Source organism: Ranitomeya imitator, chromosome 7 (genome assembly GCF_032444005.1).
Source record: "Ranitomeya imitator isolate aRanImi1 chromosome 7, aRanImi1.pri, whole genome shotgun sequence".
Lineage (NCBI taxonomy): Eukaryota > Metazoa > Chordata > Amphibia > Anura > Dendrobatidae > Ranitomeya > Ranitomeya imitator.
Genome location: NC_091288.1, coordinates 25,569,379 through 25,684,318, shown reverse-complemented (window position 1 = coordinate 25,684,318; position 114,940 = coordinate 25,569,379). Strand labels below are relative to the sequence as shown.

General features: G+C 45.2%; 2 protein-coding genes across 2 annotated transcripts; one reads left to right on the top strand and one right to left on the bottom strand.

Moving 5' to 3' along the window:
- Positions 1–31,820: 31,820 nt before the first annotated feature.
- MBD5 (methyl-CpG binding domain protein 5) lies at positions 31,821–79,828 on the bottom strand. The gene is made up of 12 exons (XM_069732891.1): positions 79,536–79,828; positions 69,339–69,414; positions 63,140–63,709; positions 60,633–60,735; positions 60,319–60,499; positions 56,729–58,795; positions 48,188–48,511; positions 47,291–47,475; positions 45,847–47,010; positions 39,583–39,656; positions 39,030–39,105; positions 31,821–37,349 (listed from the first exon to the last, which is right to left on the bottom strand). Exons 3-12 carry the CDS (start codon positions 63,250–63,252, stop codon positions 37,287–37,289), a joined length of 4,350 nt encoding a protein of 1,449 aa, XP_069588992.1. The 5' UTR covers positions 63,253–63,709; positions 69,339–69,414; positions 79,536–79,828; the 3' UTR covers positions 31,821–37,286.
- A 129-nt stretch (positions 79,829–79,957) lies between these two features.
- Positions 79,958–103,664, top strand: ORC4 (origin recognition complex subunit 4). Its single transcript, XM_069732890.1, has 13 exons — positions 79,958–80,153; positions 82,732–82,808; positions 84,695–84,785; positions 86,253–86,328; positions 86,456–86,541; positions 88,242–88,290; positions 89,221–89,372; positions 90,022–90,195; positions 100,656–100,742; positions 101,288–101,396; positions 101,538–101,633; positions 102,830–102,897; positions 103,438–103,664. The coding sequence occupies exons 1-13, from the start codon at positions 80,097–80,099 to the stop codon at positions 103,618–103,620; spliced, it is 1,305 nt and encodes a 434-aa protein (XP_069588991.1). The 5' UTR covers positions 79,958–80,096; the 3' UTR covers positions 103,621–103,664.
- The last annotated feature ends 11,276 nt before the right edge of the window (positions 103,665–114,940 follow it).

Here is a 114,940-nt window from a genome sequence, read left to right as displayed (position 1 = left end):
TGTACGGAAACACCGAGAACAGGACAGTGAGTGTACGGAAACACCGAGAACAGGACAGTGAGTGTACGGAAACACCGAGAACAGGACAGTGAGTGTACGGAAACACCGAGAACAGGACAGTGAGTGTACGGAAACACCGAGAACAGGACAGTGACTGTACGGAAACACCGAGAACAGGACAGTGAGTGTACGGAAACACCGAGAACAGGACAGTGAGTGTACGGAAACACCGAGAACAGGACAGTGAGTGTACGAAAACACCGAGAACAGGACAGTGAGTGTACAGAAACACCGAGAACAGGACAGTGAGTGTACGGAAACACCGAGAACAGGACAGAGAGTGTACGGAAACACCGAGAACAGGACAGTGAGTGTACGGAAACACCGAGAACAGGACAGTGAGTGTACGAAAACACCGAGAACAGGACAGTGAGTGTACGGAAACACCGAGAACAGGACAGTGAGTGTACGAAAACACCGAGAACAGGACAGTGAGTGTACGAAAACACCGAGAACACGGCAGAGTGTGTGTGTACGAAAACACCGAGAACAGGACAGTGAGTGTACGAAAACACCGAGAACAGGTCAGTGAGTGTACGGAAACACCGAGAACAGGACAGTGACTGTACGAAAACACCGAGAACAGGACAGTGAGTGTACGGAAACACCGAGAACAGTACAGTGACTGTACGGAAACACCGAGAACAGGACAGTGAGTGTACGGAAACACCGAGAACAGGACAGTGAGTGTACGGAAACACCGAGAACAGGACAGTGACTGTACGGAAACACCGAGAACAGGACAGTGGCTGTACGAAAACACCGAGAACAGGACAGTGAGTGTACGGAAACACCGAGAACAGGACAGTGATTGTACGGAAACACCGAGAACAGGACAGTGATTGTACGACAACACCGAGAACAGGACAGTGATTGTACGGAAACACCGAGAACAGGACAGTGAGTGTACGAAAACACCGAGAACAGGACAGTGAGTGTACGAATACACCGAGAACATGGCAGAAAGTGTACGAAAACACCGAGAACAGGACAGTGACTGTACGAAAACACCGAGAACAGGACAGTGACTGTACGAAAACACCGAGAACAGGACAGTGACTGTACGAAAACACCGAGAACAGGACAGTGACTGTACGAAAACACCGAGAACAGGACAGTGACTGTACGAAAACACCGAGAACAGGACAGTGACTGTACGAAAACACCGAGAACAAGACAGTGACTGTACGAAAACACCGAGAACAGGACAGTGAGTGTACGAAAACGCCGAGAACAGGACAGTGAGTGTACGAAAACACCGAGAACAGGACAGTGACTGTACGAAAACACCGAGAACAGGACAGTGACTGTACGAAAACACCGAGAACAGGACAGTGAGTGTACGAAAACACCGAAAACAGGACAGTGAGTGTACGAATACACCGAGAACAGGACAGTGACTGTACGGAAACACCGAGAACAGGACAGTGGCTGTACGAAAACACCGAGAACAGGACGGTGACTGTACGAAAACACCGAGAACACGGCAGAGTGTGTGTGAACGAAAACACCGAGAACAGGACAGTGAGTGTACGAAAACACCGAGAACACGGCAGAGTGTGTGTGAACGAAAACACCGAGAACAGGACAGTGACTGTACGGAAACACCGAGAACAGGACAGTGGCTGTACGGAAACACCGAGAACAGGACAGTGGCTGTACGAAAACACAGAGAACAGGACGGTGACTGTACGAAAACACCGAGAACAGGACAGTGAGTGTACAAAAACACAGCACAGAGTGTGTGTGTACGGAAACACCGAGAACATGGCAGAGTGTGTGTGTACGAAAACACCGAGAACAGGACAGTGAGTGTACGAAAACACCGTGAACAGGACGGTGACTGTGCGAAAACACCGAGAACAGGACAGTGAGTGTACGAAAACACAGCACAGAGTGTGTGTGTACGGAAACACCGAGAACAGGACAGTGACTGTACGAAAACACCGAGAACAGGACAGTGACTGTACGAAAACACCGAGAACACGGCAGAGTGTGTGTACGAAAACACCAAGAACACGGCAGAGTGTGTGTGTACGAAAACACCGAGAACACTGCAGAGTGTGTGTACGAAAACACTGAGAACACGGCAAAGTGTGTGTGTACGAAAACACCGAGAACACGACAGAGTGTGTGTGTGTACGAAAACACCGAGAACACGGCAGAGTGTGTGTGTACGAAAACACAGAGAACACGGCAGAGTGTGTGTACGAAAACACCGAGAACACGGCAGAGTGTGTGTACGAAAACACCGAGAACACGGCAGAGTGTGTGTGTACGAAAACACCGAGAACACGGCAGAGTGTGTGTGTACGAAAACACCGAGAACTCAGCAGAGTGTGTGTGTACGAAAACACCGAGAACACGGCAGAGTGTGTGTGTACGAAAACACGGCAGAGTGTGTACAAAACCACCAAGAACACGACAGAGTGTGTGTGTACGAAAACACCGAGAACACGGCAGAGTGTGTACGAAAACACCGAGAACATGGCAGAGTGTACAAAAACACAGAGAGCACGACAGAGTGTGTACAAAAACACGAGAATACGGCAGAGTGTGTACAAAGACACCAAGAACACGACAGTGTACAAAAACACTGAGAACACGACAGAGTGTGTGCAAAAACACCAAGAACATGACAGAGTGTACAAAAACACCGAGAACACGACAGAGTGTGTACAAAAACACTGGAGAATATGGCAGAGTGTGTACAAAAACACCGATAACACGGCAGAGTGTGTACAAAAACACCAAGAACACGACAGAGTGTACAAAAATACTGAATACGGCAGAGTGTGTACAAAAACACTGAGAATACGGCAGAGTGTGTACAGTGTACAAAAACACAGAGAACACGACAGAGTGTGTACAAAAACACAGAGAACACGACAGAGTGTGTGTGCGAAAACAGAGAACACGGCAGAGTGTGTACAAAAACACCGAGAACACGATAGTGTGTACAAAAACGAGAACACGGCAGAGTGTGTACAAAAACACTGAGAACACGGCAGAGTGTGTACAAAAACACCGATAACACAGCAGAGTGTGTACAAAAACACCGAGAACACGGCAGAGTGTGTTGGGGCTAAAGTTAGGGTTAGGGTTGAGGCTAAAGTTAGGGCTGGGGCTAAAGTTAGGGTTGGGGCTAAAGTTAGGGTTAGGGTTAGGGTTTGCATTACATTTACGGTTGGGATTAGGGTTAGGGGTGTGTTGGAGTTAGGGGTGTGTTGGGGTTAGGGGTGTGGTTAGGGTTAGGGGTGTGTTTGGATTAGGGTTTCAGTTAGAATTGGGGGTTTCCACTGTTTAGGCACATCAGGGGCTCTCCAAACGCAACATGGCGTCCGATCTCAATTCCAGCCAATTCTGCATTGAAAAAGTAAAACAGTGCTCCTTCCCTTCCGAGCTCTCCCGTGCGCCCAAACAGGGGTTTATCCCAACATATGGGGTATCAGCGTACTCAGGACAAATTGGACAACAACTTCTGGGGTCCAATTTCTCTTGTTACCCTTGGGAAAATACAAAACCGGGGGCTAAAATAAAAAATGTTATTGTGGAAAAAAAAAAAAAGATTTTTTTATTTTCACGGCTCTGCGTTATAAACTGTAGTGAAACACTTGGGGGTTCAAAGTTCTCACAACACATCTAGATAAGTACCCTGGGGGGTCTAGTTTCCAATATGGGGTCAATTGTGGGGGGTTTCTACTGTTTAGGTACATTAGGGGCTCTGCAAATGCAACATGACGCCTGCAGATCAATCCATCTAAGTCTGCATTCCAAACGGCGCTCCTTCCCTTCCGAGCTCTGCCATGCGCCCAATCGGTGGTTCCTCCCACATATGGGGTATCAGTGTACTCAGGACAAATTGCACAACAACTTTTGGGGTCCAATTTCTTCTCTTACCCTTGGAAAAATAAAAAACTGGGGGCGAAAAGATCATTTTTGTGAAAAAATATGACTTTTTATTTTTTGCTTTACTTTATAAACTTCTGTGAAGCACTTGGTGGGTCAAAGTGCTCACCACACATCTAGATAAGTTCCTTAGGGGGTCTACGTTCCAAAATTATGTCACTTGTGGGAGGTTTCAATGTTTAGGCACATCAGGGGCTCTCCAAACGCAACATGGCGTCCCATCTCAATTCCAGTGAATTTTGCATTGAAAAGTCAAACAGTCCAATATGGGGTCAATTGTGGGGGGTTTCTACTGTTTAGGTACATTAGGGGCTCTGCAAATGCAACTTGACGCCTGCAGATCAATCCATGTAAGTGCATTCCAAACGGCGCTCCTTCCCTTCCGAGCTCTGCCATGCGCCCAAACAGTGATTTACCCCCACATATCAGCGTACTCAGAACAAATTGCACAAAAACTTTTGTGGTCTAATTTCTCCTGTTACCCTTGGTAAAATAAATCAAATTGGAGCTGAAGTAAATTTTTTTGTGAAAAAAAAGTTAAATGTTAATTTTTTTTAAACATTCCAAAATTTCCTGTAAAACACCTGAAGGGTTAATAAACTTCTTGAATGTGGTTTTGAGCACCTTGAGGGGTGCAGTTTTTAGAATGGTGTCACACTTGGTTATTTTCTATCATGTAGACCCCTAAAAGTGACTTCAAATGTGATGTCGTCCCTACAAAAAAAAATGGTATTGTAAAAATGAGAAATTGCTGGTCAACTTTTAACCCTTATAACTCCCTAACAAAAAAAAATGTTGGTTTCAAAATTGTGCTGATGTAAAGTAGACATGTGGTAAATGTTACTTTGTAAGTATTTTGTGTAACATATCTCTGTGATTTAAGGGCATAAAAATTCAAATTTGGAAAATTGCGAAATTTTTGCCAAATTTCCTTTTTTTCACAAATAAATGCAGGTAATATCAAAGAAATTTTACCACTATCATGAAGTACAATATGTCACGAGAAAAAAATGTCAGAATCATCAGGATCCATTGAAGCGTTCCAGAGGTATAACCTCATAAAGGGACAGTGGTCAGAATTGTAAAAATTGGCCCGGTCATTAACGTGCAAACCACCCTTGGGGGTTAAGGGGTTAATGGTTGGTAGGTGATCAAATATTTATTTCTCACTGCAAAATGCAAATAAATTTATATAATTTGTACAATGTGATTTTCTGGATTTTATTTTTGATATTCTATCTCTCAGTGTTAAAATTAACCTACCTTTGAGGGACTAGGGAGACTTCATTTTGGATTTATTAATTCAGGCCCCATAGATTATCCAGAGATCTTCCTCCACTCCTGAAGTGGCCCCACCCTTGGGAGAAATACACAAATCCCCAAAAGAACAGAATTTCGCCATTTGGCCAGAGAATTAGAGGGCACGTGTTAATGAAGGCAAGGAGGCGCAGAACTAGGACCCCTTGCTGTCTTTTGTGCAAGGCGGCCAACAACAAAGGAAGCTCTAGACCGAGCATCACCGACACTTAGAGATGAATTATGAGAGTACCGTGCATCTCAGGGTCATGATACCACCAGAACCTTGGAAGCCCTTTGCATGCACCCCTGCATCTCATATTTTTCTAGTTGTCCTGATTCTGAGCTATTGAGACTGGCTCTCCAGAACCTCTTAGCTGATCCAAGTTTGAACTCTCTGTATCGGTCTAGCCCCAATGAACCCGTTGAGACGTTAGTCGTCCCATTTGGACCTCCCACTAGGAAGTTATGACCCATCCTAGATACTGGGAACTATTTCAGCTAGGAGGAGAATTCAGCCCAACTCGGGAGCGGCGGTGGCAAATATGGGAGGGGGCGAGCTAGGGGTTAAAAGCTAGCTACACCCCTTTAACCTTTGTCATTGATCTGCCATGGAAGCCTTGTCACGTCGCATGTGGGGATCGACCAGAAACGGACCAGCTTCGCTTCATCCACATGTGATAAGAAAAGGTAATGTGACCCATACCACTTACTGCTATCCCCAACCTGTACCCTACTTTTATCTGTATTTCTGGCTGTAATATCTGTATATTACTCTGTGCGCCTTTTTGCAGTTAAAATACCAATTAATTTTGGGCTGCTCTTTTATCTCGAAACCCGATTTCCCACGTCCGTGAGTTCGGCTAGTACTTATACGCTACCTGGGGTTGGTTTCTGACCCGATATCAGCTTGTTAACGGAGCAGGCTTATATCTAACGAGGAACTGGTGGCAACATACCATTCTGTTGTTATTAAGGTATCCTGGCAGTGATGGATTGGAGGTTTTTATATATATATTCCCGACCTGGGACTGGTGATATACACTGCTCAAAAAAATAAAGGGAAAACTTAAACAACAGAATATAACTCCAAGTAAATCAAACTTCTGTGAAATCAATCTGTCCACTTAGGAAGCAACACTTTTTGACAATCAATTTCACATGCTGTTGTGCAAATAGAATAGACAACAGATGGAAATTATTGGCAATTATCAAGACACACTCAATAAAGCAGTGGTTCTGCAGGTGGGGACCACAGACATGTCAGTACCAATGCTTTCTGGCTGATGTTTTGGTCACTTTTGAATGTTGGTTGTGCTTTCACACTCGTGGTGAGGACTCTACAGCCCACACAAGTGGCTCAGGTAGTGCAGCTCATCCAAGATGGCACATCAATGCAAGCTGTAGCAAGAACTTTTGCTGTGTCTGTCTGCGTAGTGTCCAGAGGCTGGAGGCGCTACCAGGAGACAGGCCAGTACACCAGGAGATGTGGAGGGGGCCGTAGGAGGGCAACAACCCAGCAACAGGTCCGCTACCTCAGCCTTTGTGCAAGGAGGAGCACTGCCAGAGCCCTGCAAAATAACTTCCAGCAGGCCACAAATGTGCACGTGTCTGCACAAATGGTTAGAAACCGACTCCACGGGAATGGTCTGAGTGCCCGACGTCCACAGATTGGGGTTGTGCTCACAGCCCAACACCGTGCAGAATGCTTGGCATTTGCCACAGAACACAAGGATTGGCAAATTTGCCATTGGCGCCCTGTGCTCTTCACAGATGAAAGCAGGTTCACACTGAGGACTTGTGACAGACGTGACAGAGTCTGGAGATGCCGTGAGAGCAATCTGCTGCCTGCAACATCCTTCAGCATGACCGGTTTGGCAATGGGTCAGTAATGGTGTGGGGTGGCATTTCTTTGGAGGGCCGCACAGCCCTCCATGTGCTCGGCAGAGGTAGCCTGACTGCCATTAGGTACCGAGATGAGATCCTCAGACTCCTTGTGAGACCATATGCTGGTGCAGTTGGCCCTGGGTTCCTCCTAATGCAGGACAATGCCAAACCTCATGTGGCTGAAGTGTGTCAGCAGTTCCTGCAAGATGAAGGCATTGAAGCTATAGACTAGCCCGCCTGTTCCCCAGACCTGAATCCGATTGAGCACATCTTGGACATCATGTCTTGCACCATCCACCAACGTCACATTGCACCACAGACTGTTCAGGAGTTTGTGGATGCTTTAGTCCAGGTATGGGAGGAGATCCCCCAGGAGACCATCCGCCACCCCATCAGGACTATGCCCAGGCATTGTAGGGAGGTCATACAGGCACATGGAGGCCACACATTACTGAGCATCATTTCCTTGTCTTGAGGCATTTCCACTGAAGTTGGATCAGCCGGTAACTTCATTTTCCACTTTGATTTTGAGCATCATTCCAACTCCAGACCTCCATGGGATATTAGTTGTGATTTGCATTGATCATTTTTAGGTTTTATTGTTCTCAACACATTCTACTATGTAATGAATAAAGATTTACAACTGGAATATTTAATTCAGTGATATCTAGGATGTGGGATTTTAGTGTTCCCTTTATTTTTTGAGCAGTGTATATACCGCTCTTACTGCAGAGTGCCCTGATAACCAGTACGTGACAGGGCAGCCTCTCCGGTGACTACTTATCTTAGGTGCAGTTTGCTGAGTGAAATGAGGGTAAGGGGGATGCCAGAGAGCTACGACTATGTAGCTCCGTCACAGATTGGTGACGGTGGGGGGATATCCATATCTCCCAGCTCTCCTCTCGTGTGTGTGTTTCCTTACAAGCATTATGGACATGAAATTACTTGTATTAAAAGGTAACTTCGAATCTCAGTGAGACAGAAGGATATGGGAATATAAGCTGATGATGACCTTTGACACTCTCAGTGCAGGAATGAATGTGTCGCATGGATTTATGTGTTTTTACATCAACTAAGGAATTTGCTCCTCAGACATTGTGGGGTCACCATAACATAGAACCAGACCCCAATCAGAGGACAATAAAACATTCACACTCCTTATCTATGAACTGCTCAAATATTTATGGACATAACTGTTTATCACTCACATAATGGTAATTCTGCTTAAAGTCACCTGTCTTATCTATGGCATTTTTCTGTGCTGTGTTGTGCATCAATATGTGATTCTTCAGAATTTCTATTAGTCAATGCCTGATGAAGAGACCTGAGTAGTCTCGAAACTTGCAATTTGTTACCATCTTTTCAGTTAGCCATTAAAAGGTATCAACCACTGAGGACTCTCATTCTATCTGTATAAGTGTCTAAGGTCCACTTCCGTCTGTTTGTCTGTCTTTCTGTCTGTTTGTCTGTCACAGAAATCCCGCATCGATGATTGATCGTGGCCGGCAGGCCGTGACCAATCAGCGACGGGCACAGTCCGGCTGTGAATTGGCCCCTCCCTCCTCCCCTGCAGTCAGTGCCCCCTCCATACTCCCCCCAGTCAGCGTCCACATAGCGTTAAAAGGACTGCCTTACACCATGGCATAACGCGGTGTAAGGCAGTCCGTTAACGCTGCCATTAACCCTCTGTGTGACCAACTTTTTACTATTGATGCTGCCTATGCAGCATCAATAATAAAACAAATAATGTTAAAAATAATAAAAACAATAAAAAAATCATTATATACTCACCCTCCAACGGCCCCCGGATCCAGCCCAGGCCTTTCCTGCTCCTCATGCGCCGCTCCGGTCCCAAGCACCAATGACCAGAGATGACGTAGTGGTCTCACGAGACCGCTACATCATCACGTGTTATTGCCGCTTGGGACCGGAGCGGTGTGCGAGGAGCAGGAAAGGCCTGGGCTGGATCCAGGGGCCATCGGAAGGTGAGTATATAACTATTTTTTATTTTAATTCTTTTTTTTAACAGGGATAAGGTGCCCACATTGCTTTATACTGCGTGGGCTGTGTTATATACTGCGTGACTGATATATACTACGTGGGCAGTGTTATATACTACATCGGATGTGCAATATAATACGTGGCTGTGCTATATACTACGTGGGCTGTGTAATACACTACGTGGCTGTGTAATATACTACAAGGGCCATGCTATATACTGCATGGGCTGTGTTATATACTACATGATATCCTACGTGGGCAGTGTTATATACTACATCGGATGTGCAATATACTACGTGGCTGTGCAATATACTACGTGGCTGTGCTATATACTACTTGCCTGTGCTATATACTATGTGGGACTACGTGGGATGTGTTATATACTGCATGGGCTGTGTAATAATACTACGTGGCTGTGCTATATACTACGTAGGCTGTGCAATATACTACGTGGGCTGATGATTGCTGTAGTTAGAGATCTGGGAGTGTCAAGAGAAGCAATTTATCAACTGTTAATTAACAACTTATCAACAAATTATCAATTTAGTTGATAAATTGCTTCTCTTAACACTCCCAGATCTCTAGCCAAGTCAAGGCACGGGATTTCTCTTTAATTTTAAGCTTCTTTCGACCCATTGTGGGAGATAATAAAAAACTGAGGGAGATAATAAAAAACTGCCTAATAGCAAAACTGGCCGAGCTGCACATAACAACCAATCAGAGTGCAGCTTTCGCTTTACCAATGAAGTGAAAACTGAGCGTTGATTGGTTGATATTTACAACAAAGCCAGCTTTAACATTAGACAGTTTTTTATTATCTCCCCCATTGTGTACACTTTTAAAAAGTGAAATTATGATATGGATTTTATATGTAAAGTTTTTTTTTGCCGGCACTGTACATGAGCTGTGTTATATACTGCGTGGCTGTGTTATATGCTAGGTGGGCTGCTATATACTACGTGGCTGTGCTATATACTACGTGGCTGTGCTATACGCTACGTGGCCGGCCGCGAAGAATCAGCGACAGGCGCATTCCGGCCGCGAATTAGCGCGGGATTTGAACCACGCTTCGCTAATTGGTCGCTCCCGGCCAGCCGAATTCTGTGTATTCATTGTATTATTCTAAAATCTTCATAAATAAACTACATACAGTACATATTCTAGAATACCGGATGCGTTAGAATCGGGCCACCATCTAGTTCTAAATATTTTTCTATCCACTAGCTAACACGGTACTGAGATATATATCTTTCCCGCATCCTTACAATTGAAAATTATAGACTGTTCATGTCTTTGTCAGTGGGCAAACTTACAACATCAGCAAGGGATCAAATAATTATTTCCTTCATTGTATATGTTCCCTCATCCTGGTATATGCTCCTCTATCCTATTATATGCTCCCCATCCTACCTGTGCTGCTGTTGATCCATCCATGCATACATACATACAACAAAACACTCCTATTCACCTTTCTCCTGTTCCCCTGCAGCTCGTTGTCTGCACCATTTAAATAAAATGGTGTCGGAGTCGGCGCATGCACATACTGCACTATCCATTTTGTTGAAGACACTGTGTGCGCCTTGCCTCCATACTGAAGGACACTAACAAGGACACGGTGGGAGCCACATGCCAGCTGCAGCCTTCCCTATGAACAGTGAATAAGGCTCATTATGGTCCAACTACCTCTTACAATACCTTATGCGCATTCCATTACTTTTGAAACATACATCTGTATTCCTAGCAATTGATAACAAAGGATAGTCCACTATGGGTGTGAACAGTTTTTTAATTCCATTCTGCTGGCCAATCAAGACCACTTTTGACAGACTTCCATAGGGCAATCTGAGAGCCCAGGACCTACATACGATAAAACTACCATAAGACGGTCTTCCTGACGAAGGCTCCTGCCTGAGCCAAAACGTTGGAAACCATTCTCTTTTGCACAAGATATATTAAAAAAAAACTTTGAGAGCAACAGTTCTGTCTTCACTTTTTTGGAGTGTGTCGGGGTTAGATCTTTTGTATTGTCTTACCGTTTTTCCCCTGAGCACCTAACAGTGATTGAGCCTGATCCTATCCGCATTTAGTACTGTGTGCAATTTGTCTTTAACAAAACAGCGCCGGAGATTGCTCTATACACAGGCACTGACTCCATCCAGCGCTTACACATATTGCGATCTCCGGCGCCACACTCCTCTATCCTCCTCCTCATCACAGACTGGCCACACTGCGCAGGTGCAGTCTATGGAGGCATCGGATAGAAGGACACATTCAGTGTTATTTTATGGATATATGTGTATATATGAACATGCATATGTGTATATGAATATATATATTAAATTTGCAAAAATTTCTACGTTTGTGTTTTTTTCAGTCAAGATGGGGTGCAGAGTGTACATTAATGAGAAAAAAATGAACTTTTTTGAATTTACCAAATGGCTGCAATGAAACAAAAAGTGAAAAATTTAAAGGTGTCTGAATACTTTCCGTACCCACTATATATGCATACATTATAGAACGGGTGAAATAAGTATTGAACATGTCAACAGTGAATATATTTCTAAAAGTGCTATTAACAAAAAGTTCTCACCAGATGTCGATAACAAGTCATTCAATCGACACAGGTAAAAAAAAATCAAACCATAGATGTCCATAAGTTACGTTATGTGTAATAATGAGAAATTACACAGGGAAAAAGTATTGAACTCACTTGCTGAAATGCATTTAAAACTTTGTACTAAAACCTTTAGTTGTTGATCACGCTTCAAGACACCTCCTGTATGGAGAAACTAGTCGCAGGCATTGCTCAGGTGTGATTTTGGACCATTCTTCCACAAAAACACTCTTCACATCCTGAAGCTTCTGTTGCCTCCTTCTATAGACTCTAAGCTTTTAGTTCCTTCCATACATTTATCCTTCTGAGCCCATATCTACATGCACATCCCTTGACAAATGGTAAGGTTTTAATAATAGAGGATAGGACCTCTATTGGTGGTAAAAAAAATGTTTTAATCAAAATGATGTTAACTAAGCACCCTATATTATTTTCATGCACTGTTGCTGTTGATTAATTTACTGCTGGGTATTTGCCTATTGTGTTTTTTTCTTGGGTTTTATCTAAATGTTGTTGAGCAAACCTTAAATGCGCTTGCACATGCCTTTCATTTAGCAATGGAGTCTTATGTGCTAAGCGTGCATACAGGCCATGGTGGTTGAGTGCATTATTTGTAGTTTTCTTAGAAACAATTGTACCTGGTGATTTCAGGCATTCTGTAGCTCTCCACAGGTCGTACTTGGATCTTGGGCAACTCTTTTGATAATTAATTTCACTTCTGTCTGAAATCTTGCAAGAAACACCTGGTCGTAACTAGCTTATGGTAAAATTATGTTCTTTCCACTTCTGGATTATGGCCCCAACAGTGCTCACTGGAGCCTTCAGAAGTTTATAAATTAATCTGTAACCAATGCCATCAGTATGTTTTGCAACAATAAGGTTGTGAAGGTCTTGTGACAGCTCATTGGTTTTACCTATCGTTAGATGTTTCTTGTGTGGCACCTTGGTAATGAGACATCTTTTACAGGCCATTGGCTGAACCACCTGATATTATTTGTCAGTAAGTGATTTTAGCTGATGTAATGACTTTCCATGGATTTTTACACTTCACTTTTTCCATGTGTCATTTCTCATTATTACACATAACTTAATTTATGGACAGCGAAGGTTTGATTTCTTTGCCTGTCAATAGCCCCTTTAGAAATACAGTCATGGCCGAAAGTGTTGACACCCTTGAAATTGTTCCAGAAAAATAAAGTATTTCTCCCAGAAAATTATTGCAACTACACGTTTTGTTGTTTACATGCATATTTCCTTTATATGTATTGGAAGAACACAAAAACAAAACAGTAACCAAAGGAAAATTGGGCATAATTTCCCACAAAACCCCCAAAATGGGCAGTACTAAACTGTGGGCAGTTGGCACCCTCAACTTAATATTTGGTTGCACGCCCTTTTAAATAAATAGTTGCAATCATTTGCTTTCCCATCTGGAATTTTGGACCATTCTTCTTTTTGCAAACTGCTCCTGGTCTCTCATATTTGAAGGCGCCCTCTCCCAACAGCAATTATGGATCTCTCCACAGGTGTTCAATGTTACTTAGATCCGGACTCATTGCTGCCACTTCAGCATTCTTCAGCTCTTTGTTTCCATCCTTTTCTGGGTGCTTCGTGAAGTATGTTTGGGGGTCATTGTCCTGTTGGAAAACCCATAACCAGGTTTCTGACACTGGGCACTACATTGCGACTCTTAGTCCTGTGGTAATATTCAGATTTCATGATGCCTTGCACACAGTCAAAACGCCCAGTGCCAGAGGCAGCAAAACATCTTTTAACTGCCACCATATTTCACTGTAGGTACGTTGATCATTTCTTTGTAGGCCTTATTCCGTGTTTGGTAAACAGTAGAAGGATGTGCTGTACCAAAAGCTCTATCTTGGTCTCATTTGTCCACAAGACGTTTTATCCGAAGGATTTTGGCTTACTCACATACACTTTGTCAAACTGCAGTCTAGCTTTTTTTAGATCTCTATGTTAGCAGTGGGCTCCTCGGTCTCCTGCCATAGCATTTAATGGATTGTAAACTTCTTGATTATGTTGTGCACTGTGGACAAAGGAACATCAAGATCTCTGGAGATGGACTTATAACCTTGTTGATATTTTTCAACAATTTTAGTTCTCAAGTCCTCAGACAGTTCTTTTCTCCTTTGTCTGTTCTCCATGCTTAGTGTGGCACACACAGACACATGCAAAGACTGAATCAACTCTACGCATGATGGTTAAAATAAGTATACATCAAATGGTGAAGAAAATAGCCTCGTTTGGGGTGTTAAGGAAAAAAATTAAAAAAAAAGTTTATTATAAGATTAAATCGTATCTCGGTCAGAATCTTATTTCAGTAGGAGTACAGGAGTACGGTGACATTGTTACCCATTGTCACCAAGCGCCGACATCGCTGTTCTCAGCATTGTATCTTAATTGTTATTTAGAAAATATGAAAAATTTTAAGAAGTTGTTCAGGATTGAGATATTGATGACGTTCTTAGGATCGGTTGGTGTCTGACTCCCGATACCCTATTGAACAGCTGTCAGAAATAAACAGCGCACAGTCCTTGAGTCAACAGCTACATTGCCATTCACTTCAGCAGGAGCTTTGTACTTGATGGAGGGATCTGGCTTAGTTAATAAACTGAGTCTGACAGACCCCTTCTTGTTCTGACATGGAGAGGGGGAAGGCTCTCTGCTATGTTCTCCTCTTTGTGCCCCCACAGGACTGGATTCCCTCTATGCCACAATTTGTGTGTCAAAATACTGTGCACCTCTCAGGTGATGGGACATATTAGTAAGCAAGCAGTTTACTGGATCAGATCCGCTCTGAAAGGTAATGTTCCTGATACATTGTAGTTAGTACCTACCAAAAGGAAGGAGAACTGATGCAACCAAAGCTCACTGCTCCTTACTTCAATTATATAAAGTTTGCCAGTGCCGTATGCTGAAAAACAGGCCCACACAATAATGTTCCCACCGCCAAACCTCACTGTTGGTATGGTGTTTTTGTGGAGCGACTCTGAAAAGTGATGTTCCCGATACATTGTGGTTAGTACTTTCCAAAATAAGAACTGATGCACCCAAAGCTCACTGCTCCTTCTTTCAATTACATGAAGTTTTCCAGTGCCGTGTGCTGAAAAACAGGCCTAAACCATGATGTTTCTACCTACAAACCTCACTGTTGGTATGGTGTTTTTGGGGAGCGACTCTGAAAATTGATGTTACCAATACATTGTGATTAGTACTTACCAAAGGGAGGAACTGATACACCCAAAGCTCATTGCTCCGTCCTTCAATTATATGAAGTTTGCTAGTGCCGTATGCTGAAACACAGGCCCAGACCATGTTTCTACCTCCAAACCTCACTGTTGGCATGGTGTTTTGGGGGAGCACCAATCTGGGTCATCCTCGTTGAGATGCTGCAGCAGCTGGATTTTGTAAGGGTGCCATTTGTGAGTAGCTAATATCCGCTGAAGGGATGTTCGACTAATGCCAGATCGGCCCGCTGAATTTGCAGAATGGGCAAAGCAAAAATTGGAACAGGACCCTAAGTTTACACAGAACATTATGTTCAGTGATGAGGCAAACTTTTTTGGGTGGGCCATTTATATGGATACACCTAAATAACTTGGGAATGGTGACAGTTTTCTTGCGTAGGGTGTCTTGCATTGAAATCTGCTGCAGTGACCCGGGTACTGCGTTCACCAGACATCAACACAATTTCTATCCGCTCCTCACATGTTAACCTCTGCAACATTTTTATGGCTGTAAACAGAGAGAAACTTGTAAATAACTCATGAAAGAGTAAAGTTAAAACTAAGCAGGCCATTGTTTTTCCTGTGAAATTCTCAATATGTTTGATGTGTCACATGACCCTGTTCCCATTGGAAAAAATAAAGTTGGATCCAAAAAATGGCCGACTTCAAAATGGCCGCCATGGTCACCACCCATCTTGAAAAGTTTTTCCCCTCATATACTAATGTGCCACAAACAGGAAGTTGATATCACCAACCATTCCCATTTTATTTAGGATACATTGCCTACCCTGTATATTCATCAGCAGCGCATCCACGGACACTTCACCTGGATCCTGTGCAGCTCCATATTTCGCATAGGTGTGCCAGCTGTCCTTGCATTGCATGTATAATATCAAGCTGTCCTTGCATGGCATCCATTATTGCAAACCGCACTTGCATGATATGCATTATGGCAAGCTGCTCTTGCATGATATGCATTATGGCAAGCTGCTCTTGCATGATATGCATTATGGCAAACCGCACTTGCATGATATGCATTATGGCAAGCTGCTCTTGCACGATATGCATTATGGCAAGCTACTCTTGCATGGCATGCATTATGGCAAGCTGCTCTTGCATTGCATGCATTATGGCAAACCGCACTTGCATGATATGCATTATGGCAAGCTGCTCTTGCACGATATGCATTATGGCAAGCTACTCTTGCATGGCATGCATTATGGCAAGCTGCTCTTGCATTGCATGCATTATGGCAAACTCATGGCATGCATTATTGCAAGTGGCCCTTTCATTGCATGCAAACGGGCTAGCAAAGTGCATACTGTGATCTCTCCCCCACCCATGCTGAACGTTGGTCTGTGTTGAAGGTTGACTTTGTACATGAGTCTCTATGAATCAGTATGCGCTTTGTGTGTGGTCGGACACACATTGACCGGTTACAGGACTAATATCAGAATCCGAAATATATCAGGGGATTTCTGTTTCCGTAATTCCCTGGCTGGACGTTGGGTCGCCCCATGTCATATATGCACATTGATGGAAATCCTACTGCAGGCGTAACATTGCAGGCGCTTGCCACAAACAAAGCTCTACTTCTTCTTGTATTTATCTTTTTTTTACAAGTTCCCTGTAAACTTCAGGGGGTATGACAAGTGCCCCAGCATGCAGAGGAACGGGCTTCGGAAAACCTGCTGAGAAAGGCATGACGGTTACATACATCGAAAGGGAAAGCTGATGTGCAAGGGAATCACCAAATACATTACATTCCTGCCCAAAGGTCGTATCTCTGGAGGTCGTTCATCCCCCAGGACCAAAGGGAGAGGAAATTACCTTCTGATGGGACAGTAGACGACGGATACAAATTCAGAATGTTAATGGAAACCCCTTCAGGGCTGAAGTGTTAATACAGAAAAATGTCACAGGAAATTGATTCTCGTCATTAGCAAAAATTAATAGGATTGAGCACTGGGAATGGGAGGAAACGGGTCCGAAGCGGAAAGACAAAAATAGGGGGCTGTGGGGACGGCAAAAATGAATAGTTGGTTTTAACGCTGCCTTAAGGATGATGCAACATGGTCACGTTGATAGTGTGCAATCCAAATTATGTGGTGTAAATTGGGCGACTACCCCTTCCAAAGCATCTAAAGAGAATCTGTCAGCAGGTTTATTGTTATTTAATCTAAGAGCAGCATAATGTAGGGGCACAGAGCCTGATTTCAGCCATGTCTCACTTGTTCAGCAGTTTATTATGATTTCAATACAATCATTGTTTTATTAGCAGGAGATTATCACTGCAGGACAAGGTCTCATGTGCCAAGCAGTCCAGCTAATCTGTATAACCCCGCCCCACCACTGATTGGCAGATCGCTAACAGCGTACACAGGAAGCAGCCAATCAATGTGGACGGGGTTATACACAACTCGGCATTCTGTCACTGCTACATCTACAGGGATTGTGTCAAAACTGCACCCAGAAGCCCAGTAAGTAACACATCGCTGGAATCAGGGTATCTGCTCCTTCAAGCAAGATGCTCTCTGATTACATAGCAAAACCTGCTGACATATTTCCTTTAAATGAAAATGATTTGAAGTATCTAATCCAGCACAGCCACATGGCGGCTCAGAGTCTCTACTAGGGTTGAGCAACTTTTACTTTTTTAAGATCGAGTCGGGTTTCGCGAAACCCGACTTTCTCAAAAGTAGAGTTGAGTGAAATCATCCGATTATCGTGAAAAGTCGGGGTTCGACCGAAACACGAAACCCAATGCTTCCTGTCCTGGCCGCACTTTCTACTGTATGAGCGGTCACGTGGGGCCGCTCATTTACAGTGATGAATATGCGGCTCCACCCCTATGGGAGGTGGAGCCGCATATTCATGACTGTAATCGGCGGCCCCACTTGACCGCTCATACAGTAGAAGGTGCAGCCAGGACAGGAAGCAGCGCCAGCCAGCGAGGGAGCCGGGTGAGTATTTTAAGAACAGCGGGCGGGCGCACAGGGGGTGGGTACATGGACCTTTATTTTAAACACGAGAAACAAACAAAAAAAAGGATTTATCATATCTTCTTTACAGCCAACGCTGCTGCAGAGAAGATATGAATCGCGGCTTCAGCACCAGTGGGGGGGACAGCGCTTACTGTAGCGCTGTCTCCTGCAGGGTGCGTGTGGTACCCAGTGGGCACACGGGCGGCACACGTGTGCCGCACGTGTGCCACACTGATGTGCCACAGAAACGCACGGGTACACGGACACGGATAATTCCGGTACCGATTTTTCCGGTACCGGAATTATCTGGACGTGTGGGACTGCCCTTAAGTGAACAATCCCAGTAAGTACGTTGGTAAGGGGATGGATGATGTTCCTGGACACATGCTGATACAAGGCGGGGAGGGCATATCGGGTGAAGAAGTGGCGGCTAGGGACGGCTGCCACCATGAGTCGACGGAAATCCTCCGTGCAGTAGCGTAGCTGCCGGGGAGGCAGAGGGGGCGGTCGCCCAGGGCCCCGCGGTCTGAGGGGGCCCACCCGGAGCTACGCTACTGTAACTGCATCGGCGCAGTGCACGCCGATAGTTACATTCTGCGGCAGAGCAGGAAGAATTGATCTCCCTGCTCTGCCGCTGTGGGGCCCCTGAGCAGGCGGGGGGCCCCGGTGCCAGCAGTGGGCCCCCCCCACCCGTCATCGCATGTTGAGCTGTATCGGCATCTAGCCGATACAGCTCACCGCATTGATGAGGGAAGGAGCGCTGCACTGCACTCCTTCCCCCATCATCCCGTTAGTGTCTGATGTCGATGACGTCACCGCTCGGCGCCCGCTGTCAGGGCGGGAGCAGGGAGCACCGCTGGAACAAGGAGGAAGAAAGGTGAGTATATATTTATTGTGTTTTTTTTAATGTGGGCTGCCTTATACTACAGGATCTGTCTATGGGGGTGCTGCCTTATACTACAGGATCTGCCTATGGGGGGTGCTGCCTTATATACTACAGGATCTGCCTATGGGGGGAGCTGCCTTATACACTACAGGATCTGCCTATGGGGGGTGCTGCCTTATACTACAGGATCTGCCTATGGGGGGTGCTGCCTTATATACTACAGGATCTGCCTATGGGGGGTGCTGCCTTATACACTACAAGATCTGCCTATGGGGGGTGCTGCCTTATACACTACAGGATCTGCCTATGGGGGGGTGCTGCCTTATACTACAGGATCTGCCTATGGGGGGTGCTGCCTTATACTACAGGATCTGCCTATGGGGGGGTGCTGCCTTATACTACAGGATCTGCCTATGGGGGGTGCTGCCTTATACACTACAGGATCTGGCTATGGGGGGGTGCTGCCTTATACTACAGGATCTGCCTATGGGGGGTGCTGCCTTATACACTACAGGATCTGCCTATGGGGGGTGCTGCCTTATACACTACAGGATCTGCCTATGGGGGGTGATGCCTTATACTACAGGGTCTGCCTATAGGGGTACTGTCTTGCACTATATTGAGGACTATCTGGCACATTATACTATATGGAGGTTATCTATGGGGCCATCACACAGTGTGGGGATTACAGTGAAGGGGCCATCATACAGTGTTAGAGCCATCAAACAGTTTGGAATCTACTAAGGGGTCAGTATACTGTGTGGGTGGTACTATTGAGTGAGGGGCATCATACTGTGTATAAGGGAGCATCATGCTGTGTATAGGGGAGCTGTACAGGGGGAGACTCGGGACATTATTAAATGTAAAGTGGGCACTTATTGTTATAGGGGAACTCGGGTTACTGTGACTATCAAAGCGGCACACAGGGCAAGATTACTTTCTAGGTGGCAAAATATGGGCACTGTTTTCTAGGGCACGTGCACCCGGCATTACTATATTATAGAGGGGTGCTTTAGAATTTACACAGCAGGTGCAGTAATAGGGACACATACAGCAGCAGCGGCTCAGTATTGGGGTATCAGGTGCAGTAATAGGGACACATACGGCAGCAGCGGCTCAGTATTGGGGGATCAGGTGCAGTAATAGGGACACATACGGCAGCAGTGGCTCAGTATTGGGGTATCAGGTGCAGTAATAGGGACACATACGGCAGCAGTGGCTCAGTATTGGGGTATCAGGTGCAGTAATAGGGACACATATGGCAGCAGCGGCTCAGTATTGGGGTACCAGGGGCAGTAATAGGGACACATACGGCAGCAGCGGCTCAGTATTGGGATATCAGGTGGAGTAATAGGGACACATATGGCAGCAGCAGCTCAGCATTGGTATCAGGGGCAGTAATAGGGACACATACGGCAGCAGCGGCTCAGTATTGGGGTGTCAAGTGTAGTAATAGGGACACATACGGCAGCAGCAGAGGCTCAGTATTGGGGTATCAGGTGGAGTAATAGGGACACATATGGCAGCAGCGGCTCAGTATTGGTATCAGGGGCAGTAATAGGGACACATACGGCAGCAGCGGCTCAGTATTGGGGTGTCAAGTGTAGTAATAGGGACACATACGGCAGCAGCGGCTCAGTATTAGGGTATCGGGTGTAGTAATAGGGTCACATACGGCAGCAGCGGCTCAGTATTGGGATATCAGGGGCAGTAATAGGGACACATATGGCAGCAGCGGCTCAGTATTGGGATATCAGGGGCAGTAATAGGGACACATACGGCAGCAGCGGCTCAGCATTGGGGGATCAGGTGCAGTAATAGGGACACATACGGCAGCAGTGGCTCAGTATTGGGGTATCAGGTGCAGTAATAGGGACACATACGGCAGCAGCGGCTCAGTATTGGGGTATCAGGTGCAGTAATAGGGACACATACGGCAGCAGCGGCTCAGTATTGGGATATCAGGGGCAGTAATAGGGACACATACGGCAGCAGCGGCTCAGTATTGGGATATCAGGGGCAGTAATAGGGACACATACGGCAGCAGCGGCTCAGTATTGGGATATCAGGGGCAGTAATAGGGACACATACGGCAGCAGCGACTCAGTATTGCGGTATCAGGGGCAGTAATAGGGACACATACGGCAGCAGCGGCTCAGTATTGGGGTATCAGGTGCAGTAATAGGGACACATACGGCAGCAGCGGCTCAGTATTGGGGGATCAGGTGCAGTAATAGGGACACATACGGCAGCAGTGGCTCAGTATTGGGGTATCAGGTGCAGTAATAGGGACACATATGGCAGCAGTGGCTCAGTATTGGGGTATCAGGTGCAGTAATAGGGACACATATGGCAGTAGCGGCTCAGTATTGGGGTACCAGGGGCAGTAATAGGGACACATATGGCAGCAGTGGCTCAGTATTGGGGGATCAGGTGCAGTAATAGGGACACATACGGCAGCAGCGGCTCAGTATTGGGGTACCAGGGGCAGTAATAGGGACACATACGGCAGCAGTGGCTCAGTATTGGGGTATCAGGTGCAGTAATAGGGACACATATGGCAGCAGCGGCTCAGTATTGGGGTACCAGGGGCAGTAATAGGGACACATACGGCAGCAGCGGCTCAGTATTGGGATATCAGGGGCAGTAATAGGGTCACATATGGCAGCAGCGGCTCAGTATTGGGATATCAGGGGCAGTAAAAGGGACACAAACGGCAGCAGCGGCTCAGTATTGGTATCAGGGGCAGTAATAGGGACACATACGGCAGCAGCGGCTCAGTATTGGGGTATCAGGGGCAGTAAGAGGGACACATACGGCAGCAGTGGCTCAGTATTGCGGTATCAGGTGCAGTGATAGGGACACATATGGCAGCCACGGCTCAGTATTGGGATATCAGGGGCAGTAATAGGGACACATACGGCAGCAGCGGCTCAGTATTGGGATATCAGGGGCAGTAATAGGGACACATACGGCAGCAGAGGCTCAGTATTGGGGTATCAGGTGCAGTAATAGGGACACATACGGCAGCAGCGGCTCAGTATTGGGGTATCAGGTGCAGTAATAGGGACACATACGGCAGCAGCGGCTCAGTATTGGTATCAGGGGCAGTAATACGGACACATACGGCAGCAGCGGCTCAGTATTGGGGTATCAGGGGCAGTAATAGGGACACATACGGCAGCAGAGGCTCAGTATTGGGGTATCAGGTGCAGTAATAGGGACACATATGGCAGCCACGGCTCAGTATTGGGATATCAGGGGCAGTAATAGGGACACATACGGCAGCAGCGGCTCAGTATTGGGATATCAGGGGCAGTAATAGGGACACATATGGCAGCAGAGGCTCAGTATTGGGGTATCAGGTGCAGTAATAGGGACACATACGGCAGCAGTGGCTCAGTATTGGGGTATCAGGTGCCGTAATAGGGACACATATGGCAGCAGCGGCTCAGTATTGGGGTATCAGGTGCCGTAATAGGGACACATATGGCAGCAGCGGCTCAGTATTGGGGTATCTGGTGCAGTAATAGGGACACATACGGCAGCAGTGGCTCAGTATTGGGGTATTAGAAGGATGAGGAGTTTGAGCAAGTTGGGAATAGATGGTGATGGGGCTGGAATATGAGAAGTGAAATGTGTCTTTGTTGTATTCTCTGCAGCTGAGTTGTGGCTGGAAGAAGTTGTCATGTCGGTCTGGGCCAGATGGAAAAGACGGGAAAAGTGAATGATTCCATCAGAGAATGTCAGCGTTAAGTCACTATCTATAACTGTACTGTAATCACTTATATGTTCTGTAGGGCTGGTATCTACCACTGACCATATGGCGGTAATATCAATGTTGGTCTTTATATAGAGATTATCTTCAGCAATAGCACGGTCATCTGCGGAGGTTCTCCTCCACTATTAGGGTGTGTCACCGAATTGTAGTCAAGGTTACCTGGTTAGGGGCACACTCAGAGGCTTCGCCCCCCCCCCTGAACCAAAACCCTAGCTATGCCTCTGCCTCCATGTTTACAAGCTTAACCCCTTTCTGATCTTAGACGTACTATCCCGTCGAGGTGACCTGGGCCTATCTGACCCTCGATGGGATAGTACGTCATAGCGATCGGCCGTGCTCACGGGGGAAGCGTGGCCGGTCGCAGCCGGGTGTCAGCTGCCTATCGCAGCTGACATCCGGCATTATGTGCCAGGAGCAGTCACGGACCGCCCCCGGCACTCTGAGATCAAACATGATCGCGGTGTGCCGGCGGTATAGGGAAGCATCGCGCAGGGAGGGGGCTCCCTGCGTGCTTCCGAGACCCCCGCAGCAACGCGATGTGATCGCGTTGCTGTGAGGGTCTCTTACCTCTCCTCCCTGCAGCAGGCCCGGATCCAAAATGGCTGCGGCATCCGGGTCCTGCAGGGAGGGAGGTGGCTTCACAGAGCCTGCTCAGAGCAGGCGCTTGGTAAGCCTGCAGTGCTGTAAGTCAGATCGCTGATCTGACAGAGTGCTGTGCAAACTGTCAGATCAGCCATCTGTGATGTCCCCCCCCGGGACAAAGTAAAAAAGTTAAAAAAAAAATTCCACATGTGTAAAAAAAAAATAAAAAAAAAATTCCTAAATAAAGAAAAAAATATATATATTATTCCCATAAATACATTTATCCAAATAAAAAAAAAAAACAATAAAAGTACACATATTTAGCATTGCCGCGTCCGTAACGACCCAACCTATAAAACTGCCCCACTAGTTAACCCCTTCAGTAAACACCCTAAGAAAAAAAAAAGACAAAAAACGCTTTATTATCATACCGCCGAACAAAAAGTGGAATAACACGCGATCAAAAAGACAGATATAAATAACCATGGCACCGCTGAAAACGTCATCTTGTCCCGCAAAAAACGAGCCACCATACAGCATCATCAGCAAAAAAATAAAAAAGTTGTAGTCCTGAGAATAAAGCGATGCCAAAATAAAAACTTTTATAGAAAAAAATAATTATCGTATAAAAGCGCCAAAACATAAAAAAATGATATAAATGAGGTTTCGCTGTAATCGTACTGACCCGAAGAATAAAACTGATTTATCAATTTTACCAAATGCGGAACGGTATAAACGCCTCCCCCAAAAGAAATTCATGAATAGCTGGTTTTTGGTCATTCTGCCTCACAAAAATCGGAATAAAAAGCGATCAAAAAATGTCACATGCCCGAAAATAGTACCAATAAAAACATCAACGCGTCCCACAAAAAACAAGACCTCACATGACTCTGTAGACTCAAATATGGAAAAATTATAGCTCTCAAAATGTGGTAACGCAAAAAATATTTTTTGCAATAAAAAGCGTCTTTCAGTGTGTGACGGCTGCCAATCATAAAAATCCGCTAAATAACCCGCTATAAAAGTAAATCACCCCCTTAGTTAGGGACAAATTAAAAAAATGTATTTATTTCCATTTTCCCATTAGGGTTAGGGTTGGGGCTAGGATTAAGGCTACAGTTAGGGTTAGGGTTGGGGCTAAAGTTAGGGTTTGGATTACATTTACGGTTGGCAATAGGGTTGGGATTAGGGTTAGGGGTGTGTCTGGGTTAGAGGTGTGGTTAGGGTTACCGTTGTGATTAGGGTTAGGGGTGTGTTTGGATTAGGGTTTCAGTTATAATTGGGGGGTTTCCACTGTTTAGGCACATCAGGGGCTCTCCAAACGCGACATGGTGTCCGATCTCAATTCCAGCCAATTCTGCATTGAAAAAGTAAAACAGTGCTCCTTCCCTTCTGAGCTTTCCCGTGCGCCCAAACAGGGGTTTACCCCAACATATGGGGTATCAGCGTACTCAGGACAAATTGGACAACAACTTTTGGGGTCGAATTTCTCCTGTTACCCTTGGTAAAATACAAAACTGGGGGCTAAAAAATAATTTTTGTGGGAAAAAAGATTTTTTTATTTTCACGGCTCTGCGTTATAAACTGTAGTGAAATACTTGGGGGTTCAAAGCTCTCACAACACATCTAGATGAGTTCCTTAGGGGGTCTACTTTCCAAAATGGTGTCACTTGTGGGGGGTTTCTACTGTTTAGGTACATTAGGGGCTCTGCAAACGCAATGTGACGCCTGCAGACCATTCCATCTAAGTCTGCATTCCAAATGGTGCTCCTTCCCTTCCGAGCCCTCCCATGCGCCCAAACGGTGGTTCCCCCCCACATATGGGGTATCAGCATACTCAGGACAAATTGGACAACAACTTTTGAGGTCCAATTTCTCCTGTTACACTCAGGAATATACAAAACTGGGGGCTAAAAAATAATTTTTGTGGGAAAAAATTTGTTTGATTTTTACGGCTCTGCATTATAAACTTCTGTGAAGCCCTTGGTGGGTCAAAGTGCTCACCACACATCTAGATAAGTTCCTTAGGGGGTCTACTTTCCAAAATGGTGTCACTTGTGGGGGTTTCCATGTTTAGGCACATCAGTGGCTCTCCAAACGCAACATGGTGTCCCATCTCAATTCCTGTCAATTTTGCATTGAAAAGTCAAATGGCGCTCCTTCGCTTCCGAGCTCTGCCATGCGCCCAAACAGTGGTTTACCCCCACATATGGGTATCAGCGTACTCAGGACAAATTTTACAACAACTTTCGGGATCCATTTTCTCCTGTTACTCTTGGTAAAATAAAACAAATTGGAGCTGAAGTAAATTTTTTGTGAAAAAAAGTTAAATGTTAATTTTCATTTAAAAACATTCCAAAAATTCCTGTGAAACACCTGAAGGGTTAATAAACTTCTTGAATGTGGTTTTGAGCACCTTGAGGGGTGCAGTTTTTAGAATGGTGTCACACTTGGGTATTTTCTATCATATAGACCCCGCAAAATGTGGTCCCTAAAAAAATGGTGTTGTAAAAATGAGAAATTGCTGGTCAACTTTTAACCCTTATAACTCCTTAACAAAAAAAAATTTTGGTTCTAAAATTGTGCTGATGTAAAGTAGACATGTGGGAAATGTTACTTATTAAGTATTTTGTGTGATAGATCTCTGTGATTTAATTGCATAAAAATTCAAAGTTGGAAAATTGCGAAATTTTCAAAATTTTCACCAAATTTCCGTTTTTTTTCACAAATAAACGCAGATAATATCAAAGAAATGTTACCACTATCATGAAGTACAATATGTCACAAGAAAACAATGTCAGAATCACCATGATCCGTTGAAGCTTTCCAGAGTTATAACCTCATAAAGGGACAGTGGTCAGAATTGTAAAAATTGGCCCGGTCATTAACGTGCAAACCACCCTTGGGGGTAAAGGGGTTAAACGGCAACATTTCCAGAGCAAGCAGCCTGGAAATGGGACAGTCGGACGCTGTGCTAGGACAAGGATTTGGAAGTGCTTGATGATGGTGCCACAGAATGTGGAAGGACAGGTGCAGGGCAGGAGGCATCTGCACCAGTGTCATGACAGGGGATTGGCAAGCATCTAGTAAAGGGGAAGAGGTGGTGGTGCCACTCAGTGGCCCCAGGCATTTGGCCTACCGAGTCGGGTGCTTAGATGACACGTTCTGGATCATGCTGGTGGTGGTTAGGCTATTTGTGGTTAGGCCCCTGCTGATCTTAGCATGACACAGGGTGTAAATGACCATTTATTTTGTTTCAGAAGTCTCTTTAAAAAAGTCTCAGGCTGGCGAACACCTAACTCTTTGATGGAGAAATTCACGAGTGTCGGTGCTCTGCGGAACAGTATTATTATCCGCCTTCCCCTTCTGGTCACACCACTGCATCTTCCTGCCTGTTTCGGTGCTGCCAATCTCTCCCCTTCAGCACTGCTGGCATCGCTCTGCATGCCGGCCTCCCAGGTTGGGTCGGTGACTTCGTAATCCACCACCTCCACACACTGGTCCTCCTGACTTGGTGACTTAACCTGACTTATCAGCAATTGTGTCTCATCATCTTCCTCCTTACCGTCATCTTCTTGTGACTCTGGCTGCTCTACAATTTTGTGCATCACTGAACAGCATGTTCTCTTGTCCTTCTTGGAACATGCAGAGTGAAAGTTCACAATCAAGAAATGATAATGTAAAAAGCTCCTCGGAGTGTTCTAGTGTGGGAGATCACTGGTCGCCTGGGACTTGACATGCTGGGGGGAAGGAGGATCAGGGTTAGGATTAAGTGATCCAAACTGTTGACTGGTGAGACTGGACTGTGTGGAAGACTGGGTGGTGCTGGCAAGCATGCTTGAATCATCTATCCAACCAACCACCTATTCACACTAGTGTGGCTTCAGAATTGGTGTCTCGTGCCTCCCTGCAATGTGGGGCAGGAAACGATGTGTCGTTGATGGGCATTATTCTTGTACTTCAGCAACAAGCGTCGTCACACCTGCCCCATGTCCTCATCAGCACTTCCACTGCCCTGTCCCTTACACATTTTGTTATTGCTAGGCATCTGAAAACCAAGTTTCTTGATTAATAGATTTTTTTGTTTTAATAAAAAAAAAAAAACTGGCTCACCTGTAGGAAGCCAAGCGATTGAAAAAATTTCAAACCATTATAATTTGACACGAAGCAGGTTAAACTGTATGGCTATGTGCACATGATGCGGAAAACGCTGCAGATCCGCAGCAGTTTCACATGAGTTTACATTACAATGTAAACCTATGGGAAACAAAAAACGCTGTGCACATGCTGCGTAAAAAACCGCGCGGAAACACATTGGTTTACATTCCGCAGCATGTCACTTCTTTCTGCGGATTCCGCAGCGGTTCTAGGATATGTGCACACGCTGCGGATTTTGCTGCGGATCCGCAGCTGCAGATCCGCAGCGGTTTCCCTTGAGTTTACATTACCATGTTAACCTATGGGAAACAAAATCCGCAGTGCACATGCTGCGGGAAAAAAAACACGCGGAAACGCAGCGGTTTACATTCCGCAGCATGTCAATTCTTTGTGCGGATTCCGCTGCGGTTTTACACCTGCTCCAATAGAAAACTGCAGGTGTAAAACCGCAGCTGAATCCGCAGGAAAAACCGCAGCGGTTTTGCACCGCGGTTTTTCCAAATCTGCTGCGGAAAAATCCACAGTCCTCCAGAATACGTGTGCACATACCCTTACAGCTTCTCCTATAGAAAACCGCAGTTGTAAAACCGCAGAAAAAACGCGGTAAATCCGCGATAAATCTGCAGCGTTTTTGCCCTGCAGATTTATCAAATCCGCTGCGGAAAAATCCAAAGTAGACCATGATGCGTGTGCACATAGCCTATGAATGACAATAGTCACTTTTTGTAACAAAACGTTTGGTCGCCTGTAGCAGGCCAAGCGGTTTGTAAAAATTTTAAACTACCGTCATTTAACACAAAGCATGTTTAACAGTATGGATGACAGTACGGTCAATTTTTTAAAAAACATTTGCTGTGTAAAACCCTATAGCCTCATTAACAAGTCAGTTTTTTTTGCCTACAAGCACAAACATACCACTGTACTTCAGGGTGCTGGATCTGATTTGGTCTCAGTGTCCTTTTTTTTTTTTTTTTTTTTTATCACGAGTGTAATATTCATTTTTTCAAACAGCACATATGAATGGCATTTATTTGCGGTCTTTTTCTTTTTTTTTCACCTATCCATTGCCGTGTATTGCCAAGTTTCATCCATGACTCGGATCAAAAAACAGACTTTATGGCCGGCGTCACACATGCGAGTTTTACGGACGTAAGAGCGCAGAAACTACGTCCGTAAAACTCGCAAAAAATACGGCACAATTATTCTCTATGCCCCTGCTCCTATCTGCCGTATTTTACTGATCAGTATTATACGGCTTTCTACAGCCGTACAAAATCGCAGCATGCTGCGTTTGTCACCGTACTGCGCAAGAAATACGCCAATGAAAGTCTATGGAAGCGTGAAAAATACGGATTACACACGGACAAGCAGTGTGACTTGCGAGAAATACGCAGCGGTGTTAGAGAGAAAAGCCGGCAATTCAGTGCGGTGTACAGTAACATCACACTGACAGCTTACAGTAGAATAGGTAGAATAAATGTCTACACATAGAATAGGTATATATATATATATATATATATATATATATATGTCAGTGAGACACATATATGTATATATATTAATATTTATTCCAGCGCTATACAGCTTGAAAGCCGGTAATTCAATTACCGGCTTTTTCTTTCTCCTTCCTAAAACCCGACATGATTTGAGACATGGTTTACATACAGTAAACCATGTCTTCTCTCCATTTTTTTTGCAGATTCCACACTACTAATGTCAGTAGAGTTTTATCTGCAAAATTTGGCCGTTCTAGCTCTTAAAATAAAGGGTTAAATGGCGGAAAAAATTGGCGTGGGCTCCCGCGCAATTTTCTCCGCCAGAGTAGTAAAGCCAGTGACTGAGGGCAGATATTAATAGCCTGGAGAGGGTCCATGGTTATTGGCCCCCCCTGGCTAAAAACATCTGCCCCCAGCCACCCCAGAAAAGGCACATCTGGAAGATGCGCCTATTCTGGCACTTGGCCACTCTCTTCCCATTCCCGTGTAGCGGTGGGATATGGGGTAATGAAGGGTTAATGCCACCTTGCTTTTGTAAGGTGACATTAAGCCTAATTAATAATGGAGAGGCGTCAATTATGACACCTATCCATTATTAATCCAATTGAATGAAACGGTTAAATAAAACACAAACACATTATTTAAAATTATTTTAATGAAATAAAAACAATGGTTGTTGGAGTATTTTATTGTACGCCCAATCCAATCACTGAAGACCCTCGTTCTGTGAAAGAAAAAACATAATAAACCAACAATATACTTACCCTCCGCAGATCTGTAACGTCCAACGATGTAAATCCTTCTGAAGGGGTTAAAACATTTTGCAGCAAGGAGCTTTGCTAATGCAGGCTGCTCCTCGCTGCAAAACCCCGGGCAATGAGTCTAAATATAGATCAATGATCTATATTTAGCTTCATTTGCGGTGAGGCGCCCTCTGCTGGCTGTTTATAGATCGTGGGAACTTGCCTAGAAAGCCTGGGAGCTTTCTAGGAAATTTCCCACGATCTATGAACATCCAGCAGAGGGCGCCTCACCGCAAATGAAGCTAAATATAGCTCATTGATCTATATTTAGACTCATTGCCCGGGGTTTTGCAGCGAGGAGCAGCCTGCATTAGCAAAGCTCCTTGCTGCAAAATGTTTTAACCCCTTCAGAAGGATTTACATCGTTGGACGTTACAGATCTGCGGAGGGTAAGTATATTGTTGGTTTATTATGTTTTTTCTTTCACAGAACGAGGGTCTTCAGTGACTGGATTGGGCGTAGAATAAAATACTCCAACAACCATTGTTTTTATTTCATTAAAATAATTTTAAATAATGTGTTTGTGTTTTATTTAACCCTTTACTAGTATTGGATTAATAATGGATAGGTGTCATAATTGACGCCTCTCCATTATTAATTAGGCTTAATGTCACCTTACAATAGCAAGTTGGCATTAACCCTTCATTACCCCATATCCCACCGCTACACGGGAATGGGAAGAGAGTGGCCAAGTGCCAGAGTAGGCGCATCTTCCAGATGTGCCTTTTCTGGGGTGGCTGGGGGCAGATATTTTTAGCCAGGGGGGGGGGCAATAACCATGGACCCTCTCCAGGCTATTAATATCTGCCCTCAGTCACTGGCTTTACTACTCTGGCGGAGAAAATTGCGCGGGAGCCCACGCCAATTTTTTCCGCCATTTAACCCTTTATTTTAAGAGCTAGAACGGCCAAATTTTGCAGATACACACTACTGACATTAGTAGTGTGGAATCTGCAAAAAAAATGGAGAGAAGACATGGTTTACTGTATGTAAACCAGGTCTCAAATCATGTCGGGTTTTAGGAAGGAGAAAGAAAAAGCCGGTAATTGAATTACCGACTTTCAAGCTGTATAGCGCTGGAAAAAATATTAATATATATACATATATGTGTCTACTGACATTATATATATATATATATATATATATATATATATATATATATATATATATATATATATACAGTATATATATATATTTTTTTTCTTTTTGGGACACATGGATCATTTCTATAGCGGTATGTTGGTTTTGCAAGCCTGCGAGAAAACCACGCAGTACGGATGCCATACGGATTACATACGGAGGATGCCATGCGCAAAAAACGCTGACACACCCTGCCTACGGAGGAGCTACGGACCACTATTTTCGGGACTTTTCAGCGTATTACGGCCGTAATATACGGACCGTATTGTTTTACGCTGTGTGTGACGCCGGCCTATTTGCACGCGTGAAGAAAAACCTCCAAAAAACACATGTGAACAGCACCATAATCAGTACATGTTTTACTAGTGGATAAAACATGTATATGAAAAAGGCAAATGTGAATAAGGTTTATGGATAATTTTACAGAGACCTTGGTTCTAATAAACCAAACTTATGCAAATTTGGTTCAGAAAAAAAAAAAATCCCCCCAAAAAAACAAAACAGGTGGGTGTTGTGCCTGGAATACAGATGATAAAAATGGGAGCCAGACTACAAGTACGTGGGTTTCCCCTTAGTTGGGGGTTACAAGGCAGGAACCAATCTTACTGGGGTTCCTCAACTAAACCCAGGAGCAGGGGATGAAGCTTGGCAGGACTTGAAAGATTTTCTTAATTTGTAATTTATTTTATTTTTGTAATAAAAAAAAGGAAACTTGATGGTAGAAAAAGATGGCATTGTTTGTCTAGTTGTCTTCGCCCAACTTTTCTGGAGCAGTGATGTCCATGCCCGACCGCTGCGTCACACAAACTCCTTAAGTCCACCCCACTCTAGCATTAATCAAGGATCCCCAGCATTTGAGACCCTCACAAATATTTAACACAAAGAATGGATCCCTCATTATCTAGGCGTATGGCGTGAATGTGGTTTGCTTGTTCTCTGGAATTGCCGCTTGGACACAGAAATAAATGGCGCTCTGAATAGAGTTTCAAGTATGTGACCAGTTTTTTGTTTTAATCGTAAAGTTGGTGCAACATTTTTTTTCTTTTTTCTTTTTTAAATGTCACAACACTGCATGACCTGTAATGCTCACGATATTTACATTAACTGCATACAGAAAAAAAAAACAAAGAAAAACTCAGGAAAAAATAAAATAAAATACAACATTAGGGACTGAAATATCTACTCCTATCATACACTCAAAGCAGAAAAAAAAAATCAATGAAAAGGAAGATCGCATGCACTTTACATAGACGACCAATGTAAAGTACAGAGTGGCGGTGAGAAATACAGAACGGAGAGAAAAAAAAAAAAAAAAAAAAAAAAAAAAAAAATCGGGAACACTGAGGAAATGGCTTCATGATCCATACAAACGATACAATGAAACAGAAGAAATATCTGAAAATATTGTCCGAGAACAGTCACACAAACGGCACAAATAATGAGCAACAGGAACAATCGGAAAAAGGAACACTAAGCACGCACATCGCTTGACAATCTGTAGGTCAGGGCATTGGGTGGGGAAAGGGTCAAATAAGTGTACCCATCACCTGTACTCAGTGGTGGAGGCCATTTTTTTATTAACCAAATTAAAATCCAAAATGACTTCTTGTTTAAATATTTATTTTTTTGTACTCTGTAAATTTGTATTTATTTTTTTTTTAATATCACAATCTTTATTAAGAAGAAAAAAAAAACTAAATTAGTAATTATGCAATTTATCAACTGTCCACTAGGGCTTTTTTTTTTTTTTTTTTTTAAACAAAAACTTTCAAGAGAGTTTTCAGCAGTCTCCTTATCATCAGAGGAAGGATTAGCGACAGGCGACATCTCTATACACAGCTGATAACACAATAGGTGATGTGCCAGCTCCTCTGCTCCCGATTCCTTCACAATGACCTTCTCACACTCGGAGCACATAAGGGTTAATACATTGTGGCTAAGGTACATATGTCATTTCCTGAAAGGGCAGGAAGTTAGAGTAAAAAACAACCTAGTGGTCAGTGTGAGAATTGCAAGATTTATATTTTTTATATTTTTAATACAGATTGCGATATATATGTAGCAATGGAATCAGACACAGGCCAATCACATGACTTTAGATGCTCCCCTTGCATAATTTGGGTAGTGTAATTTTTTTTAATTTTAAAGGACTAGCAAATATTACGTTAGTTTGTGCAAATTTCACTTACTGATTGGATACAACAAAGTTGCATTTAATAGCAACTTTGTAAACTATAAAGAGGTCATGATCTAATTGCCCCAGATTATGTATCTCAACTTAGATGACACAATATGGCGCGCATCAATGTCAGAATACTTATCCCATTTTTATTTATTTTTTTAATTATTTTTACAAAAAATTCCAAGTCCCATAAAAATAAAAGCAGTAATATGCATGTCACTGATCCTTACTGCTCCTGTTCAGAGATGAGCGAACCCGAACTGTGAAGTTCAGGGTTTGTACCGGACACCTAGTATCTGACAACTCAGAACACAAACTTTTCCTGGAGGTCCATTTTACAGTTCGGGAGTGAGAGTGACAGATTTTCCAGCTCCAACGTTCAGGATCCTATTCATTTCAATGAGGTTCAGGTTAATGTTTGGGTACAGTTCTGGTAGCCGAACCAAACTTTGGACTAAAGTTCGGTCTCATACCAGAATCCGAACTGCCATGGGTCCAACTCATCCCAACCCTATCCCTACTCCTGTTCCATCGCACCCCTGATCCTCGCTGGTTTCTGCTTCTTGATCTTGCTAATCCCTCAACCATAGCGGTGATCCATCTCGGCCAATGAGAGGCATTCCTTGTGTATAGGGAGGGAGCAGAGATCATCGCGGATTAGGAAATATACAGGGATCGGATGAGGGCAGTATTGCCTCTTCTGGATTGTTCAACTTAAAGAAAATAAAAATACAAAAAAATCAGTTGGACAATCCATTTATGCAAAACAATTGTTCTAAACTTGACATTGCACAAGTAGGATTTCTGCAATTTTTTTGGGGGGGGCACTGACATGATCCTTACCATTTCTATAAGTAAGGCTATGTTGCCACAATGAGTTTTTTAGTGAGTTTTTTTATGTTGCAGATTTTCTGCACCCATTAAGTAAAAAGGTTACTTGCAAAAAATTTTTTAAACAGTAAAAAAAAAAAAAAAAAAAAATCATCAAAAACTTTTGGAAACGTAGCCTAAAGGGAAAGATGATTGTGCATATAAAATTGTGGCCAGCCTATACATGCACAAGCCATTTAACGGATGCCTTGCCTGTAGCAGATTGGTGGTCATTTAATGGCCATGGTCGGCATGTGTAAGCCTAGAATTTGGCGGTCTGAGGCCGGTCAAAGTGCATCTGACTGGGAAAAAAAAAATGGCTTCCCGTACAGAAGGGCAGATGATGGGTACATTCAAGTGTGGTGTTCACACCAGGGAGCTTTTTTTTTATTTAATTTTATTTTTTGCAATCGATCAGGTCCAGAAATAACAGATGTATATTCACACATGCGCTCACAGCCATGAATTGTGAATTATGAATATACATATGCACAAGTGAAAACGTTTTGTTACAATACAATATTGTCGGCTCATTTATACGTAGTGTTTTTTTTTTCCTTCTGTAGCTTCACATTTTCACTTTACGTAACATAAATAATTTGGTTAATAAAATAACTTGCATGTTTCAGCCACATTAATATATAATCTGTTAACAGTATAAATACTTTTTTTTTTTTTTTTTAAATAAAATAAATCTGTGATATGTTACATAATACTGATAGAAACAAAATAAAACAAAAAAGACAAAAGAAAAAAAAAAAAGAAAAAAAAGGAAGCTATGCTATCAGGTAAATCCACCCCGGCAGCTGCTTGTGACGAGTTAATACTGTGTAATGGAGATGCATGCTTCCAAGGCCAGGCTATGTAGATAGCACACAGTTTTGTAGTGTCAGATAATTAGCAATATAAATCCATGGCGCGATCTCATCGCTGTGGCTTAGAAACAAAGACAATCACTTAACAAATCATTGTATGTGGGGATTAGGAATTGCCTAGGCTGAAAAACAGTGCAATCGAAAAAAACAAAATTAAAAAAAAATTATGGTATGTGAGAAGTATGAAAAGAGTTGGATGGGGGGGGGGGGGGGGAAGGGGACTTAGAGAGGACGTACACCTGCCATGAGGACCATAAAAAGCACTCTAAGGGTACAGGCAGACAACTGTATAAATTGGATTGAAATGCAGGAATTGGCCGGTGGGTCTCCCGACCGGAGTGTGAAGTTTCATAGAAATATATGAAGCGGTCACGGTCAGGTCGGTAGACACATTGGTCAGTCCGTGCACTGCGTTCCTACTTATCACTGCACCCTAAGGAGCATTTAGAGGGATGCATCATGTATAGACTCTGGTTTCAGGGAGCTGGAACATTGCCCACTTTTCTCATTGCTGGTACACGAAAAGTTCTCCTCCTAAATATATTTATTATAATTTTTAAAGGGGTTGTCCACCTTTGGCGGGATTTTTTTCTCCACTTAAATGAACGTATTTGAGGCTAAAAATTATTTTTGCAATTGATTTTCTTTAATTAAAAATTTTGCACAGTTTGGATTTTAGGGTATGTGCACTCACTAAAGCGAACCAGTCATCTGGATTTTGCTAATTAAACTACAGACAGTGTCAGGTCGGCGCCGTTATACTGATTAAAATGATACCTGGTGATGAAATCTGTCTTCTTGTTTAAATCGGATGCTTCACTGACCCGCCTCCTATTTTACACAATGCGCTTGCGCAGTTCATATTGTGGTCTTTGGAATTTTTTTTTTAACTTTGGCTGCAGGAAAATCGTATTGGCGCATGCACAGTAGCATCTGTCACAGATGCCATTTTTCCATAATGTTTTTTTTTCCCAAAGACCACTATATGAACTGCGCAAGAGCAGTATTTAAGATAGGAGGCACGTCACTGGAGGATCAGTGACCTGTCACTTAAGCCCATAAGGATGAATATGAGATCAGAGTACTACAAAGCCCAGCCCACAGGACCACCCTCAGCCCCCTACCACAAGCATTTTATCATGTTTATTTTAGGTTAAACTTCAGTATGGATTTTAAAATTAAGCAAACATTTTTTTGCAGGACCCTGGTTCTCATGGTCATTGGACCAGAGCACTGCAAACCTCCTCCTACCCGCCAGCATCCCTGACTCCACCTTTTGATTAGTCGGTCCGGCGGGGCATGTCGGCAGGTAGGAGGCTTGCCAGGACCCTGCAAACCTGTTTGCTGAACTCTACTCTGGTTTTTATAATACGGAGCTTTGTAAACTCTGCCTTGATGCGATATTAGGAGAGGCGATGCCGGCTACCTCCTGTGCTGACCACCAGAGGGAGCTGAGGAGTGAACTGTATACAGATATTATAATATTGGTTATTAATTGTAGTCATTCCCTTACAATGGCAATCAATCAGAAACACAGTCTGATTGCCCATCCAAAATTACAGGGGGCATAAGGAGACTAATAATTTTGCACATTTTTCTGAATATAACACTTAGGTGGAGAACCCCTTTTTGTAAAACATGATGAAACTAAGAAACCTCTCTGATTTACATTTGTAGGAGCAGGTTGAATACTGACCTGGGTAGCAGACTAGGCAGTTGACCTCTTACGTTTAGGCTGCTGAAAAGCTTTATATTTATGTGAGCTGTCTGGTATGTGTCCACCATAGTGGAGGCATACTTGCAGGGTGACACAATAAGACAGCTGCCCAGGTCAGCCTACCTGTACACCATTGGCAATTGCAGCAACAAATAATAAAAAAACCAAAAAGGAATTATTGCAGATTTAAGTTAGCAGAGGACATGCAATCTTATAATTGTGTTGAGATCTCACTCTCCAACAGGTACCTGAAATGGGAGTAAGGAGCTTCCTGGAAGGTAATGATCAGGACTGATGCGTGCCCCCATTGCGGTCACCTCTGACATTATGATAAAAAAAGTTGTTTTTTTTTTCTCTTTTCATTTTTCTATCGCTTAAACATTAACTTGATAGAAACCAAATAATTTTTGTACACTATTATTGTACAGTAAAAGATAAAGTGTGCATTAAGTCGGCTTGTACATGACAATATTGTACATTATTTACATCTCAATCCTCATCATCAAACTCTAGGTCTTCTTATATACACACTGAAAATGTATCAGAAACATCTGACTAATATTCTTTATAATCACAACTGTAGCGTAATAGAAAAAACAAAAAACAAAACAGATCATTTCCGTTCAGTCACATGGGTTTTTGTCTTTTTTTTTTTAGGTTTCCAGCGCCCACCTGCCTAAAATGCAAAAATATTTACCACATATTCACTTTACACCAGGTGGTGATATCTAGAAATATTGATGTACATATATTATTATCAATGCCTATATACACATATATCATCTTAAGGACTGTCAATGTTATCTGGAGATCTTCCTCCTCTTGGGTTTTGGGGGCTTCAGCTGTCGTTCTCTCTGAGGCACCTGAAGGAAAAAACATTGTAAAGCAGGAATATTGGGGTTATACATTTATGGTTATATATTCAAGGACAATCTATTACCTAAAATGTAGAGAATTAACCATTGGGTGAGGGGAATTAAAAGCCATCACATAAATAAAAAATATTTCTACAGGTTTGTAATTCCCTTTAGAGCAAGAAAAAAATTGCACTAAATTTCTGTCTGCAATCTTCATTAATTTCCTGACCCTCTGATATGCAGCTTGATCCAAGTTTCATATTTTTGAGAGTGTCCCTCTCAGTAATAAAGGCTGGATTTAAGATCTCTTTGTATCCAGGGTGTATCTGTCTTTATAAGCACTTAGCACAGCGTCCAGCCTGCACTAGAAGAATGCAGTCCTCCTTTTCAATAGACCTCTCTGCCCTTCCTGAGGCATTACATACTTTCTCTCCACTTTTTAGGTCTCTGTACAACGCCCTCTCTGCTATCAGGGAAGAGCAGACAGACAGCAAGAGCTCTGATGGATTAATAACATTTTCGCTGAGCACTCTACTAGATTAACCTGTTCACGACAATGCTGATGCAATGCTATGTATAGGACAAGCGATAAGATGATCAGAGATACAAGTCCCCTTATGGGGACCATTAAAGGCTAAACAATGAAAAAAATGTTTAAAAATATGAAAAAAAAAAAAAAAAAAGTTTAAACCACCCATTGCCCCCATTAAAATAAATAAATAAATAAATAAATAAATAAAAAGAAAATGCACAAGTCCAAGCTCTCAAAATCCAATAAATGAACAGCGTAACGAGAAAAAAAGAAAGAAAAAAAAAAATCACCAGAATTACGCTTCTAGGCTGCTGCAACATTGCAATAAAACGCGATTAAAACATCTACTCCAGAATGGCATCAGTAAATATGGATCAGGGAACACAAAAAAAAAAGGCCAGCACATAGTCCCATATCCCAAAAATTGAAAGCGTTGCAGGTCTCAAAAAATGGTGACAATACCACCCCACCCCCTTTTTTTTTTTTTTTTCTCACACACACAAATCTCCCACTTTTTTTTTTAACCACTTTTTAAAAATTGTCTATTGGCATCCTGACTGCTCTCGGCTCCCCTCCTTCATTAGTATTAGCAGCACGGATGGGAGGGTGCTGTACAAAAATATTCACAGCCTGGAGAGGAAGAAAGCATGTAGAGTCTCAAGCAGCACAAACAAAACAGGCTACAGCGAAGGGGGAAAGCACATGAAGAGGAAATAAGTATTGGAGCTGTGCAGACACTTGAAAGCAAGTAAACACAGCAGCACCCTGCACACACACAGATCTCATATGCAGCCTGTATTACTGAGAGAGGCACTCCCACAGGAGAAAAATCTAAAACTTGAGATCAGGTACAAACTGCATATCAGGAGGAAGGAGGGGGCTGTTTATTGAAGATTACAGACTAAAACTTGCAATTTTATTAACCAACAGGCAAATCACTAAGATAGTGATGTGGTCATAACTCAGACAAAACAAGTTTTCTCAATTCTGCTTCTTCGTGCTCCATGAGATATAATCTCTTTTTTATAACTGAAATCCTCAGTTTTGAGGCCTTGATATTTGCTGGACAGGTCTCATTCTTCTTAGGCATAATTCTCTTGTAAATACAATTGCATTTTATTTCCCAGTATAGAGCAATTGGGGTTATAACTTACATTGCCAGAGATCTTGTCCAGCTCGTTCATTGCCTCGTGTATTGCAGCTTCTAAATGATTATTTAGTGTTCCGCTCCTAAAAAGAAAAAAAAAAAAAGTGTCTCTCTAGAGGACCTTGTCTGTCTGGTATTAAATAGATGTGCTATTGATAAGATGGACACCATTTAATGCTCAGTTTTGCCAGTGGTGGCGCTGTAGGGAAATGTAACACCTGGGGGCCCGACTGTGTCATGCACAATGCTTCTCAATGCAGGAGTATTCTCAAAAGTGAAGAATCCACTTTTAACCAAAACAAATTTTTATAATGGCCATATAAAAACTGTAATACCAAACATGGCCATGGACAAAAGTGGCGCTGTTTTTGGTAGTGATGGCGTTCTATGTGGGGGGGCTCAGAAGCTTGCAGGAATCCAGCTGTTGTGGAACTACATCTCCTAGCATACTCTAACAGTCTGTGGCTTTCAGGGCATGCTGGGAGTTTCAGTTCTTTAACTGCTGAGTGCCACAGGTTGCTGGCCCTGGTCTGACCAAGTAATGTATTCGCGATCCTTACTTCCGGTTGCGTTTCTGTGCTCGGTTGTAAGCCTCCAGTCCCTCCGTCAGAGTCTTCAACTTCTCGCTCTCCATCTAAAGGAAACCAAATCAGATTATCCGATCCCACAGCGGGCACCTATTTACAGCGAGTAAGCGAATGATGGGGACCCAAGGGGTAAGTAATGTTTCTCCTTGTGGAGAGTGACATGCCAAGCCTGGCATACCAATGTGAGGAGGCTTTAAAGCCTTGCAATGCTCCTCTAGGAAATTAAATATGCAAACTGCCTCTTCAGAGAGGAAGAGGACTAGAACTCTAGTGTCACACATTGGAAGTAGGAATTCTCGAGTTCTAGTCCTTTTCCTCTCTGAAGAAGCAATCTGCATATTCAAGAGAACGATCAAACAAAGCTAGGATGTAATGTTACTCTGGAAAAAGGGTGACGCAATTACTACTGAAATGGTCATTTTTCTGCCTACAAAATTCTAAACACACAAAGAAAACCCCCTTGAATTCTAAAATAAAAATTCACAATATACCACAATGTCCATATATTCCCTGGCACACTAACAATTACAACCATGGGATGGGCACCTTCATGTAATTTCTTTTTAATGAAAGTGTAAAGTTTTGTAAAAATTACGCCGGGTTCACACTGCGTTAGCAGCAGCCCGTTCAGCACATACGCGAATGGGTTGTTGTAACGCACATGTCGACGTTTACATCGCGCTAGCGCAGATGGAGCATCTGCTAGCTCTATCTGCGCTAGCAGTGACTGACCCGGAAACGCTGCAGCCCGCGTCTCAGGGTCCGTCACTCAATGACGGCACATCGCTAGCGAACGCCCATTGTGGGCGTGTGCTAGCGATGCGTCCGACATTGCTTTCAATGGCGGCGTTAACGGACTACGCTACACCACGTTATGCCGCGGTGTAACGTAGTCCGTTTAACGGAGGCGATGAACGAAATGTGAACCCAGCCTTAATAAAAAAATTAAAAAAAAAAGTAATGTTTTGTGGGTAGAAATCTGACCCAAACAGATCTAGAGATGCACAAAGCTGCCTAAAAATCAAAAGTCAGGGATGTGCGGAGCTCACACATGAATGGAACACAAAAATCACCGTAATCCTCCTGCTACTAATCATGTGAGTAACACTCAACTTTAGGAGCAGCTGATGTGCGAGTGTCCTTATAAGACCCCTCTAAATGACTGGTAAGAGGGATGATATCATGAAAAAAAAGCTCCTGGACCCCCAGCAGTCACTGGAAAATTACAGTAACCAGCTGTGACTGGTAAAGGGTCATATCAAGCAGTTAGTGCATCCCTAGGGGGTCAGAGGGAAACTACTTGAAAAGGAACCCTAATGTGTCTGATGGACGCAGGTCCCAGCTCACAAAGTCATAACTTGCAACTCTTAAGTTGTGGAGAAGTGGCCGCACAATCTACGCCGACTTCTACGGGATTTCCAAAAATACAAATCAATATATGATCCCCACCTGGTATGCTCATCCACTCAACTTTCCTGCTTTGTCTGTCTGTATGAAGTGCATATGATCCCCACCTGGCATGCTTTGCTTACCCATTATTTTCTATCCATATGTACTTCATTCCTCTTGCGTCTCCCTTGCATACCCGGGTGGTCAATCTACCCCACCCCCTCTTTATGACCTGGCTTAACTGTGAGCATGTGCTCTGGATACACATGCCCACATCCCCTCTCAGCTGGGAGCCCTTAGATGCACATAAATTCAAAGCCATGAGTCTGACCAGATGTGTCTGACCATCTTTCAAATTACAGATTTCTAATTACTCTGAATTACACTAGAATTGGACTAGAATTGACCGGAAGGTAAAGGAATAAAAAACTACTATAATGTTTTGGTTTCCTTGTACATTCACCCCCATACTACTTTATTTCTTCCTATCTCCTGCAATCCCTCCACCTAGTAAGGAACTAGTCATTTCCCCCTCCATCCTCCCCATCCACCTCACAGCTGTTCCTCCACATACAATCCTTTTTCTCCAGACACACACGGCCACATCATGTCCTATCCTGCTCCCACCTAACGCTCAGTCTGCTACTCCTCATTGCTTGCGACACATCCCCTAATCCTGGCCCTCCTCAACACATCCCCCACACTTATTTCTAACCCCCTGCCATGATCCTCTACACGTCTTCGCAACCATGATAACCTCATATCCATTCATCCATCACCCACTCCCCCTCACTATGGAACGCACACTTTGTCTGCAACAAACTGTCATTTATCCATGACCTCTTTATCACTAACTAACTCTCCTTCCTTGGCATCACTGAAACCTGCCTCACCCCCTCTGACTCCGCCTCTCCAGCTGCATTTTCCTTCTTGAGGTGCACTCCGTCCACATCTACTACCCCCAACCTCCAGCTGGCTGTCATCTACCGCTCCCCAGAACTAACCATCTCCACCTTTTTTGACCACTTCACCACCTGGTTACTTCATTTCCTTTCTGCTGACATCCCCACTATCATCATGGGTGACTTCAGTATCCCCATTGACATTTCCACCCCAGCTGCCTCTAAACTTTTAACGCTCACTGCCTCCTTTGGCCTCATTCATTGGTCCTCTGCAGCCACTCACAAAGATGGCCATACACTGGACCTCATCTTCACCCGCCTCTGTTCCCTTAGGCTACGTTCACATTTGCGTTGTGCGCCGCTGCGTCGGCGACGCAACGCAAATAAAAACGCACGCAAAAATGCGTTTTGCGACGCATGCGTCTTTTTTTGCCGAAATTTGGACACAAGAAAAATGCAACTTGTTGCGTTTTCTGCGCCCGACGCTTGCGGCAAAAAAAACGCATGCGTCGCACAACGCAGCACAACGCATGTCCATGCGTCCCCCATGTTAAATATAGGGGCGCATGGCGCATGCGTCGCCGCTGCGTCGCCCGACGCAAACACGCAAAACGCTAATGTGAACGTAGCCTTACTAATCTCACCCCTTCCTGACCACAACCTACTGACATTCTCTTCTCTCTCCTCTCTTAGTGCACAACCCCCACCCCACAAACTCACTCCCCCTCGCAGAAATCTCAAACACCTAAATTTACACTCACTCTCTTGAGTCCCTTCTCCCTCTTACAGACATAGCTTCCTTCCATGACACAGATGCTGCTGCCACTTTTTTAGAACACCACAATAACAGCTACACTTGATTCGTTCGCCCCCCTCACGCATAGCAAAACTCGTACAATCAACAGGCAGCCCTGGCTAACCAGCCTGGCCAAAGAACTGAGACGGGCTTCCAGAGTCGCTTAGCTAAGATGGAAGAGATCTCGTTCTGCTGAGCACTTTATCGCATACAAGCAGTCCCTCACCAGCTTCAAGTCCACGCTCACTGCCACAAAACAAACCTACTTCTTATCTCTAATATCCTCTCTGACTCACAACCCTAAACAGGTCTTCAACACTTTAAATTCTCTACTCCGACCCCCAGCATCTCCTCCCTCTTCTCGCATTTCTGCTGAAGACTTTGCCTCTTTCTTTAAGCAGAAGATCGATACAATCAGAGAAAGCTTTGGCCCACAGCCCCCAATGCCCGTCCTCTTGACTGCTCAGCCCGGTTCTTCCAAAGACAGCTTCTCCACCATGACAGACAATCAGCTCTCCACCCTTCTGTCAAGATCACATCTCAACACTTGAACGCTTGACCCACTCCCGTACCACCTCATCCCTAACCTTGCCAAAGTCTTCATCCCAGCCCTAACACAGCTCTTCAACATCTCACTTACAAACGGTGTCTTCCCTTCATCCTTCAAAACATTCATCAATCGCACCTATCCTCAAAAAACCCTCCCTCAACCCATCCTCTGTGTCCAGCTATCGCCCGATATCCCTTCTCCCTTATGCCTCAAAACTACTGGAACAGCATGTCCATCTTAAACTGTCCTCCCACCTCTCCTCCTGCTCCCTTTTTAACCGGTTACAATCTGGCGTCCGACCCCATCACTCAACTGAAACTGCCCTAACTAAAGTGACCAACAACCTACTAACCGCCAAGAGCAAGCGACACTACTCTGTCCTCCGTCTCCTGGACCTGTCTTCTGCCTTTGACACTGTGGACCATTCCCTCCTGTTAAAGAATCTCTCATCTCTTGGCATCACAGACTTAGCCCTATCCTGGATCTCATCATATCTAACAGAACGGACATTCAGTGTCTTTCTCCCACACCACCTCCTCATCTCGCCCACTGTCTATCGGTGTTCCCCAAGGCTCAGTTTTAGGACCCCTACTCTTCTCCATCTACACCTTTGGCTTGGGAGAGCTCATACAATCCCACGGTTTACAATATCTTCTCTACGCTGATGACACGCAGATCTACCTATCTGGACCGGACCTTACTTCCTTAGTGACCAAAGTCCCACAATGTCTGTCTGCTATTTCATCTTTCTTTTCTGCTTGCTTTCTAAAACTGAACATGGACAAAACAGAATTCATCATCTTTCCCCCATCTCACTCTACCCCTCCACCTGACCTATCCATCAATGTCAATGGCTGCTCACTTTCCCCAGTCCCGCATGCTCGGTGCCACGGGGTGATCCCTGACTCTGCCCTCTCTTTCAAGCCACATATCCAGGCCCTTGCCTCCTCCTGCTGATTCCAACTCAAAAACATTTCCCAGATCCGTATATTCCTTGACCACGAAACCACAAAAACACTAGTACATGCCCTTATCTCCCGCCTCGACTACTGCAACCTCCTACTCTCTGGCCTCCCCTCTAGCAATCTGGCACCACTCCAATCCATCCTAAACTCTGCTGTCCGACTAATCCACCTGTCTCCCAGTAATTCCCCAGCCTCTCCTCTCTGCCAGGCCCTTCATTGGCTTCCTATTGCCCGGAGGCTACAGTTCAAAACACTCCTCTCATCTCTTCCTCCAACAACTGCATACAAGACTTCTCCCGTGCTTCCCCCATACTCTGGAACTCTCTACCCCAACACATCAGGCTCTCTCCTACCATGGAAACATTCAAAAGGACAAGCCTACAACCTGCAGCGATCCTCTGTCTGCTGAACGGCCGCATGACCAACTCTACCCTCTCCTAGTGTATCCTCACCCATCCCCTGTAGATTGTGAGCCCTCGCGGGCAGGGTCCTCTTGTACTTGTGTGTGCCTTGTTTTACTCATGTTTTTTGTACTTGTCCATATTTGCCCCGTTGACATGTAAAGCGCCATGGAATAAATAGCGCTATAAAAAAGTATAATAATAATATATAAACCAAAAACGTCTGATGAGAAGAAGCCTTTAACGAGGCAAAGATCACAATTATCATTAGATGCCACTGTGCATTTAATCCTTTTAATCCTTTGCAAAAAGTTTACCCTTTAAATCCCCCACTGCTCCAGTTCAGATGGTCCTCATACAGCTCTAAGAAAGTGCTGTACATCCCCGGGACCACTGCAGTCAATCACGGTCTTCAATATTGGTTTCTAACATGTAAAAAAAAAGGCAACTTTTGAGGCTAGTAATTGGCTGCGGAAGTCAAGTGGATGTACTAGAAGTCATACAAACACCGGACTGGAGCGAGCAAAGTAGACTAACATTCACAGAAGTTTATGGTGCAAAACTATTGGATAATGCTTTGATCTGTGCAGGACTGACACTCAGACTGGAGACATCCAGCAAATCCACACGGGACTGAAACAGTCTAGTCCTCCACTATTAAAACGTTTTGCTACGACTTCCAAATTGACGGCCTGTCTTTAGTCTGCGTTCACACCCGCAGCAGTTTTGTGCTGATGTTGTTTCCCTGAACAATCATTATGTCTTGCAGGAATGCATCGGTTTCATCTACAATATCAAGCGGCTTATCAGGTTTTGCAGGTAAGACGAGTGGAAAAATTGCAGTGTGCAAGACTATCGTGATTTTCAGCCGCAGCCTTAAGATATATTACACGAGGGGGTGTTGCGCCTTTTTGTTGTTTTTGCAGCTCGGTCCTATTTAAATTGAATAGGACAAAATCAAACTGCAAAAATCAAACTGCAAAATCAGGAACAAAAATGCATCAACATGTGCCTGGTAAACAATGAAGAGATGTGGCATTCGCCAAGGTACTGTGGCTCCTTCAATCCGTTAGATCACTATTGATCCAATATGGCCCGATTGGCAATAAACCCTTGAAAATAGACATTTTTACCTTCAGCTGAAAGGGAATATTAGAAGACAACACTTTGTACTACACGCCAGTACCCAGCTCAAATAATTCATATATCCTAAAAATACAAAATGGACGTGTACCTTCCCCTCCTCAGAGTTCTGTTGATACGAGTTGTGGAGGTTGTCCCTCACTAGTTTTCCAGGCCACGCGGCCAGTCCTTTAAGCTGTCCCCAGACCAAGTCTCCCATATTAAACGTCCTTGGCCTATAAGGCATTAAGTCATTTGATGACGGGGAGTCGGGTATCCTCAGATCGTCCTCACTACTGATACTCTTGGTGTCCGAGGGACTTGGGGCGCAACCGTTCATGCCCTTGGCATGGAAGTCTCCATTGTAATGGATATAGTCTCTCGCTAAAGAACTCTCCAAACTGTTGGAAGAGCTGGGAGATTGTTCCTCCATGCTGATCTCTTGTTTGGGGATGCTTAGCAGATCTCCGTACCCTCTGTGCGGAGCGGTCCGGTTCCCGTTCATGTGAGCGCACCGTTCCACCGTGCTTTCCAACCTCTCTTTAAAACTCATCATAGTTCTTTTGTAATGGTTAAACCTGAAGTTATCCTCTAGCATTTTATCATTCGGACAATGTCTGGGGGGCAACAAAATCTGGCACTGCTCATCTTCGAAGGAGTGCAATATAGAGATGTTGCCAGATCTTGCTTGGTAAGGATTGCCATGGACCTGTGCGTTGTGGTCCAGAACCTCCTCACACTTCCACCTGTTCACATCTCCAGGACTCTGACCCCCGTTCCATTGTCTTTTAGGTGTATTGCATCCTGCTTTTAAATAATCAAACCCATCCCCTTCAGCCATATGTTTGCTGTGATCCAAGTTCTTCCTCATCCGGTTACCTCTAGAGTTCCTTGTCCTGACCTCATGATCAGAGTTTGCCATGTTTCTTCCATGGATGACGGCGCTCACCGCACTCGAGAGATTTAACGGGTCACCGATGGATGCGGTGAAGGCACTCATGGCACTTAGTGCTGGGATGGGGCTCATCTGCGTTGTGCTGGACACGGCCGTAGTGATCACCACCTGCATTCCTTTACTGGCCGCGTCTACGACAGCTTTATAGATGGCGTCCACCGAGCCGTCTCCCTCCCGTTTATCTTTTATGTAGGGCTCTGTCCTATGCGGCATGGTACAGGATTTCTCTGGAAATGGAGGAAGTGAAGAGTTTGGGTTTTCGTGGTGCACTGAAGACAATCCCATCTGGGCATTTACCTCTTTGTTTTCTTGCATTCTCACCTATTGGAAATAAAAAAAAAAAAACGAATGCAAGGGAGTAAAGTAATGATCGGAACAAATGTAATAATGGTCTAACACTTTGGGGATCAGAAAGGAGAACACATACAATAATAGGGTAGAGGGGTGATAAAGGAAAGATCCTGAAGCTTGCCCGGATATGTATCCTATTTCCTGATAGGAGTGATAACATGAAGAAAGGCTCCTGGAAGAAAATTGCTACAAACAGAAAAAACAAACGTTTAACATGAAAATTGTGTAATGCTTCACAACATATAATTACCTGGAAGTTTTGGAACAAACAGGCCATGGGGTTTATATTGTTCGGAGGCCCGGGAACATGTCCTTTCAAGGCGTGTAGATTGGAGAACCCTTGTAGGAGTTGCTGTTGCTGATTGTTGTTTAGTATGGACTGAAGATGAGACAGCTGATGGTTATTCAGGGTGTTGTTCACAGACGTCAGGTCTCCTGTAAGGTACACAACACATTTTAGGAGCATTAGACTTTTAGGGGTATGAGAGACTGGATGAAGTCTCCCCAGACTTCTTGATTCCAGCATTTGTTCCAGTCTTAGAACTACAACTCCCATGATATCCTGAGAGTCTCAGGCTGATAGTGGGGGAGTCCAGATGAGGAAGAAAGCAGCAACACTTCCTTTTTGTGACAAAAACACCTTAGTCCTTTATTTCCAATATATGTTCATGGACAAGGTAATGCGAGCAGGGACAGTGCAAGTAAAAGGATGACGGCCGTTTCGCGTTAAACAAGCTTCCACGGGTCCAGATCTTCCTCATCTGGACTTATGTACGTGTTTTTTTCTTGGCAAGCAACCTCCATCAAGTGACTTCACTCCCATAATGTGCCAATGATTCAGAGTGTACTCCTCCACACCAGTAAGTAACATCATTTCACAAATCTCAGTGCCATTCATTCTTTCTTTTATTTTGATATAGTGGGGGATCCACCTTCCTAGAGATTAGGTGCAGACCCACATTTGTCAAAGATCTAATTAGCCCATTTAAGGGGGAACGGTGATCAGGATTGCTGTAACCACATTCTGCATCACCCAATTAAGATCCTAATGATCCGTTCCCTACAGAAATGAAAATTTATACACCCCCACCCCCCCAAAAAAAATGACAAGAGTGAATGCCGAGATTGGCTAGAGGTAGGGTCTTACCGTCTCCCGTAGGAGGTTGCAGCATGTGCAGGATATTCTGATTCAGTAGATGCTGCTGATTCATGGGCAGTGCCATCGGCAGGGCATTTAGAAGATTGGGGTTGACAGGTCGCGGAAGGTTGTTGTTAGTGTTCTGTGCAAAGTGATTATTAGTGTGCTCTGGTCCTGGAAATGGAAAGCTGTTGCCCATGGGATGGTGGCTCTGCATTGGCGTTCCAGAGGCTGTAGTGACTATGACGCCATCTTGGAGGACAGATGTGGTCTTGGTGATGGCTGGTTGACCCGTGCCGGCTATGGCAACCGATGACAATGGTAAGGGACCTCCTAAGGAACCAAGAAAGGTAAATGTGTAAGTAACATGATGAACAAGGGAGTACGGTCTTAACCCTGTGTGAGCCACGGTCCTACTTCTACTGAAGACTGGCACGTCTCGCAATGCAGCTGGTGGCATTGTGTGCAAGTAACGCTACGTTCACATTTGCGTTGTTGGGCGCAGCGTCGTCGACGCAACCCACAAGCATATACACAACGCAGCGTTTTGTGACGCATGCGTTGTCATAATATAGTAAAGATCAGGAAATTCGGCGCAGGGAAAACGCTACAAGTAGCGTCGTCTGCGCCCTGTCTTGTGCGTCAAAATGACGCATGCGTCGTAAACCGCATTACAACGTATACCGGCGCATGTCCATGCGCCCCTCCATGTTAAAGATAGGGGCGTATGACGCATGCGTCGGGAACAGTCGACGACGCTGCGCCCAACAATGCAAATGTGAACGTAGCCTAACAGGTGTGCAGTGGGATTATGATGAACGGTGGAACAAAAACAGGATTTTTGGTTGCTTACCGTAAAATCTGTTTCTTGAAGCCTCCATTGGGGGACACAGGAACCATGGGTGTATGCTGCTGCCACTAGGAGGCTGACACTATGCAAATAAAAAAGTTAGCTCCTCCTCTGCAGTGTACACCCCACCGACTGGCATTATACTCTTCAGTTAGTGAGAAAGCAGTAGGAGATAATGAAAACAAGGTTGAAAAACCACAAACTTGAGAACTGTAACGTGAGAACAGTCATAGAACAGATAACAACAGAAAACATTGGGAGGGAGCTGTGTCCCCCAATGGAGGCTTCAAGAAACAGATTTTACGGTAAGCAACCAAAAATCCTGTTTTCTTTATCGCCTCTCATTGGGGGACACAGGAACCATGGGACGTCCCAAAGCAGTCCCAAGGGCGGGAAAACAGACTTCCATCAGGTCAGAGGACTCACCACTGCCGCCTGCAGGATCCTTCTGGCTAGGCTGGCGTCCGCCGATGCGTAGGTATGGACCTTGTAAAATTTGGCGAACGTGTGGATGGAAGACCAAGTTGCCGCTTTGCAAAGCTGTAGGGCGGAAGCCCTGTGGTGCACCGCCCAGGAGGCGCCGACTGCCCGGGTAGAGTGAGCCTTAATCCCAGGAGGGGGCACTCTGTTCTTGACCCGGTAAGCCTCCAAAATTGCCGTTCTGATCCAGCGAGCAATAGTCGCTTTAGAAGCCGGCTGGCCTCTGCGCGTGCCATCAGGAATGACGAAAAATGAATCCGTCTTCCGGAAAGAGGATGTTCTATCCAGATAAATCCTCACTGCCCTGACTAGGTCCAGCTTGTTCAACGATCGCTCCAGAGGATGAGTCGGAGCTGGACAAAAGGAAGGTAGAACGATGTCCTCGTTGAGGTGGAAGGTGGAAACCACCTTAGGAAGAAAAGAAGGTGGAGGTCGGAAGACCACCTTGTCCTGGTGAATGACCAAAAACGGAGGGCGGCAAGACAGTGCCGCCAGCTCGGAAACGCGGCGAATGGACGTGATGGCCACAAGAAAGGCCACCTTCCAAGATAAAACTGATAGAGGAATCTCCCTAAGAGGTTCAAAGGGAGAAACCTTCAAAACGTCCAGTACCAGGTTTAGGTCCCATGCCTCCACAGGGGCCCTGTACGGCGGGACGGCGTGGGCTACCCCCTGAAAGAAGGTCTTAATCTGTGGCCGAGAGGCCAAGGTCTTCTGAAAGAGGATGGAAAGCGCAGAGACCTGACCCTTCAGGGAACTAAGAGCCAGGCCCGAATCCAGTCCTGCCTGAAGGAAGGCCAAAAGAGAAGGCAGGGAAAAAACCATAGGCGGCACGCGGTTGGACTCGCACCAACGGAAGTAGGCCTTCCAGGTGCGGTAGTAGATCCTGGAAGACGAAGGCTTCCGAGCCTGAATCATGGTGTGAATCACCCGGTCCGAAAGGCCGGACGCTCTTAGAACCGCGGTCTCAACAGCCACGCCGTTAAACTGAGCGACCGAGAATTCGGGTGGCAGATCGGACCCTGGGACAGCAGATCGGGCCTGTCTGGAAGGCACCAGGGAGCGTCCGCGAGAAGGTTGACGAGCTCCGCGAACCAAGCTCTCCTGGGCCAATCCGGGGCGATCAGGATGACCGGCACCCCTTCCGCTTTGATCTTCTTCAACAGTTTGGGAAGTAATGGAAGGGGTGGGAACAGATAGGGCATCTCGAACTGTGACCAAGGAATGGCCAGAGCATCGACGCCCACTGCGAGAGGATCGCGTGACCTGGAGACGAATTGTGGAACCTTCCTGTTGATCCGAGACGCCGTGAGATCCACATCCGGAGTTCCCCATCGAAGACAAATCTGATGGAAGACCTCCGGATGCAGGGACCATTCCCCTGCCGCGAGACCCTCGCGGCTGAGGAAGTCGGCGGCCCAGTTTTCTACGCCGGGGATATGCACCGCGGATATCACCGGAACCGTTGCCTCTGCCCAAAGGAGGATCTTGGACACCTCGGCAAGGGCCAAGGAGCTCCGAGTCCCCCCCTGATGGTTGACATATGCCACAGCCGTGGCATTGTCCGTCTGGATCCGGACTGGAAGGCCCCTGAGAATCCTTTCCCAATGGCGGAGGGACAGAAAGATGGCCCGAATTTCGAGGACGTTGATCGGCAGCGCGGACTCCTGCAGCGACCAACGGCCCTGAACCGTCAGGTGGCGAAAAACCGCACCCCAGCCGATCAGGCTGGCATCCGTTGTCACCACCTGCCAGTGAACCGGAAGGAAGGACCTGCCCTGGGAGATGAGAGGAGACGTCAGCCACCAGTTGAGAGACCGCTTGACCCGAAAGGAGAGTCTGATCGGCCGATCCAGGGAGAAGACCGACCTGTCCCACTGAGACAGAATGGCTTGCTGAAGGGGTCGAGAATGGAATTGGGCGAAGGGAATCGCTTCCAAGGTAGCTACCATCCTCCCCAGAACCTTCATGGCCGATCGGAGGGAGGGAGGCCGAGGACCCTGGAGCAAGAGAATGTCCCGACAAAGGGTGGATCTCTTGTCCTTGGGAAGGAAGACTCTGGACTGACGAGTGTCGAAGAGCATGCCCAGAAAGATGATGCGCTGAGAAGGAATAAGGCAGGACTTCTTCCGGTTGACCAGCCATCCGAAACGGGATAAGGTGTCGAGAACAATGGACAAGCTTTCGTGGGCCTGAGCAAAGGACGGAGCCTTGATGAGGATGTCGTCGAGGTATGGAAACAGAACCAAGCCTCTGACTCTCAAAATGGCCATCAGCGCCGCCATGATTTTCGTGAACACCCTTGGCGCGGTTGCGAGACCGAACGGCAGGGCGACGAACTGAAAATGATCTTGTTGCACTGCGAAGCGCAGGAAACGGTGATGTCCGGGAAATATTGGAACATGTAGGTAGGCGTCCTGGATATCTATAGAGCATAGAAATTCCTGAGCCTCCATGGAAGCAATTACTGAACGAAGGGATTCCATCCTGAAGTGTCTCAGGCGAACCCTCCTGTTCAACAATTTGAGGTCCAGAATGGGACGAACCTTGCCGTCTTTTTTCGGTACCACAAAGAGGTTCGAGTAGAAACCCGTGTACCGTTCCTTTTCTGGGACGGGAACGATTACCCCGGATTTGAGCAGAGACGCGATGGCTGCGAAGAAGCCCGGAACCAAAGCGGGATCTTTTGGAGGACGAGATTGGAAGAAATGATCTCTGGGTCGGGAGGCGAACTCTATTTTGTATCCCGAAGACACAACTTCCCTGACCCATGCATCCTCTACTGCGGAAATCCAGACGTCCCTGAAACGGAGAAGACGGCCCCCCAACCTGGGAGTTGGGCTGGAGTCTTGCCGAGAGTCATGCGGAAGTGGATCTTCCAGTCCTGGGCCTGGACGATCTACCCTGGGAATAGCGAGGACGCCAGGACGGAGTGGGCCTGAAGGACACCGCCTTCTTCTCTTGACGTGCCTGTGGCCTCTGTTGCTGCTGGGAAAAGGAGTTTGACGCAGCGAAGTGACGAAAAGGCCGGAACGGGCGAAACTGCCGTCTAGGAGGAGGGCGACGAGGTTTAGCCTGGGGGAGAAGGGAACTTGTGCCCCCAGTGGCGTCCTTAATGATCTGGTCCAGCTGGGAACCAAAGAGACGAGAGCCCTGGAAGGGCAGACTAGTGAGGGACTTTTTGGAGGACAAGTCCGCCTGCCAGGCCTTGAGCCAAACGGTCCGGCGGATGGCAACGGCATTGCTGGAAGCCTGAGCCGCACAAGAGGCGACATCCAGGGAGGCGGAAACCAGGTATTCACCAGCGTGGGAAATCTGGTTGGCAAGTTCCGCTAATTGCGCTGGAGGAGCCCCGTCCAGGATACCTCGCCGCAGATCCTTGGCCCATTTTGAGATGGATTTTGAGGCCCAAGTGGAAGCAAAGGCCGGGCATAGCGCTGCTGAAGCCGCTTCGAAGGCAGATTTTGCGAAGGATTCTATAACTCTGTCGTTAGAATCCTTCAGAGACGCTCCGCCGGACAGTGGGAGCACCGTGTTGGTGGACAGCCTGGACACAGGTGGATCCACCGAGGGAGAGACCGTCCAATTGGCGGTAAGATCTGGTGATAAAGGATATAACACCCCCAGGCGTTTTCCCCTCTGAAAACGTCTGGTCGGATTCTCTCTCTCTCTGGCCAGGATTTCCTCGAATTCAGGATGAGGGGCAAAAAATCTTGAAGGTGGTTTGGCCCGTCTAAACGAAACCGCCTGATCTGCGGGTTCCGTAGAGGGATCCTTAATGCCACAGGTTTGGTTTATAGCCCGAATGAGGTTCTGAACCGACTCACTCATGGTGGCGATTTGGCTAGGATCCAACTCCGACATCTCCTCTGAGGGCGCATCAGATAAAGCCTCGCCTGACTCAGGGGAGGAGGAACGGTGCGACACCAACCGCGGGGGAGGGCCGTGCGGTGAGATGGAACGCGAAGAGGACTCAGACCGACGTTCCTGTCTGGACCTTTTGTGGCTAATCAAGGAGGGCTCGGGCGGCGGTTCCTGCGACCCGCTGGCCACTGCAGGGGTCTGCAGGGGTAACCGATCCAGCGCGGACACCAGGGTTTGAGACACCCGTGTTAAATCGGCCACCGATTGTGACAGAGAAGCGGCCCAGCCTGGGATGGGGGGATCACTCTCGGGCGGAACAGCCGGGGGATCCTGGGCGGTGGGAACAATCGGGTTGCTGCAGGACTGACACAGCGGGGAGGACTGACCTGAGGGAAGTTTGCTGTTACAGGACGAACATGCAAAGTACGTGACTAAGGTAGTAGATGAAGAAGAAGTAGGGGGGCGAGAGCGGCCCCCTTTAGAGGAAGACATTTTGAGGGACCCTGAAGATGCCAGTTGGTTAGGGGACAGAGGGCAGAGGGGGGTGTCAGACTGCAGTGCAGCTACTCACGGACCCGGTCCTGGAAGATGTCCCACTTGTCCTTGGTGGAGAAATCCCCTGGTGCTGAGCTCACAGAAGATGCGGGCGAAGGAGCGTGGCGCGCTGCGTGAGGCACTGCAAGGGCTGCTGCTGTGGTGTGAAGCGATGCTCACACCAGACGAGTGTCCCACAAGGAAGGGGCGGAGCTAGACGCAGAGGCGCCGGTGGGCAGGTCACAGTATGTCGGGCGGGAAAAAGCCCGCCCGCAGAGGCGGAAGTGACAGATCCGAAGACCGGAAGTAGGCCCCGGCCGAAGCCGGGGCCTAAATTAGGAACCGGCGGCCGGGAAACGAGCCGCGGCGCCGGTATAGAGCGCCGGAGCTATGCGCCGCGACGGGAGGCTGGCGGCACAGGCGCCGCAGCCTGCTAGGCTGCTCCGCTGAAGGGCGCCGCAGATCCACCTCCTGCGGCGCCGGAGCAGTGCGCCGCGACGGGAGGCTGGCGGCACAGGCGCCGCAGCCTGCTAGGCTGCGCCGCTGAAGGGCGCCGCAGATCCACCTCCTGCGGCGCCGGAGCAGTGCGCCGCGACGGGAGGCTGGCGGCACAGGCGCCGCAGCCTGCCAGGCTGCGCCGCTGAAGGGCGCCGCAGATCCACCTCCTGCGGCGCCGGAGCAATGCGCTGCAGCGATAAGTAGCGCGATAGACTGCGGGGCTGCTGCGCTGAGGACTGTGCCCAGAGAAAAACCGCCGCGCTGATAGTGCGCCGCGGAAAAGAGCGAATAGCAGCCAAAGCTGCCAAGAAAGAAGTGAGAGCGCTGCGGCCAGAAAAGGGCCCCGCGCTGGAGCAGAAGGCCCTTGCAGAATGGGGAAAATGCTGGAACTCCAGGAACCGATAAAATATCGACCGCGCCGCAAGGATACAGGCGATGACCGGGTAAGAGAGGGTCACCGTCTGGGAGCCCTTAACAAGAATCCCCCCCTAACAAGGATCTGGGATGGGATAGGGGAAATACTCACCTAAAAAACATCCCACGCCGTACTAACCTTAAAAGAGGGTGAGACATCCAGGGCTGATGGACGTCCTCGTCTCCTCCAACCGACAGGCTCTGGTGGGCGAGTGGGTGGGGGACGGAGCCAGGACCGGACTTCTGAGCACGCTGGTGTGCCAGGATCTTGGTCCTGGTGAGGGATCTATGAGGATACGGGGTGGCAGTACACACCGTACTCATAGTCCGCTTGTGGGAATACAGGTGTGACTGATCACCCTGTATCCCTCCGAGGAAAAACTGAAAGAAAACGACGCACATTGAGGTAGATAAGGGTCTAATGAAAGACCCGTGTCCACCTCCTACTGACACTAAGCTAAACTGAAGAGTATAATGCCAGTCGGTGGGGTGTACACTGCAGAGGAGGAGCTAACTTTTTTATTTGCATAGTGTCAGCCTCCTAGTGGCAGCAGCATACACCCATGGTTCCTGTGTCCCCCAATGAGAGGCGATAAAGAAAGTCTGTGCCTCCTCGACGCAGCGGCGTTCATTACCCGACGCCACGGCATTCATTCACGAGTCACAACGCAAGAGTAAGGATTCACGGCTTGTTTTGGTCATGATAAGTGAGGTCATCATGGAAATATCAAGCTTTTGATAGGTCATAGGGACACGGTGAAAGTCTGCAGCGGTGGAGGCGAGGGAAAATACTGAAACCTTAATAAGCGGTCCATAGTAACTAATTACTGGCATGTGTGATAATGTTATTAACCTGGCTTCTGGACTTAAGGTGGACCTGTCAGCAGATTCTGCAATACATACTGCATACATTAATTTAAAAAAACAGGGGAAATCTATTTTAGACCAGATGAGGCTGGTGTTTTTAATTTGAAAATCCATGACGGAATGGCTGTATAATACAGATACTAAGCATTTTATGAGTCCATCAAACAAGTGAGGGTTTATGAGGACAAGTGTATTTTAATCTCCACCCTACACAGCCTGACTGACCGCTGCAGCTTTTTCAGAGCAGCGTAAGATCTCAGCAGCAGAAGGGACACTGAGGAGCTGTGTAATTCAAGCTAAGTGGGCAGAGATTCAGCAGCAGGGAGGAGGGACACTGAGGTGGTCAGGCTAAGTGTGCAAAAATTCAGCAGCAGGAAGAAAGGACCCAAAGGAGCAGTCATTGAGGCTAGGTAGGCAGAGATTGAGGAGCCGTCAGTCAGGGGAGGTTGATGGAGATCCAGCAGCAGCAGGAAGGATGGACTCTGAGGAGCTGTCAATCAGGTCAGGTGAACAGAGATCAAGGTGAGCTTTCACAAAGTATTATAGAGACTTTCAGACTTGTATTTTTAAAGTAAATACACCAGCCTCATCACGAGTAAAATCTATTTAGTAATGAATGCAGTTTTTGTAATATTAATTTAATATTATGAATCCTGTTGATAGATCCTCTTTAAACATGTATGTACATAACTTCAATACAGCACGGGACAGGGAACCAAGGACAAGAGAACCTAGAACTGCAGAGAGAGTTAATAAAATACTATTTTTAATTTATAAAAGACATCCAGGGTTCTGTGATTTGACCTAGAACATAGAAAATTACTTTTGACAAAAAAAAAAAGAAGAGGTTGAGAAACCTGGAGGTGGCATCAAACAAAATCCCAAAATACGTCTGACATTTTTTCAATTTTATGTAACAAGTATAAAAATATGGAGAAAACAATAAAATAAAAGAAGGGTTTCATTGATAAAAAAAAAAAAAGTCGCTAAAAAAGTCTGTGATCCCCCCCCCCCTAAAATGAAATCCCAGGTGCAGAGCGTACCTGCATCCGAGCTGTTGGCGATCATTGGTATGGAGGACGACATCTGCATTCTCGGTTGGGATGGGTTGAGGTGTAAAGGGTTCCCCGGGTGGGGTAACATCCCGTAACCGCTTTGCATCTGGTTGACGAGTCCGGCGAGATGAGTGTTAGGAACTGGATTGTTGCCATGAACAAAATTAGTGTTCGGATTTTGGCAGGGGACGCCCTCCCCTCTAATTGGTATGTTCATGGCCAGCGAATTATGGAGATTAGCGGCGTTCAGGCCGTTGTCATTGTAACCCAGCTGGTTGGCAGGACACGGCAAGCTCATGTTCGGGTCAGGAATGGCGCTATTGCTGTTCACGTGGGAGTTCTGACAACTCATGGTTTGCAGCAGCTGAGACATTGAATTCAAGGGGAATGAGTTTTGCCCTCGCTTCCGCATCGCCTCGCCTCCTGCTTTTTGTAGGTTGGGATTATCCATAGGTGGAGGCTTCAGGAGATTGACGACCGTCGACGTGGGCTGCTTTCTCTTTCTTAAGTCCTTCTGCTGAGACATCAACTTATCTCTCAGGGCCGCCCGGCCGCTCTGCCCTTCGGCCGGTGGTGGTGGTAGTAGCACGTTGGAGGCCGGGGGGAACATTGTGGGTAAAGTGCTATTTCCTTCGTTGCTGCCACAGTTGGCAGCAGAACCAGAACTGCCATTATTACCAGCAAGTTTATTTTGATTTGCTAGCTGTGCTTTGGCTGCTGCTGAAAGTAAACTGCTCGCCGGGAAAGAGGCAGCATTATGCTGGTTCAAGATCTGATTTAAAGGCATCCCCAGCAATCCTGTCTGACCTTTAATAGGAGCGTTACCAGCTGGAGATGGGGAGAACACAGTATTGTTGGGAGGATTTAATACATTGCTCATTCCAGCTATCAATGGATTATGGATCTCTTTATACTGGTGATGTCCATCAGGCTTCGTCGACGGGCTTGATGGCATGGATGGTCTTGGAGAGCCCATGCTGGGTCTTGGAGAACGTGGCGGGAGTTTGAGGCCACCGCAGGTAGGTTGTGTACCGAGCGGCGGCATCATGAAATTTCCATGCTCTGACGAGGTGGAAGAAGAGCGTGATCTTTGGGGCGATGCCTCGATTCTTCCGATACAGGGCGGCATTGCGTGAACCGGGGAGGTGACCGGTGAAGGGGATAAGGAGGTCGACGCTGGATGTTGGACTCTCTGAATGTGATTGCCATGACTCATATGACCAGGTTTGACGGTTGGCAATGGAAGATTACTTGGCAAAGGTACGACGGCAGGTGGCATGTTTACATTCATCACGGGTACCTGAGTGTGAACATTTGGATGAAATGGGGTAGTGTTCATTACAGGGTTTTGGAGAACTGGTTTGCTGGGGATGGGGTCAAGAATACCAAGTGGATCTTTCTCAGACGATGTTAATGGCTTTTTCTGAAGAGCACAAAGCGGTGGAGGTGGCGGCGGAGGTGGTGGTGGTGGCAGAGGGGGTGGAGGACCCAGTGTTTGTTTATGATGAAACATTGTACGTGACATATCCATGTTGGGTGGATAATTGCACATGGTTTTCTTTAAGACTGGACTGGCAAACGTTGGAGACAAAGGTAGATTTGTCCTTCCGGCCATAGCACACGACTGCTGCACTGAGGACCCATGCAACATGATGGATTGCGGAGAGATGGGAGTCCTGTTCACGTGAATGGGACTGGAATTGGGGGGAGCATGATAGATGGGATTGTTCCTTGTAAATGCATCAGGGCTTCCCAATGGGTCGGTCCTTGGAGACGCAGATCCATCACAGTAAATCTGGGATCCAGACGAGGCTGGACTTGTCATGTTGCCATGGCCCCCACGATACGGAGATTTCTGTCCATGCTCATTAATGCCTAACCTTTGTGATGGATATGCAGGATGGAGGTCCAGCGGCTGAGAGCCCACATGGTCTTTAACCATCAACTTAAATGGATTTTTACATTCTGGCAGTACAGAATTCACAATGCCCTCCAGTGATTTATTTCTTATGGATCGTGGGGTGGCTGCGCGGGAGGACATGACAGGAGCAGAGTCTGGGAAGGAAGAAACAAAAAAGGTTGTAATGTGTATAATGCAAAGAAAGGTAATCCATGCAATACACACTCGTCGATATGCGCCAGTCCCCTAGACAATAAATGTACCGCCATCACTATTATAAGGTGGCATAGTCCAGCCTCCTACTGAAGGTACAGAAGACGACAGATTGCAGGTTGGGTCCTCTAAATCCAAGTTCGATCCTTTGAAGTCAAGTCATCTGATGGGTGAGTACAGACTGAGCTCTGCGCCTGCTACTGGCTCACTGACTGCCTCTCTGCCTTTGATTAATGGGGCCAGATTAGACAGGTGAAGTTAAATTGGCATGGATGCCACTGTTGGGACCCCAACAATGTGCCCTGCCGCTCCAATTTGAAGGGTTATTCCCATCTCCATAGATTAATATTGTCAGATGGCGTTTGCATAAACAAGAACTTTTGCAATTTATTATATATTAATATTTTCACCCATTCTTGTTTACAGCTCGTTGCCTAGGAGACCGACCTCCGCTGCTGTCTTGCTTGTAAACACTGCGGGAGTAGGAGGCAATAGTGCCCTCCAGTGATCCTGTCTGGCTCCAAAACAGTGCTTACAAGGTCAATTCAAAGGAGCTGGTAAGCACTGGGCGAGTTTTGCTGTCTAGTAGCGGTGGTCGGTCTCCAAGGCAATAAGCTGTAAATAGAAGAACGGCTGAGAATTTTAGTGAGCAGTAAATTGAAATATTTCTTGCATTTACAAGCACTATCTGACAGTAACGCTTCAGTCTATGATGCTGACGAGACAAAGATTGCAGAGTCAGAGACCAGTCGCTACATTCCTCCCCCCTCCACCATGGTCTTGCAGCCAGTGAAGAATAAGGACCACAAGCTCAATGGGGGTCCATACAGTTCGAACAATGGAAAAATAATTAGTGAAATCTAGTCTACACCTCCAAAACACAGATTTAGATATTGTAGAAAGTGCCTGCAAGATTTTTTGCTCATTAAGTTTTGTTTTATCTAATAGAAAACAAAAAAAAAAAAAAAAAAAACGGGAGAAAAGTCTCAGCAAGATTTTTATTCTGTAATCCCCTCCAATTATGTATGTAATAGTGTGTAAGTATTAAAATATTTACCGATTGTGGTTTTGCCCCGTTTCCAGCGCAGCTCCATTCCTCTTCTGGAACACGTGAGCGATCTTGCAGCTTTGCTGGGCTCCCAAGACGTATTTTATGTGGAGCAGTAGATGCTTTCCCAATGTAAGCCTAGGAGACACAGAACGAGTCTCAGTAGACTTACGTTGAGAAAGCGATTTCCAGTACAGTTCCTATATGAGCCAGCGAGTCTGCGGAAGTCACGTGATCCAGAAGAGGATCAGGAAGGCGCTGGAAACTGTGGAACACGGCGATCGGTAAGCTTTTTAATAAACGTACGCACCACAACATGCATGATTAGGAGGAATTGCATAGTGCAAAATTTTGCGGAGCGTTCTTCTGTGTTCCCATGAAATTGGTACAAATCTGCAGCACTAAGTTTACACATACTCGTTCCTCCCCCAGGACTTGTCAACACCAGCGAAGGGTGCGGGGCCTCCATGCTCCTGCGTAGTGTGGCCACGGCGATGATCTTGCGCTTGTGGATGCACAGCTTGGTCACGTCCTCGTCTGCTTTGACGTCCTCTGCGGTTCTTTGCTTTACAGCGGCTCCGGGGTCAAAGTTAAACACCTAAATCAGATAAATTGTACAATGCAAAAAAAAAACTAAAAATCAGCAAACACATGAAACACAAAGGTTCTTAGACTGAATAAATGCGAGTAATGCAAAGTGCGGCAAAGAGTAGACCAATGATTCACGGTACCTTGGGCAGGATAAGAGGACATTCCAGGCCGCACTTGCAAGTTCCATCAGTGAGAAGGTAAGACTTGACCTTGTCCAAACATGACAGATGGGATCCGCTGGGGCTAAAGACAAGAAGGAAGAGTAGATGAATAGCGATTCAAGTACCCCATCAGATCCAACACACCAGGGCTGGTCACGTGTGGGTGCCGCCTGCTCTAAACAAGCAGTTTTTGGTTGAAAATAAGCCAATGCCCCCTGAAAATAAGCCAAAGAGACCCAACCCGATTCAATCCAACCGTGCATCATCCCATCTCAGACTCCAAAGAAATGTTTTCTGAGCTTGGTGACCCATCTAAAGGGTCAATACGCATGGAAATAAAATGCAGAATAATAGTGTCAGAGTTTACAAATATCTACAAGTTATGCCTTTTTTCCCCCAGAAATAAATAGACCCATGGTGCAGATTTTACCATCTACTGCACATCAATGGTTTTCGGCGTTATTGATACCCCCCATTGACTTCAATGGGGAACTCATTGTCCATGTGTCACTGCAATTTGTTGCATTTCTACACCCCCAAAAAATAAATACCGTAAGTAAAATGGCATTTATGGATTTCTACAGGAAGGAAATGTGGAATTTTGTTGCAGATTTTCATGCAAATCATTGACCCCTAGAGAGGACAGGAATGACATGGGCTAATACAGTAAATTGTAATGAAAATTCAATCATCGTCCTGATCTATCCTCCGTGCAGTGTTTTCAGCTATATGTTACCCTTTAGATCACCCCGCACGGTCTTTCCGCACCCCTCACAGGGGGGTCTGGATCACTAATATCTGGACTTCTAATTTATGCATAAGAAGCTCAGTTATTATACATTATATTGTTAAAGGGGATGTGTAGTGTAAGGCAGATCCCTACAGTCATGCACAGGGAGAGACCTGTCAGTCAAAGTGTCACAATCCATGTTTGGATCTGTGGCAGATCTGGTTTCCCTCTGATTTAAACCTTATTTCCTTTCTGGTCATTGGGGGTTAATGCAGTTTTCTCCCCCTGGTGGCCGCTGGTGTTATTGCATTGCTGCTGGGTCAGCTGATGATTGTGACCACTTCCACCATCCTTTATAAGGCCACCTGGTGCATCAGCTGACTGTTGGTTATACAGTTCCTTTCAGGAGACCAACCTCGCAGTAGCAGCTCCCTGGTGTCAGCCAAGTCTGGTGTTTGGAGCTCAGTTGCTGAACTATCTGTGTTGTGGAGTCTGCAGCGGCGTGCACAAGCTAAGTTCTGAGTTTTGTTACTTTGTAGTTTGTGCATTCACCTTTTGGTATAGTGTTCCCTTCACTCTCATTGTTTATTCCTGTTTATTTGCTTTGTGGTGCGGTTTACACTTTTCACCTCCTGGGGTGGGGGTTGGAGGTTTAGTTCAGGGTTTAACAAGAGACAGGGACAGGTCGGTGACTTGGGCCTCCCTACCTTCAAGGGTACCCCCAAGTTAAGGAAAGACAGGGCTTCCCCTAGCCTGAGGGGCAGTTCAGGGGCCCAGATTCCTAATCTCCTGTCTTCCTATTTTTGTCTCCTGACACAAAGAGCAGGGTGGACACGTCGCCAAGGACCTGACTTGGACTATTCAGCCGAGACGCATGGTCTTCGGACAGCTTTTCAATGTATGTTTTCTATGAATCGTTGCACGGTTTTGTCCCCTGAATTTCTGCATACAGTAATAGAATCTAGTGGACCTGATGTGGCTGGTGTACTTAATTTGAAAACATGTCAGATTAGCAGCATAAGGCTGCCATCACACTAGCAGTATTTGGTCAGTATTTTACATCAGTATTTGTAAGCCAAAACCAGGAGTGGGTGATAAATACAGAAGTGGTGCATATGTTTCTATTATACTTTTCCTCTATTTGTTCCTCTCCTGGTTTTGGCTACAAATACTGATGTAAAATACTGACCAAATATTGAACGTGTGACGGCAGCCTAAACCTGTATCAAGCTTTTTCTGTGCTGTAGCTGGACTCCTAAATCCTCAGTTAGTATTACACAGACATATTGACACTGATTTTCACAGTAAGTTCACCAGCCTCATCAGTTTTTTTATTTTCTAATAACGTATGCAGACTGTTGTTGAAATCTAGTGAAAAATTCACTTTAAATATGCTAAAAAAAATAATAAATTATGTAATTCACGTCTGAAAGGTGCCCACAATCTTAACTTACGCAGATCCTGGGCCCCTGCAGGTCTTCTTACAACCTGCATCCGATACAAGGCAGTGCTTCCCGTATCAGCGTTTGACCAGTGTTGTGAATGAAGGACGCTTGCCTACCTTCTTACATTATATGAGTGGTCAGCCAGCCCCCTTCATGTGCCGACCAAAATAGGTAAAAAAAAAAAAAAAAATTGGGACCTGAAGCTTATAAATGAAGACGGCATAAATTTAGCCAACGTCATTTAAAGGGACACTCCAGCGGGATAGGAAATAACTGCTTGATCAGGGGTATCCAAATGCCAGGACCCTCACCTAATGTAGAGAACTCTGCTTTGGTCCACTCGTCGTTGCCAGCCCACAGGAACCTGCACTGACAGGGGGGCGCTGTCATGGTCTCCTCCATCACATACCTTTCCACCATTCATTTTCTTACAGTGATTCAGCAAAGGTATCAATAGAAAGAGGACTGCAGTACGCCGCGTGTACTCATGACTCCCGGAGGGCCGATCCTGCACAGATGTGTAAACTGCACAAAGTGCATTTGGTTCCGTAATGTTCAGGGCAAGTTAGAAGAATCGGGCGTTGCTCCCGTAAGCCATTTCCGTAAGATATCCCAGAAACCTCTGAGACGGCGACAGTCTCCCCGCGCTATGAAACGGTACAGTCCATCCATGCGCTGGAGCCGATACGGTAACAGATACTCAGCTGTAAGAAACATTTCATCCTGGTCCAGCCGAGCGCACCGGGATGGGAGACGTCTGCAAGATTCAGCCACTTATAGGTCGCATCTTCTCGGCTTTTTCTTTATTTTCCATCCCGTAGCCAAAATATTGCAATTCTTTCCAGGGGACTTCATGTCGTCACAAATTTAGTGCTTTAATCCTGCAAATGGAAAAGGAGAAAAACATTAGTACCGACAAAGTGAAAACTGCAGAAAGCTAGGCATCAACTCTGGATCCGGACATTCATTCTTATTAGATGTTCCAAAAAAAAAAAAAAGTCTCGAGATGCTCCTCCATCGGAGAAAAGAACTTTGCTGGAAGTGCAGGGATCGGACAGGGGTAAAGTTACCGCATTTGCTAAAAGTTCTAAAAACAAAACTTTATAAAAGCCAAAATAATTGTAGTCTCAAAACTAAAAAACAAAACAAAAACAAAGCCTCCTCAAAAAAAGAGACGCTTAGGGTATCACCGCATCCACAGCAAGCAATACAATAAAAATATCATTATTTATCCTGGCCAGTGAAAACTAGCAACACCCACACCCCCCCCCCAAAAAAAAACAATTGCCAATTTTGTTTATCTCGCCACACATAAAATGAAATCAAGACTTAACATGTATCCAAGAAAGGGAGCAATAAAAGATACAAGCCGTAACGGAGAAAAAAAAATAAAGCATAAAAAAAAGCTCTAGAAAGGTATGTACTAAGAAAAATGAAAAAACTAGCAAAAAAGCAGAAAAAAAAAATTGGATGTCATTGTCTCTATGTAAAGTCTTGTCTAAAGTCCACTTTAAGGGAGGATATTAGCGAAGGGAATGAGGATGTCGAGTCCATATGGGTTGAAATTCATGGAGGGAAAAATGGTAACAAAATTCTCATTGGGGTCTGTTACAAACCCCCAAATATAACAGAAAGCATGGAAAGTCTACTTCTAAAGCAGATAGATGAAGCTGCAACCCATAATGAGGTCCTGGTTATGGGGGACTTTAACTACCCGGATATTAACTGGGAAACAGAAACCTGTGAAACCCATAAAGGCAACAGGTTTCTGCTAATAACCAAGAAAAATTATCTTTCACAATTGGTGCAGAATCCAACCAGAGGAGCAGCACTTTTAGACCTAATACTATCTAATAGACCTGACAGAATAACAAATCTGCAGGTGGTTGGGCATTTAGGAAATAGCGACCACAATATTGTGCAGTTTCACCTGTCTTTCACTAGGGGGACTTGTCAGGGAGTCACAAAAACATTGAACTTTAGGAAGGCAAAGTTTGACCAGCTTAGAGATGCCCTTAATCTGGTAGACTGGGACAATATCCTCAGAAATAAGAATACAGATAATAAATGGGAAATGTTTAAGAACATCCTAAATAGGCAGTGTAAGCGGTTTATACCTTGTGGGAATAAAAGGACTAGAAATAGGAAAAACCCAATGTGGCTAAACAAAGAAGTAAGACAGGTAATTAACAGTAAAAAGAAAGCATTTGCACTACTAAAGCAGGATGGCACCATTGAAGCTCTAAAAAACTATAGGGAGAAAAATACTTTATCTAAAAAACTAATTAAAGCTGCCAAAAAGGATACAGAGAAGCACATTGCTAAGGAGAGTAAAACTAATCCCAAACTGTTCTTCAACTATATCAATAGTAAAAGAATAAAAACTGAAAATGTAGGCCCCTTAAAAAATAGTGAGGAAAGAATGGTTGTAGATGACGAGGAAAAAGCCAACATATTAAACACCTTCTTCTCCACGGTATTCACGGTGGAAAATGAAATGCTAGGTGAAATCCCAAGAAACAATGAAAACCCTATATTAAGGGTCACCAATCTTACCCAAGAAGAGGTGCGAAACCGGCTAAATAAGATTAAAATAGATAAATCTCCGGGTCCGGATGGCATACACCCACGAGTACTAAGAGAACTAAGTAATGTAATAGATAAACCATTATTTCTTATTTTTAGTGACTCTATAGCGACAGGGTCTGTTCCGCAGGACTGGCGCATAGCAAACGTGGTGCCAATATTCAAAAAGGGCTCTAAAAGTGAACCTGGAAATTATAGGCCAGTAAGTCTAACCTCTATTGTTGGTAAAATATTTGAAGGGTTTCTGAGGGATGTTATTCTGGATTATCTCAATGAGAATAACTGTTTAACTCCATATCAGCATGGGTTTATGAGAAATCGCTCCTGTCAAACCAATCTAATCAGTTTTTATGAAGAGGTAAGCTATAGACTGGACCACGGTGAGTCATTGGACGTGGTATATCTCGATTTTTCCAAAGCGTTTGATACCGTGCCGCACAAGAGGTTGGTACACAAAATGAGAATGCTTGGTCTGGGGGAACATGTGTGTAAATGGGTTAGTAACTGGCTTAGTGATAGAAAGCAGAGGGTGGTTATAAATGGTATAGTCTCTAACTGGGTCGCTGTGACCAGTGGGGTACCGCAGGGGTCGGTATTGGGACCTGTTCTCTTCAACATATTCATTAATGATCTGGTAGAAGGTTTACACAGTAAAATATCGATATTTACAGATGATACAAAACTATGTAAAGCAGTTAATACAAGAGAAGATAGTATTCTGCTACAGATGGATCTGGATAAGTTGGAAACTTGGGCTGAAAGGTGGCAGATGAGGTTTAACAATGATAAATGTAAGGTTATACACATGGGAAGAGGGAATCAATATCACCATTACACACTGAACGGGAAACCACTGGGTAAATCTGACAGGGAGAAGGACTTGGGGATCCTAGTTAATGATAAACTTACCTGGAGCAGCCAGTGCCAGGCAGCAGCTGCCAAGGCAAACAGGATCATGGGGTGCATTAAAAGAGGTCTGGATACACATGATGAGAGCATTATACTGCCTCTGTACAAATCCCTAGTTAGACCGCACATGGAGTACTGTGTCCAGTTTTGGGCACCGGTGCTCAGGAAGGATATAATGGAACTAGAGAGAGTACAAAGGAGGGCAACAAAATTAATAAAGGGGATGGGAGAACTACAATACCCAGATATATTAGCGAAATTAGGATTATTTAGTCTAGAAAAAAGACGATTGAGGGGTGATCTAATAACCATGTATAAGTATATAAGGGGACAATACAAATATCTCGCTGAGGATCTGTTTATACCAAGGAAGGTGACGGGCACAAGGGGGCATTCTTTGCGTCTGGAGGAGAGAAGGTTTTTCCACCAACATAGAAGAGGATTCTTTACTGTTAGGGCAGTGAGAATCTGGAATTGCTTGCCTGAGGAGGTGGTGATGGCGAACTCAGTCGAGGGGTTCAAGAGAGGCCTGGATGTCTTCCTGGAGCAGAACAATATTGTATCATACAATTATTAGGTTCTGTAGAAGGACGTAGATCTGGGTATTTATTATAATGGAATATAGGCTGAACTGGATGGACAAATGTCTTTTTTCGGCCTTACTAACTATGTTACTATGTTACTATGTAATAATATTGAGCAGTGGTGTTACTATCTATTATCTCGCAAAGAGAACACAAAGAAAATAAAAGAAAGGATGCAAACTTTTTTTTGCTCACCTATAAAAAAATAAATAAAAAAAAAAAAAAAGCATTCACCCCTGAAATGATCCAAGTAAAAACTACAGCTTGTCCTGCGAAAAAAGCCCTCACACAGATCTGGTGCAATCCATTAGTGTTTTTGCCAGAATTCTGGGGTAAAACACCTTAAAAAGGAGAATAATTTAACTTCGGAATGGGCTAACTGAGAATCCGTCAGCGAGCTCATGCTAACATCTGACTTTGAGCTTTTCTCAGCTGATTTATGATCAGAGACGGCATTAAAATTGAATTTGCAGGAAAACAAAGAACCTGTTGAAACCAAACGCTGCAAAGTTTTTAATGAAACCGAAAACACACAAATGATTTTAAAGCCTCAAAGAATGAAAAAATAAAGGTGGGCGACCTCTAATGTGTGTAGAAGGGAAAGGAACAAGCTGAAAATCTGCAATAATGTGACATCTCCCTGACAACAAGTTCACGCCAGCGTCATTTCATTGTGTAAAATTATACCGCGTGCGCAAAAGCGGGAAATGGTTAAAACCCCGTCCGTTTCATTCACAGCCGGCTATAAATATCCTGCTTATTGCTATAGAAATTATACTGGGGGAAAAATAGGTCACATAAATAAGATCTCGTGACGGTAGTAAAGACGGGAGGCGAGGAGCGGTCATTGTGTGATGTCTGCCGAGTCCATGTCTGCCATCACACTGTGCAAAAAAGAACAAAAAAAAACACAAAGAGGGACGATGGCGGCCGCTCCGGATACGACGGTGAAAGAAAGACATGTGCGGCCAATCACATGGGGGACGGCAAACGAGACCCCGAGAAAAGGAATAGTCCGGAGTTTCGGGATTACTGCTGAGGTGTAGAAATGTCAATCAAATAAGAGCGATATCACTGCAGGAAGGTCTCGTAATATTGCATTTTGTGTATACAGCTCCTCTGCAGTCCAATGTGTCTCCACGGAGATAGAATTCAAACAAACCCTGTGTAGTCCGATTCCAAAGCTATATTGCCACCTACCGGTCTCTTACTTCTTGCTAACTTACTAAACGTGAGAATTTTAATTAAGGGGCTGTCTGCTAACAACATGTTAAAAAAGTGGCTAATAGCGGTGCTAAAATTAAAAAAAAAAAAAAATACCGTAAGTACTTTATATAGCCCTGTCGGGCCAGTGCCTCTTCTTTATGTTGTCCGCTAATTTCTATGGCGATGGGCATCACACTGTGCTGCTGCCAGTGTTCCCTACCGGCCACCAATTACTGCTGCAGCCAATCAGCAGGCAGAAAAAGGGCATGTTCCGCCTAAAGGTACAGTCACATTAAGCAACGCTGCAGCGATATAGACAACGATGCCGATCGCTGCAGCGTCGCTGTTTCGTCGTTGCGTGGTCGCTGGAGAGCTGTCACACAGACAGCTCTTCAGCGACCAACGATGCCGAAGTCCCCTGGTAACCAGGGTAAACATCGGGTTACTAAGCGCAGGGCCGCGCTTAGTAACCCGATGTTTACCCTGGTTACCATTGTAAAAGTAAAACAAACAAAAAAAAACACTACATACTTACATTCTGGTATCTGTCGCATCCCTCGCCTTCAGCTTCCCTGCACTGTGTCAGCGCCGGCCGTAAAGCAGAGCGGTGACGTCACCGCTGTGCTCTGCTTTACGGCTGGCCGGCGCTGACACAGTGTAGGGAAGCTGAAGGCGAGGGATGCGACAGATACCAGAATGTAAGTATGTAGTGTTTGTTTGTTTTTTACTTTTACAATGGTAACCAGGGTAAACATCGGGTTACTAAGCGCGGCCCTGCGCTTAGTAACCCGATGTTTACCCTGGTTACAAGTGAAGACATCGCTGAATCGGCGTCACACACGCCGATTCAGCGATGTCAGCGGGTGATCCAGCGACCAAATAAAGTTCTGGCCTTCTAGCTCCGACCAACGATGTCACAGCAGGATCCTGATCGCTGCTGCGTGTCAAACACAACGAGATCGCTATCCAGGACGCTGCAACGTCACGGATCGCTATCGTTATCGTTCTAAAGTCACTCAGTGTGAAGGTACCTTTAAGCAGAAGATTTTCTTCCAGCTAATATGGAACATGACCACTGCAGTCAATCACCTGACCACGCCGCTGAAAGAGAGGGCACATGAGACCAGTGTAATTATGCAGCCACACAGGTGTGCACGGGAGCTGTATGGAATCCCAAAAACCCGTAGATAGAGAAGAATCCACAGCCAAAGATATCACAACCCACCTGTATTCTCCAAAACCGAAACCTTTAAACCTTCATTTGCTTCCAAGAAACCAAAGTCACACGTCTCCAAGAAATTCTGAAAGACAGAAGACCTCTATTAATGCATTATTGACCGCAGGACAACGAATTTAACCCCCAACGTTGCTGCCATATTCCCCAGATTTGGGGGCAGCACCAAGTATTATCCCGTCCAAGTATCACATTCACTGCAATTTGAAAATCAGAACGATCTCGATTCTTCCCCCATTGATTCTCTTGACCTCGAATTTTCGCTCTTTTCCTTCCCCTTCTACCAAGACTCAATCCCCCCCCCACCCCCGTTGACATAGCCGTCTGAGGGACGAGTTATAGCATTGACTGGCCGCATTCATTTTATCATATTAATATCATATTATGCATACCCCTCCTTAAATGTAAAGCTCCATGGAATAAATGGCTCTTTAGTAATAAATAAAAAAATAATCATACAATAATCAGAAAAAAGCATAAAACAAAATTCCAAGCTGAGTGAAATGGTGAAAAAACAGGAATTCCACCCCCTCCCCCCCCCACAAAACAAAAAACCCATCCCCGTTTTTTTGGGGTTTCATTTCTATGGTGATTATTGTAAGGTGAAAATATACATTAATTAAATCCAAATTCCAAAAGTAAATACTTTTAAACAATAGAGGAAACATAGTACACAGAATTAAAAAGAAAAACAAAACAAAACATGAAAAACACCAAATCATCAAAACTATTATGTGACACCATAGCACCAACCCTAGCACACTAAAAATCACCTGGCAATGTGACTCTCCAAGTCGGAACAATTAAGGCGATATGCCATTATGAGTTTTTTTTTGCTGTTTTTAACAATTTTTCTAAAATTTACAAACAATTTGGTTTGTGTTGTCATTTTCTCAGACACTTTTTTTTTTTTATTGGTACCATTCTCAGGTACTTATGACTTATCAAATGCGCTTCTATTCCACTTACGGTAATTTTAGACAAATGATAAATGAAAAACAGCAATTAGAGCAATTGCATTATTTTTCTTTCTCTTAACAGCATTTACAGTAAAAAAATAATTATATAATATAACTTTTGGTCTGTACTGTGTGTAAAAAAAAATATATATATATATATATATATATATATATATATATATATATATTACACACACACATACATACACACACTGCAATACAACAATATTGCTTTCAAATAAGTTCAAATAGCTGAGCAAAATAAAAAAATGAAGGAAATTAGTGGGAGTACAAAGATGGCGGTGGTGGGGGTCTTTACACAATAGCACGTATATAGGAGCGGTGTCAGTCTGGAAGGAGAGTGCACAGTTTGTTTTTTTGCCATTTTTGCTATGAAATCTGACAGCAGAAAGATGTAGGGACAGAGACCCCGATTCCAGTGATGTGTCACTTAGTTTACTGAGTGCAGCATTTGTGATTGTTTTCTCTGCTGCAGATCTAAGAATGCTGAGACCTGTACAACACCATCTACATCACCGATTAGCAGCTTTCTGTCGATATAAAGCTGCCAATAAGTGGTGGGGGGCATAGTTGGACCAGGAGGCACCAGACACCTAGTCCTGCAGAGATAATCTCCTGCTGGTAAAATGCTAATTGTATTGAAACAGCCTAGTAAGTTTACCCACACACTTAGCACCATGCATGAAACAAAACTGGAGGATTGAAGGAGTTTGGTCTTCTCTTTATGCTGAGCCGTGCTGACCAGGCACATATTATGCATCTATACACTACGGGGACGTGCACTGGGGGGAAACACGAGGCTTTCTAGCCGGAGATGGAAGGATCTGGGCCAGTCATATTCTGTGCATCAATAAACACTGCATTTTCCTCTACGCCTAATGTGCACCGCAATAGTAATAAGAAAGCCGTAATCTTACCATGGCAACCCCTGAACTACAATATCTGCTCTGCCACCTCCGACATACAGCCGACAACGTTCCTTCTGCTGCTCTGCTCAAATGCAGATTTCATTGTCTCCCGAGTGCACCGGGTTATAGATCTGCGCTTATTTCTGGAAACACCTTGTAAATTCAGGATTGCACACAGCTAGGGAAGTTACCTAGGAAGACCTTGCATAGAAAAAAAAAAGCGAGTCTCATGCATTGATAAAAAAACAAAAATGTATCAAAGGGGGTTATCAGCTCCTAAAGTAACAGTCGTCATCTCGGCAATCTCCTGCAGACCCAACATGTACGGTAGGTCCTACAGAACTCTGCGTACCCACGGCCGGCATACAGACCCAAGCACTGGGTGCTAGTAAAGTTTTGGGATGTGACTGCGGAGGCCACTGACTGGCAGCTCATGCTAGTCATGAATGGAGTGGTGGTTGGGCATTTTTAACAGGGATAAACGTGCCCCTTTCTGCTGATCAGTGGGGGTCCCAGCGATCAGACCCCCTCCGACCGATAAGTTATCATTTATCTTCTGTATAGGTGATATTTGTTTTTACCGGACAACCCCATTAAAATCGTGCCATACTCCCAACCTCCAGACAGCGCATGATAATGAGACTGCTGAAAAGTCCCCGGTAAAGACCAGGAAGCATGAGCTTAAAATAAACCCAGTGGCCATTGTGTAAACGGTAAGATTTCTAGTTAATATAAATATATATATATATTAGGAAAAAAGGAAACAAAATACCGTATAGAATATACATTTAAATGAAAACCTGGTTTCAACAATAGGTCATATTCTGATGATACTTTCCCTTTAAAGCAATTCTGTCACCCAGTTTTTGCAATTATGAGGAGCAGCATGATGTAGGGGCAGAGACCCCAATTTCGGCGATGTATCACTTACTGGGTTACTTGTTGCACTTTGGATAAAATTACAGCTTTATCTGCTGCGGATCTACTATTACAATGGTTTAGTTTTCACCCCAAATAAACAATGCGCACTGGAGGACCGACAAACATGTTGCCGACCGCCTAATGCTGCACAACGCACAATGTAAAAAGACCTTTAGACTCCTTTACTCTTTTCTATCTGCTAAATATTTTCCAAAATTTGTTTAACCCACGATGAATGGTGAAAAGTTAAACAAACCTTACTCGGTACAATAATGAGAGCTTATCAGAATGGGGTACAAATAAAGTAGGGAACCTCTAGCAAAACAGACCACCTGGATATTAGAGCGACCTGCGAGGCGCCCGTCATCCTCTACTCTTGATTGATGGCTATGATGATACTGAAGCCACAGGGTATTTTTTCCAGTAAGTTTAGTTATAAGGTGACGGCAGAACCAGCAGTCAAGGTAAAAAAAAACGAAAAGCAGAATCATGGAAAGCACAAATCAAAAATTAAAGCGTCCTAAGGCAAAATGCAGAAATATGCCATCTACGAGTCACATGTTTTCCTGGAAAGTAAGGTTCATGAAAAAGTCAAAAAAAGAAAGAAAAAACCCATATTCAATGTAAGTGATCGCTCTATAGAGGACCCATCATCTCTCCAGATACCTCAACTTGTTTCCGTAAGAATTCAGATTTAAAAAAAAAAAAAAAAAAAAAAAAAAAAAAAAAAGATTCTGGAACCCCCCCCCCCCCCCCAAAAAAAAAAAACACATTCATTTGTTATTCCTACTGGAAATGTAACAATAAATACATTTCTATTTATATAAATAAATAAAAAAAAGTTAAAATATTTACTTTAAACATTGAGTGACATGTAAATAAAGTCGAGCAGGACGATTTGCAGGGCACCTCGATACCGCTTCTGGCTAGTGGTCCCCGGTACCGCTTCTGGCTAGTGGTCCCGGTGTGACGTCATTAACACTGCAACAATCGAGCTGTGCAGGACTTACTGGTCAGAAAAGGCGCCAGGGATGTTGGCGGTTAGAAGTAAAGGCATATCTGACTGGTCCGGAAGACACAGACTACCAATGTTAGGTGTTTTGGATCCTTTATGAACACATTAAAAACTAAATTCTCGGCAGAACATTGTCCTATGTGAATGCAGACATGTGCTGCCGATGAAGGTGGTATAACGATCCCATTAACGATCGTTCTGAACGTACAAAATTCTGGTCTGCCGGTCTAAACAAATGATGACCCACCGGCCTATACACAGACAATTGGCGGTCTTTTAAAAGCTGCGATCAACCCGTCTTACTAAGCCGTCGGTGCAGAGTAGAATTATATATGGTTCTAGCTCTGATTCGCCGCAGGTGGTCTGGGCTTTGTGTCCGTAAAATTAACAATAATAAGCATCCTGTGTTACAGCTATGTCCGAAAGAGGCCTACAGACCCCGATCATGGGATTTATCCAGTGTAGTATTAAAAGGATTCTAAAGAAGTGGTCAAACATTGCAATCACTGTGCGATTTCTTTTAAAGTGATGGCCATAAACCTCCACCCCTCAAAAAAAACCTGCATCGTTTTCAAGGTCTTGTTTATGCATTTATAACTCCTTTAAAGGGTTATTCTGAGAGCTGAAAGTTATCCTCTATCCATAGGGCAGGGTATAAGATACCGATTATTTGGGGGTCTGACCACTGAGGCTTTCACATATTTGTAGGAAAAAAAAAAGCAGATCTATATGTACACTATGTTTTTAATCGTTTACAAGCATCTTTGGAAGTAATGATATATTACTAGGAAAATGGCAGCCTTATTTAATTCTGGACCACCCCCGCAGAGCGTCCACTTGTGGTTATAGCACCGAACTGCCGCACATTTTGCTATACACATTGAAATCCAAGTTCAAAATCTGCAGGAAGAACTGAAATGCTGCGGATTTAAAAATCAGCTCCCCATGTCAATTTCCGTGCAGATTTTTAGTTTTCCTCTGTTTTGCGGCGTGTCAATGAGATTTGTTAAAATTTTAGTTTGCCGCTACAGTAATGTGCTATGGATTTTGTGCCTGCACATGCAAACAGAAAATCTGGGGCATTTTCGCTGTAGCCAAATCTTTGGAAAAAAAATTACAAAACCTGCCAAATGTAACTACCCTTTAGGTGCATTTTCAGTGCAGATACTGCAATTTACATTTCAAGACCCGCATCTATGTGTTACAGAAAAATAAAAGGTTTTCTAACCCATAAAATGTCAAAGAATTTGCTCTTTGCATAGAGAAATCTGATCCAACATTTTTTGGTGCGCGAACAGTTACAATGTGCACCAAAACTGTCAAAAACTTATTGGACAGATTTTATCCTATGTCAAATAAGTTTTTGACACAGTTGTTGGTGCAGATTTTAACCTACGGTACGTCAGGCAAAAATGTGACATCTAACAGAATTTACTTGGTACGAATTAGAAAATCTGAATCTTGCCTCCGCACTCTTTTCTCCCTCCGTCTCATGTGGTTGGGGTTTTTACAACAATCTACAGTAAATTGCAGAACTAGCAAGGTGTGAATTCATCATAAGGATTCTAGCATGAAGTCAGAGTCTAGATCTACAGGTACAATTTCTGCAATCCATCATTTAGGTGACCCAACAGGAACTAAGTTAGGAGCAAGGGAACCACAGTGCAAAAAACAACAACTCCAGCATTCTCTAACATGAAAGGAAAAAAACGAAACATTACAGCCAAGACATCACTTCCCCACAATCCTTTCCAATGACCATACAGTTGCACACACGATCAAAAAAAGATATCATACATACAGTGGATATATGTACAGAAATATATGCATTGGTTACCTGGCTCATGGGATTTGTCTAAAATTTCCCAAAGCAACATAGTTGGAAGCCGGTATGTCTAGGAAGGTGTAAGCAAGGTCTGCACCATCAGCTGTTAGCTGGAGGTCCAGAACATTAGGACTATTTTTTTTGGCAGTGATGGGCGCACTACCTCACTAAGGCTATGTTCACATGTCCAGTAAACATCTCTAATAACGGATCCAGCAGCAATCCATTGGCAAAAAAAAAAAGTGTGCAGACATAATTTTTTTGTCCATCTTAAAAAAAACAAAAAACTGATTTCAGCTAAATCAGTTTTTTTTTTAAACATTGAAGTCTATAGAAAACTGATCAGTTCCAAACATCTTGGAGAACTGACCCCAGATTTTTTGTGCATGAGGCTCGTGCTGATCTTTCAGTCTCTTCATGTGATCCCAGACAGATAGGATTATTATCATCTATTTATATATTTATATATAGGATGATGAGAGATCAGGGCTCTGTGGGACGGATCATCCCCTCCGGACTCCTTCTACATACGCTGAGGCTATGTGCACACTTTGCGGTTTTTACTGCGGAACCGCGGCAATTTTGATGCTGCGGGTCCACAGCAGTTTCCATTGCGTTTACAGTAACATGTAAACCAATGGGAAACCGCAAACCGCTGTGCACATGCTGCGCGAAAAACCGCGCAGAAACGCAGCGGTTTATAACCCGCAGCATGTCACTTCTTTGTGCAGAATCGCAGCGATTCTGCACCCATAGAAATGCATTGATCCGCTTACTTCCCGCATGGGGCTGTGCCCACCATGCGGGAAGTAAGTGGATAATGTGCGGGTTATACCCGGGGTGGAGGAGAGGAGACTCTCCTCCAGGCCCCGGGAACCATATTTGTGGTTAAAAAAAGAATTAAAATAAAAAATAATGATATACTCACCTCTCAGCGCTGCACGCGGCCGTCCGGTCTGGGTTGCTGTGCGACCAGGACCTGCGGTGACGTCGCGGTCACATGACCGTGACGTCACGAAGGTCCTTCTCGCACAGCATCTTTGGAACCGGACCGCCGCCTGCAGCGCCGAGGAGATCGGGACGTCAGAGGGTGAGTATATCATTATTTTATTATTTTTAACATTACTATTGATGCTGCATATGCAACATCAATAGTAGGAAATCCCGCAGCGGAAACCGCAGGACAAAACGTGATAAATCTGCAGGGATAACCGCAGCGGTTTTGCCCTGCAGATTTATCAAATCCGCTGCGGGAAAACCCGTAGGGACCAGACGCAACGTGTGAACATGGCCTGAAGGGGTCGTTGTCCTGCTGCAGAATAAATTTGGAGCCAGACACCTCCTTGATGGTATAAGGCTATGTTCACACGCTGCGGATTTTGCTGCGGATCCGCAGCAGTTTCCCATGCGTTTACAGTACAAGGTAAACCTATGGTAAACGCAATCCACAGTGCACATGCTGCTGAAAAAAACATGCGGAAACGCAGCGGTTTACATTCCGCAGCATGTCAATTCTTTGTGCGGAATCCGCAGCGGTTTACACCTGCTCCACAATAGGAATCAGCAGGTGTAAAACCGCAGGGGAATCCGCACAAAATCTGCAGTAATTCCGCAGGAAATCCACAGGTAAAACACAGTGCCTTTTACCTGCGGTTTTCACAAATCCGCAGACCTCAAAAAGACGTGTGCACATACCCTTACATGGTGGATAAATATCTGCCTGTATTCCTCAGCATTGAGGACCATAGATACAGTGGTCGGCAGGGCTGTGGAGTCGGAGTCACGGAGTTGGTGTCCATTTTGGTGGAGTCGGTATAAAATGGACAGACTCAGACTCCTAAAATATACAATAAATTGGGTTCAGTTGTTCAGTGCAGGCTGTGCTGTAAATATTTTCATAATTTTGGAAAATTATAAAACGTTTGTTCTATTTCTGATCTCAGGATCTCGGCTTTTAGTCAAGATGAATCTGTGCTGGACTTTATGTAAGGTAGTGCTGTGGAGTTGGAGTCGTGGAGTCGTAAATCGAGGAAATTGAGGAGTTGGAGTCAGGTTTGGCTTACCGACTCCACAGCCCTGGAGGTTGACTGAGGAAAGTTAGTGCAGCAGATGAAAGACTTATGCTTACTGGCCATTGAAAACAGAAGATGTCCAGCAGTACCATCAACTCAGAACTAGTATCAACCAGTGGGACCCAGATACATCCATCTACTGTTCGGAAACGTCTGGCCAGAAATAGTCTTCATGGAAGATTTTCTGCATCAATAACCATACCAACATGGAAACAAGGCTAAGTGAACAACTAGGCACAAAAACATAGGAACTGGGTTGCCAAAAAGTCTTAGCCGTAGTGATGAGCGAATGTGCTCGGATAAGGTGTTATCGGAACATGCTCGGGTGATAACAGAGTGTTTTCATCGTGCTCAAAACATATGTTTAAGTCCCCGCAACTGCATTTCTCACAGCTGTCAGACAGCCGCAAAACACGCAGCCGCATGAACCCGAACATATTATTCGAGCATATTCACATAGCACCCGAGCATGCTCGCTTATCACTAGTAAGGAGCTAAGAACTTTCTTCAGTATAAAGAAGAACAACGACTCCTGAAGTGATGATCCAGCCGCGCCACAGAGCCCTGATCTCACATCATCCAGTCTGTCTGGGATCACAGGAAGAGACAGAAGGATCCGCACAAGTGACATCCACAGAAGATCAGGTGTAAATTCTCCAAGATGTTTGGAACAATCTCCTGCCGAGTTCCCTGAAATACTTTGTGCAAGTACAAGTGACCGAGAAGAACTGATGTTTTGAAGGCGATGATCATATGATTTAGATTCCTCTTTTGTTCATTCACTTTGCAGTTTGTCAACTAATTTTTTTAAAGCTTCTTACTGTGTCACATTTGTTCTGCACTTGTGCAAAACTTTTGTCATTACCTAAGTTAGTATTCACTGTTTTACAGTAGATACAGGGAGATGAATCCATCATACTGTACATCACTAACAATATCTGTGCATGGCTGCCGAGCAAACATCACTACCTGCAAAGGACCAAAGCAAATAGACACGTCACCCATGAGTGTACCCAAGAGACCCGAGCCAATAGTATCTGCCACACACCAGTATGCCCCCCTCTCCACACACGGCCCCGTCACCTGATGCCCCCTCTCCACACACGTCCCCGACTCCTGATGCCCCCCTCCACACACGGCCCCGTCACCTGATGCCCCCTCTCCACACTCGGCCCCGTCACCTGATGCCCCCCTCTCCACACACGTCCCCGACACCTGATGCCCCCCCCTCTCCACACACGTCCCCGTCACCTGATGCCCCCTCTCCACACACAGCCCGTCACCTGATGCGCCCTCTCCACACACGGCCCCGACACCTGATGCGCCCTCTCCACACACGTCCCCGACACCTGATGCCCCCCCTCTCCACACACGTCCCCATCACCTGATGCCCCCTCTCCACACACGGCCCCGTCACCTGATGCCCCTTCTCCACACACGGCCCCGACACCTGATGCCCCCTCTCCACACACGGCCCCGTCACCTGATGCCCCCCTCTCCACACACATCCCCATCACCTGATGCCCCCTCTCCACACACGGCCCCGTCACCTGATGCCCCCCTCTCCACACACGGCCCCGTCACCTGATGCCCCCTCTCCACACACGTCCCCATCACCTGATGCCCCCTCTCCACACACGGCCCCGTCACCTGATGCCCCTTCTCCACACACGGCCCTGACACCTGATGCCCCCTCTCCACACACGGCCCCGTCACCTGATGCCCCCCTCTCCACACACGTCCCCATCACCTGATGCCCCCTCTCCACACACGGCCCCGTCACCTGATGCCCCTTCTCCACACACGGCCCCGACACCTGATGCGCCCTCTCCACACACGGCCCCGACACCTGATGCCCCTTCTCCACACACGGCCCCGTCACCTGATGCCCCCTCTCCACACACGTCCCCGACACTTGATGCCCCCTCTCCACACACGGCCCTGACACCTGATGACCCCTCTCCACACACGGCCCGTCACCTGATGACCCTTCTCCACACTCTGCCTGACACCTGATGCCACCCTCTTCACACTTGGCCCCGACACCTGATGACCCCTCTCCACACTCGGCCCCATCACCTGATGCCCCCTCTCTTGGCCCGGTCACCTGATGCCCCCCTCTCCACACTCGGCCCCGACACCTGATGCCCCCTCTCCACACACAGCTCGTCACCTGATGCCCCCCTCTCTCGGCCCTGACACCTGATGCCCCCTCTCTCGGCCCTGTCACCTGATGCCCCCTCTCTCGGCCCTGTCACCTGATGCCCCCTCTCTCGGCCCTGTCACCCTCGGTCGGTGACACCTGCCCACCACCCTGTTGCCCACCTAGAGCCCTTCACGTCCTCCCCTGTGGGTGCAGCAGCCATCACTGCCCGCTCGCCAGGTGCCCTCAGCCTGACACCTGCTGGTCCTGCCCCCAGCCCCTCACCAGGGCAGCCCCTGCAGCAGAGTTGTGCCCCCCACTCACCAGCTCTGGCAGTGTGGTCTCCGGCCTCCTCAGCACACAGGCTGGTGGTGCGGCTCCTGAGGTGGGCTCCGGGGGGCTCCTGTCCCTCTCAGTGTGCGGCCCAGGCCCGGAGAGCGCTGCCCCCTCCCCCCCGGGTCAGCCCGACCCGCATCTAGCTGGGAGGCGGAGGGCAGCTGTCCCTCTCACACCCGCAGCCCCGGACGGAACGCGGCAGCCCTCGGCACCCCCACTCCGGCTCCCCGGGCAGCTCCTGCTTCCCTGGCTCCTTAGGAGAAAGATGGGAGTTTTCCAACTGCGCATGTCCGGGCCAAAGCGTAGGAGGCGGGGACCCACAGTGCACCGCGCCGAGGAGATCCCGGAAGTGACGATATTCCGGATGTCGACCTGACTCTGTCTCCAGGGTAACGGGTGTAGGGGGCGGAGTCGGAACAAGTTGTCATCACGTGGTTGATGCTGAGCAGCGGGAGCTCGGGAGATCCTGTCAGGAGGTGAGCGGTCGCTGCCCCGTGAGAACGAGGACTATTCTCTCCGTTGTGTTCATTCTCTCCGCTGCAGTGAAGCATGAGCAAAAGGAAGAGCAAGGAGAAGAGCCTCCCCATTGGAGAATGCATTTCACAGGTAAATGTGCGCTTAAAGGGGCATCGTGCAGAAAAGCATGGCTTCTTTCATACAAGGACAGCGCCACCCCTGCCCTCAGGCTGTGTGTGGTACTGCAGCTACATCAGTTGCGCTGACCTGCAGTTTCATGGACAGGGGAGGCGCTGTTTTTGAAGGGGAGCAGCCATGGTGGGCTTTTTCATCACATGCAGCCCCTTAATGGGGTTACTTCCATTTTAATGTGTCTTGTCGGAAAATGCTGCTAAATAGAAGCCATTCTGCAATGTACTGATGGTTAAAATTTACATCCGATCTTAATATATTGACCCTTTTCTTTTGTTTACATCTCGTTGCCTTGGCGACCGACCACCGCTTCTAGACAGCAGAACATGCACAGCTCTTACAAGCTCTTTTCTATTGAGCTTATAAACACTGCTTTGAATCCGTCCGGGGTCGCTGGAGCGGCGCTATTATCTCCTAACCCCAGTGCAGTGTTTACAAGAGAGACAGCAGCAGTGGTCGGTCTCTTAGGCAACGAGCTGTAAGCTAAAGAGAAGTGTTAATATCTTAAGAATGGTTGAAAATGTTAATAAGTGGTAAATTGTAAAAGGAATTGTTTTTACAAGGACTATCTGACGATATGCCCGCCTGTTTGCTGCCCGCTGGGGTATCCGGGAGCGCCCATCTGCCCTTCCTCCACACCTTGATGGGATGGTACCAATGGGTTACATGGGGCCCATTCCAGACAATTTAATGTTACCTTGTGCTATATTATTATTATCTGTTTCTACTATTTAGCGCAGTACTGTGGCATTGCAGGATACAGCAGTTGGCTTCTGTCCCCATATGGAGAAAAAAATAAAACAATATGTAAAGAAATAAATACACTTTTAATAATACAAATTGTTTTGCTTATTTTATCACCTAGTTCTTCTGCAGTTAAAAATAAATAAATGAATAAAAAGGCCATTTGCTATTGCTGCTCTAGCCATGAGCGTCTGCGCGATCCCATCCCCGAGCGTCTGCGCGGTCCCATCCCCGAGCGTCTGCGCCGTCCCATCCCCGAGCGTGTGCGCGGTCCCATCCCCGAGCGTGTGCGCGGTCCCATCCCTGAGCGTGTGCGCGGTCCCATCCCCGAGCGTGTGCGCCGTCCCAGCCGCGAGCGTCTGCACCGTCCCTATCAATTTTTTTTTTTTAGTTCTAGTATTTATATAAGTCCTAGTCTGCAAAATGAAATAAATTGAATATTCAAAAAGAAAGAAAAATGGCTCAACTTTCTAGTAATCTATACAATCTGGTGATGATTTGTGTTGTACAAGTTAGTTGTATAGTTTGTGTTTGTAATATTTGTCCATTACACACTTTAGGTACAAGCTCATCCCTGAGCGTGTGCGCCGTCCCAGCCGCGAGCGTCTGCGCGTTCCCATCCCCGAGCGTCTGCGCGTTCCCATCCCCGAGCGTCTGCGCGTTCCCATCCCCGAGCGTCTGCGCGTTCCCATCCCCGAGCGTCTGCGCGTTCCCATCCCCGAGCGTCTGCGCGTTCCCATCCCCGAGCGTCTGCGCGTTCCCATCCCCGAGCGTCTGCGCGTTCCCATCCCCGAGCGTCTGCGCGTTCCCATCCCCGAGCGTCTGCGCGTTCCCATCCCCGAGCGTCTGCGCGTTCCCATCCCCGAGCGTCTGCGCGTTCCCATCCCCGAGCGTCTGCGCGTTCCCATCCCCGAGCGTCTGCGCGTTCCCATCCCCGAGCGTCTGCGCGTTCCCATCCCCGAGCGTCTGCGCGTTCCCATCCCCGAGCGTCTGCGCGTTCCCATCCCCGAGCGTCTGCGCGTTCCCATCCTCGAGCGTCTGCGCGTTCCCATCCCCGAGCGTCTGCGCGTTCCCATCCCCGAGCGTCTGCGCGTTCCCATCCTCGAGCGTCTGCGCGTTCCCATCCTCGAGCGTCTGCGCGTTCCCATCCTCGAGCGTCTGCGCGTTCCCATCCTCGAGCGTCTGCGCGTTCCCATCCTCGAGCGTCTGCGCGTTCCCATCCTCGAGCGTCTGCGCGTTCCCATCCCCGAGCTTCTGCGCCGTCCCATCCCCGAGCTTCTGCGCCGTCCCATCCCCGAGCTTCTGCGCCGTCCCATCCCCGAGCGTGTGCGCCGTCCCATCCCCGAGCGTGTGCGCCGCCCCATCCCCGAGCGTGTGCGCCGTCCCATCCCCGAGCGTGTGCGCCGCCCCATCCCCGAGCGTGTGCGCCGTCCCATCCCCGAGCGTGTGCGCCGTCCCATCCCCGAGCGTGTGCGCCGTCCCATCCCCGAGCGTGTGCGCCGTCCCATCCCCGAGCATGTGCGCCGTCCCATCCCCGAGCTTCTGCGCCGTCCCATCCCCGAGCTTCTGCGCCGTCCCATCCCCGAGCTTCTGCACCGTCCCTATCAAATTTTTTTTTTTAGTTCTAGTATTTATATAAGTCTTAGTCTGCAAAATGAAATAAATTGAATATTCAAAAAGAAAGAAAAATGGCTGAAACTTTCTAGTAATCCATACAATCTGGTGATGATTTGTGTTGTACAAGTTAGTTGTATAGTTTATGTTTGTAATATTTGTCCATTACACACTTTAGGTACAAGCTCATCTACGGCAGAGACTTCTGCAGCAAGGCCGTCCTGGCAAGAGATGTGGGGTGGAGGCTCAGCACAAGTAAGTTGATCATTTTTATTATTATTTTTATAGCGCCATTTATTCCATGGTGCTTTACATGTGAGGAGAGGTATACATAATAAAAAAATAAGTACAATAATCTTAATCAATACAAGATACGACTGGTACAGGAGGAGTGAGGACCCTGCCCGCGAGGGCTCACAATCTACAAGGGATGGGTGAGGATACAGTAGGTGAGGGTAGAGCTGGTCATGCAGCGGTTTGGTCGATCCGTGGTTACTGCAGGTTGTAAGCTTGTCGGAAGAGGTGGGTCTTCAGGTTCTTTTTGAAGGTTTCGATGGTAGGTGAGAGTCTGATATGTTGGGGTAGAGGGTTCCAGAGTAGGGGTGATGCGCGAGAGAAATCTTGTATGGGATTGTGTGAAGAGGAGATAAGAGGGAAGTAGAGAAGGAGATCTTGTGAGGATCGGAGGTTGTGTGCCGGTAAGTACCGGGAGACGAGGTCACAGATGTATGGAGGGGACAGGTTGTGGATGGCTTTGTATGTCATGGTTAGGCTTTTGAACTGGAGTCTCTGGGCATCATAAAAATCAATGTGACTCCAGATCCGGTTGGCATTCTCAGACAACACACGGACTCATAGGGTTTCATTGATTCGTACATGTGTTTTAAAATGTGATCTCTTCGTGCGATTCGTGTTTTGTCCTGTTCTCGGTTTAAACGGTGCTTTGGTACAGGAACGGATTGGGGTAAAATGGTTTAACCTCCACCCTAACATTGAAAAGTCACTATATATGTCCTGTATAGAAACCCTGACTGGCGTCCTTCGTTTAACATCCCCCTCCACCATCCCACACTGCCTCTTCCACTGAGAACGGCGTTCCAGTCCTGCATCCAAGATGGCCGCAGCAGGGTAATTCTGAACCACGCCTCCACAGCGCAGGTATAGATAAGTATCATCACTGCACGCCCCGCTCCTCTGCGGCGGTCTTGTGTGTAGGAGGACCAGAACGTCAGTCTTAGCAGAGGAGACCACTGGAGGCACACAGAGGACACCAGGATAACTTCAGGCTAAAAGAGTACCAATCGCAGTGTTAAGGGGCGATGCATTACCCAAGGAGGCCCAAATATAGAAGCTGTGCACAAGGTTGATTTATAAAACCGTCTGCCCCACAAATGCACCTTCATTTTTGTACATTGCACCAGTGTTTTGGATGCATTTTCGACATTGACAGGTGTCAAATCACCTGCAGGGCTGCAGTGAGGCCGACAACGCTGCAGCCAATAACTGAGCGCAGCGGCTAGGGCTGTCAGCTCTGGCTGAACTCTGGTATTGACATGACATCAGCTAAAGACCATACGGATGCTAGAGCGGCGGCAAAGACCCAGCGCTGGTCCCGGGGAGGGTGATTAAACACATTTGTTTTATTTTTAACAAATTGTAGACAGGAAGGTTTCTGAAACTGGAAAACTTCTTTAAGTCTGCAGTCTGAAAGCCTTGAAAGTAAAGTATTTCAAATCCCCTGCTAACTTCAGGCTGTGAGTCGTCTGTGGTCGGCACTAGACTGCTGCAAGCGATTTTGGATAATTAAGTTTGTTTTGCAAAAAGTAAAGAGCAGAAAGATTTACTAATCATCCTGAGTGCAGTTTCACCTGTAATATTCTTTTTCTTGGGTCATCTCTCAACTATGTGAAGGGAAAAAAAAATCCTTCTCCTTGTGTGAAGGACGCATTCTCATGTTCCGCACAGGACTCTTCAACCTCATCGTGTCTTTATTGTGCGCTCCCACATGAGTCAAGCGGCGGCTCGGCTGTCAGAAGTCAGACAGAAGCCTCTTCTCTGATGACTGCCGCAGCTCGTCTTCTTCTCTTCACTCCCTGCTATTTCCAGACTGAGCCGCTCGTCCTTTGTTATTATAATTTCAGGCACTTGGTTGAGCTTCTGAAGAGAACAGTGATTCATGGGGAGAGTAACTCTGCGCTGATCATCGGTCCCAGGGGATCGGGGAAGAGTATGGTAAGATTACTTATCTTCTTCGCTGCGGGGCCGCTACTCGTGTGTCTGCATTCATATGTTATAATGTGTATGTATAATGCTTGTGGCTGCTGCATACACCCCAACCTAAGCCATGTTTTTTTTTTTTTCTCCTCTACGCTCTCATCTATATTATTAGATCAGGTGGGCACTCCCTACAAATACTGATACCCCAATCTGACCCAACATAACAAAGCTTGTCTACGTCCCATGAAAAACGGAAATAAAGATGTCAAACAGCTGCAGTCAAAATTATTCAAGTCCCATTGCCAATTAAGTTTTTTAACAAAACTTGCAAACTTTCTGCTGTTTGAATTAAAAACAAATTAAATGTCTCAAGACCACTAATATCACGAGAGTTTTTTCCAAATTCAGCACAAATTAGCACTTTTACAGACCTGCAGTCTCTGAATTATTTACACCTTCATGATGGGAGTCTTTAAGAGTTAGTAGAGCCCCTCTGGTTGTTACGACCTGCTGCGATCATTATTTATTGCCAGACACCAGCTTCTGGCAGCGTTCCTGAGGAATCTCAGCCTACTCCTCATGTCAAGAATCTTTCAGTAGTTGCTTCAAAAATCAAACCTTGGTGGACTTTGAGGTATGTTTGGAATCATTGTCCTGTTAAACATCCAATGGCACCTAGGCTTCAGCTTCCTCACAGTAGGCATGAGGTTCCTAGGGTTTCTTGATACATAATTCAATCCCGCTTGCACTCCACACTCTGCAGGTTTCCTATGCCAGAGAAATCAATGCCGCCTCAGAATATTGCCAAGCCACCACCATGCTTTGCTATAGGCATCACCAAGCCACCGCTGTGCTTGATTGTGGGCAGTACCAAGCTTCCACCATGCTTCACTGTAGGCATCACCAAGCCTCTGCCGTCTTTCTCAGTAGGCAGGGTGTTCATGCTTCCATCTCCAGACATGCCTCTGATCCACAGTCACAAAAAGTTATTGCTTTGTTTCATAGCTCCATAGAACAGAATCACAAAACATCTGTCTTATTTATATGGTTTGAACATATTGGATCTGACTTACCTTGTGATTTTGGGTCAGTAGAGGTGACGTCTTGGTGTTTGGGAATGGAGACTTTCTGCGTTTAGTATGTGCCTTACCCAATATCTAATAGGCCGTTATCCAGCGTGGTGCACTACACGTAATAGTGCACTATTAAAGAAGCCTTTTTTATGTGCGTTCGGAAAACTCAGATTCCATCTACCTCCGGGATGACAGGTCTGTGAACGGACGGTTCACATGTAGCCAAGAACATGGAGTTTGTATGTTCTCTCCACTTTCCTCCCACACCCCGAAGACATGCTGAAAATTTAGATTGAGCCCCATTGGGGACAGTAAGTGATGACATGTCTGTACAGCGCTGCGGAGCATGTTGGCGCTATATAAGCTACATGTATTTATAAATTAACATAACCTGTGTGATGCCTTTCAGCTCTTACACGACGCTCTAGAAGAAATATTTGCAGTTAAAGAAATAAAGGAAAATGCTCTGCAGGTCCAGTTGAATGGTAAGTGACTGGATCCACTCACCTCCATGCCGCTCTGCTCAGCCGTACTGGCCTTATACATGTGTCCTGTAGTAGTAATAATTAGTGGAGTTTATTCATTGCAACTTGTTTTCTTTTTTCTTTTAAGGGCTTTTACAGACTAACGACAAGATTGCTTTGAAGGAAATTACCAGACAGTTAAACCTGGAGAACGTAGTTGGAGACAGAGTATTTGTGAGTACTTTCTGTCTCCTGGCGGCTGCTCGCTTTGTCTCCTGACGCAGAAAGAGGCTTTTTTTTTTTTTTTTTTTTTGCAGACACACTCCTCAGTGTTTAAAGGCTTATAAACCATTTTATGGTTCATTATTGTATGGATCTGTAATGCAACACTTATGGAGATCTATGGGATCCATGCTGTACCTGTGTAGTCCTCAGATTTTAGACAAGGTTGGATGGCCGACAGCTATGTCTCATGACTCTCCCATATACAGGAGCGCTCTCCGCGGAGAGCTCCTGTGTTCTCTGAGAGAGAGCCGCTGGCAGACATCTCTTGTGGTTTCTTATGAATGGGATCGACAGTCCGAAATATGATTTTAACTCCCACTGACAAATATGCGGGCCACCATACACATTAGATTGTCGACCAAACCCATCAGTATTGGTGGGTCCTTCTGACGTTTGACTAATGTTAGTGGGGGGCTTAATCCACTGGAGAAACATTCATCTGACAGCGGATCTGCCTGGAGGAAAGGATTGGTTACTTTAGTTGTTATTGCCTGATGAGGGAGAGTCAGGAGGATCCCATACACATCGTGTGGTTGGGTGGTCCTGCCAAAAATTGGTAAGTTCATTGACTATAATCTAATGATTATGGGGGTTTAAAGGGATTGTCAAGTTACTAGGTATTAACGTTAGATCATCAATATCAGATCTTCGGGGGTCCGATACTTGACACAACGACCGATCAGCTGTTCTTAGTTTCAGCCTGAAGACAACACATGGAACAGAGTTGCACTGTGCAGCTGCTACATACTGCAGGACAGCTCCTATTCTCATCTCCTGACCAGACAACGCCTTACAGAAGGTTATGACATGATTTATTACAGATTATCAATGCTTGCAGGAAAGAATAAAGACAGGGCACTAGAGTGACTTAAACTGCAGCCATTATGGGCAATATTTAGCATTCAATATCTGACGGCAGCCTTAGACCTGCAGAGTGCAAGTACAATGGCGCAGGATTAAAGCCAACGACCAAGCAACACAGATGTTCGACATTTTGGCATCACTGTGTTATAGAGTGTCCAATATAGAAATAATATTTTTACATATTTTTTTTTTAGGATGTTTAGGATCCATTTCTCTTGACCATATCGCTTTCACAAAGAGCGTCACTGGTGGGGTTTATTAGGACTGGCTTACTTCACACTGATTTTCATAAAATGCATGCTGGTGTGAGATGTGCATTCTTCTTGCTGTATGTGCGTCAGCCTACAGTTAGTGTTTGTTTGCACATTAAGTTGCGCCACTTTTCCTGCATAAACTGTAGTAAACTTTGTTGGGCTGCATGTGGACCATCCCCTTTCTGCTAAGCTCCACTCACTTTTTAGAAAAGTTCTGTGAGTGGCAGTAAAAATACTCACATAATGGCCTTTTTTTTTTTTTTTTTATGTCCGTCCGACCTGTTCTGTCCTGCATTACACTGAAGACCTGTGATTGTACTGAGTAATTATAGCGCTATGCCCGGGCTATGTATTCGTTAATTACATGTTGTCACTATTCACACGCTCAGTTTTGTGTAGGTGACAAGTTATTCCCGGCAGGTCCGTGGTGCTTGGCGCTGCCGTGGGCTCACACTGGAGCTTGTTCTGTTTCTTCTCTGTAGATTATCGCTGTTGCATAACTCTTTTTTTTATGTGCTTTATTCCCGGCAGGGCAGCATTTCAGAAAATCTTTCTTTTTTACTTGAAGCACTAAAAACAGGTAAATGAGTGTTATATGTAACATCTGCTGAATACCTACAACAATTATATGCTGTTTTTCTTTCTTTTTTTTTAACCTATTTTCACCGTCAGGGCTGTGTCAATATAGTGTCTCAAAAAATGGATTTGCAAATATCTTCAAATAGGAAGAGACCTTGAACTAAACGTCTGTGGATTTCGGTCGGATTATAGACCAAGATGCGCGTCGTTGGCGGGCGTGACAGCCACATAGAAATATAGGAAGCTATCCTGCTCCGGTCAGGAGACCCGCGGCCAGTCCGTGATCATCCTGAGATCTATGAACGTTTGCTTGAGCCCTTAAAGTCAATATCGACCCTATGAGAAGCCTTATCACATGACTTGGGATAAAGGTACCTTCACACTCAGCAACTTTACAACGAGAACGACAACGATCCGTGACGTTGCAGCATCCTGGATAGCGATCTCGTTGTGTTTGACACGCAGCAGCGATCTGGATCCCGCTGTGCCATCGCTGGTCGGAGCTAGAAGTCCAGAACTTTTATTTGGTCGTCAGGTCGGTGTGTATCGTCGTGTTTGACATCAAAAGCAACGATGCCAGCAATGTTTTACATGGAGCTAACAACAAGCTACAACGATAAGTGAGTCGCCGTTACGTCACTGGATCGCTCCTGCATCATTCTGGAGCTGCTGTGTTTGACGTCTCTACAGCGACGCTGCAGCGATCGGCTCGTTGTCTATATCGCTGCAGCGTTGCCGAGTGTGACGGTACCTTTAGAAACCAAACCAGATTCTCTATTTGCAGACTCATGTCTCTGGGTGTTTGCTCCTCATCAGTGCAAAGCAGGAGGTCTGATTTGGCTGGGCGAGAGGCCTCTGACAGAGGTCTAAGGGGAAACAATTCTCCTTATGCTTTGTGGCTGTATTTGATCCTATCCTGTTATGTTTCCAGGTGACCGCACAAGCAGCTGCCCGTTGTTATTCATATTGGATGAGTTTGACCTGTTTGCCCATCATAAGAACCAGACGCTGCTGTATAACCTCTTTGACATAGCGCAATCAGCTCAGGCACCTCTGGCGGTCATTGGGCTCACGTGTCGATTGGTGAGTGTGCACATCATGCTTTCTGTTGGGATCTTACTGCATAACTACAAATTACCTGCCCGGCTATCTCCCAATAATAATTTTACTTCTATAGCACCAACATATTAGTTTACTAATCACATGATGATCAGACCTTACAGAGTAACACATACTTCAACAATTCACAAAAAGAGTGAGGCCCCTGCTCGCAAGAGCTTACAATTTATGAACAAATAGTGGGGGCACAAAGGGTAAAAAAAAAAAAAAAAAAAACGCTTGACGTGTACAGTCCAGCCATAAATAGCAGTAGTCCCAAAATGCAGCATGAATCGGTCACCAGCCCTTTAAGTGGAAGCCGCTCCCGAGAACCTCAGCAATAGGTGGATTTTGCCAAAAGAAGACATTCAGCGCCAACTGGTGGCTAGGAGAGTTGTCGATCAGACATGTCTGATTTCGGACTGCTGATCGCATGGTTCTCGCAGCGATAAGCCGCCAGATGACATCTCCATCGGCGGCTTGCTCATAGGGAACTACGGGAGCGCTCGGCTGAATGATCGCTCCTATGTATGACCGTGTTGGCTGAGATAGCGGTCAGCTGAATTATCCGCCGACAGCCATCTGATGTGTATGGCCCATGGCTGTAATAATGGACTGTGCTGATATCTTGCAGGATGTCCTGGAGCTTCTGGAGAAGAGGGTGAAATCTCGCTTCTCCCACAGACAGATTCATCTACTGAACTCCTTCAGTTTCTCAGACTACCAGGAAGTTTTTGAAGATCTTCTCTCTCTGGCTCCCGGATTTCCAGAAACGCAATTTGAAGAGCAATGGAATTCAAATCTTCAGGTAAGAAGACTAAGGCTGTGTTCACACTTTGTTTTTGCTGCTTTTTTTTTAATGCAAACTTTAAGCTGCACGTTGCAGTACTAGCAGAAGTTATGAGATTTCAGAAATTTAGAAGGATGTAAATAAGCTTGAACAATGGTTGAATAATAGAATGGTATCTAACAGGGAGAAATGCAGGATTCTACATCTGGGCAAGAAAATCGAAAATTACATCTACAGAATGGGAGGAATAGAACTAAGCAACAGTACTTGTGAAAAAGACTTAGGTATACTAATAGATCACAGACTGCACATGAGTCAACAGTGTGATGCAGCAGCAAAAAAGGCGAACACAGTTCTAGGATGTATTAAGAGAAGCATAGAGTCTAGATCACGTGAAGTCATTATCCTCCTCTACTCCTCCTTGGTCAGGCCTCATCTGGAATACCGTGTTCAGATCTGGGCACCACATTTTAAAAAAGACATTGAAAAACTGGAGCAAGTTCAGAGAAGAGCGACCAGGATGGTTGAGCGGACTGCAAACTATGTCCTGCAAAGAACGGTTAAAGGATCTGGGAATGTTTAGCTTGCAAAAAAGAAGGCCAAGAGGAGACTTAATAGCTGTCTACAAATATCTGAAGGGCTGTCACAGTGTAGAGGGATCATCATTATTCTCATTCGCACATGGAAACACGAGAAGCAATGGAATGAAACTGAAAGGGAGAAGATACAGATTAGATATTAGAAAAAACATTGACAGTGAGGGTGATCAATGAGTGGAACAGGCGGCCACGAAAGGTGGTGAGTTCTCCTTCAATGGAAGTCTTCAGAGGCTGGACAGACATCTGTCTGAGATGGTTTAGCGAATCCTGCATTGAGCAGGGGGTTGGACACGATGACCCCGGAGGACCCTTCCAACTCTAACATTCTAGGATTCATGCACACACATTGTTTTTTTTCCTGACTGAATTGGAAAACTGCTGCAGCATGTCACTTTTTTCACCATTTTTCACCCATAGGCTACGTTCATATATTGCTTTTTTTCGCAGGGCAGCTAAAACCTGCTCTCTTGGCAGTAAAGAAGGTGTTTACAAAAAGCAGGTTTTGCTGTGTCTTGTTATCTCTTGTGCATGCTGATGAAGTTTAGCGCCCCCCAAAATCAGGATGCAACTTCCTTAAGGTTTTTTGCATCAAAAAACGCAGCAAAAACCTGATACCGGTGTTTTTTTACTGCATTTTTGCACTTATCCATTACTTTCTATGGGTGAAAAAACGCTGAAAGAAGTGATATTCTGCAGTTTTCAAAAACGCAGCAGTTTTCCAAATCCGTTTGGGAAAAAAAAAACCAATATGTGTGCATGAGATTTCTGAAAACACATAGCTTTTGCTGATACTATAAAACGCAGCTTAAAGTTTGCATTGAAAAAATGCGGCAAAATCGCAACATGTAAACCTAGAAAGCAATGAGTAAGTGCAAAAATGCAGGTATCAGTTTTTGCTGTGTTTTTGTTGCAAAAACCTAAGGACGTTGCATCATGATTTTTTGGAGGGCACTAAACTTTAACAGCATGCACAAGAGACGGTAAAAACGCAGCAAAACCTGCTTTTTGTAAGCAGCTTCTTTACTGCCAAGAGAGCAGGTTTGAAAAAAATGCAGCAAAAGTGCAAGGTGTGAATATAGCCTTAGACTTGTCCACCCTTAACTTTTCTAGAAAGGTCGTAAAGTGAGATGATTTGGCATAATACCATCTCAATAATACAATCTCGTTAAAAAAAAACAAATATAGAAACATGAGAACTTGCTGCTGCCATCAGTCACCATCCATCCAGCCATCCAGTAAAAAAAAAAAGTGTACTTTTTTTTTTTTTTTAACATTGTCCGGGACTTTGATCTTGATCACCTGTCCTTAGGATAACTCATCAATATTACACCAGTTAGGGTCCGACAGCGTTTGAATAGCACGACTTTGTACATTGTGTGGCTGCCGTTTCCATTGAAGTGAGGGTGAGACGAGCACCAGTACCCGAGTACGTCCACTACACAATATATGGCACCTATGCTGTCTGGCTCCTGTGAACTGTATATAGCTGGTGACCACGAGACCTATCAGCAGATGATTTGTGGGGGTACAAAAGCTCCAACCCCACCCCCCTGACCTGACATGGATGACCAAAGTACTGGACAACTGCTTCAACGTGGCAACTTATTATGGGTCATAACGGCATCAATCTAGCCATTTATTAGACAAGCACGTTTTCTAAATCTGACCTATACAAAGTAAGGAAGGACCGATCTGTAATATGTGAATCTCGTGCTCTTGTATAGATCACATCAACCCGACAAAACCTTCCCCTGGGTCCTGTGTAATCTGTCGCAGGTCCTGTGTAATCTGTCGCAGGTCCTGTGTAATCTGTCGCAGGTCCTGTGTAATCTGTCGCAGGTCCTGTGTAATCTGTCGCAGGTCCTGTGTAATCTGTCGCAGGTCCTACATAATCTGTCGCAGGTCCTACATAATCTGTCGCAGGTCCTACATAATCTGTCGCAGGTCCTGTGTAATCTGTCGCAGGTCCTGCTGCAGTTACTTTGTCCATCGTCCACTTGATGTCTGTAGCCATTTTCTTGCCTCAAAGTTGATGTTTACATGCATGGCACAAGACCACGTGAATGACAGACGTTATGTGTGACGCCCCAATTAATACATTGGTAGTCAGACTGCCCAATTTCCAAGAAGCATGATGGAGGAAATACTGCAGAATTTTTATTTCATGGGTATTTACTAAAACTGACAGGAGAGCTGACAACTGACTCCGTAACTATTATTATCTAATGAAAAGTTCTGTATTTATTATGTGTTTTTAAATGTTTTGCTATTTCAACATCACTGCTTGCTGTACACATAAAATGTAAAAACCCGCATCTATCCCGATACCCGTGACAATTGCATCCAGTCTAGACAATAGTCCGTGAGCTAAATCATCAGCTGTACAAAAACTGACAGCTCCTGTGCCTGACTGTCTACACCGTTTACATTGTGATCACATACCGTGATCCTGTATCCATTGTCATTATCTCTGCTTGCTGTCGTTCAGTCCTGCTCATGTGATGGTCACATAGCTCTGATAACTGTACTGTTACGAGCCCTACACCTGCATCCTGTAATGAGACCCAACAATTGCTGTCTGTGGGGATAGATGATAAAAGTTACAGCAAGCAGAGATCATGAAAACAGCAATGAACTGAAACTACTGTAAGTATATAGGAACATTATGCAATTTTTCAGTAAACCAATGATAACGTGACGTCCCCTGTAAAACATTGTGACTTGTCTCTGCATGCTGCACAGAACCGGTGTGTGAGCCTGTCCTTGTATATGTGGTGAGTATGGGACGTTTCTTATTTTTTAATCACATCTCCTGTGACTTGGTAAATAGTTTATGTTTTTAGCTCAAACTAGTTATCCAACTTCCGAAAAAGTGAAAGAAAAAAAAGCTTGTGTTAACAAAATAAAAAAATTATATGTATATTTGTATACAGCCCTTGTGTTCCAGCTGCCATGCTGAGTGGTCACATTACTGATGTTACCGCACAGCGCTGCATCCGGATATTGCAGAGTCGGGCAGCGTCCTGGGATGGATTTACGGCAGCCCCATTTGGACTCGGCTATTGCAGAATATTCTGCTTCTTTGTTTTCGCAGGATGTTTTGGGTCATTGTCCATCTGTGCTGTGAAGCGTCGTCCAATCACCACTGTTTTCCAGGACGTCCCCCTGACAGCACATTGGAGGACGTCCTCCTCCTCCTTGCAGGGACAGGAAACACAACACGAGAGGTTAAAAGGTCCCACTCCACCCCCTTTTCCTCAGTGTTTTTCCTGTCCCTGCATGGAGGGACACACGAGAGGATACAGCGCTATACAAGCGGGAAGACTCACCAGTCCGGAGGGCTCGGGGGATTGTGCGGCTAACGCCAATATCCTTTCCCCGCATCATTAAGCCCCAGGCAGAAACTTCCCGGTGGGGAGTCCCTCTGCCAAAAGACCAGTCGAGCGGACGAGCTCCTGGGTCGAACCGCTTCCTCCCGGTGGGGGGCTCTCGGTTCGGGCGCCAGGAGAAGAGGCGCCGCAAGAGGTCCGGCGGCAGCAGCGTGCGTTCCACTGAGTGGAACGCGGAAGTAGGTTTGTTAGACCGAGTGCAGTACGTCCGGTGTCAGGCGCAGGTAAGGTGACGTCACATCCGGGGACGGGGCCATCTCGGCGTGCGTTCCACCTGGTGGAACGCGGAAGTAGGCAGCTTTAAGGGCGCAAGGCTCTGGGCACTCGCATATGGTTATCCAGCGCTTCCTCTGGTAGGAGAGCGCCGGAGTGTATCCCTGGAGAATATTTGCTGCAGGACAAACGTGCGAGCAGTCTGCTGCGGACATGCCGGAGACCAAGGGTGAGTGCAGCAGACGCTGCTATATCCCTTTGATACATATGGGAGCATATGAGATCATGTACTGATAGTAGTATTTCTCCACAGAGGATATGGAGAACAGGAATGAGGAGATAGGGGTAAGTGCGCAATGCGCAGAGTACTCAAATATACGCCTGCACACACTGAGCCGTTCTTGTCCTTATGCTTACATTTAGGATAAAGAGGCCAGTCAAGCTCCCCTCCCTCAGACTAAAAGGTCTGGCAAGTCATTGACTAAATCTAAGAGGTGCTCTCTATGTAACGCAAAACTTTCAGAAGCATACAAAAAGGATCTGTGCAGCTCTTGTATTAAGAAAATTGTCAGAGAAGAACAACCATCAATGTTGTCCGAAATGAGGAATATAATCCGGGAGGAGGTCCAGAATTCCTTAGCTTCAATGTCACAACGGGAAGTGTACAGTCCGGGCCCGGCTCGTAAAAGACCAAGGAAAGATCCAGAACAGGAGGTTCAGGATGGTTCATCGGAGGCGGAATCAGAATATAGAGGTTCTGATCAAGAAGAAGGAGAACTGCCAGTAGAAGAACAAGAAGGGAAGAGGTACTACTTTCCAGTTGAAGAAACAGAAGAACTGGTCCAGGCGGTCAGACGTACTATGCAGGTGAAAGAAGATCCACAGCCGAGATCTAGACAAGATCAGATGTTCGGAGGGCTCACATATCAGGAACGGACGGTGTTCCCGGTGAGTGAACACATACGTAAGATGATCTCGCAAGAATGGAAAGATGCGGAACGAAGATTGGTGATGTCCAGAGAGTTTAAAAATCGTCTTCCGTTTGATTCAGAAGAGATCAAGACATGGGAAGAGATTCCGAAGGTAGATGTCCCTTTAGCCAAGGTGGCAAAGAAAACATCAATACCTTTCGAAGATTCATCTAGTCTTAAGGATGCAATGGATCGCAAGGCGGATATCCTTTTACGTCGAGCCTGGGAGACTTCAGCAGCTTTAATAAAAACCAACATCGCAGCTACTTCTGTAGCGAGATCCATGTTCCTGTGGATGGAACAGCTGGAAGAACATTTAATTAATAAGACTTCACGGGCGGATATAATTGCTTCTCTGCCTATCATTAAGTCAGCCACGGCCTTTATGGCAGATACATCAGCTGAATCTGTGAGATTTGCGGCTAGAAATAGCTCCTTGTCCAATGCAACACGAAGGGCTATTTGGCTTAGATCTTGGTCGGGGGATAATGCATCCAAAAATAAATTATGCGCCATTCCATTTTCAGGTTCCAGAATATTTGGTCAGGCTTTAGATGACATCCTAGAGTCAGCAGCTGATAGTAAAAGAGGGTTTCCCGAGGATAAACCCAAGAAGTTTCAGCCCTTTCGGAGGAGGCCTCTCCCCCCTCCCCCTCCCCCCCCGCAGATTTCCAGAGTATAGAGAACAATGGAGATCAGGTAGAGGATCCTTTAGGAGTTCCTACGCTCAGAATAGAAGGGGTAGGAATTCCTTGTTCGGTTCTGGCTATAGACCAAGGAAACAATGACGCCATAGGAATAGGCGGGAGATTAAGTTTCTTCCTCAAACAATGGAGTCAGATCTCAGACAACGATTATGTCCTCAAGATAATCTCAGAAGGTTACAGAATAGAGTTAATATCCCGCGTACCTCAGAGGTGGATCTTACCAACAATGTTAGCCAAAGATTCCCCTATGTTTCTAGACCTACAAAAACTGTTCGACTCCGGGGTTATAGTTCGGGTTCCTACTCCAGAAATAGGTACAGGTCACTATTCCTCTCTTTTTTCTATTCCAAAACCGTCAGGGGAATCCCGTACAATAATAAATTTAAAACCTCTGAACGTTTTCGTCAAATACAAACGGTTCAGAATGGAGTCGATCAGGTCCATCATTCATCTTATAAACAAAGATTCGGTAATGTGCACTCTCGATCTGAAGAGTGCGTATTATCAGGTCCCGATACATCTCTCTTCTCAGGAGCTTCTGAGATTCTCGGTAAGTCTCTCGGACATGACCTGCCACTTCCAATTTCAATGCCTCCCTTTCGGTCTAGCATCCGCCCCAAGAATTTTCACCAAATTGGTAGCAGAGGTGGTGGCTTTCTTAAGAAATCAAGGAATAACAATAATTCCATACTTAGACGATTTTCTGGTTGTGGCACGTTCAAGGGCCATTCTGCTACAACACAGAGATCGGGTCATAGCAGTATTAGAGGAAATAGGATGGGTGGTCAACAGAAAAAAGTCACATTTAAAGCCAGAATCCCAGAAGATATTTCTAGGAGTACTCTTGGATTCTACAACCAGGCAGTCCTTCTTACCAAGGGACAAACGAACCTCATTAAAAAAGATGATCTTAGAATTCCAAAGAAGTCCAGTGACGATAAGAGCAGCTATGAAAGTCTTGGGGAAGATGACCGCATGCATTCCGTGTGTCAGATGGGCTCAGGCTCACTCAAGGCCTTTACAAGAACAGATACTCATGGTATGGGATCGACGTCGTTCCACATTAGACAAGAGGCTAGAGCTATCAATGAAGACAAGAAGATCACTACGATGGTGGATCCAGGACTACAATCTAAAAAAGGGCATCCCTTGGATATCAACCCCTTGTGTGATAATCACCACAGATGCAAGTCAGTGGGGATGGGGAGCGCACCTAGAAGGAAAATTCTTTCAGGACAAGTGGCCCGAGGAGATCAGTCAGATGTCGTCAAATTACAGAGAATTATACGCAGTCTGGGAAGCTCTCAGAAGAAACCGTTCATGCCTAAAGGACAAACATGTAAAAATCCTATCCGACAATGTAACAGCGGTATCCTTTTTGAGGCATCAAGGAGGTTCCAAACACAAAGCGCTTCAAAGTCTAGCGCAGAGAATATTTGCCTGGGCAGAAGACGTTGTCTTATCTATAACAGCAGTGCATCTAGAAGGGTCACAGAACATACTAGCCGACTATCTAAGCAGAAAGAAAGTTTCTCCAACCGAATGGGAACTAAGTCAAGAAATGTTCCAAATTCTTTGCCACCGTTGGGGAACGCCCAGGATAGATTTATTCGCCACAAGGAAAAATTCAAAGGTTCCCAGATTTTATTCCCTCAACCCTCTAGACATGCCGGAAGCAGTCGACGCCTTAAGTCAAGCATGGAGCGAACCTCTGTCTTACGCATTTCCACCAATAGCACTTATTCCAATAGTGCTCAGGAAGATTCAGGAAGACCAGGCAACAGTGCTGACAATTGTACCATTCTGGCCAAAGAGAAGTTGGTTCCCATTGTTGGGGGCCATGGCATCGGGAGACCCTATCATGCTCCCGTTATGGAAGGATATAATTCATCAAGGGCCTGTTTTACACCAAAACCCGGAGAGACTGCATCTATCAGCATGGATCCTGAGAGGGACATCTTGAAATCCAGAGGTCTTTCAGATGAAGTAATTACAACCATCCAGGCTAGTAGGAAGCCTGTCACCTCAGCCATCTACCACAAGATCTGGAAAAAATTTTGTATGGGAAGTGGCGGGTCAGCTGTGATTCCGGGGGTCTTGGATGTTCCTAGAGTCTTAAAATTCTTACAGGCAGGCTTTGACTTGGGGCTCAGGCCAGGTACAATAAAAGTCCAGATCTCGGCCCTTAGTACTTTTCTGGATTATCCATTAGCTTCCCATCCCTGGATAATCAGATTTGTGAGGGCTATCCAAAGATTACGGCCTACCTTGAGACAGGTAGCTCCCACTTGGGACTTAAATTTAGTCCTTAGGGCTCTATGTAAAGATCCCTATTCTCTAGAGGAGGACATGCCTATTTCAGTTCGTACCTGGAAGACGGCCTTCCTAGTAGCGATTACTACAGCTAAACGCGTAGGGGAAATTCAGGCTCTATCAATTAAGGATCCATATCTTCAAGTCAGAGAGGATCATATAATCCTAAAATTAGACCCAGCTTTTATCCCAAAAATAGCTTCAGCAAAAAATCGAGATCAGGAAATAATTTTACCTTCCTTTTGTGAGAACCCTTCTAATGAAAAAGAACAGGCTTTACACTCCCTGGATGTTAGGCAGGCAGTATTAAACTATCTAGAGGCCACTAGCTCCTGGAGGAAGGATTCTAATCTTTTTATCCTATTTGGAGGTAAGAATAAAGGTAAAAAAGCTTCCAAGGCGTCTATAGCTAGATGGATTACTACTATAATTTCAAAAGCCTACGCATCAGAAGGGATAGCGTGCCCAACAGGGATTAAAGCTCACTCTACTAGGGCTGTTTCAGCATCATGGGCTGAGCGAGCAGGAGCGTCACTAGATCAGATTTGCAAGGCAGCAACTTGGGCCAGAGTAAACACGTTCTGTAAGCACTATAAGCTAGACGTAGTAGCAGCTCAGCAGACTTCTTATGGGAGGAAAGTTCTCCAAGCAGTTGTCCCACCCTAAACGTAGTTTTCTTTGGTATTCTCCAATGTGCTGTCAGGGGGACGTCCTGGAAAATGGGTATTATTACCTACCGATAATTCGGTTTCCAGGAGTCCATCCTGACAGCACCGTTATTTCCCCCCCTATGTATGCCAGTTCATATGCTGTAATATGTTTGGTTAATAAAGTTTTCAAAAGTATATCTATCCATGGTGTGGTACTTGTCAAAACACTGAGGAAAAGGGGGTGGAGTGGGACCTTTTAACCTCTCGTGTTGTGTTTCCTGTCCCTGCAAGGAGGAGGAGGACGTCCTCCAATGTGCTGTCAGGATGGACTCCTGGAAACCGAATTATCGGTAGGTAATAATACCCATTTTCTTCCTTGGACATCCAAGCTTTTTTTTGAGTTTCCAAGCTCACCAGTGCTCTCATTTTTTAGATTGTACCTGGTAATTTGGCCACTCCTCACATTTCTGCTCTGATGGTCTGTTCCACTTCCATTGCGAGCTCCTTTGACTGCATGTTGTGGGTTCACAGCAACAGCTTCCAAATGTAAATTCCACACCTGGAATCGGATCCAGACCTTTTACCTGCTTAACTGATAATGGATTAATGAGAAAAATGCCCATTAAAGAGATTTCAAGATAACTGTCCAGTTACTTTTGGTCCCTTTTAAAAAGACGCAGCTAAAATACCAAAACGCACACATATATTGCCCAGCCACGTAGTATATTGCCCAGCCACGTAGTATATTGCCCAGCCACGTAGTATATTGCCCAGCCACGTAGTATATTGCCCAGCCACGTAGTATATTGCCCAGTCACGTAGTATATTGCCCAGTCACGTAGTATATTGCACAGCCACGTAGTATACAGCACAGAACCATGTAGTATACAGACTTAAAATAAAACATAAACATATACTCACCTTCCGAAGGCCCTTTGAAGTCCTGGCTCTGTGTGCGGTGCATGCGGCAACTTCCATTCCCAGGGTTGGTATGAGCGCAGGACCTGTGATGACGTCGCGGTCACATGACCGTGACGTCATGGCAGGTCCTTCTCCCTTACCACCGGAACCTGCCGCTTGCATGGAGCGGTCACCGGAGTGTCGCGAGGTGCTGGAAAGGCGGCGGTAGGTGAGTAATATGATGATTTTTTTATTTATTTTTTTTATTTTTAACATTAGATCTTTTTACTATTGACCCTGCATAGGCAGCATCAATGGTAAAAACTTGGTCACACAGGGTTAATAGCGGCGGTAATGGAGTGAGTTACCCGCGGCATAACGCGGTCTGTTACCGCTGGCATTAACCCTGTGTGAGCCGTGACTGCGGGGAGTATGGAGCGGGCGCCGGGCAGTGACTGCAGGGGAGTAGGGAGGGACTAATCAGACTGTGGCCGTCGTTGATTGGTCGCGGCAGCCATGACAGGCAGCTGGCGAGACCAATCAGCGGCTTGGATTCCATGACAGACAGAGGCCACGACCAATGAATATCTGTGACAGACAGAAAGACGGAAGTGACCCTTAGACAATCATATAGTGTAATATATATATATAGATAGATACAGATATAATGTGCATATATCTTTATAGCTTACAAAATGTTTTTTGTGATTTTCTGACCCTATCTGCTGTTCCTCAGACTCTTCTGGAAAACAAGACAGTGGAAGATGTTCTTCTGAAGCAGTTTAACGCGTCTAAGGATATCCGATCCCTGCAGATGCTACTGGTCAGTACCTTTTGATTTTGTCGTGGTATCCGAGCATGATCGGGTGCAACTTTGGCATGGTTGAAAAATATGTTTGAGTCCTCGCGCCTTCATGTCAACAAGCAGGCAATCCTTGCATATGTTTTGGCTGTCGAACAGCTGAGAGACATGCAGCCGTGGAGACTTGAACATATTTTTTGAGCACACTGAAGTCACTCAGTTAGCACCCGAGCATGCTCAGATAACACCTTATCCGAGTACGTTCGCTCATCAGATCAGCAAGGACCTTCTAATAAGTCAGTGGGGTCCACCTGGCTCTGTGCCAGAACAGTCCCCGGCCTTCAGCTCTTAATAGCGATGGCCTCCGTAAGCCAGAATTTACTCATCAGATTTTTTTTTCGACACGTTTCCAGACGTTCTGATGCAGAGAAATGGTGAAGACTAAAAATGTGACAAATCGATGAGTTTTGCCCAGCGGGTCGGCGTGCAGGTCTCTGCATTCAGGCAGCTGTTATAAGTGACTTGCGTCTTGTACGTACGCTCACCGTATGTGATCTGCCTTACAGCTATTGACCCTGTGTCGTGTTAATGTGTCTCATCCTCACCTGAACGCTGCCGACTTTGTGGAAGCTTATAGACTCCGCAGCATGGACTCCAAAGCCAACATCCTGCACGGTGAGTCCCATCAGGTCCGATAATCCCCAGTACTGAGAGAGGTCACGGACGCCCTCTGTTGGTGCGGCCAGGAACTGCAGGATTACTTCTATGTAGAAATGTATTCATTTTGGAAATGACACCGACGTCCTCTGTCCTCAGGCCTCTCTGTTCTGGAAATGTGTCTGGTGATCGCCATGAAACACCTGCAAGATATTTATAGTGGGGAGCCCTTCAATTTCCAGATGGTTCACAATGGTAAGATCTGTGATTACCTCCGGTCTTATGACAGTGCGTTTTACCAATTCACCAGATGTTTTTTGTTTTTGTCCGCTTTTTTTGCTTTTAGCCCCTTTTTACGTCTTTGTTTTGTTACATCACGTCTTTAGGTAACTGAGGCACCTTGATGTTCTGTTGCTTCCAAAGTGCCGATGTGCCATCACTATCACCCGCAGGCGGACCGCCATAATTCACAGCTTCACTTTAGGGGGCGCTGCTGGCAGGATCGTACTTTCCGTTCCTGGCAAATAATCTTTTCAGTGCCCATATCAAGGTCGAGTGCATCACTGTGCGATCATGCTCCTTTCACACACACCATTTTTTTTAATTTTTTTATTGAGCCACAACAAGTAGTCAATCCAACAAGAAGAAGAACTTTAAAATTCCTTCTCTGAATCCACTTTGGAGCATGGCACCCCCCACCCTTCCAAAAAAAAAAAAAACCTGCAGCATGTTTTGTTAAAAAAATGTGGGTGAACAACCCGCAGAGGTTAAAAAGAAATGTTAAAAAAAAAAATCTGGAACTAAAATTTGTTCAGTACACAACTTTTAACCCCTCGATGTGGACAATTTTATTTTTTTTTTCTCCACTTGTAAGAGCCATAGATTGTGATTCCGTGGAACATAGGATGTGTACGGGGCTTCCTTTTTTTTGTGGAACGAGTTGTAGTTTTCATTGATACCAATAATTTTGTCATATAATGTACTTAATTGGGGAAATAAATTCCACCCCATCTGTAATTTTTTTTAACAAAAATGTTTCATTTTTTTGCTATTTATGTTTTTCTTTAAATCAATTTCCTATTATTTTTTTTTTAAACTTTTTAGATTTTTCTACATGGAAAAGGAAACCCATCCTCTCTTCTAGTTTCCAACCTCTTAAATGCTGCTGTCGCGATGGACAATGACATCTAAGAGGTTGATTGCCGCAGTTACTCCGGAGCGCTCCCATAACGCAGGACGATCTCGTGACGTTGTTTGTAACCTAGTCTGCGGCCGTTGATTGGATTCAGCGCTCACACGATATAATGAAGGTCACAACACTGGGAGCGGAGAATCTTCTATGTTCTTCTGGGCACATTTGAGTCATTGAATAGGGGATTGTAAAGGTTAACCCGTGTAAGCACACTCCTATTCTTGTCAATACATCTTGTATTTGTTTTTTTTCCCCCCAGAATTTCAGAAGTTTGTTCAAAGAAAATCTCATTCTGTCTACAATTTTGAAACCCCCGTCGTCCTGAAGGTGAGAACTTCGTAATAACTTTTAGAAATTAATTTGATTTTCCCATTTCATTACTGGCAGATTTTAGTATCTGCTCGTACTGAACACACTGCCCTCTGCTGGACACAGTGCGAACTGTCTCACTTCTCTACAAAATAGTTATGTTACATTCTAGATCCGAGCCCCCCGCTCCGATCACTTTGTACCCCCGGCTGCAGTAACCTAGTGGTGCTAAGACGGCTCCTGAATTCTTACTATTTATGCGTTCTTGCTTATGATTATTGAAAGGGAATGGAGCATCAGGATGGCTCTGATCACATCAACTTGTAAAAACCTAACATTGACCTGAAATGTCCATAGGATGGTGCCCACCACACAATTACCTCTGAAGTTGTGCCAGCATCACCCACTGTACTGTCATTTACTTGTATTTAGCAGCCACCACATCTGAGGCCATTTATCCTCAGCGCTGGGTAGCAGCAATGTAGACCTATGAGCTCTGGTGTGGGGGCACACATCACGTACAGGACAGCGCCGCTTTATTAATCTCTATATTTTCAGGCTTTTGAGCATCTCCATCAGTTGGAGCTGATTAAACCAATGGAAGGTCTGTCCGTCCGCACGCAGAAGGAATACAGACTGATGAAGTTACTTCTAGATAACAGCCAAATATCAGAAGCCCTTCAGAAATACCCCAATTGCCCCACAGACGTAAGGCAGTGGGCAATGTCCTCTTTGAGTTAAATGTCTTAAGTTTTTTTATATGTATAAAATGGTATATGAAAGGCTGTGTGTCTGCGTCTTAGATTTTTTTTTTGTATAAAGTCTCTCCTTGTCTACTTTTTAGCGCTGTAGAAGACGAGGGTCAACCTTTCTTTACGTGTTCAGAATTCAGCGTCTATTTTACATATACACCAGAAAGAAATCCCAACAACGTCTGCGACCGATCTCCGTTCCATAATCCCCTACGCTGTTCCTTACCACATAAGAAGGTATCCTGTTGCAGGCCGTCCCTGGGTTCTGTATGCCTTTTCATAACTCTAATTTGTTCGTAACTTGGATCAAGCCTGGCAAAAATAAACCTGCTAATACTTCATCGGTGACCTCTCCCGCTGCCCGCAGCACGGTCCTCTTCTTAATGCCGTAGCGCACAGCAGCTCTGGCCTTTTCGTTATGGGCAAGGACCGTGTCCAGGTTACAGATGTGACAAGCAGAGGGAAAAAGAGTGTGTTCCAGCGCTGGTTAAAAAAAAAAAATCATTCATATAAAAAAAAATTTCTTTAAATGTCAGTATCATCTAGCGACAAGATCCATCGAAATGCGGGTCGTAAGACAGGAGAGAAGGTCCAACAAATGGAAGACATCAAGCACAATTTGGATGTTCTTTGACAAAGAACGCCCAAGTTGCGTTCGAAATTCGTTGCTTGATGTCTTCCATTTGATCATCCTTCTCTCCTGCATTTTGATGGATCTTGTTGCTAGATGATATTGACATTTAAAACATTTTTTTTTATGAATAAATTTATTTTTTTTAAACTGGACCTGGAATTCTCACTTTTTCCTCTCTTCTAGCCATAGGTCCGGTCAGAACGCAACGCATACCCGTGCTCCATGCTAAGAACCGCTGCAGGCGAGCTGACATACTTTTTTTTGTCGGATGTGACCGTGTTGTAAAGTCATGATCTTAAGACGTGCGCTGCAACCTGGCCTAGAGAGAAAGTGAAGAGGCCGGAGATGTGCACGATGGCGGAAAGAAGAGTACTGGAGGGCGAGTAGTGGGCCAGTCGGAGAGGTGAGTATTTGGTGTTTTTTTTTTTTTTTCTCCAACCAGTACTCACCTCTCCGGCCCCCTTGCTGTTCCACGTCTTTCTGCTGTCATTTCGCTTTTTTGGCCCCGATATTAAAAGTCAGAACATCTGCCCAGGTCCTGGAGGTCACTATTCGTCAGAAGTTTGCCACGGATGCCTTACAACATGCAGTGACCTCTGAGTCCTGGACATGGCCACAACTCCTGGCCTATAGTGAAGAGGATGGAGATGCAGCGTGTGACGGTGCGAAGAGGAGGATAGAGTAGTGTTGTGATGAGACATACAATCCCTAGTTATGAATAATGCAAGTTGGGGACTGCGTAATATACAAAACAGACAATGGGGAAGGGATACTCTTTCTGGCCTCCTTTGGGTGAATAAAGGCCCATGGATCTATTTGACGCATATGTCCAATATGGCTCCTGCCCCTTCGAAGGACTGGCGCTGGGTTGGTAGATAGGATGGGTTATCCTTTGTTGATGCCACATTAAAAGTACACACAAAAAGTTTTGTACTGAGGATACATCACTCTGAACGTCTATATATATACAGTGTGTTCAAAAACAGTTAATCACATAATCCTACTAGTTTTTATTTTTGGGAATATTGCACACGGTTTTCTAATTCAAAGCATGAAGAGAAATGTAGAGAATTAACTACTTTACAGACAAATAACAAAAATGAACATTGGGCAGTTCTAAAACCCAACAGTGTCTGCATTTGTCTTTACAAACTCACAATATGTACTATTTTTATGACGATTTTTCATTCCTGTGAATCACTAACCTAATATTTAGATGTTACCCTCAGTTTTTTAGAACGGCTTCACATCTATGCTGCATAGAGTCACCCAACTTCTGCCCGCTGTCACCTGTTACTCCAGCCCAGAAGGCTTGAACTACGTCCCAAAATTTCTTGGCTTTCCCTCATAATTGGCATTTTTTATGTCACCCCACAAGTGTTCTATCAGATTAAGGTCCGAGGATTGGGCCGGCCGCCCATTACCTCAATTTTGTTGGACTAGAACCAAGATTTGGTGTGTTAATGGTCGTTGTCTTGTTGAAACCCCCATTTCCAGGGCATATCCTCTTCAGCGTAAGGCAACATGACCTCTTCAAGTATTTTAATAGATGTAAACTGGTCCATGATCCCTTCTATAGGGAGCGTTGTGGCTGAAGAGCTTACAGGTCGTCTGACGAACTGTCTGCGGCCCTTGGACCCAAGAAGGACAATTTCTTTCATCAGTCCACAAAATGTTTCTCCATTTCTCTTTAGGCCAGTTGATGTGTTCTGTGGCACTTTGTATCCGCTTCAGTACGTCTTTTTTTCAATGGAGCTTTGCGGGGACTTCTTGCTAAGAGATTAGCGTCACACTGGCGTCTTCTGTCCCAGTCCTCACAGGTACCGAGAGACTGTGACCATCCCGGAGCCGATCATTGGCTATTATTCCATCCATTCGAATGGTCGTCTTCCATTGGAAATGATTTTAGTTGAACAGCTGATAATTGTCTGATCTTCTTTATGAGTTTTACCCTCTCCAATCAACTTTTTACTCAAAGTACGCTGTTCTTCTGAACAATGTCTCGATCAACCCATCTCTCTCAGGCTTTCAAGAAGTGCATGTGCAACATGTCCTGGCTTCACCCTGAAATAAGGGCCACCGGATTCACACCAGTTTCTTCACAGAATGATTGACCTCACTAATTGATCTTCACACTGCTATTATTGTGAACTCTTTCGCCTTTTGATGAATTATTCTAAGGCTGGAGTCACAGTTAAGTGTGTAATGCATCACAAATTGTTTGACAAAAACCAGTGATTAATCTGGTCAGTCATATCGGACTGCTATTATTTTGAACGCTGCTGTATACCCGTATAATATTTAAGATATAGAACACCTACATCTGCAATGAGCCAGATCCCTTCATTGGAAGAGATGAAGAAACTGGCGTGCAGCGATCTGGGTGCTGCAGTCACTTTATTCTGCCTGTTGGGTGGGCTGACGCTCGCTCGTTGACAGCTGAGGACTTACTTCCATAATTACACGTTCACGTCTTGTTTTTGTAAATGCTGTTGCAGATTTGATTGTTTTTTTTGAGCCAAAGTCAGAAATGGATCCATAAAGAAAATGGAAACTGCACTGGCATATTTCCAGTAAAACCCTCTGCACTGTTTGCCCTGTTCATAAGTTAAACCTGCAATTTACGTTGATATAGAGGAAGACCCTATTCAGCGCGTATATCATTTTAGTCCTGGACTTTAGTCAGTACATGGAAACAGCCGTGAAAGTCCCTGACATGGACATAACTGATACACTGCACTACGCCTACGAGCTCCAGCAGATGTCAATGTTAGACGGAACCTCCGGGGTCATCGTGTCCAACCCCCTGCTCAATGCAGGAGTCACTAAACCATCTCAGACAGATGTCTGTCCAGCCTCCATTGAAGGAGAACTCACCAGCTCTCGGGGTTAGCCTGTTCCACTCATTTACTTTGGTTCACATGGAATTGATAACACGAGCACTGGAGAGAAAAAAAGACCGATGAGCCACAAATAAGGAATAGTTTTACAGTCAGCGACTACCGACAATGCTGTCTTCCTTATCTTTCTCTTTGCTGGTGTCCTTATCACTACTAGAAGGATGTGGCACTACCTGGCACAGCCATACAGGCCAACACAGGCTTTGTGCCAGGACGAGAGCAGCCAGAGGCCTACAAAATGACTTCTAGCGGTACCATCTCAGGATTACTGTGGTCCAGGACAATGGCCGGCCTCGTGTGGCCAGATTATAGGCAGCTCCTACAATGATGCAAGTGATTGGTGTCACATTCCCCAGACCTGTATGTAACGGAGAACCTTATGTATCAGTGTATGAAGACAAGTAGCACCACAGACTGGAAAGAAGCTCCGGGTCTCCTCGCGGATCCCCAGGACACCATCTGCTGTCTCCCAGACGTTGGGAGCGCACACAGGCACTTGGTGGTCATACACCTTAAGAGTTGCTGTCATGAAGTTCACACAAATTTGATTTTTTTTATTTCAATTCTTTTTACTTTGACTTTTAGGGCAATTTGGAATCCAGCCCTCAAATGTTCGATTATTTGGTTTCCATTATCGGTTCATGTCATTTTGTTCTCAACCAACTATCTGCCTGTTCAATCCCTGCATCGGCTCAGAGCGGTTCCTGACCTCCTGCTGGCGATTCAGCTGCTCCACGTCAACAGAGAAGCTCTACTTCATCACCGGGATAGGGTGTAACTGCTAGTGCCATGATGATCGACAACGGAAACCCTCAGAGTTGGGCAGTGGGGATGGGAGACGACTGTCAATCGGAAGTGACTATGTCAGAGAAGAGAAGCCGCTGCTCTGTCAACATGACGTTCGCAAAAGCCGCTGAATCATTGGCACGAGCAATCTGAGGCAGAAGAGATGAGTGCCGGGCACAACAGGCACATAGTACCTTATTGTTCAGACTACAAGCCACACTTTTTCCTGAAGAATTTTGGGATGAAAAAGGGGGTGCGTTTTATACTCCTAATGAGGCTTACCGGGGGGGGAAGGAAAAGGCGGCTGGGTTGGAGCAGGGTTGCCGCTTTCAGAAAATGTCAGCAGTGAGTGGAGCCCCGCTCTGCCCATTGATTTGCCGGCGGTAGGCGTCAGAAAATGGCCGCTGGAGGCAGTGCATCAGTAGATCAATTTCCTGGCGGTGGGACATGATCTCAATCGGAAGAGCGGGCCACACCACTCGCCGCCATTTTCTGAAAGTCCGGGGCCAGCAGTCTCACGCCGCCAGGACACCCCCTCCTCCCAGCACGGGGCCCACAGCCTGATCCCACCCCTGCCACCGCCGCCGGGCAGCCGGAAACCAGAGCGGTGACGTCACCGCTCTGCTTTCCAGCCGCTGTGCTCACAGTCAGAGCAGAGAAGCCCAGCGCCGGGGACAGACAGCAGAAGGTAAGTATGTAGTGGTTGTTTTTTTTACTGTAACGATGGTAACCAGGGTAAACATCGGGTTACTAAGCGCGGCCCTGCGCTTAGTAACCCAATGTTTACTCTGGTTCCCAGCGAAGACATCGCTGAATCGGTGTCACACACGCCGATTCAGCGATGTCAGCGGGAGAGCCAGCGACCAAATAAAGTTCTGGCCTTCTAGCCCCGACCAACGACATCACAGCAGGATCCAGATCGCTGCTGCGTGTCAAACTAAACGATATCGCTAGCCAGGACGCTGCAACGTCACGGATCGCTAGCGATATCGTTTAGTGTGAAGGTACCTTAAGTCGTACTGAACCACAGATGTATATTATCACAGTGGGAAATTAATCACTGCTCACGTTGCATAGCGGGAGATATGCAGTATATATCACACAGGAGTGTCAGAGACTGCTGTATACATCACACAGGAGACAGACTGTCATATATACATCACACAGGAGACAGACTGCCATATATACATCACACAGGAGACAGACTGCCATATATACATCATACAGGAGACAGACTGGTGTATATACATCACACAGGAGACAGACTGCCATATATACATCACACAGGAGACAGAGAGCCTGCTGTATATACATCACACAGGATTCAGAGACTGCCATATATACATCACACAGGAGACAGCCTGTCATATATACATCACACAGGAGACAGACTGGCATATATACACACAGGAGTCAGAGAGACTGCTGTATATACATCACACAAGAGACACAGACTGCTGTATATATTGTGAAAAAAAGATCTCACCATGCTGAAGTATTGCATGCCTGTTGGATCCCACAAAGTGCCATATCCAAAAAGCTGCTGACCCACAGAGAAGTCCGTGAAAAGTAAGAGGAAGGCACCTCTGTTTAAAATTCTTCAAAGTTTATTTTCAAAGGACTAGAAAAAAAAAATCCACATGTTTAGCACAGAAAACTCTTGCTGCGTTTCTGGCACTAGTGTGTCATAGCGTACATGGGTTACAGAGTGGAGTGAAGTTTATAAAGATGAAAAGCTGCAAATGTGTGACATAATTTATACAAATGCTTGAGAAAAAGAAACCTAAAGGTTAATTACATGTAAGACAAAACCTGCTTATATTAATGTTACTATACAGTTTCCAAAAATTATATATATATATATATATAATATATTTTAATAAACCGTTTTCATATAAACGGGGTGGGATAAAAAAAAACTCCACCTATGTCGAGAATAAAAAGGATTCCTCGCGGTTTAAGGATTAAAAAAACATTATACATATATATTTTCAGAGAATAGTCCATCATTAAAACAAGACTAAAAAAAAAGGATACACTAATAAAACGTTCAGGCTAGAAAGAAAGGAAATGCTCAATTTTTCCTCAAAAAAAAAAACCCACTGAAAATTAATTGCCACAATCACAGCAATAATATTATTGCTTTCAGTACTCCATATAGTGCTCAATTTAACAAAGTTAAGATTATAAGTATATTCCGGTGCTAGATCAACATCGAATGTTGCAAGATATTATCAGCAATGGTTATAGATGTGTTGCCAGAAGATGGAAATCTTTAGGTAACATGCTTTCACCTAGTTTATATGAAAAACACTAATAACGTAACATGGTTAACAATGAAGGGATTTTATAAATACTTTTGTAAAATATGTAAATGTGTCAATATGCCAAGAAAACAGATAAAATGGTGGTGACCATGGCGGCCATTTTGAAGTCGGCAATTTTTTTTTCTGTGAAATTCTCAAGTTTGATGTGTCACATGACCATGGATCCAAAACGGCCGACTTCAAAATGGCCGCCATGGTCATGTAGTGTACTGCATTGAATGCACATTTTGAAAAATTAAATATATAGGCTGTATCAGTCGTAAATTAAAAAAAAAAAAGAAAAAGAAGAATCTGAACAGATCTACAACATCAACAATAATATTACGTATTCAGGAGTAGTTGGGCAATTCCTAAACGTGGTGGCAGTTAGCGACATAAATTATTTATGAGGAGCCTTTTGGATCATAACACTAGACACTAAACAGCCTAAAGGAATGAACTACAAGACAGATACTATGTTTATTTATTAAAATATATTCTATATATTAACTTTTATTGAAACAGTATAGTAGCATTAATATAAGCAGGTTTTGTTTTTCATGTAATTAACCTTTAGGCTTTTTTTTCTCAAGCATTTGCATAACTGATTATTTGTCACACGTGCAGCTTTTCTTATAGACTTCACTTCACTCCACTCCACTGAGACTAAGGATACCGTCACACAGTGGCATTTTGATCGCTACGACGGCACGATCCGTGACGCTCCAGCATCGTAACAATATCGCTCCAGCGTCGTAGACTGCTGTCACACTTTGCAATGTACGACGCTGGAGCGATAACTTCACGACGTATGTGCGATGTAGAAGACGTTGGTTACTATGCGCACATCGTATACAATATCGTGCACACCTTTGTTACACCATGCGATCATGCCGCCACAGCGGAACACTAGACGACGAAAGAAAGTTTCAAAGGATCTGCTACGATGTACGATTCTCAGCGGGGTCCCTGATCGCAGGAGCGTGTCAGACACAGCGAGATCGCTGGAACGTCACGGATATATCGCTGGAACGTCACAAATCGTGCCGTCGTAGCGATCAAAATGCCACTGTGTGACGGTACCCTAAGGGCACACTAGTGCCAGAAACGCATCAAGAGTTTTTTTGTGCTAAACATGGAGTTTTTAATCCTTTGAAAATAAACTTTGAAGAATTTTTAAACAGACGTGCCTTCCTCTTACTTTAGGTAGACTCTTGTATATACATCACGCAGGAGTTACAGAGACTGCCATATACATCACATGAGAGAAAGCTGTACATACACCATACAGGAGACAAAGACTGCTGTATATACAGCACACAGGAGACGGTCTCCTGTATGATGTATATACGGCAGTCTCTGTGACTCCTTTGTAATGTATAGACAGCAGTCTGAGACTGCCGTATAGTCACCACAGAGACTGCCATATACACCATAAAAGACAGCTGTATATATACACACACACGAGAATGCTGTATACACATCACACAGGGGACAAAACTGCCGTATACATTACACAGGAGACGCAGTCTGCCAAATATACATTACACAGGAGACTGCCATATACTTCATATAAGAGACACGGCTGTACATACACATCACACAGGAGACACCGAGACTACTGTATATATACACATGACTGCTCTATATACACATCATACAGGAGACAAGACTGCCGTATACATCACACAGGAGACGCAGACTGCCATATATAAATTACACAGGAGACTGCCATATACTTCATATAAGAGACACGGCTGTACACAAACATCACACAGGAGACACAGAGACTGCTGTATAAACAGCACAAAGAAGATACTGTGTATACATCACAATGGAGACTCCGAGGCTGGTGCATACAAATCGCAGGAGAAAAGGGGCTGCAGCGTAAACATAACTGGAGACACTGGGCTGAGGCATTCATGTCACAAGATGCTGCTGCTTTCTTTTCCTGTGGGATGGGAGCCCACAGAGAACATCGTGACCGACGTAATCTTCCATTGCACATCTCGCAGCGTCCTGTAGTGAATACTGTGTGGGCAGAGTAATAAGAAATTTAGAAAAATTTAAGGTCCAGAGCATTTTGGTCCCCAAGCAGATTCCCAGGGACCAGAGAAAAGCTCATCGTGGGCTGTAACAACCTGCGGTCCGGAGGTTCCCCACCCATGATGTAGGGCATCTCAGTGGGGCTGACTAGTTGCACAGCCATCATACCGTCCATACTGGCCCCGGTATATACAATGGGCATGTGGGCATCTGAATTTGACCACGTAGCAAAGCAAGATGGCACGTCACCTACCACATCATTGCACTGACGAAGTATCCCCTTCATTTGTACCAAACGTTTAAAAAAAAAAAATAAATCAAATAAATTGTTCAACGTAAGTGTCATATTTTCATTTTTATTAGTTTTCTTTTCCTTTTTTTTCAGTGGGGGATAGCATACATGTTTAAATTTGTACAATATTTAACAATCACTTTTTTACCAGGGCATTTCTGTAGGTTCTCGCAAAACAGATGGGAAGGAAAAAATAAAATAAAAATATACATAGGATATATGAAAAATTGCAGTTATAAAGAAACAGTAGTAACAGCAACCTGTTCAGACAAGATGCATTAGGATTGCTTTTACCAAAAGGATCAGAGGTAACGGATTATTCTATGGACTGAAAAAACTGCATAATATAATAACATAGTTGCTGGTTGAATTATCTGAGGTAAATGATTCTCGATCAGACGACTCGTTCCCTTTGCATCGTTCTGCATTTAAAACCATAAATAACTTTTTCTGCATAATTATATACCTAATGCACCCTGGTAAGAAGAAGGAAAAAAAAAAAAATAGAAAGTTTCCAAACGAGAGACCGGAAAACACCAGTAAAAAATAATAAAAAAAATAATAATTGGCAGTTGATAGTATCGAGCTATTGTCACAGACGCGATCACAACACCGTACATTACATTCAGTACATGTCGAGGCATCGGGAGAATGAAATGTATCACTGCTCCGCACCCGTCCAACACTGAGCGACAAAATGGGAGTCCAGGCTGCAGAAGGGACGCACCCGCCCGAGCAAATCTGTACGGATTGTCATTTACACTGGGATTCCCAGTGCACAAACCAGTCCAGACTGGAAAGATAGAAAAAAATATATATTTTCCTATGCAAAAGGACCACCTGGGCTTAAAGGAGTGGTCTAACATTAAACAGGCTTTTTTTTATCCCCCTACTCCCGCTGGGGTATGATAAATCAATATTTACTTTAATAATTCTAAGTTGCAATACCAAACAGGACCTGAAGGCAAGAGTGGCGCCGTTTCAGGAATAAAAACCCAAAAACTAGACCTTTAATCTGAGCGGTTACGTCAAAATTTGGATTAAGATTCCCAGTATTTTAGATTACGTGTAGTGTGTACGGGCTCTAATGCCATTAGCCATAAATCTATAACTTTAGCAGATTAAGGTTCTAGGTTTAGCGCCACTTTATAGGCAGCAACTGTTATTGCAGCTCAGTCCAATTGAAGTGAATACAAAATACAAAAAAAAAAACTTTAAAAGTCATTAAAAAAAAATTGGACACAGTTTATATTAAAGTTTTGATAAAATGAAGTCAGTTTGCCGAGCCCCCCCCCCATCCATGATTGCTAAAACGAAGGGGCCGAAGCGCCAAGTTCTGACCTCTCTCCTGAGCATTAAAACAAGCAGATTCTTTAAAGTTGGCATGTTGCATGCCAGTCGGAGTGCCAAATTAATAAAAAAACAGATCTTTTAATTGCATGTGCGCCGGTGTAAGCATTGCAGTGCAATTTTGCCGTAATTTAATCCACTTTTGTAGCATAAATTATGACGAATTTCTCAGCCATGCCCAATTCCTGTATTAATAAAAAAATAAAATGCTAGCCTCCACTGGCATAAAAACCCTAAAACGTTCTAAAATTTTTGCTCAAATATTTCCAACACTTTTCTGCCAGAATCCTGTTGCAAAAACTGATGAATCGGACGCCTAGACTTTGTAGTGAGCCCGTGTTCAATGGACGAGAGCAGTCTCTACCACCTTTAGCAATCGGTGGGGTCTTCACATCCCGATCTCCACCAAATAGAACAATATGACGGGCCGCAAGTTTTTTTTGCATGATTGTTACACTTTTTTGTGGCCACATGAAGCTGCCAAGAAAGAACTAAAAATGAAATAAAAACGTAATAAAATAAAACTGTCGTCTAACAAGAGAAAAAAAATTTAAAAAAAAAAAGCTTCTATGGTAAAATATTGTCCAGATTTATTACAAGCTGTCACATAAAAAAATAAACTTTTCACCAACTTTAAAAAAAACACAATATTTCATTCCTCATATACTAATGTTTTGTAAAACACAACAGACATGATCAAAAGATTTAAAAAAAAAAAAAAAGTAATAAATATTTCCACTATGCGACACTTGTCGTAGGATTTCTAGATATCTGAGGGACGGGCTTTCCTGAAGTCTGGGCAGGTTTTTTTTTTTTGCATCGTTCCGGAGCTCTGCGCATCCCGAGCGGCAGCCTGGTACTCAGCACTTACAGTGATATCGTAAAAAAAAAAAAAAATAATAATAATAATATTACACATTTCCTGCGTTGTAATAGACAGAACATAATACTAGGTTCATGGAGGTTTTCACTGAATGTCGACTTTGGCATGCACG

Excerpts from the sequence above, each read along its gene's own strand:
- ORC4 (XM_069732890.1), top strand. The coding sequence starts at position 80,097 with ATGAGCAAAAGGAAGAGCAAGGAGAAGAGCCTCCCCATTGGAGAATGC. Across the intron at positions 86,329-86,455 it reads TCTGCAGGTCCAGTTGAATG|GGCTTTTACAGACTAACGAC; the intron begins GTAAGTGACTGG and ends TTTTCTTTTAAG. Across the intron at positions 102,898-103,437 it reads AAACCCCCGTCGTCCTGAAG|GCTTTTGAGCATCTCCATCA; the intron begins GTGAGAACTTCG and ends CTATATTTTCAG.
- MBD5 (XM_069732891.1), bottom strand. The coding sequence starts at position 63,252 with ATGAATGGTGGAAAGGTATGTGATGGAGGAGACCATGACAGCGCCCCC. Across the intron at positions 58,796-60,318 it reads AAGTCCTGGGGGAGGAACGA|ACTCTGCTCCTGTCATGTCC; the intron begins GTATGTGTAAAC and ends CTTCCTTCCCAG. Across the intron at positions 39,657-45,846 it reads AGAACTCTGAGGAGGGGAAG|ATGGAGAGCGAGAAGTTGAA; the intron begins GTACACGTCCAT and ends GGTTTCCTTTAG.